This window comes from Phocoena sinus, chromosome 5 (genome assembly GCF_008692025.1).
Source record: "Phocoena sinus isolate mPhoSin1 chromosome 5, mPhoSin1.pri, whole genome shotgun sequence".
NCBI classification, from domain to species: Eukaryota; Metazoa; Chordata; class Mammalia; order Artiodactyla; family Phocoenidae; genus Phocoena; species Phocoena sinus.
In genome coordinates this window covers 99,549,762-99,693,940 of record NC_045767.1, presented here as the reverse complement: position 1 = coordinate 99,693,940, position 144,179 = coordinate 99,549,762, and the positions used below count along the sequence as shown (strand labels likewise).

Genomic DNA, 144,179 nt, shown 5'->3' with positions numbered 1-144,179 from the left:
TGTAGAATGTCTCAATCTGGGTTAACGTGATGTCTCTTCATGCTTAGATGCAGGTTGTACACTTTGGGCAGGAATACTATGTAAGTGATGCTGTATCCTTCTCAGTGCATCCCATGGGGAGGCACTGATGTCAGTTTGTCCCATGATTTGTGACGTTTAATTTTGACCACTTGGCTTAAGGTAGTCAGTGCTTACAGGGTTCCCCCACTGTGAAGTTACTATTTTTCTCTTTTTGATTAATAAGTGGATAATTATTACCTATAAGTATCTATAAAAGGGAGATGCTTTGAAACTACGGAAATATCCTGCTCCTCACACTTTCACCCCAAATAAATTGGTATTATGTGTCTTTTTTTTTTTTTTTTTTTTGCGGTACGCGGGCCTCTCACTGCTGTGGCCTCTCCCGTTGCAGAGCACAGGCTTCCGGACGCGCAGGCTCAGCGGCCATGGCTCACACGCCCAGCCGCTCTGCGGCATGTGGGATCTTCCCGGACTGGGGCACGAACCCACGTCCCATGCATCGGCAGGCGGACTCTCAACCACTGCGCCACCAGGGAAGCCCTATGTGTCTTTTTTTTTTTTTTTTTTTTCCTATGTGTCTTTTAAAATAGTATTTTCTCTCTCCTTCATTCCTTCCACATTTATTATTTGGTATTCCACTTTAAGGAAGAGCTTTTTCCTTATATTCTAGAGAGCTTCTTATAAAATTGTGCACAAACAGGCATATATAAGAACATCTTGCCACATTGTTTATAATAGCAAAATAGTGGAATCAATACGAAGGTTCATTCAATAGGTGGATATACAGCAATGTATACAAATATCGGGACTTCCCTGGAGGTCCAGTGGTTAAGACCCTGCGCTTCCACTGTAGGCGGCACGGGTTTGATCCCTGGTTGGGGAACTAAGATCCCACATGCCACCCACATGGCGTGGCCAAGAAAAATTTAATTTAATTTAATTTAAAATATATATATACAAATATCGAATCATTATGTTGTACACCTGAAACTAATATAATGTTATATGTCAATTATACGTAAATAAATGGAAGCTCATATTTTTTAAAATGTATGTATTAAGTATATACTACACAGCAGCTAAAAGAAATTAACTAAAATTTACCAAATTAGATAATTTGCAAATATCAGAAGGAACAAACATTTCAGAGTAATATGTGAAAGGTGATATTTTTAAAGAGTTTGAATAATGCAAAACAATAAATATTATGTATTGTTTAAGAATACATACATGTATGAAAATATGCATAAAAATAATAAACATCAAAATCAGAGTAGTAGTTTCAGGTTTGGCAGGGCAATGGAATCAGGGAGGGATAAACAGGAGAATTTGTTTTGTAAAGCTTTATTTATTAAAATAGGTGGTGGCTACACATGTGCTATAACCAAGAAAAAGAAAAAAAAAAGTTACATGGAACTGACAATTGTTCCCAAGATGAAGCTCTATATTGTAAGAGAGCAGGTGCTAGCTTAAGAGCTCTTTAATAAGGCACACAAAATCTGAAATTAGGTATTATAAAATTAGATGTCAAAAGAAGCACTACTGAATTTATAATGTTACTTCCTTCCTAAATATTGACTACCGGAGGGTCAGAAATACTGACTGAATTCACCCTAAGTATGAACTTCTAACAGGAAAAAATATTCAATTCACTCCACGTATAGGGGATACTCACTATGTATCAGGCATCAAAATACACCTTAGAAAAAGAGGAAATATTTCTTTTGACACCAAAAAATGATCATAAGTAGACCAAAAGTCTTCAAAATATAGATATAAGTACATATCAGATTTAACTAGCACAGACAGTTTCTATACTGGTTTTACTGTCATTAAGGAAACCTCGTTATTATTGATAAATTAATCCTGATCCTTCAGAGCAACCCATAGATCTTAAATTGGTAAAACCCTGATTCTAGAAAATATTTCCTTTTGTTTTGCAAGTTAACCTCAAAAAGGGAAAGCCATAAACATTTGAACTTTGTCCTTAACCAGTGCTTTGGCCAACTCGACAAGGTTCATGCTTGGATGAAAATAAAATTAGAACAATTATATCTAATGCAAGAGATGAATTGCACAAGCTGCCTGTGCCACCTGCCTTGAGCAAGTCACTGGTACATAAATAATACCAGCTATGAAAGGCCTGTTAAAAGAAATGGAGGCTGAAGTTAAAACCATCTCAAATATAATTAACTCTAAATTAGCTGAGTGAACTCTTGGAATAACTGCCCATTTATAAATCACACTAGTTTTTCCATCTTCCAGCTGTAAAGTATGCTTTCTAGGTCAGCAATTACGGAAAATCAGGGTCCACCACAGACCAAAGCTGGATACAGCAGGCTTATGTATAGAAGTTGATCCTTAACCTACCAATAGGCTATATTCCAAAAGTCAGAAGCTCAGAGTTTAAAACACACTCTCTCATGGAAACTTTGAATTAGTCTGTTTGAGCTAGAGTCCTATCCAATCATAAGCCTAATTAACCCAAAATCTACATGATCATATAGTAGCAGTACCATGAAATAGAAATCTCCTTTAGCACTATTTCCACAGGAAATTTAAAAATTAAATCTGGCTTGGAATCAACAAAAACAAAACAAAAAACTTCCTTGTCTTGTAGTGACTTAGAGGGGGCGTTAGGGGCACTTTCTGGGACACTGTTAATGTTCTACTTCTTGATCTAGATGAGAGGTCCATGAGTACATTTACTTTGGGAAATCCATCAAGTTGTACATTTATAATTTTATACTCTTGTCTATGTATATTATGCTTCAATTTTGTAAAAATTGTACTTGAGATCTGCTGTACAGTATGGCCTATAGTTAACAATACTGTATTGTACACTTAAAATTTTATTGAGGGGGTAGATCTTATGTGAAGTGTTTTTACCACAATTTTAGAAAAAAAAGAATTAAAGGAGACAATATCTGTTAATCCCCTATTTCCATGATTTACCTATTATAGGATTAAATAAATACTAAATAGTATTAAATAAATACGTCCCTTAAAAAAAAAAGTTTACTCTATATCCCCCTACCCAATTATTAAGCAATTGGGCAGGAAGGAGTTTACCTGTCCCAGCTCCAACTAGTGGTGGCAAGGTCCTTTTTCTGCTATAAGAATCTCCTCTGAGGGTCTCCGGTTCTTGGCAAGAAAGCCAGGCTACATTCTTCCCTCCTATGCCCCAATATCCTTCCTGATCCATAAATGTGATTGGCCTGATTAAAGAGACCAGGGTAAAGTAGCTGTAAAGATTAATTGTGTGTGGGCTTCCCTGGTGGCGCAGTGGTTGACGGTCCTCCTGCCAATGCAGGGGACATGGGTTCCAGCCCTGATGCAAGAAGATCCCACATGCTGTGGAGTAACTAAGCCCGTGCACCACAACTACCGACCCTGTGCTCTAGAGCCCGCAAGCCACAACTACTGAGCCCATGCGCCACAACTACTGAAGCCCGTGCACCTAGAGCCCATGCTCTGCAACAAGAGAAGCCACCGCAATGAGAAGTCCGCGCACCACAACGAAGAGTAGCCCCCGCTCGCCGCAACTAGAGAAAGCCAGCGCGCAGCAACGAAGACTCAACGCAGCCAAAAATAAGTAAATAAATTTATTTTTTAAAAAAAGATTAACTGTATGCGGTTGGGGCTGGGGAGTGGGGTGGATCAGAGCAGCTGGGATTAAAGAGCGGAAATATTCAGTGCCAGCCTCCGGAGAGATAAGACCCATGTTCAATCCCTTAGGCATAGTTCAAGGTCCTTATACAATTCTAACAAGCCAGAGCGAAGGACAGATCCCTGAACAGACCACTGAGCTCTGTCCTCATTCTTCTCCAGTTCATTAATCATCATAGATATTAACACACTAATGAGCGCATCAACTACGCAGTCCGCCAACTACACAGGTTTCCAGTCCACTTTTTGCCATCTTTTTTCAAAATAATTTACCATCGCAAGGCTAAGCTTGAGATATACCATATGCAAAAAATTCCCTGGGCCGTTAGTCAAGTTACAATTTCCAGCACATAAATTAGGCGATTTGACTATGCTTATTTCACAGTGAATCCTTCGTGTTCCTGACTACCACTGTTCTCCTTCCTAAGTACTTTTAAAAAATCCAGTTTACTGTTATTAACTTAGTTAAGTGTAATAATGGTATCCAGATTATGTTTTTAAAAAGTCAGATTTTTGAGATGCATACTAAGGTAAGTAGAGGCAAAATGACATAACATCTAGTTTTAAAACACTCCCACAAAAGGACATTCATCAAGGTGAGAGTACGGGGGATGGGGGTATGGGATGAATTGGGAGATTGGGGTTGACATATAACACTATTGATACTATGTATAAAATAGATAACTAATGAGAACCTACTGTACAGCACAAGGAGCTCTACTCAGTGCTCTCTGGGTACCTAAATGGGAAGGAAATCCAAAAAAGAGGGGATACATGTATATGTATAGCTGATTCACTTTGCTGTACAGTAGAAACTAACACAACATTGTAAAGCAACTATACTCCAATAAAAATTTTTAAAATGAGTCACTACAATTATACATTAAAATACATGACAGCACACACACACAAAAAAGTGAGAATACAATGTTTCTGATTGCTTATCTGTATTCTCTGATTTTCGACATTGCTCACATACTACCTCTGTAATTAAACTTTTAATTAAATAAAATACTTCCACAAAGAAAAAACTGAAAAAAAGGATAGATAAAGCAAATTCTTGTTGAATTAGGGTGATGGCTATAAGGGAATTAACTGTACTATTCTCTTTACTTTTTAAAACTGAATACTGTATTTTCTTTTTAATCTGTTTAAGAAACTCATTTGAAATGTCAGTTTAGCTGGGAATCAATTTCCTCATCTAAATCTCATTCATTCGTTTATTCAGTCATTACAGAGAGAGTTCCAGGCCAGGCACTAAAATATTCAATACACAGATGGGAGAGGGAAAAAAAGGAATTGAACTAACTCAGTAATTCTCAAGCATGGCTGCACATTAGAATATCTTTGGAATCTATAAAAGTAAAGACATCAGGGTCCAACCCCAAATCAACTAAATTAAAATAACTACACTTTTTAAAATATATAGGAATGGGAGAAAAACTATAAGGAAAGATATCAAAATATTAGGTCTTTTCTGGGTAATAGGATTTCATATGGGTAACTTTTCATTTTCTTATACATCTGCAACGTCTAATTTTTCAGTAAAGTATATGTATTATTTTACGTAGTGAGAGAAAAGTACTAAAAATGCTATTTTTAAAAAACAAAACGAGGGCTTCCCTGGTGGCACAGTGGTTGAGAGTCCGCCTGCCGATTCAGGGGACACGGGTTCGTGCCCCTGTCCGGGAGGATCCCACATGCCGCGGAGTGGCTGGGCCCGTGAGCCATGGCCGCTGAGCCTGCGCGTCCGGAGCCTGTGCTCCGCAACGGGAGAGGCCACAACAGTGAGAGGCCTGCGTACCGCAAAAAAAAACCAAAAAACAAAAAACCCCAAAATGAGATATGTACTACTACTTACCCACCACATGGCTATAATTAAAAGGGCTGGGCTTCCCTGGTGGCGCAGTGGTTGAGAGTCCGCCTGCCGATGCAGGGGACACAGGTTCGTGCCCCGGTCTGGGAAGATCCCACATGCTGCGGAGCGGTTGGGCCTGTGAGCCATGGCCACTGAGCCTGTGTGTCTGGAGCCTGTGCTCCGCAATGGGAGAGGCCACAACAGTGAGAGGCCCGCGTACCGCAAAAAAAAAAAAAACGGGCCAAAACTACCAAGCACTGAAGGGGCTATAGAATGCAGACACAGCTCTGAGAGTGTACAACCATTTTGGAATACCATTTAGCAGTTTCCAACAGTTAAACACACTTGTTTACCCTATGACCTGGCAATTCCACTTCAAGGTATGTACCCAAGAAAAACAAGTAAACAGGTTCACAACAATGGTCATAGCAGCTTTATTCCTAACAGCTAAAAACTGTAAAATAACCCAAATGTCAATCAACACAATAATGAGTAAACAAATTTTTATGTATTTGTAAAAAGAAATACTCCACAACAATTTAAAAAAAATCCACTGATTCATGTAACATGGAGAAATCTCATAAACATTATGCTGCTTGAAAAACACACAAAAGAGCCCATTCTATATGATTTCATTTATGTGAATTTCAAAAAAATAGGAAAAACTAATTGATAGTGACAGAAATCAAAAGAGAGGTTACAATGAGGACTGAGGGATGAGTCACGCCTACTAGGCAGGACCTGAGAGAACTGTGAGATCATGAATATGTTCAGCTGAATCTGGGTGGTAGTCACATTGGTTTACAAGTATGTAAAAATTCATCTTGTTGAACAGTTGATATTTGTGCAGTTTAATGTATGTTAATTATGCCTCAATTTTTGGGGGGAATCAGAAAACTGTTACAGGGACTTCGCTGGTGGTCCGGTGGGTAAGACTCCACGCTCCCAATGCAGGGGACCCAGGTTCAATCCCTGGTCAGGGAACTAGATCCCGCATGCTGCAACTAAGAGTCTGCCTGACGCAACAAAGATCCCGTGAGCCGCAACGAAGACCCAGTGCAGCCTAAATAAATAAATTTTTTTTTAAAGAAAACTGTTACATTTAAGAGTCTTCACCAGAGTGAAGTAAGTCAGAAAGAAAAAGACAAATACCGTATGCTAACACATATATATGGAATTTAAGGGAAAAAAATGTCATGAAGAACCTAGGGGTAAGATAGGAATAAAGACGCAGACCTACTGGAGAACGGACTTGAGGATATGGGGAGGGGGAAGGGTGAGTTTTGACAGGGCGAGAGAGAGTCATGGACATATACACACTAACAAACGTAGTAAGGTAGATAGCTGGGGGGAAGCAGCCGCAAGGCACAGGGATATTAGCTCGGTGCTTTGTGACAGCCTGGAAGTGTGGGATGGGGAGAGTGGGAGGGAGGGAGACGCAAGAGGGAAGACATATGGGAACATATGTATATGTATAGCTGATTCACTTTGTTATAAAGCAGAAACTAACACACCATTGTAAAGCAATTATACCCCAATAAAGATGTTTAAAAAAAAAAAAAATTAAAAAAAAAAAAAAAAAAAGTCTTCACAACTTTTAGCTATAATCCCAATTAGAGGCTCTAGCCAATCATACCTACCCTTCCCACGAATAATTTTTGTCTTCCTTCCTAAACTAAAAAGACAACTGACATTTATTGAATGCTTCCTGATGCCAGACTGTGTGCTAAACCCTTGACATGTACACTCATGTAATCCCCATAATCCTGTGAGGTATTGTCTATTATCCCCATTTTACAGACTAGGAAACTAAGGCTCAGGATGATTGGGTAACTTACCTGGAGCCATGGGGAGAGAAAGGAATAGAACCAGCATTTGAAACCAAGTCTGTGACTCCAAAACCAAATGTTCTCTCATATTCTAAACCTTCAAATTCCATGTCACTCTGTCCAACAGTTGCTCTTTGACAAACCTCAAAGATGTAAGATCTTTCCCATCAACTCCACATCAGCCCCAGTTCTTCCTTGCTAAAGAGAAGCCCTGAGTAGCACTTCTACTGAGTATCCGTCCTACCTTTGAAGGAAGAAATGGAACTTTGATATGGGAAAACCTATAAGTGGCCTCCATCTGTCATTAATCTGGACACGCACTTGACTGACTTAGGCTTAATCATCCCTCCCAGGAAGCAGGAACTCAAGTCACTGGTCTTTTTTTTTTCATCTGAGGCAGGAATCTTTTACAGCCTGGAGCACACCCCATTAGGTCTTCCTACAATAAGCCCAATAGAAAACAGCCCCTGGGCAGTGGTCCATTTAATACTTCCTCAGTTTGTAGTTCAGCCAGGTCCGAGTTGCCCAAGGAGGCTGTTCTGTCCAATCTGTGATTCAGCACACAGATGTCCTGCCGGTATCCTTCCTTTTCAAGTCCTCTCTGAGGCAGAAGCAGCTGCCCCAGGCATCGTGCAGGCTAGTCAAGGTTTAGAAAGGATAATCACCCTTGATGTTTTATTGTTGTCACTGTTAGGGTTTATTCTAAAGTCATTTACCTCTGTTATATCCTCATTAACCTGGACTGTCACCCAGCCAAGGTTTGTAGAAAACAGCCTCTATACAACCTGCTATATCCTCAGCCATGACTCTACATTGAGTTCAAGGTCTCTGAGCCAAAGACAGATTGACTGTAAAACTAAGAAGGTTAAGCTTCAGTCTCCTCACCTGCACGGCCCCTTCCAAGCTCCCACACCTAATTTTGTGTATTCTTTTTCTTAAAGAGAGTCTCCAAATTGTATAGGCTTCAGGCCCCCACAACCTGGATTGGTCCCCACCTCTGAATCAAAATATCATTTTGTTGCTACAAGCGACAGATCTATGTTAACCCCTCACCCTACAACCTAAAATGATTTAGAAGAAGAAATACTTAAGATGAGAGAAACATGTTATTACCAGGAAGTATTAGAACACTGAGAGTTCACAGACACACATTAACATCTTTCTGCTTAGTTTCACCTATTATTGATAATATTTTATCTATTTGATTGTCAAATTAGCAATATACTTGTAAGAGGGGTTGCTAGGTCATTTTTTGGTTGCTGTTTTAAGGTTTGGAAGTAGAAGTAGATCGGTAGAATGTAGTAGTAGAAGTAGAAGTAGTACTTCTTGGAAGTAGAGAGATCGGTCAGGATGAAAAACAAAAATATGAATACAATGCAAACTGAAGGAAAAAAACCCTCACTACATAAAAGTTTCACAAGTGTCCCTGCTTTAGAATGAGACTTGTATGTACCATTAAAAAAAAAGGGGGTCCATAAAAAGAAAAGGGGGCAAAATCAGAAGAACTATCATGACCCATGATATACATGAAATGTGCTCAAAATAAATGCTGACTTAGCATCTCCTTTGGTTCCCTAAGAGCTACTCAATCATGATTGCCTAGTTTTTAAAAAAGCTTTAGAGTTATGAAACTACTCGTGCTCCCCCCCAGTAATGCTTCCCCAGTTGGCACATTTAAGAGTCACATTCAACTTTTTTTTTTTCACATGAAAAGGGTAAAGTTTACTTTAAACACCTACACATCCCACTAGTTAATCCAAGTAAGAAAAACAAAATAAGGACAGGGGTGAGTCCACATATAATACAAAATAAGAATTTACAAAGAAGAAATAACATAAACAGAAAAGTATAAAAATCATAAGAAACAACGTTGTACAAAGTCCTATGCAAATGAATATAATAAAAAGCTAGTCAAAATGGATAGCTTTCTAACTAAGAAAACATTACTAATACTGACACCAAGAGATGAATGCTCTAAACGATGGGGGGGACGGTTCAGGCAGTAATGTGAGTGCTGGGGAGCAGCAGATGAAGCTTTGCGCAACCACCGCTCATTTCTTGCTGTGTGGCCCAATTCCTATCGGGCCTCATACCCGGGGATTGGGGACCCCTGCTCTAAAGAGAACCATTTTCACAAATGCAGTAATGTTGTGAGGAGTAAGGAAACTTTACCTGTCCCAGACCCGAACCGTTTTACAAGGAATTTTAGCAAACCTTCAAATCTGAGAAGAAAGGGCATAAAGGGAGAAGGAGGGAAGTAAGTAGGTAGGTAATACACTAATCTCAAATATAAAGACCAATTGCAAAAATCCTAACTCCAATTTTGGCACAGTTTCCAGCACCATATTATGACTAAGCAATGTTTAGTCCACAAAGATGACTCTAATATTAAGCTATTAATGTAATTTACCATAATATGCCTAAAGGGGTGGGGGGAATACTCATCACCAAATATGCTGAAAAGCATGACAAATTCAACATTCATTCTTGATTTACAAAACAAGCATCAAGAAGTATTTCCCATAAGATGGAAAACTAGATCAAAGCCAACCTGGCGCTTACAGGGAAGACGCTGCAGGCACTACAGCCTGTCCCCAGCAGGAACAGCAACTAACACCACTGCTAGTCAATGCTGTATTGGGGTAGCAGACAGCACAATTAGACAAGGGAAAGAAATGAAGTATAAACTGGTAAAGAAATAAAATGCAAACTAAAGTTGAATAAGAAGTGGTAAAACTATCACTACTAAGATAAAATAGCTGCATGCCTGAGAAAAAAAAAAAGGAAATCTGAAACCTACATAAGTAGAACTCTTACTTTTTTATATCCTTCTGCCTTACTAAAATCAAAGCTTTCCAATATACAAAAAACAATCAGTTAGAAGATATGATGGAAGAAGAGACTTCATTAATAATATCTACTGGAATTATAAACTTAAGAGGAAATGGACACTGTCTAAGGAAAACTTTCAAACACCTCTGGAGGGTACAAAGAAACACCTAAACAAATGGAAAGATATAATGTTCTTGGAGAAGAAGACTCAACACAGATACGGTCAAACCACCCTCAGTAAACTTATAAATTTACCACAATGCCAATAAAAATAGATAGTTGTATTTCCTCTGGAACATAGACAAGCTGAATGTCAAGACCATACGGATCACAAGCAAGAATTCACAAGACAGTTCTGTAAGGAAAAGCAATGAGAACAACGATCCCTGTCAGATATTAAAATGTCAATAATTAAAACAACGTACCAGTACATGAGAAGACAAGTAAACATTGCAGAATAGAAAGTTCAAGAATAGATCCAAAACTATACTAGAATTCAGGAAATTATTAAGGTTGCATCACAAATCATCTGGGTAGAGATGGGCTTTTTAATAGACAGTGTTGCAACATCTGGATAGCCATCTGGACAAATACACCAGAATAAAAGGATCAAATACTTAAATTGTTTTTTTTAAAGCCATAAAAGTAGTCAAAGAAAACACTGGAGAATTCCCTTAAGACTTGGCAGAGGGAAGATTTTTCTACTAAAAAAACTAAAAATCCAGAAGCTATAAAAAGAAAATATTGATAAATTTGACTACATAAAGATGAAAAATATCAGATTTCCCTGGAGGCTCAGTGGTTAAGAATCCGCCTGCCAATACAGGGGACACGGGTTTGAGCCCTGGTCCCAGGAGATCCCACATGCTGTGGAGCAAATAACCCTGTGCGCCACAACTACTGAGCCTGTGCTCTAGAGCCTGCGAGCCACAACTACTGAGTCCACGTGCCACAACTACTGAAGCTCGCATGCCCAGAGCCCGTGCTCCACAACAAGAGAAACCACTGCAATGAGAAGCCTGCGCACCGCAATGAAGAGTAGCCCACGCTTGCCGCAACTAGAGAAAGCCTGTGCACAGCAACGAAGACCCAACGCAGCTAAAAATAAATAAATAAATTTATTAAAAGAAGAAAATATCTGCATAGTAAGAAGCATGATAAGCAAAGGGGAAAATACAATTGCAAACTGAAAGCAGTATTTTTATCTCAGCACAGACAAAAGCTAATTAATCACTTTAATATATGAGAAGGTCCCAAAAATCAAAGTGAAACAGAAATCAAGAGAGAGAGAAAAATGGGCAAAAGAAAAGAAAAATTGCCAAAAGATAGTTTCCAGAAAAAGAAATACAAATGGCCCTTAAATATAAAATGTGTACCAAATCACACTCTCTATAAAAGAGATGCAAATTAAGAGTAACATGAGTTTCCACTTCTCACCCATCAGACTGGTACAAACCCAAAAGTTTGACATACATTTACAGAATTGGTGAAGCTGTGGGGAAAGAGGCACTTCCATACACCCCTAGTGGAAGTACAAATAGTACAACCATTAATGAAGGGTGATTTGGCCATCAATCAAAATTACAAATGCTCTCTGACAGAGCAATCCCATTCACGTCACAGATTTATGTTACACGTATTTCATGTTACAAATAGTGTGAATCGCCACATATTTTTTGATAGCAAGAGGTGGAGAACTACAGGTAAGAAACCATTTGCATTGATGTAATGAAATTTCTTGTAGCTGTTAAAAAAAAAGAAACTTTCTAAGTAATAATATGGAAAGGACTATAGGCTATAAGTGAAAAACTGGCTCAGAGTAGTGTTTACTGTACATCATCTTTGGTATTAGCAACTCAAGAAAATAACAAACATTTCCATTACAATAGCACATTTGAGGTCACATAAAGAACCACTGGAACATCCATAAGACACTAACATGGCATAGAGGTAGAAAGTAACGGCTGGAAGCTACACGTATCAAAGCACATGTTTTTAAATCGCTATGATTTTTGTACCATGTGAATGTAAATACTACCTATGCCAGAAAGTTTTTAAAAGATGTGTAAACCCAAATTTAAAATGTTTACACAAGAACTTGAACACACGTATCCTTTGTGTGTCATCTGCTGGCTCTCCCAGAATCCCATCAGTCTGATGGCTCAGCCTATGCAGAACTGCAAAGATGCAACAAAGTGAAACCGTACTACGATCACTTTCCACATAAACCAGTGTCATCCCTGCATTTCAAATCTTACCCTAAAATACGTAATTTCTACGTTAGCTTTAGAAGTCCCTAATAACCCCACCACCACCTCACATGTGTAGACACTCACAGAAAAGCAGTTTACAGATAAGGTATTCACTGTTTTTATTTCTGAAAAAGAGTTGATAGAAAACATCTATTGAAAAATATAGCACAAAAGAGTATCAGTGGACAGAGGAATGAGGAGAGAGAAAATATAGAGTTAGAACTCTCTCTCCTCTGAGTTTCCACTCTCTCTCTTTTCCCTGGTTGATCTTCATCTGGTTCATTTATCTCTTCCTGCCTGCCTTTTTTCTCTAGCCTCTATAAATGTCTTTCACTCAGTGAGTTCATTCAATCTACCATTTCAACTTCCACCCTCTGCAAATAATTCCCAAATGTACATCTATAGTCCTGACTTCTTCCCCAAGGCTCACATGGCTTTTTTTGTTGTTTTGGTTTTTTTTTTTTTTTTTGCGGTACGCGGGCCTCTCACTGTTGTGGCCTCTCCCGTTGCGGAGCACAGGCTCCGGACGCGCAGGCTCAGCGGCCATGACTCACGGGCCCAGCCACTCCGCGGCATGTGGGATCTTCCCGGACCGGGGCACGAACCCACGTCCCCTGCATCGGCAGGCGGACTCTCAACCACTGCGCCACCAGGGAAGCCCCAAGGCTCACATTTTTATATGGCTGCACAGACCCTCCACCTCTGCACCAGCCTCATGGCTCTGGTTCAAGGCCCCAATACCTTCCAGAATGGCTTTCCATCTACCACCCTCCTTTCTCCACTTTCCCCACCCTCTTCCTAACCCTGCTTCCAAAAAGCTACCAGATTTGTCCTGAATTTAATTAAGTAATTTCTTGGCTTCAAATTCAAGGCGTTTTAGGATTGAAATATCCAATCTCGACACTTTGCACCTCCAACTCATCTTCACTCATCCTAGCTCCAACCAGACTAAATCAGTTCTTGGGGCCCTAATATCTCTTAGGCTCTCCTACTCTCCTGCCTTTGCTTACAATTTCTTCCACCTGATACCCCTTTTTCTAAAATTACTCAAGATTCTTCACATCAGCAGACCTCCATTTTCCCCTTTTTCATTTTCCTTGAGCCCATGAACCACCAACCCCATTCACTATATGATGCAGGAGTTGTTTTAACTGATTATCAGCAAGACAGGGAAAAAAGTCCATGTTACATCAAACTTACAAAATATCACTTATAAGTTTCTAAAATTAAATCAGGCTTACACTAAAAGACAGAATGGATGACTTGTCCTATGAGGGTGAGGGTGAAATGGCAAGGCAATGCCCTCCCTTAAAAAAAAAAAAAAGATGTTAGTTCTTTTTTGTTGATTACAAAATGCCTGTTTTTCTCTTGTACACATACCCTGATACACATGCCTCTCTATTGATTAGCAATCTTGGGCACAGGCTCATTGAGATAAGCATCAGAGGCTGAGCACCGTCACACGCTGGGATTTCGCAATGCCTGCTGGCATCACACACAATGTCTGTTGTCAAGGGTCATGTGGGTTGACCACTGACTGGCAAGGAAATTCACTGTTTAGAACATGAGTCACTGAAAACGAGGACATTCATTTAGTCAAGTAAATTTGTGCTAATGCTGTTGCAGAAGCAGGAAGAGGAAAGGATTCATCTGCATGATACACTAACAGATACCAACTTAATTTAATAAACAAAAAGCTTACCACACTTTGAAAAAAAGAACATACACCTACCCTTTGCAAAGGCTTGGAGTACTTTACATAGACTACCAAGCAGGTGAATGCTTGAATTAATCACACATAGCCAACGTCTGTACTCTCTATCCAATCTTAATCTCATTTTCTCTCTCTCTTCTTTTTTTTAAGGGATGGTCTCTGGAATTCATTATCAACTTCCCCTCTGCTAGTTAGCTAGTTATTTATTTATGTATGTATGTATGTTTGTTTGTTTGTTTGTTTATTTGGCTGCACCGGATCTTAGTTGTGGCACACAGGATCTTCATTGCTGTGTGCGGGATCTTTAGTTGCGGCATGCGGGATCTTTTAGTTGCGATGTGCGTGCTCTTAGTTGTGGTGTGTGGGATCTAGTTCCCCAGGGATCGAACCCAGGCCCCCTGCATTGGGAGCACGGAGTCTTAACCACTGGACCACCAAGGAAGTCCCTCCCCCCTGCTTAAATCAAGAGAATGCCACTGGTTTCAAAGGGATACCTGAAATCACTGCCCTTAATGCTGTTTTCTCTTGCAACTTGAAGAAGGTTGTCATGTGCTATGTATATGCACTGTCTCCAGAATACCTTAAATTTTGTAAAGGCCTGAAGCCATGTTCCTCCAAGTTGCTGTCCTCTGCATACAACGCATTTTTCCAGGTATCCAAAGATAATAAGGCCAAATGATCCACCCACAAAGTTTGTCCATGGCATCCCCTGCACCCTCAGGCATCAGGGTCCACTTCTATTTCCCAGGTGAAATTAGCAGATGCAGGCTGCCCAGTGCTCAACACCAGAGAAGCACAGAGGCAAATCCTGTTTCCAGAAACACCTGGAAAGGAAGAAGGCTCTAAAGCCCTAACAGAAAAGCGTCCCGTTCTTTACTCTCGTTCACCAGGTATCCCAGAAGTTACAGGAGACATAAGGGGTCTACTGGTTCTGCTCCCTGAGAAACCTTCAGAAGATGGGCTAGGGCTCCAGGGTATAGAAGCTCTTCTCTAGCCAGCCCAAGCTTTGGGGGAAACAGAGCTTTTGAGGAAGAGAAGCAGAGATACCAGGCACCTGACCTAGAAAAGCGAGGGAAGGGGTCCAGAGTAGAGCTTTTCATCACACTGTTCTGAGGTTGGCACACCAAGGAGGAGGGCCCTGCCTAAGAGTTTTGCTCACCCCCAGGGCATCCAGACATCACTGGCTTCTTCCTACCCCAACCCATGAAAAAAACTGTCTAATCACAAGTCCAATGGGATCTCTCCTTCCTCTAGCCCAAGAGCCTATTCTCAACAAATGTAGAACCCACACTATCTGCTCCCTATCTCCCCCACCTTGCGTGTACGAGGCATGTTTTGGTGCCCTCGCCTCTCACTTTCTTGTTGGTTCGAAAACTTATGCTGCCCCAAGTGCTTCAGCAAAAAAAAACAGAAAATTGGGAAATGCTATTACAAAAACTCTTGAAGAAAGGAGAAAAGGTGAAGAGGGCTTCAGGAGCTGTTGCTACTTTCTGGCAGAATAAAAGAACTGATGAAGGGCTTTCTCTACCCATAGAGCCAGTGGCCCACAAGCAGACACCGATGTTACAGAGATAAACACCACAAAAAGACAGACTGAAAACTGAAATACTTAAAATATTTATAGGGAATTTGTTACAACCAAGACAAAAAGGCACTGCTAAAAAATGAAAAGAGTTTTGTTATATAATTTATACCTCTCCCAAAATTCTCAATTATCTATCCAATTTGCAAAAAATCTCTATGTAATCTACCTACTAGTCTGGTCCAGTTTTCATATCCTTTTTTGCTAATGAGAAGTTCTTTCTTACATCTATCAAATTTTTTACTTCAATTTAAGCCAATCTTTTTATTCCATCTTTTATGGATATGGAGGAAAAGTGGGATGGCTTCCTCCTTCTAATAATTAGCCAACTGAAAAATGTATAATCCCTCAGTTTTTTTCTTTTTCTAAATTCAATAATCAACCCTCACAGATCTCATTAAACCCTTTATACAGGCTTCAGAATTTCCTCTTTACCACCCTTAATACAAACAGTAAACCTCGACTTACCTGTGCCTTTGTATCACATCTAAACTGCTTTGCATTTGAGGCCCTTCATAATCTAATCTTATTTCTATCTTTTGTCTCTTCTATAAACTAAGCTCACTCCCACTGCTATTTAAATGATTCCCTCATTTTCCCAGTTTAGAAAGCCATCACCTTAGTTAACCTCAATCCACTTCCACATGGCCAGTTCAACACCAAACATCCACAAAAAACCCTCTCTGATGTCCCCCATCCAAAATGATCTCCTTTCATGCTACGCTCATTAAGTTTCTTCCTCAAATTAATTATATTTATATGTTTGTGGACTTCAATAACACCAGTGCTGCCTGATTCTCAACTGCCACATAGATATCCGGATCTTGGTGATATCTCCTTAACTAGGCTAAGGGTCGCTTGTGGGCATAGTTCCGAATATAACGTAGGCACACGGAAGACACGCAGGAATCACTGTTCATGGCCAAGGCCAGGGCTAGTGATTCAAAGCAGCGCATCACTGTGTAGTTAAACATGCTGGCTCTTTTATGCACTGCAGCATCAGTCTAGGTTCTGTGCCCTGCTTTCCACTGCCTGCTTATCTAAAACTCTGCCTGTGGCTTTCTGAAGGGGCCAGTTCCTATCATGTATGTAACCAAGCCTGGTTTCTTATCCCATTTTGGAGCATCCGCCTTGGGTAAAGGATCTTGAATGTTTTCCTTCTCTCTGGTGGCTCATTCATCAAAACCATCAAGGTTACCTTAAACTCTATTCCTGTTTCCTAGGCTGTTTAAAACCTGACTAATTTAAGAGCATTCAGTCCACCCTACTGCACTTCAGTGATGTCAAAGTCATCAACGTAACCTCAAACCATACAACCAAATCTAAGCCAAACCCAATTACTCAACAGGTTCCCTTCCTTTCAGTTAGTGTCCTCTGATGAGCAGTGTGAGAAGCCCCATCTAATCTCCAGATCAGGAGTGTGACAAGGTTTCATCAGGAAGGCCAACCCCAGGTCAGTTGATAGTGAGAAGCTGTCTGCAGGTTTGTGCTAAAGAGGACTTTTGAGGCCACATCTTGGTTCAGTGACAAAGACATCATCAATTAGTGATGTCTGTCAGGGCCATGGGAAGGGTAACAGGTAGAATGGATTTGTTGACTGTGTTATTTGGGATTAAGATAAAAGCAAAAGCTTTACTGAAATAAAGTTTCTATTTTCCTGATTTCTACATGGTTTATATATCTATAATAGAATAATTTGCCTTTTTTGTATTGTGAGTAATTTTCTATTAGTGTCTCTCAGTTATCAAGACTAAAAGTACTAAGCTAGAAGTACTGGAGATGTACTTTTAGTCTCTTGAGAAAGGTGGATGAGAAAATCTACCTTCTTTTTCATCATTATTTACCCCAGTTAGTTCTCCAGAAACTTATAAAATAATCAATGCTGATTATAAAATGGGAGGATTTTAGCCCCAGATATAAATACTAATCACAGAATTAAATATGTGTGTATATCCATTTTAAAGCATAAGTGGGGTGGAAGTATGGACATTGCAATCAGTTGCCAATCAACACTGCAGAGAAACCAACAGGCATTTAGAATAACAGGCAGAGTTTCATTTTAACAATTAACATTTTAACATCTCATTCAATACACTGTTGACCCATATCTTGACTGACATCCACATTAACTTCGTTTATTTGGACATAAGTAGTCTGATTAAACAAGAAATCCCACAACACAGAAGAGTCCATAAACTTCATCATCAAATGAACCATCAATTCAATTAAAATGTCAACCTTATGGTTTGGCATTTATGTACAGTATCTTTGATCATAATGCTGGATAGTCTTAATGGATTTGTTTTCTTTAAAATTTCTGTTGATGATTTAGGATTGAAATGTTATGAGTTTCCTAGGATGTGACAAAGCCAACACTCAGCAGAGGAGATTCCATTTGTGGAAAAGTCACCTCAACCTTCAAAGGGAGAATTAGAAGACACTGGCCAGAGGGGCTGGTAAGGAAGGCATGGTTTAGGGTAGGAAGTGGTGGCGAGGGATTCTGAGTAGGAAAGACAAATTGGGATTCCTTTTCAGGCTACCTTTGACTAGCGATGTGATCTGAAGCAAGTTATTTGACCTTCCTCACCTGTAGTTTTCTCATCAGTAAAATGAGGATTAACAAGATGTTATCCTCATGTAAATAATGTAAATTAATTTTGCACAGTGGAGTTGGTGTATAAGAAATAGTGTTGATTATTATTATTATTGATAGGTTCTTATCTATAAGGCAGAAACAAAATGGAGAAGCTCTGGAGTTTTGATCAGGGTTTTCTCTGTGGGGTAGGGTGGCCAGAAGCGGTATGGTGAATGGGAGGTTAGTTTTGGGAACACTTATTTATTTATTTATTTAACTATCTATCTATCTATTTATTTATTTTTGGCTGCGTTGGGTCTTGCTGCGCACAGGCTTTCTCTAGTTGCGGCGAGCAGGGGCTACTCTTCATTGTGGTGCGCGGGCCTCTCACTGCAGTGGCTTCTCTTGTTGCGGAGCACGGGCTCTAGGAGCACGGGCTTCAGTAGTTGTGGCATGCGGGCTCAGTAGCTGTGGCTCATGCGCTCTAGAGCACAGGCTCACTAGCTGTGGCGCACGGGCTTAGTTGCTCCACGGTATGTGGGATCTTCCCGGACCCATGTGCCCTGCGTTGGCGGGCAGATTCTTAACCACTGCGCCACCAGGGAAGTCCCTGGGAACACTTCTAAAATGACAAACTGGATTTTGAATTTGATGGGCACCTGAGGAGATGTCTGCTCCTCCCAACAGTAAAGACAACTCTAAATAAACAGGGGATGTGTTCTCAAGTTGACTGTCCTATCATCTGATCCTATTATCTTTTCACTCTCAAAGAATCCTTGTGTCTTAGTCTTCACCCAGCTTTTTCAAACCTCCACAGTTCTGAGATGAAGGTACCTTCTTCTAAACTACTGAGGTATTTGGGATTAAGAGAGCTAAATCACCAACAAGATCCCCAACTAGTTACTGCTGAGGATAGAAAGATTTAAAACCTGTTTATATTAGGTACATTTTTTAAAAAACTAATTTCACAGAAAATAGGGACAGGGCACAGGGCAAGTCATCCACTTTGTTACAGCTGTATGAAAAGAAAAATTATCTGAAAAACAGTAGAGAGTATGTTTTATGGGCTAAAATATACCGGAAAACCTGGTTTATTAGCATGGGAGCCTTTCTTTCTGCGACTTACCACTTAAATTGCTCTTTCTCCACCCATCCCTCACAATGCAGTTAAAAGTATTAGTCTGCTCTGACATTCTGCCTTCCTCTTTCCTGCCAGAACCACTCCATCGCTTACTCATTGTTGGCCAAAATTACATGCTAAGTCATCTACTTTCAGAGGTGAGAGCACATACTCATATGCAAGTCTCTAACCCACTCTAAAGTAAAGTTTCTCCTAAAGAAGCAGTCTATTTTCCTCGGATTACGAGGTGAAGTTTGAAGTCTGTCTCACCTCTACCTTTCCTTAAGGAACATGCCTCCTCTGCCACCATCCAGAGACCCTGTTAACACTGTGATTCCCATGCCTTACCTTGCATTCTATCTTCCCCCAAACCAGCCACCAAAAACTGTAGAAATCAAGTTCTGCTCCTTCAAGGGGCTATTAGTTAGAAAGCTAGAATAAATTATGCATAATTAGGCCAGTGAGAGTGGCATAACAGATTAATGCATTATTCACTAAGAGAGGTGGTTCCCAAAGGAATGGTCCCAAAGGAGGGGGGGGGGTGGGAAAGAGGAGGGTTTTTCCCACAGGGGACAGTTGGCAATATCTGGAGACACTGTTCGTTGTCACATTAGGGGTGTGCTACTGTCATCTAGTGAGTAGAGACCCAGGACACTGCTAAGCATCTTACAACACATAGGACCTCTCCCTGTGACAAAGAATTATTCTGCCCAAAATGTCAGTAGTACTGAGGTTGTGAAACCCAGCCCTAAGAGGTAATATATTTCAGTTAACAACGCCTTTGTTCCACAGGTTTAAGTTTCTATTCCAGGCACTAGGCATGCTGACTAGAGATGTATTTTGGAGCATGTAAGCATCAATCACACCCCTGAGACAGGTACCTATTTTCTATTCATATGAAACTAGTTCCATTTATCAGACTACAGACTCTAGCTGAAGGCTTAATGATATTTTATTTGGTTGGTTTTCTTAATGTTTATGTTTAAAATACAAGTTTAACCAAAAAATATGAGTTCAACAAAGAAAAACTTCCATTGTCATATCTGCTTCAGATATTTTTGAAGAAAAAAATTATAGGTACAGTTAAAGCCCACCTCCCCATCTATTCTCCTCCCTCCTAGCAGATATATCATTTCCACATGTATTTTATACTTATCTACATACATCTACATAAATATATAGTTATCTGTTTAAGGTACTAAATTTTAAATGAATGTTATTATACTATACATTTCTTCTCTCTCAATGTTTGTCCATTTTGTTTTCTTCATGTAAATCCAGTTCATTTTGATCACTGTACAGTACAAATAAAGCAGCTTACATAATTTTCCTCCTAAGGAGTGACTGGGTCGTCTCCACATTGCCACTATTTGTATGCACCTGTAACACGTCTCCTAACACACACATGCTGAGAGTTTGGGTAGGTCTGGTATCTTAGGAGAAGTGGAATTGTGGGGTTACAGTGCTACGAATCGCCAAATTGCTCTCCAAAGTGTCCCTGAACTAAGTTTTCATTATATTGCACTTAGAAATGCAGATGACTGATCTTACAGTTTTAAAACAAGCAAACAAAAAAGAATCAAACCTTTGCCTTCTGCAGAACTATATTAACATATGAGGATTAAAATACATGGTATGCTAGTGAATTTTTTCAGAAACACCTTCTATCAAGTAATTTTTGTTCCAAGAAGAGAAACTGTACTCCATATGTCCAATAAAGGCAGTGTCAATAAATAAATAAGCAAACGCATTTGTGGACCATGACTGAATGTCAAATCAAACAATCAGTTATCAAACCATTTTGAAACTGTTAGAGAAATTTATATATGGACTATGTATTAGATGATATTAAGAAAATATTAAGCTTGTAAAAGGGATAAAAGCATTGTGGTTCTTTTTTAAAGTCCTTTTTTAAAAAATGTATAAAAAGATGAAATCTTATATCTGCACTGAATACTTTAGCAAAAACTGAGGAGTGATAGATGAATCAAGTGTGGCAAAATCTTGACAAAAGTTGGCTATATGGGTTATCACACTAAGTGAAATAAGTCAGAAAAAGACAATTATATGACATCACTTATATGTGGAATCTAAAAAAATAGCACAAATGAACTTATTTACAAAACAGAAACAGACTCACAGACATAGAAAACAAACTTATGGTTTACCAAAGGGGAAGCCAGCGAGTGGTGGGAGGATAAATTAGGAGTATGGGATTAACAGATACACACTACTATATACAAAATAGATAAACAACAAGGACCTATTGTATAACACAGGGAACTATATTCAGTATTCTGTAATAACCTACAGTGGAAAAGAATCAAAGCAAAAACAGATAGAGATATATACATATATACATATATAACCAAATCACTTTGCTATACACCTGAAATTAACACAATACTGTAAATCAACTGTACTTCAATTAAACAAACAAAAAACAAAAACAAATTGGCTATATGGGTCTCATTATACTATTTTTCTACTTTTGCTTACGTTTGAAAATTGTCATCATCATCATCGTCACCATCAGGCAGATAGACTAATAAAAGCAGGTAGACATTTGGCTGTGATAAAGAAAATCTCAACCTATAACACTTCCATATGCCATAACTGGATTATTTTTCTCTCTGCAAGTAGTCAGACACGTTCTAAGATTTTATGAGCAAGATAACCCTATTAAATGCATTATAGTCCATATCCTTGAGGACAGCAGACACTGATTTATATTCAGAGAACTTACACCAAGACAATAGTACGAAATCAACTTAGCTGATTTAAACAGACTATCAAAAACGGCCCGCCCAAGACAAAATGAGTATAGAACATGACACTCCTCAAATTTCTGTTACAACGTTATTATCCCACATTTTCTGTGAAGTTCACAGATCTGCTTAATATTGATGCAACTAATATTGTATTGGCATCAACATGGCTAGTCAATTCTCACAAAAGAACCCCAAATGTAGGGCTTCCCTGGTGGCGCAGTGGTTGAGAGTCCGCCTGCCGATGCAGGGGACACGGGTTCATGCCCCGGTCCGGGAGGATCCCACATGCTGCAGAGCGGCTGGGCCCGTGAGCCATGGCCACTGAGCCTGCGCGTCTGGAGCCTGTGCTCCGCAACTGGAGAGGCCACAACAGTCAGAGGCCCACGTACCGCAAAAAAAAAAAAAAAAAAAAAAAAAAAGAATCCCAAATGTAGAAGTAGAGAGAAACGTTAGGCAGCCTGAATTCTCTCTGGACAGGTACAACATCAAAGGCTTCACCGTAGCATTTTGTCCTTTGTGTGTGTTTGAGGGGAGGAAGAGGTGGAGGGGGCTGAGGGCAAGAGATACTGGGCAGAAGAGAAACTTAGCCCAGGGGCTTAATTAACGGTGGGGCAGGTGACCCCAAATCCTTGCTGGGACAGGGCAACATGGAGGACCTGAGGAAGCAAGTGCATTTCCCACTGCCAACAATGCCGAGTCGGGCCAGCAACACACCCCAGGGAAAAATGCCGGAAGGACTGAGCCACGGCCTCTACTTATCTGTATTGTTTAGGACTCACTCCCCAGGCAAGGGCACCTTCAAGGCCTTAACTCCTGCCTGTCGACATATAGTCGCTAATCACTGTGATGTCCTAGCATCGTAATGCAATTACAGTGGCATTAATCCTGAGTCATGAAAATGACATAATTAATTACATTCATTTCAATCACAATTAAAATTACTGACTCATTCAAGTCTGACAGCATAAGTTTTGGAAATCAGGTACCCAAAGAGCGAGACTGGTGGCTTCTTAGAGTCAAACGGTCCCTTGAACTAGTTACAGCAGAGTAAAATGAAAGCTGCTAAAATCTCCATCAGACCACAAGCCAGGGTCTGAGAAGATGCATTTGTTCTATGGCTAGAGTGGTAAAAGTACAGCTGATGCAAAGCAAAAGACCCAATACCCTTCTCTCTTCTTGTTTTAACACACAGTTCTCAGGGAACAAAAACTAGGGTAGAGGGTAACTCTGTATTCTCCACTGAAGTTGAATGCTTACCTATAACACAGTTACTTGAAGGGAGGAGAAAATTTATATTCACCACTGTATTAACAATGAGAAAAAGTCATTAAACCCAGAAGAGGAAGGTACAATGATAGAGCTTCTTAAAGAGCTTTTATTCATGATCATATCTGAAGCTCAATGAGCTGGACAGAAGACATGGTAGAGTACAGCCAAGGACAGCAAAGAAGTATTTAAGCACAAAGATAATAATTCCCGAGGTTCAGCTTTCAGTTGGCTTATTCAATAAAAGCACAGAAGAAGTACAACACAAGAAGGGTTTAACTGGAGAGGGAGATTTGAAAACTGTTTCCAGAAATGTGCTTCACCAAGTAAAAGAGCAGCAAAATGAATTTTCTGGTGCAGAAAATAAACGTAACTCTTGTCCCTCTTTACCTCATCTCTCCCTCTCAATTCCCTAAACCTATCATCAGCACTGTATCATTCAGACATCTCAAAATTGCACCCACACCCCTGGGACCCGTGGCCTGCCAGTGACCCTTGCCTAAGGCTCAACATTGACTTGTGCTTTGGCCGGCTCAACATTGACTTGTGCTCAGTTGGCTGAGGTACAGAGACACGATGCTCTGAGGGCAGGCGACTGCACCAGCCAGGCACATAGGTGCTCAGTGTTTCATCACCCTCTGCCTCTGTCTAGGACTGTGATACTACCTCTCGGCTGACTCTAAACACCAGAATGTACAGGTGTTTAGAGTCAGCTGAGACTGACTCTCAACAGGGCACACACCCTGCCACAGGGCGACTCAAGCAGGATGTAAGTCAGGATGGGAGTAGAGGTGCATACCATGTACAGTTGAGGTATTAATACAGATGAAAGCAGCACATAGCAGAGCCTAAATGAGATCTCACCTCATCCTTTGCTTATGCCACTATTTTAACACTTATCACAGTGGCCTATCAGATGCCTGTCTCCCCACAGGAGCCATGTCTTAATCATCTTGGGATCCCCTGTCAACCTCACAGGTAGCAAATGCTCAGTAACTACAATAGTCAATTCCCAACTGCACAGGCTAAAAGGGAGAGCAGCCACTCTGAATGAAATATGATAAATTCTGTAGGCATTAGCCACACTCTAAACCATTATTATATATATTTTCTCCTCCTACTCACTTCCACTCTTTCCTGGAGGTACCAAGAAAAAGGCAAAGACCAAAAATAGAAAAGACAGATGCATGATTAAAAAAAAAAATCCAACAAGTGGAAATATTCACTCTCATTAGGCTGAAAAACCTAAAACAACGCTACAAACACCCTCAGCTAGTGGTTTTTTAATCCTCTTAACCTACCAAATTGAAACACTTTGTGCCCTTTTAAATTCATGGCCCAAGACATGCGCCACCACCACCCCAACCTGTAGGGTCCCATAGAATTTCACCCAAGAACAATGACAGCCCAAAATCTCACCAAGTACAACAAAAAGTCAGCAATAAAGTTTGTTCTCTCCTTAAATCACAAGGGCACACATTTAAAAAGAACCCAGAAAAAAATTTTAGTAGATCTGCTACACCTGAGAGAAGGTATCTCTCAGGTCAATAAGAAGAGGACCAAGTAGAGCCAGAAATATCCAATCTTGGTTAACATGTTATTGGTGCTAACCCTTTGGTGTTTAAGTGGACACCATGAAGCTCTACTAGCTGCTTTAATCATTTGAACATAACAATCTAATTACACAAAAATGCACAGATGTTTTCACTCAGATTCTTTATTTCCTAAATGCACTATAGCATATAATTTCTACAATTCCTCTTAGACAAGCCTTCAGAAGATAAATTCCTTCTAGTGAAGTGTTTGACATTTTGACCATCTTTAACCCTATATCAGAGGGGCACAAAATGGTTTCTATATTATTTTTGAAAAACACATAAAGCCTTAATCTTTTAATTAAATCAAGGGTTTATTTCTCCTTAATTTCACAGCCAGCACTTCCACAGAATTCTACTCCCCTTTGAACCCAGTGTCTTAAAAATTCTTAAAATTCTTAACCCAAGTGAAAGCGTTTATTGGGACAAAGGCAAAGCACACATATAGAAGCAGGGATTGCTTAGCTCGGTTGACTTGTTAACTCACTTCTAACAAAAATTAAGTGAGTTTCTTTACTACAGGACTTTTCTGAGCCTTTGTTACTATACATTATTAGCCTCCAAAAGGAATGTGTAGCATGTGGTGATTCCCAAGCTTATTTCACACAGGAGTTATTTTTTTTTTTTTGGCGGTACGCGGGCCTCTCACTGCTGTGGCCTCTCCCCTTGCGGAGCACAGGCTCCGGACGCGCAGGCCCAGCAGCCATGGCTCACGGGCCCAGCCACTCCGCGGCATGTGGGATCCTCCCGGACCGGGGCACGAACCCGCGTCCCCTGCATCAGCAGGCGGACTCTCAACCACTGCGCCACCAGGGAAGCCCAGGAGTTATTTTTTTATTTCATGCATTACTAATTAGTTTTTAGCAGGAAAGAATATTTTGAGGAACATAATTTGAGAACCACAAGTTATAAGGTGCTAATGAAACCTCAAACATAGGTTTAACTTAACACCAGATAGTCCGATTAGCCTTTTTTTTCTTAAGACCATTAACTACCATGGGCAACCACCTTTAAATACATACCTTTAGAAATACCCTATAAGAACACATAGATGAACCAGCACATATTACATCTTTACAGTAAAAACTCATCCAAAAGTCAGAAGGCGGCTATTTTGCATAAAGGTCAGAATTATGAACAATCCAAGGCCCATAAAATGTACTACTCTATGCATATTTGAAGTTCAAATTGGGTAGATACATCTACCCAATTTGGATACTTTAACCATTAAAATGAAAAGGAAGACTTACCAACAGAAGCTGAGCTTTTAAGAACTGATTCTTTTGAGACTCCTTTTTCAATTCGTAACGTGGCCCACTGTTCAAAAACAACAAGTATTAATGTAAACTGTGCCACAGACACAATGCAAGATATTTAAACCATGCTTATATAGACATGAAATTAATCATTAAGCCCTGGTGTTATGTGAATTGAAGAGATACCCCACTGAATCTCTGATATAATAGTATTCCAAATCCCAGGTATACTCTTATATTAGTTACTGGTAATGCCCAAATAAAAGGAGGAAAAGATCATGTTTACCCTATTAAAAAACCCTCACACACACGTGGTACCCCAATAAATTACTCCTTGGAAAGGTCAGAAAGCATGAAGGGCAAGAGCATAGACTATGGCATCAAGTCTATCTGGGTTTAAAATTACTTAATCCCTCTCAGCCTCAGTTTCCTCATCTGTAAAATGAGGATAATAGTTCCTATTCCATAGGGTTGCTATGAAGATTAAATGAGATTAACACATGTAAAGACATAAACACAGGGCACAAAGAATATTATTTTCATAAGAAATTAGGCATTCAAGGATGAGACACACTCAAAGATGCCTAATTGCCTGTATCAGACAAAGCTTTCAAAAGGAGCAGTGTGAGACTTGGAAAGCTGGAAAGGAATCCATGAAATCACTAACTAAAAAGACTTCTGCCAGGAGACTGGGATTGACATATACACACTACTATATATAAAATAGATAACTAATAAGGACCTACGTATAGGACAGGGAACTCTACTCAACACTCTGTAATGGCCTATGTGGGAAAAGAATCTAAACAAGAGTGGATATATATATATTACTGATTCACTTTACTGTACAGCAGAAACTAACACAATATTGTAAATCAACGATACTCCAATAAAAGTTTTAAAAACAAACAAAAGGTTAAAAAGAGATGTGGGGGCTTCCCTGGTGGCACAGTTGAGAATCCGCCTGCCAATGCAGGGGACACGGGTTCAAGCCCTGGTCCAGGAAGATCCCACATGCCATGGAGCAACTAAGCCCGAGCGCCACAACTACTGAGCCTGTGCTCTAGAGTCCATGAGCCACAACTACTGAGCCCACGTCCTGCAACTACTGAAGCCCGCACGCCTAGAGGCTGTATTCCGCAACAAGAGAAGCCACCGCAATGAGAAGCCTGCACACCACAACGAAGAGTAACCCCCACTCGCCTCAACTAGAAAAACCCGCACACAGCAATAAAGACCCAACGCAGCCAAAAATAAATAAATAAATAACTTAATTTTTAACATCTATATATATATTATCTAGATGACTACAATTCTAGAAGCTAACAATGTCTAAATTGACCTTATTTGGGGAGGTGGGAGAAGAGCAAAACAAGAGGTAAAAGGCACTATAATTATAATTACGACTTAGGCACTCTTGAAGGGGCAAAAAGACAGAATTTATTAAATATGTCAAGGCAAAAACCTCAGTTGTTGCTGGGCTTGAAGGGCTCAAGCAGAGAGGTAAATATTTTTTCTCAAATAAATAAGAAAATAAGTAGTAGAGAATAAATAACCTAAAACATGTACACGAAGGTCAAGGAGCAAAGCATGATCTGACTACGTCAGGACCCCTGCACAACATCCCAAAGAGCAAAGTAGGAACATGCCATGGGTGCTTAGAAAACAGCCTATGAATAGAGGCTTAATCTTCCCAGCTTCAAGTGGCAAGTCACAAATGATAATAGGCTCAGAGTCTTAATCTGGTTGCGTCCTTTTCTCTTCCTTGCTGATCTAGGCAGGAATTCTCAAACTCCGGACTTTACCTCCCATCTCTTCTCAATAGAGGTAAAGGTTTATTTCCACAGTTTTTCACGTTAAAGCCTTGTTACCTATTATCAGTTGTAAGGAGACCTAAGACATGATTAAAATAAAACATTGTCAACAATCAATCATCCTTATCCTGGAGCTCACTTTTTTCATTGTGGGCATGTGATTTTATATTTTATATAAATGGTAATTACCTTAGACTAGAACAATTAGTCCACGCTTATAAGATGGAAAACATTAGTATTCTTTGGCTATTATGGGCTGAATTGTGTCCCACACAAAGCACCCCAGAAATTCATGTGTTGAAGCCCTAATGCCCAGTGCCTCAAAATGTGACTATATTTGGAAACTGGGCCTTTAAAGAGGTGACTCAGTTAAAATGAGGCCCTTAGGGTGAGGCCCTAATCCGGTATGACTGGTGTCCTTATAACAAGAGGAAAAGAACCAGGGTCATGTACAGAGAAGACAGACCATGTGAGGTCACAGCAAGACAGCACCATCTAAATCTAAGGAGAGAGCCCTCAGAAGAAACCAAAGCTGCTGACACCTTAATTTTGGACTTCTATCCTCCAACACTGTGAGAAAATAAATTTCCATGGTTTAAGCCACCCAGTCTATGGGACTTTGTCATGGCAGCAAACTAATATGGGGGCATTCCTCCAATAACATCATGTGCTCCAAAGAGCTCCCTGTGCCATCATCAGAAGTTTCAGAAGACAGACCCTCTCCTGAAATGCTAACTCTGAGGTCTATCCTCCAAAATGTAGTCACAATGTTCAAGATTAGCAAGTTTTAAGGTTGGAGGAGAAGTCACTTAATGCCAAAAGGAATTTGTGCTGGAAAACGGTTTTCTTCTTTGGGCTAACTCTCCAGTGAAAATGACCAAGTGCCTATGCTCTGCAGCTGGACAGACAGAAGTACACGTGAACTGCAGTTCTGCCACTTCCTTGCTGTAATCATCTCAGACAAGACTTTAACCTCCTGGGGTCTAAGTTTCATCATCTCTGAACAATACCAAGGGTTGTTGTAAAGATTAAAGGAGATAATCTATCCAATGACCATCACACAATCGGCCACAAGGTAGAAAAACATTGGCTTTCTCCTCCCTCCCTACATCTATATAGGTGCCAAAATGATCAGTTTGTTTTCCAGACCATCAGTGCATCTCCCAATAAATAGCTATTTCTCTTTCACCACGCCAGCTTCTCTAGCTGATCAGGTAAGCCCAAATACAGAGGAAGAATATCTCTTTAGAGGTTCTAAATCTCTTGAGGTATCTCAGGACACATCTACCTCAAGGCACCAGGAAAGACGCAGCTCTGTCTGCAAAGGGCCCTGAAGATAGCAGCTTCGAACAATCCTGGCTACCACTCCCCATCTCACTACCCCTACCAAGAAGGGTGACAACTTTCAATCCAGTTTTCACCCCCACTTAATTTCAAAATCCTCTTGGAAGAAAATAAGTAGCTGTCCACAATTCACCAAAATAAAGGGTTAAGTATAATTTTTAAAGCTTAGGCCAAAAGCTTGCAAAAACGAGACACTGTCACCTAGACAATTCCACTTTCAGTTTTCACACTAAAAAGACATTTAAGAATTGACTAAATGGAAAGAAAAAAGGAAAAATGTATAAAATTATATAAAAATTCAAAATATTAGGCTTACTCAAATAATAGGTGGCCATGATCTGTAGCAAAACAAAAGTCTCTCAGCAGAGTCTGTCATTTAGGCAGAGTAGAACTCAGGCTCTAGATTCACATTAAAATCCTGATTCTACCACTGACAGCTGTATGCCACTGTCCAGACAAATCACCTCTCTGAACCTCCATTCTCCAGTCTATCAATGGGAATAATAACAGACCCTAACCCAGAGAGGTGCTGTAGAATTAAGTTATCTGAAAAGCATATTGCTTTGGTAGCTTTTCTTTATTATTACTTTCTGTCATAAAGAGTCATGGCCTTCTAGCAGATTTATTATATTTCCAACACCAGGGATAATACCTGAGTGTTATAATAAGAGGTGTTTATCATCTGAAAATTATTGACCTGCCTTTTTAAAATGACAGAAAACTAATTGGTGGATGGAGGAAATGGTAAGGGAAAGAATAATAACTAAAATAAAAGGCAGGAGTAGGTTGTTCTGAGTATGTATGTGTGCTGACCCATCAAAGATCTGAAGGTAGGTTAAATCTTAGCCACACAGGAGCAAAAAAAACCCAAAAAAAACACAACCAAAGAGTGTTCCAATTCAAACTCCACTAAGATTTGAGCACCTACTATGTATCAAGTGCTTTTATTCACCTCTCTTCATTTAATCTGCACAATAACTCTGTGAGGCATATTCCTGTATACACATGTAGAAACTAAGGTGGAGATGTTGAGTGATTTGCCCAAGGTTACAATGCCAGAAATTTGGAGTAAGTTGTTCATGCATCCATCTTATTCCTCAAAAGTTGAGGGAAAAATCAGTCCATTAACATTTATCTTCTCTGTCTACTATTTGTATTATCTGGTTAGATTAGATAATTTACATATCATTCCCCTGCCTTCTTCTTCTCCATCAATCCTATATTCTCTTCCCAATCTTTATTCCCCTCTATGAACCTTAAGCCAATGAATAGCAATCCTTAGGTCAATCAATAGGAAGCATCATTAACCTTGCAGGGTTGAGAACAGCATATTTCAACCTTTAATCCATGCTCCTGTTTGACAAACATAAAAAATTCACACACACTCTCCCAGAGATTCAGATATATACATCCCACCATGCAGATGGACTATCCTCTACAAATCCTCTCAGCCAAAAGTTTTACTTTTCATGGTTTGTATTCCTAAAACAATTTTCCCTAATATACTGCTACCACATTGGCATATATACTCCTAAGAAATTGTTATATACCCCTTGAAAATCACTGGTTTAGAGAATCACTACACTTATTCTAGGCTAAGAATTCAAGCCTTACCCTCAAGCAGCTTGCCATATCAGGGACCTATGAACACATCTAGAGATATTCAGCAATGCAGAAGGCAGCATTCAGTAGGTACTCAATAAATAATTATTACCTGAACTGATGAGCTAAGAAAGGGCCCAAGAAGAGCATATAGCTGGCTGAGTTACTTGACAATTAGCAGTTACCACAGTCAGCTATTCTGAAGGAAACCCACACACATTGCAACTTCCAGAATTTGAGTTTATGATCACAAAAAATCTAACCATTGTCAAGAAAACTTATCAAAGTAAACACATCATGTACCAAACTAAATGACCTTTTAAAATAGTGTGTAAATTGTGACCAAGGAAACCTGTGAAATAGCTAATTCCAATCAAAGAGCCCAAAGAATATTCTTGGGACTGGAATGCAAAAGAAAGAAAGAAGCAAATCAGTTGAGAACATACTAAAGAATAATGAGTAGCAGAAGGGCAGAGCCTTGAATGGACTCTACAAAAAGGCAGGGTATGTTTCCAGAGCTAAAGATGTTCTAATATTAAACAACCAGCACACTTTTTAAGAGAATTATCCCCATAGTTGGCAAAAAAAAGCAGTCCACTGTACCAACCTCTGCCTAACAGAAATGTCTCTGAAACATCTAACGCTGTTCTGGTTAGAGGATGGAAAACCCTGGGTTGCCATCTCCCTCTTCTGTGCCTAAAGCAGATATCGCTGTGGAATGATAGCTCTTTCCTGAGGGGCCCAGCTGCTTCCAAACACAGGCACTCCAGGCAGCTACCACCAAGTCAGAGTTGGCTCACAAAATGAATCCCCATTCTAATTCCATATATGCCAAGCATCTCTCTGACCTAAAAACTTTGGTCTGAGCTAAGAGGATGGTTCCTTATGCTGCCATCTACCTGGTTTCCAAGCTAGGTGGTGTATCTCCCACTATAATTAGAAAACTAGCATTCTTGAGAGTTTGATTAACAAGGAGTGCACCTCTAAGTCTCTTCAAGTCTAGATGGACAAAAATTAAAACTTGAGGCCCTGCCACACTGAAGCCAGACCCTGGACTGGAGACATCCCTTCAAAGTATAATAGTTATTTGCCAGGCTAACAGCAACTAGCAGGCCTCTCTCCTTGACATCTCTTTAGCTGTATCCTGACTTACTCAAGCAAGCATATAGGAATCAGCACCTGGAAGACAGGGTGTGCAACTTACTTTAGTCTATCCTCACTTGGGGTATCCATTCCAAAAGACATTGCTACATGGGAGAACAGTTCAATCATTTCAGTTCTGAGAAAGAGTGAACACCAGCTGAAGAGGATCAACTGCTACGGGGAGAGTATTCTGAAGATCTAACAGTAAGAGGTAGCTAAGAAATTCACAGTAGAGTGTGACCAAGTTCAGAGTGTCACATCAACAAGATAAGTTCAAGACTGTGAAATATCTCCCAAGTAGAAACAACAGAACTTTTAAAACATGAGGGCTGAGGATGAAGAATCAAATATAACTTCAAAGACTAGACAGAAAAATAGCCACAAAGAGAAGTACAACAAAAATGTGGGGTAAAACAGGAGATAAACAGCTAGAATAGATTTGCAGGAGATTAGCTGGTGGGAGATCTGCTGGTAATCTCCAGGTAAGAGATAAAAGATTAGAGATGTATATCTGGGAGCCACCCTCCTGCCTGAGGGAGAAGAGCAAATAAAGCCACGCCTGGGGGCAGACATAGAATAAGGGCAGAAAACTGCGAACCGTATTAGAAGGTACTTTAGTAGCTACAGAAACAAGGATGCTAGAATCTAAGTAATAATATTATTACTTTATTATTACTTTAATAATAAGAATAATATTATTCTTTTAATAGTAGCAAACACATACAGATACCATTCTAGGATGCTTGACATATTTTAACTCACTTAAACAACCCTATGGAAATAGTTGTTATTGTTACTCCTATTTTATAGATGAGGCAAATGAAGCACAAGAAGTAGGTGACTTCCCTATGGTCATATACTGAGAAGCAGAGCTGGGATTTTGGTACCAAATCAAAGCAAATCTGCATCCAAAGTCTGCACTATTAACCAATAGCTGCAGGCCCTCTCCTCAGTTAAGACTCCTGTCTCCACCACTTAATTCAAGCAAACCACTGAACTTCTCAGAGTCTCAGTTTCCTTACCTGTAAAGGGGAATAACACTTGCTCTCCCTACCTTCCAAGGCTTTGGGGAGCATCTGATGAGAGGATCAACAGGGAACCCTCTGTGATTTAATAAAGCCCTGTATTAAGGGTAAGCTGTCGTTGTTCCCCATCAGGCCCACTTAGAGTTGAGGTCAAGGAATACAGATTTTCAATGACATTTCAAGTGCCATTGGTTAGATTAAATTTCCATGACTCTGTTAAAATATAATTAGACTTCTTTCTACCATCCAGCAATTGGTTTCTTATATTGAGCATACACTAGAACATGATGCCTTTCTGGACAGGATGCCTTAGTCCACGAAAGGACCTCTGAAACCTGGGGCTGTAAAAACTAAGGACACTGAGGTGACAGCTGCCCGGCAGAAAGGATATAAAGAAATTCGGTGATAGAAAAGGTGGTTGCATTGATATTCTGATCAGTAAAAATCATAATAACAACAGCAGGGGGTGGAGGTAATTCTGCCTCCAACCACAGCAACAACAGGGTGGTCCAGTGGTTTTAGTCCGAATCCCTCCAGCTCTGCGGGAGAGGAGGGATGCAGCCGCGATAAACTAGAACGCACACCCCCTCCAGACCACTGACTTTCCTCACTGGTCCCCTCGCGTCTACTCGTCTTTCAGCTCTATCTTCGTTTCGCATCGCCCCAGGATCTCCCTAAAGCCCTCGGAGGAGGGGTCGCGGCATGCCCCCATGCACTCACCTCTAAAGTTTTCACCAGGATCTTCATGTAGAGCTCGGAGATGCCCAAAGACAACCCAAAGGCCGAAGGCAGGAGTATGAAGCCGAGCACCAGAGTCAGCCAGGTGTAAACGATCTTCCCGGCCAGCTCCCCGCTATCCATGGCTCGGCGCACCCAGAAGGGGTCTACGGAGGAGGTCCGAGCGCGACAGCTTTCCCTGTCCCCAGCTAGTCAGTTGGCAGCTCCGGGAGCAGAGGTGCGGGGCCCGGCTCCCCGGAGTCAGCGCCGCCGCCGCCTGCCACTCACCTCTGCAGGGAAAACAAGAGAGGACGGGAAAAACTTTCAGGAGGACAGCAATTTCCTTCCTCTTAGGGCTCCACCTCGCCGCGGCCGGCTGACTCTTTCTGGGCTGGAGGCCCAGGCCCCCTGCTGCCGCTTGCGCAGACCTGGTAGCGCCCGCCAGGCGACCAGGGCTGGGGGTGAGCGTGGAGACACGCGAGCGCAGCGGGGAACGTGTCCCACCCTGTGCCTGATTTCAGTTGGGTGGTGACTGGGTCAACTCAGCGTTGAGTCACGGAGGCCCTCCCGGAACGAGGATCCCTGCGGCGCCGTGCACCGCACCACCTCACACCAGCCGCTGGCGGAACTGACGCCTGGTCCAGGACTGCGCGGCTGGTGGGCTGGCTCGGACGCCCAGCGCCCAATTTCTGCACCCTGCCTTCGCCCCACCTCCTCCGCCACCCAACGGGGAGCTTCTAGTAGGGATCTGCACGGAAAGCGCCGCAGCCTCCTGGGCGGCCTCCAGTCTTCCCCGCGCCCCGCGTCGCCAGCACTCCCAGCGGAGGTTCTTCAGGGAACAGAGTTTTCATCTGCAACACGTTAGAATTTTCTCACCCCCGGAATGAACTACTGACGTGTCCGGAACGCTTGAGAAGGTCCTGCTTGTGTGTGTATAAAACGACCTCTCGGCAGGGCTGTCAAGGAGAGGGAAATGCCCGCGGCGCTGCTGAGTTGCGGCTTCCTCCGCTTCCAGGTCTCCAACCTCCCTCTTCTCCCTCCTCCTTCCCCTCCCTACTCTACGGAGCTGCCGGGCGAGATCTTGCTCTTCCTGAAAGTGGAAAGTTTTCTCCACGAGTCGCCTTCCCGGCTCAGCCGCCGTTTCCTTGGCACAGAAATCCTTCCGCCGAGGGTCGCTCTCTTCCTGGGGCAAGATTCCAACTACAGCTTCCCCTACCTTTCACCCAACACGATTCTCACAGAAGCCACAGAAAAACACCAGGCCCCCGCAAACTTCATCCAGCTGACGCGCGCTTCCAGGGAATTCAGTGTCCGCATCGCTGCCTCGTTAGCCCTTCTTAGAACAGTAAAGGGCAAAAAGCTTGTACGGGTATTTACTTCACTGCGGTTCATGCCTCTTAGAAACCTGATCTGTTTTTAAGAGTAAGCATAAGAAGGGATGTTGAGATGTAGTAGATAAGAAAATCAGGCTCCCAGCGTTTCCAGATCGTCACTGAATGGGACCAAAATCTCGTACAGGTCTCTTTCGGGTGTAATTTCAAGCTAGAAAAACTGGGACGGCAAGCAAACTGAATTCAAAGAGTGTTGACAACAAATACTGCGAAAGAGGCTGCCTCGGCCCAGGGTGTGGAGGAAATGGAGATCGGAAGAGCCGAGAACCCCCTGCAAAGAATGTAAATGTTTGGCTTCTGCACCTCCTGCAAGGCAGGTATCACAACTCCTTACCCCACTAGGAAGGGAAAAAACTGTAACTTGGTCCTAAAAACCAAGCTGAGAATGAAGAAGTTTCAGGCGCTTGGCTTCTCAAAATTAAACCTCTTCATAGTCTGCCATTTTACGAAAACAAACAACAACAACAAAAAACCACACATGCCAAAATTCGTCCAAAGTCTTTGCTGGAAACAAACAAATATTTAGCACAAAACTTCAAAGGTTATATTGACTCATTTAACACCATACATTCAGGCAAAGTTCTTACCCTCCTTTTATTTCCTCAAAGGAAGATGACTAAGGAATGCTGAATGATTGTACCAAAGTTTACCCAACAAGTCTCAGTGCAGGTAATTTCGTTTAAGGATGGCCTTTTTCTGCCCATCCAGACAGAGGAGCTGAGTGCCCACAGTCTCCAATGATTTCTTGTTGCTCATAACCAAATTTCATGAACGAGGTTTACTTCTTTGGTTTTGGTTTTGGTTTATTCTTTATGTAAGAATTATTGTCCTATAAGGGACTTCCCTGGTGGCACAGTGGTTAAGAATCCGCCTGCCAATACAGGGGACACGGGTTTGAGCCCTGGTCTGGGAAGATCCCACATGCTGCGGAGCAACTAAGCCCGTGCACCACAACTACTCAGCCTGCGCTCTAGAGCCCGCGAGCCACAGCTACTGAGCCCATGTGCCACAACTACTGAAGCCTGCATGCCTAGGGCCCGTGCTCCGCAACAAGAGAAGCCACTGCAATGAGAAGTCCACGCACGGCAACGAAGAGTAGCCCCTGCTCGCTGCAAGTAGAGGAAGGCCGCGCCAGCAATGAAGACCCTATGCAGCCAAAAAATAAATAAATGAATAAAAATTTTAAAAAGAAAAGAATTATTGTCCCATAACGGAATGGTGGAATGGTAATAACATGGAGTCTGAAGTCTTAGACTGACTCCAGACTGACACAGACACTTGTAAGTTTGAACAATTCGTTTAGTCTTCTGTGCTTCAGCTTTCTCATGAGTAAAATGGATTCTTTTTAGTGTCAAATGTGATTATGAGTTTGAAATTGCTCTGTTAAGGACAAAGCTCTGTGCAAACATCGAAGGCAGCTTGGTGCAAGCGTAAAAGCTCTCCACCTTTTTTTTTTTTTTTTTTGGCTGCGTTGGGTCTTCATTGTTGCACGTGGGCTTTCTCTATGGGGAGCAGGGGCCACTCCTCATTGCCGTGTGCGGGTCTCTCACTGCGGTGGCCTCCCCTGCCACAGATCACGGGCTCCAGCCACTCGGGCCTCAGTAGTTGCAGTGTATGGGCTTCAATAGTTGCGGCTTTCAGACTCTAGATCACAGGCTCAACAGCTGTGGCACACGGGCCTAGTTGCTCCTTGGCATGTGGGATCTTCCCGGACTAGGGCTCGAACCCGTGTCCCCCGCATTGGCGGGCAGACCCTGAACCACTGCGCCACCAGAGAAGCCCAAGCTCTCCATCTTTATCTCACCTAAAACACCGGAGAGCCAAGATAGGTTCATCTCTACAGTGATGAGGGAGGGAGAGGGAAGAAGTAATGGTGGTGGTCCCCAGGCTCCCTTTCACTCACCTCACCTGCCCTTTTTTGCACACCTTAAGGCTCTTTCATTCAAACCTAGGAAGGATCCTCCCTCCCTTCCTGCACTTACAACTCCCTTCACTATATTAGTTTCCTAGGGCTGCCATAACAAATTACCACAAACTTAGTGACTTTAAACAACACAAATTGATTCTCTCAGTTCTAGGAGCCAGAAGTCTGAAATGGAGGTGCCTACAGGGCCAAGCTCCCTCCAAAGTTTCTAGGGGTGAATCTGTCCTTGCTTCTTACAGCTTCTTGGGTAGCTACCAGTGTTGCTTGGCTTGTGGCAGCATACTCACTGCCTCAGTCTTCACGTGGCCTTTTCTTCTTTTATCTTATGAAGACACTTATCACCCTGGATTTAGGGCCCATTCTAATGCAGGATGATTTCATCTTGAGATTTTTCACTTAATTTTACTTAATCTGCAAAGAATTTTTTTTTCCAAATGAGGTCACATTCGCAGGTTAGGAGTTGGGCATATCTTTTAGGAGGCTACAGTTCAACCCCCCTACTCTTACCATATCTGTAAACTGGGGATAATAACACCTACCTGGAGAGGCTGTTATTGGGACTTGAGATTATACATTTAAACTTTAGCTGATAGTATATACTCAGTAATGAGGTTGTTTGAGACAATCCTGTTTTTCACCTGTTGTCCTGGCATATGTGTATATATATATATATATATATAGTTTTGTTTTTTGGCCACATTGGGTCTTTGTTGCTGTGTGCAGGCTTTCTCTAGTTGCAGCGAGCAGGGGCTACTCTTCGTTGTGGTGTGCAGGCTTCTCATTGCCGTGGCTTCTCTTGTTGCAGAGCACGGGCTCTAGGTGCACGGGCTTCAGTAATTGTGGCACACAGCCTCAGTAGTTGTGGCTCGCAGGCTCAGCAGTTGTGGCTCGTGGGCTCTAGAGCACAGGCTCAGTAGTTGTGGTGCCCGGGCTTAGGTGCTCCACGGCATGTGGGATCTTCCAGGACCAGGGATCGAACCCATGTCTCCTGCATTAGCAGGCAGATTCTTAATCACTGAGCCACCAGAGAAGTCCCTGGCATATATTTTTAATGACGCTTCCTTTCACTCTCAAAAATGTCCTGGTTTGAGTGAAAAATCACATGGTTCCCTTATTCTTACATAATTTCTAAGATCCCTTCCAGTCTTAAAATATTAGACTTTTGATAAAACTGTCAAGTCCATGCATGACCCCTTGTCAACATCTGAGGCCAAATGAAGTTGTATAGGAGAATGAAGAAGAGGGATTAGCAGGTAGTCCAGAGCTTCTCAAACTTTAAAGTGGGTAGAACTCCCTGGGGCTCCTGGGATTGAAGATTCTTCCTAGGGCTGGGATGGGGCCTGAGATTCTGCCTTTCTAAGAGCTCCCAGGTGATGCTGATGTCGTTGATGTACAGACACACCTTGAGTAGCAAGCCCTTAGAGTTCGGACAAGAGGGGAGTTTTATATTTAACTAATGACAAAAGGCCATGAGAAAAACAAACCTACGGTTACCAAAGGGGAAAGGTGGGAGGAGGGATATATTAGGAGTTTGGGATTAACAGATACACACTACTATATATAAAATAGATAAACAACAAGGACCTACTGTATACCACAGGGAACTATATTCAATGTCTTGTAATAACCTATAATGGAAAAGAATATGAAAATAGAATATGAAAATATATATATATATTACTGAAACACTTTGCTCTACACCTGAAACTAACACAACATTGTTAGTTACTTCATGAATAAAACTAAATAAATAAATAAACAGGAAAAGACCGTGGGAGTCCAGGTAATTCTCCAGGAGCCAACACAAGAAGAATTGATTCCAAAGAGCTCCTCCTTACCTGAGGACTTGTTGTATTATCTGCATCTTTTTCCATACCCCTGCTTTGACAGCAATTGTGAACAGAGGAGTTTAGGCTACAAAGCTTTGAGCAAATGTCAATACTCTCATGAATAGATGCCTATGGCAAATAAGATGTCATAGTTGGAGCCAAATAGCAGATATTGATTTAATTTAAGAAGGAGGAATCCACACTGGCAAAGGAGAAATCTGGGGGTGTAGCAGATTGCTGAAGCATTTTTTGAACAGACAAGTCTTGCATTTCTTGTCTGCAGTCTCTGTGTGAGACCTCTCTTTTCTCTCATTTCACACCTTTCTTGGGCCTTCATCATATCCCACCTTGATTTGTGTATTTGCTTCATCATCCCACTGTAAACTGCTTAATACCAGGAACTGTGTCATTTATCTGTAGCTCCTTCCCACTCTTCTGCCCCTTCCACCTGCACAGAGTTTTACTTCATGCCACATTCTTGTTCAAAGCCAGCAGTGACTCCCTAATGGTCACAAATTAAAGTCCCAATATATCAAATATCTTAGGCTGGATCTTAAAGCACTCCAACTTTAACTCCCTGACATTCCAGCAAAACCTTTCTCATCTTCCCCTGGTTTCTGCAGAGCTTCTTATCTGGTTGCTTGATCACATCACAGTGCCCCAGCCCCACTCTCATCCTCCCACACCCCGCCCTTTGCACACCACTCTCCTGACCTCTCATCCAAATCTCTCAGTCCACAAGTTTGGGATCCAACATGGGGATCCTGCCTGTTACTGAGTATGTTTATTCCAATTATGCATCCCAGAACTGGGGAAATAGCCACAGGATAGATTCAGGAATTCATTGGGCCCAGTGTTAGATGCACCTGAGCTAAAACACCATTGTTCACCTGACATCCACAAGCTCCTATTTTCACTGATAGACCAGAGTGACATTTTGGGTCTCTAGCAGTTAGTGTCACTTCAGAAATAGTGTCCAGTAATCCCTGAAAAGTCTGATTATTTCCCTTTCTTCAAAGAGCAGTCACCCTGACAAATGGCCTTAGGTCCCTTTGTAGAAGACTGGGAAACAGAATAACATTATAAAACTTTGGCAGTCTTCAAGGGGACCCGGCCTCCCCTTCTTTCAAGTGGTTCTGGGTCTGTAAACTGGCTAAAGTTTGTGAATTAATCAAGAGATTGTGACTCTTTGGGGATTTGAGTTAGACATCTGTTGACTAACCTAGAACTATTCCACTTATACAACTGAGAATTTAGTTGATTGCCATCTATTTCTTTTGATCAGTTATTCAACGCCACAGGTTTCTTTGAGTCAGACTATTCTGATTACTCTATACTTTGACTCTGCTGCCCATTACAATCGTACTCATTTTGTCTTTGGTAATCAAATACAGCCACTTGGTACCTGGCTCCTTGGAGTCCTGTTATCCTCATTGCATTTAGGGACACTAGTTGAATAGTAGCAGTTCCCACTGTAAATTCTGACCTACAGAGAAGGGCAACCACCGAGCTCTTCAAAGATTCTGGGGCTCCTCTCACAAATATGTTTCTCAAAGCTGAGGTAAAAGGTATGTCTTTGGACCTTCCCAGGGTGAACGATCAGGTCTTACATGATAAACCCACTCTAACATTCCATCTCCCTAAGCCTTTGGATGCTTCCTCTACAGTATACCAACACAATTCTGGCATTTGAACTTATTCAGTGTAGACCACTTATGGATCCATGTTTCAATAACAAATCAAACTGTTAGAGTTCTTTCTAACCCCTTGAGCTAAAACACGAAATCTAGAATTTCTGCTTAGTGGGTCCATCTCAATAAATTCCACCTGATCCAACTTTCTATTCCTCCCACCATGCTCTCACACCCTTAATATCCATTTCCATGCAGAGTCCCTAGATTTCTGCCTGTATAAACTGGAAAAATCATTCAGTTCTTTTGGAGCATAGCTCACCTTCTCATGGAGGTACCTCATACTTTGTACCTCACCTTTCAGGGCCTGCCGGGACTTGAGTTTAATTACAGTTCTAGAAGCAAAGAGTGACAGAGTTAGGTCCTGAGGACGATCAGCAGTGTCTTGCAGGGCAAGTACTTCAGGGGAGGCCATTACAGGTTCTTTGGACAGAGGTAGAAAGCTGCTTCTACTGGCAAAGATGACTCAGCAGAATTTAGAGGAGGAGTTCTGTGTTCCTAGCTTCATCAAGATCTGCCCATAGATGTCCCCATGCCAATTTTCAGGATCCTGTTTCTTCCCAATCAATGCCCTCACTTTTGTGTTGTAGTTCAGCCACTGAAGGATGAGACTCTAGGTTTGGTTTTCAGAAATCTTGGCCAATATCTATAGGAGATAAGGATTTCCTTCTGGGCAGATATAGAAGCTTTCAGACCATTTATGTGAAGTTCAACCTGAGAATTTAAAGGCTTTTTCTCTTCCCTGCTGGAGGGCAGTTAGGAGCAACTAGCCAATTTCATTATATTCCTCAGTTTGACTAAAATGTTCTAAAATAGCTAATACATGGTAACCCAGAACTTTGCCTTCTCCTGCTATTGATTAGAAGTATCCAATGGCCATATTTTGGGTATCTCTTACATATTATGAAATGGACTACCAGTGCCCTTTCTAGCACTGAAAATAGAGGCATTTGTGTCTTTAAGTCTAGTTAAATTAGAAAATGAACTCCAGAAAACTCATTCTTGAGATTCTGTTCTTCTTTAACCAGGCCCACCCAGGTTATCTAGGATAATCTCGCCTACTTAAAGTCAACTATGTACTTTAATCACTTATAAAAAATAATGTCACAGCAGCACCTTGATTAGTGTTTGATTAAGTAACTGAGGAGCCTGACCAGGTGTACACATCAAAAAGACCGTCAATCACACATGTGAGAAAATGAGTAAAAAAGTAAAATAACCTCTAAATATTACTATAAAAGCAGTTGTGACTTCATGCCCTGTAGGGGTTCAAGGACTTCTGGAGTCCCTGAGCTATCCTTTGAGAATTACTGACCTACATAAAAGTATTTCTCCAACAAAAACATGACAGTGCATGGAGGCACATTACTTAAAGTGAAGCTGCCTAATACCTCATGCCGTACTTTATGTCTCATTTAATTTATTTGAATTAAATTTTATGACTAAAATAATGAGAAGAGCCAAAATTGAATAGTAGGTAACATGTTCAGATGAGGAACATAAATCTGCTTTTCCTTCTGAAGTTCTCAGTTCCTGGGAGGTCTCTAAAAGTGTGAACATTTCCTCCACTGACTGTGATTCTGGTGTTTAATGCTAGAGTGCATGTTTTTAAGAGCTTAGCCCTGAAAGTCAAGCAACTAGTTCATCTGTGCTCAGTCCAGGAAACAATGAACCTATTCCAATACTGAAGGAAAAACTGACACGGTGATAGAGTCTATCAGTCTCCATGATGGAGCATTCCCAGGTAACTTTTCAAGGATAACTTTGACATACCCAACTTTTTCTTTATGGATGACCTTAGAACCTAATTCTTGGATCCAGGATGTGACCCTCTGAATTCTAATCTACAGTCTGATTGGGAACCACTGTGATAGGACGTGATATCTGAACCTACAAATGTTCAGATCAAGTCTCCAAAGTAAGAACCAATGACGAAAATGTTTCATCCCTGCACACTGTTATGATATAGTGATATACTCAATGCACACTTGCTAAATTGAACAGAATGCCCCAAAAGGGCAAGAGTGTGGCTTCAAGGATTATGTACACTGACAGAAAAAAGTCTCTGACAAGAAAGCCCAGGCTCTCCTCTTCCCAATCCATTTATTCACTGGTTATATGTAAATCAGCAGTCAGAAACCAGAGGGCCTTTACAATGATCCATACAATGTTTTTTAGAAAATTTGAATTGATTGCCCACATATTAAAATATTCACACTAAGATTAGAATTTCTGGATTCTCTTAGAATCAGGCAGCACTGAGCTCCCATTCCTATAGGACATAACCTCTCCTGTGTACTCTATGTCCATCCCCCTTGTGGTCTTTTGTCATCACCATGGCACTGATGTATTTCTTATAGTAGAGTGGACTTAAGGAGAAAATGACATGTACTTCTTACTTAAGTACTTATCAAAATTTTTCTTAATCCCAGCCTACTTCCTCATTTTCATTACCTGCCCAGCTTCTTTCAGTAGTTATTTAAATTTGAATATAGTTAAATTTCAGCTAGTCCTGATTAGACAGAATCTCTTCCACCAGGAATTCTATTACCCCATCACCACCAAAGCTTTAGATTCCATTATTTAGATTTCAGTATTCATCATTATTTAGATTTCATTATTTTTTTTTCTTTTCTCTTCTTTCTTCCTTTCTTTCTTATTTTATTTTTGTTAGAAAGATTAGAGAAGGAGTTTGATGGCCAAGTGCCCTGTGTCTCCAGAACAATATTAAGACAGAAGACCTCACCATAGATTTTGGCACCTCTGGGGAAGGGGAGAGAGATGAAAACAAAGGAAAATAAAAGTGGAGGATAATAAGAATGTTGGCAAAATTTTCCATTAAGAAATGGTTCACTTAGGGAGGGTCTTCTTCCTCAGACAGTTGTAATCACTTTTATCCCCAGTAGTATCCATAACTTATCAATCTTCCCAAAATATGGCTCCAATTTTGTAAGGATCATTACATTATTATAATAACCACTAAAACCTTTAACAGATTTTTAAAATTGACTTTATATTTGAATTTTCTGGATAATAACAACATTTTGCTCAGATGCTGATACATCATCTAGCTACTCTCTAGAGAGAGTGGGTAAAGTACTCACCTCTCTGGTGAAAGTATTGCACCGTATCTACATGCACACACATATATGCATGTACATAGGTCTTGCTTGTTTGGTGATTCCAGGCATGGTTTCATGATGTATAATTCTCTAATGGTCTAATCAATCCCACACTGAAATTCATTCATGACTGGAAAACTTGTCATAGAGATTGATTTTCTGTCTCTTTCCTTAAACTATTCACATGTCAGGGAAAATTTTTAAAACTTTTAAAAATAAAAAATTTAAAAGACCAAAGGCAGCTCTGAATTATATATTTGGGCAAGTGGTAATAAATGGAAGCTAGTATTTTAAATATTATTCAGGAACATACCTTCCCTTCACTAAGGCAGAATAAAAATAAGTAGGTTAGTAGTTAAACAGTCTATCTTATCCCAGAATTAGTCTTGGAGTCTTCCATTCTGCATGTTCATAAGTTAAAACCTTTTCAAATCAGGAACGTTTCCTTTAATTAATGGATGGCTGTCACCACCCTGTAATATATAGTGCTAAAGTTCACCTCTGCATTTCGAGCAGAGAGCAACTGGCTGACAAAGACAATAAAAAAGAAAACAACCTGCTGACTAATAGCTTCAATGCACTCTGGCCTCTGTTAAAAATAAAATCTTTTCAACTATCATGATGACTGTTATAACACAGTCCGATTATTTATAATGCTTCACCCACTACTCTTTATCTGTCCCCTCCCTGGAGTCCTGAAGAAAAACATGACCCTTATCAAATCAGTGTTTAGTTGAGCAACGCTTGATAGAGATAACGGTGCCAAGCACTTCCTGATTGATTTCTAGGCTTCAATAATCTCCACAATTCTTATTGTTATTTTAACAAACCAAAACGTTTTTGTTTTATTTACATTTTAGTCTGTCACATATTGCTCTCATTAAAAGACTAACAACACATTGGGCAGAACTTCAACCTAAATGCAAAGAAAACTGGTCACCCAACTTTGTCCATGAGTAAACAATCAGGTGAAAACCATCATCTCCCCAGTGCTTCTCAAAATGGAGTCCCTGGAACCCACAGGGGACACAGACATATTCTCAGGGGTCCATAAGTCCTCTGTGAGTAAGTAGTGGCCATCCACTTTTTTTTTTTAATTAATTTATTTTTGTATTTATTTTTGGCAGCGTTGGGTCTTCGTTGCTGCGGGCTTTCTCTAGCTGCGGCGAGCGAGGGCTACTCTTTGTTGTGGTGCGCGGGCTTCTCATTACGGTGGCTTGTCCTTGCGGAGCATGGGCCCTAGGCATGCAGGTTTCAGTAGCTGTGGCATGTGGGCTCCGCTCTGCTATTGGAGCAGTCATTTTGAAAGCAGTCATCAGCGTATTTGGGGTTATGCAGTCTTAGAGTCGTGTGTATGGTATCAGCATTCCAGCACAGATAAGGTTGTACTAAGTCCAGGCCTCTTCCCCATTACTGTCTCCTCTAGCATAAGGTGAAGGCTCTGGCTCTTTGGCCCTGGGACAAAAGCTCTGGATCTTCTGCAAGCAATTCTTGAATAAGCCCACACCCACCTCCTCAAGGGTAAGCCCCCTTTGCTGTAACCATCAACTCTAGGTATAAATAAAATCAAGAAACATTTCTCACCACAGAAGCAGATGAGTCTCAGTATGCAGTAATGATTCAACTATCTACAACTATTTAGAGTCCAAGCACTGACTAAGACTTCCGTCTAAAACATCTACATCCTTGTTTTTCTTTCAGTTCTCTCCTAAAAGCAAAGGGTAAGTACTTGCTTTACATTTGTGTAATCAAAGGGTTCATTCAGGTGATATCCCAGAATAAAGAAACATTTCACAGTTGAGTCAAAATAAGATTCCAAAATATATATTAGTTTTCTCTCTCAACTCAGGTAACCCTTTCGCCAAGTTTTGGTCAGGACTTCCACACCCCTGACGTTCCTTTGCCTGAGCACTGGTTCTTTCCCCGGCCCCTTTCCTTCCAAACTTTTAGGTCCTTGAGAAGACTTTTCCTGATCCCAACACTAGGGGGCGTAGGTACCTTAGCTATCCTTGCCTCTAGCTTTCTATATTTTTCCCACAAAGTGTTGATCAGAATTGTAATTATGTCATCATATAAGATTATGTCTATAATGTTTCCATCTCCAGCTAGATTATAAATTACATTGGAGCAGACACCATATCTATTTTATTATTCAATGTACCTTCAGTAGCTAGCAGGGTACCTGATTTAAAGCAGGTATTCATTAGGAGTGAATTCATGAATACAAGGAAAGTATAAGGCAAGATTCTTGCCCTCCAAGAACTTAGAATCTTTCTGAAGGAAGAAAAAAATCCAAGAAACACCTAACTAGCCCAACAGGCAATAATTAAGAACCAAATTGTACTCATTCCTCAAATATTTATTTAGTGTCAACTTTGATCTGGGCCTATTCTAGGGATTGAAAATAAAGTGGGAGTTTGGGGAGAGATAAATAATCTCTATTTGTATGACATTCACATTTTAGAAAAATGGTTGATATTGATAAAAAAAATCTATAGGAGCAAAAATAACTTTCCACAATGGAGAAACTAGAACACCAATAGGTGGAACATAGATTTATAGAAAAGCGAGAAGACATGAAAGGGATTGCTGTGGCCTGAATGTTTGTGTGTGTGTCCCCCCACCACTCATAGTTTTAGTCCTAACCCCCAGGTAATGGTACTAGAATTGGGGTCTTTAGGAGCTGATTGAGTCAGGAGAGCAGAGCCCTCAAGACTGAGATTAGTGTCCTTACAAAAGAGACCCCAGAAAGGCAACACATCTCTTCTGCCATGGGAGGGTACAGTGAGAAGAAGCCCTCATCAGACACCAAATCTGCTGGCACTATAATCTTGGACTTCCCAGCCTCTGGAACTGTAAGAAATAAATGTTGTTAATAAACTCCCTAGTTTATTGTATTTTTGTTATAGCAGCCTAAACAGACTAAAGCAGGGATATAAGAAAATAATGTTATAGAGAAAGGGCATGATCTTGGTGGAGAGTGGAGAAGAGGTTGTGGTTTAGGGTGGTAGAAGATTAGGTGTATTACACAGTGAGGCTTTTAAACAGCAGAATAATCTTCTGCTTTAGGAAATGAATTAATATGCTAGGACTGCCTTAACAAATTACCTCAAACCAGTTGGCTTAGATAACAGAAACTTACTGTCTCACAGTTCTGGAGGCTAAAAGTGCAAACTCAGCAGGGCAGGGCTGGTTCCTTCTGAGAGCCAGGAGGGAGACTGTGTCCTGTGCTCCTTTCCTGGCTTCTGGTGGTGTCAGGGGAAACGCTGACGGAAACTGCCCGCCCTGGCCAGGCCCAATAGTAACCACTTACGTGAGTTCTCTTAGAACAGGAGGTCCTGGTAAGGAATGCGGAGCTAACAAGCTACCACCAGCCAGAAGAATTCGGAAAAGGCCAAAAGGAGAGAGGAGACGCCAGTCCATATGTCCTACCAACCTCCCAGAATCCTCCCCGCTGGGATCCATGTTGGCTGAGCCATGCGTGCACCACAAGGAAGGACCCTGGCTCAGAATGATTGGCCAGAGACAACCCAGAAACTAATCCCATTCCCATAAAACCCGAGACTGTGAGCCACGTGGCAGTGCAGTTCTCCTGGGTTCCCTTACCCTGCTGCTCTCCGCCTGGGGTCCCCTTCCCAATAACGTCTCTTGCTTTGTCAGTACGCGTGTCTCCTCGGACAATTTATTTCTGAGTGTTAGACAAGAGCCCACTCTCGGGCCCTGGAAGGGGTCCCCATTCCTGTAACAGTGGTTTGCCTGCAACCTGACATTATTTGGCCTGTATTTGCATCACCCCATTCCTGCCTTCATGTTCACAGGGCATTCTCCCTGTGTGCATATCTGTCTCTTTACATGGCATTCTTTTGACAATAAATATAAATCTTAGGTGATTCTTAAGTGATTTGAGAGCCACTGATGTGGGAACCTATTAGCAGTACACCTCACTCATAAGTGCTTCAAAACATTTTCTGTGGTTATGAATCATATATTGTATTTAGTTAATTCATGTTGATAAAAGCAAAGATTTACATTTGTTTTCTCCCTACTTCATTTCTTCCTCAGTTCTGATATATTTGTAGTATGAAACGGGTTCCCAGGAATGAAATTCCAATTTACAACATTGCGTCTCTAGGAAATAAGGACTTGGTTGACTAAAACTTTTGAGAACTGAAAAAACTCTGGGCTTGAATACTCCATTCAATCCCCTGCAGTAGGAAACGCCACCAAACTTTTACACGGCTTCTAGCAGCCTAAGCCCACTCCCTGAGGCCATCCAGGCCCCTACTGAGTTACTATATAAAAAAGTTCAAGGCTGCCAAAAGGTTTACTGTTTGTTCCAGAGAAAGACAAATACTGTATGATCTTATATAGAGAATTTTATATGTAGAATCTAAAAAAGTTGAACTCAGAAACAGAGAGTAGAATGGTGGTTTTCAAGGGTTGAGGGGTGGAGAAAATGGGGAGATGTTTGTCAAAGGGTACAAATTTTGAGTTACAAGATGAATAAGTGTGGGGATCTAATGTACAACATGGTAACTATAGTTAATAATACTGTATTGTATACTTGAAATTGGTAGGAGAGAAAACCTTAAATGTTCTAACCCCACACACACAAAATGACAACTATGTGAGGTGATGGACGTATTAACTAACTTTATTGTGGTAATCATTTCACTATATATATATATATATATATATATATATATGAAATCATCACATTGTACACCTTAAATTTATATAATTTTGTTTTTAAATTATACTTCAATAAAGCTGGAAAAAAAAAACCCGAGAATGATTTTGTTTCGACCTATAAAATGATCAGCATGAATATTCATGTTGGATCAGTGATTGGAGATTATTTTTTAAACTGGCACAAATTTGAAACTGTGATCTTTATGGCTCAGAAAAACCTTCATAGGTGTATGAAAACACAGGTACTCTGTCCTTGTGGGTCCTTCTGCTGAGAAGCAGACACAAAGATAGGATTAAATGTGCAAGAGACACATTGGGGAAAATGCCCGTGAAAGATAAATGGGGAGAGAGAGTGAGAGTAAGCGGGCAGAGGCTTCAGAATGCCAGCTCTCTGACACCTGGGAAAGAGAAACGGAAGGAAGGAAGACAGTGGAGGAGGAGTCTCAGGCTGCAGGGCAAGCTAAGAAAATCTCTACCAGGCTGACGGGGAGTCCTTGAGCCACAATCCCCTGTTGAAGGACTCTGGTATCTCTTAAGAATGGGCCTACATTAGTTCCTCCAACATCTCATGGATTGATTCGAAGCAGTCAGGATGGGGGTGGGGGCAGGATGGCCACAGAATCCACAGGGGCTGCAGGTGGAGGCTTTCCACCAACTGTGCTCCCGCAGTGGGTTCTCTTGAAGAAGACCTGGCTGGAGCACATCTATGGCCATCACACACTCCATTCATTTTGAAGAAACTATATAAATAATGATATGCTGTTAAGATAACTTATTTTTTCCTTTATGATACTCATTTATTTTTATGCATATTTGTTCAAAATTTGATGTCACAAGTGCAATCATTGCTTTCCATACTCCTGCTATGATCCTTTTTATGAGAAAAATAGATGTCTAAAAATGCAAATAGAAAGGTAAAAAAATGCAGTCTTTCCCTGAAATGATTTGAATTTTCATTAACTCATCTATTTAAAATGCCACAGATATTTAACAGAGATGAATACTATTGGATCCCAATTTAAGCAAGCAAGCACATACCTCTGAAGCATCAAACCTATAACTAACATGATTCTAATAACACAGCTAAAGTGTCTCCCTATTTTTATTGTTATTCTTTGTGCTGGCTTTATTTGATTACTAGGTCAATAACTTACATTGTTCCTAAAATTGTTATATTGTAGTGAACATAAATCCCTGGGTTTCATAGGAATTCCAAACAGAATGAGACTATACCTCATTACTTATGTCCCTGGTGGAAAAACTGTAATATTACTATTGATTATTACATAGACCAATGTGTAGATATGAGTTTCTCCCATTGCAAAAAAATAATAATAATACATCAGTGGAATTAAAAAGTATTAATCTACTATTTTGTCTTTTTCTGTACTCTAATATTTATTTTATTATTAATTTGATGTTTATTTACTTATTTTTCCTAGAATAATTATACATACAGTTCAATTTTTAAAAAAGTTTCAATGTTTGCAATTCTTTTCTGGACTTTATCATTATTTACTTCATTTTGTGATTATTACTGAAAATAATTTTGTTGTATAGAGGAAGGAATGTTAAAAAAAAAAAACAACATACTTGCTCCAGATGTCAATTACACTAGACTCACCATTGGGAGTTTGCATGCTGGTCCAGATTATATCATCAGCCTGGCAATCCCAGTTTAGCTCTCTCAGACTCAAAATGGTACTTTAAGAAAAATTAAGAAATAATTGGCTTTTCTTGGGACTAATTCAGAGACCTTTCACTTAGGTAGCATATTAGGAGTTTACTCTTGGTTACAATTAAACAAAGGTAAAAAGAGAATATATAAAGGAGGAGACAAGATGGGAGGAAGAAAGATAGTCTAGGAATAGTGGGCTCTATTTTTTTTACTTAAGTCATCTGATTGACTGGAAAGCATCCTTGAGGGCCTGTCTAGGAGTCCACCCTGGGGCATGCTGACTGAGTCCTGAGGGAAAACAATTTCAGTTACTTGCAGATTGTCTTGAATAGCAGCTCTCAAATGTTAGGGCAGGCACTTGGGAGAGGTTGTTGAGACACTGAGTGCTGTGCTCCACCACCTGAATTTCTGATTTCTTAGGTTTGGGGTGGGGCTGGAGAATTTGCATATCTAACAGCTTCCCAGATGCTGCTGCTCCAGGAATAGCGTTAGGAGAATGATTGCTCTGAAAAGTCATGAGAGCTTTATCTGTAGTGTGTAATGTCTGCCTTTGTTCTTCTGTTGGCACCTCTATCTTTGTTAAACCAGGATTATACCCCTTTCCTCACCAGAGATTCTCAGTTTCACCCTTTTGGTCAATGTCGGCTCCTAAAGGAACCAAGTTGTCCATAAGGGCTGCTTTTTTTTTTTTTTTTTTTTAATATTTATTTACTTATTTTATTTTTGGCTGCGTCGGTCTTAGTTGAGGCCCGTGGGATCTTCTTCGCGGTGCATGGGCTCTTCGTTGTGGCGTAGGCTCAGTAGCTGTGGCAAGCGGACTCCAGAGTGTGTGGGCTCTGTAGTTGTGGCACGCAGGCTCTAGTTGTGGCTCACGTGCTCAGTAGTTCCAGTGCACTGGCTTAGTTGCCCCGTGGCATGTGGGATCTTAGTTCCCCGACCAGGGATATAACCTGCATCGCCTGCATTGGAAGGCAGATTCTTAACCACTGGACCTCCAGGGAAGTCCCAGGGCTGCTTTTTTTTTTTTTTTTTTTTTTTTTTTTGGTACGTGGGCCTCTCACTGTTATGGCTTCTCCTGTTGCGGACCACAGGCTCCGGACGCGCAGGCTCAGCGGCCATGGCTCACGGGCCCAGCCGCTCCGCGGCATGTGGGACCCTCCCGGACCGGGACACGAACCCGCGTCCCCTGCATCGGCAGGCGGACTCCCAACCACTGCGCCACCAGCGAAGCCCAGGGCTGCTTTTTTGACACAGTATTTTTAATTGGAATTGCCTTGGGATAACAACTTCATAGCAACATTAAGTGCCTGAATGTCAACCAATGGAGAAAGGCAAAAAATGCAGTGACAATCACCAATATCATAAGAAATATTCTGAACCTATTTTTATATCCAATTCTTTAGCCAGCCTAGGACTAGCCAATTTGGATCATAGTCAGGGTTAAATTATGTATCACAGATTTTTGTTCAAGAACTTGTAGTCAGTTCAAAAATCCTTGCACAAACCAGTGACATGCAGCGTCTTAGACCTCCCCTGGTAATTTATCATCTTAATAAAATATGAGCAACTGATGGGTTTATTTTGAATATTTGGAAAGTACAACTGACCACTGGTGCATGTTGTGTTCTTTGAAAGCCACCGCTGAGATGGAATTTTGCCTGTAGGGCATTTATTAAGGACCAATGAAACCGAGCAGGACCCTGCGGGGCCTTCTTGGGTACAAAAGCCCCTCCATGTGCCCCACTTCTTGTTTGTAGAAAACTTTTAGCCTCCTAGGACTTCCCCAAGTTCCAAAGAGCAGACTCAAGCAGTTAATAATTAGAGAAGCAAGGAAATACAGAAACAAAGGAAAAGCAGTCAAGAAACAACAATTCAGTCATAAAGCAGAGTCACAGGACTCCTAGTTCCTCCTGAAGGGACAGACATAATAATCTGAGGCATATCTTTGAGTTGTTCTGCAGAAAATAAGACCCCCCACCCTGTGGAGGATGGTGACTACAAGCTGACCACAAGCACATAGACCACAGACCGGTGGAAAGCAGAAGACTAATGGTTAAGATTCCCAAAACATCACCCTGTTACTTCACCACAAATTAATCAGAAGAATGCCCACAAGCTGATCAGATACCCTGTGACCCATTGTTGCCTTTAAAAATCCTTTCCTGGGACTTCCCTGGTGGTCCAGTGGTTAAGAATCTGCCTTCCAATGCAGGGGACGTGGGTTCGATCCCTGGTCAGGGAACTAAGGTCCCACGTGCCACGGGGCAACTAAGTCCGTGCACCGCAACTACTGAGCCCTCACGCCACAACTAGAGAGAAGCCTGAACTCCACAAGGAAATATCCCACGTGCTGCAACTAAGACCCGACACAGTCAAAAATAAACAAATAAATTTTTAAAAAAACAATCTTTCCTAAAAGCCATTGGGGAGCTTGGGTCTTTTGAACACGGGCTTTCCATTATCCCTGCTTGGTGCCCTGCAAAAAATGCTGCACCTTCCTTCACCATAAGCCAGTGTCAGTAGATTAAATTTACTGCATGTCAGGTAAGGGGACTCAAGTTTGGTTCAGTAACACCAACACCTGGGAGGCTGGGGAGTGGTGTGGGGGAATAGGATTAGGCAGAAGGTGAAATCCAAGAGTCATGCAAGCCTGGCAAAGACTCAGCCAAACCAAATCCATAGGAAGCTCTGGGACATATATGACTCACAAGAGTTGTCCCTCATTGGGCCAAAATGGCCAGGCCTTTATACCCCTGCATGATCAGTTAGATGTCAGCCACTCTAGAAAGGGCAGGTCCTTGGACAAGGTAGCTTCCTGGAGCTAAGAGAAACCTTGGCAGCTGAAACAGTAAATCTTGTTCACCAGAATCATGTCTAAATTACAAGTTGCATTTTGATGAGGTAATCACAGGAAGAACTGTCCCAGGGATTCTCTCATTCAGGAGACAAAAATGTACAGTTTAAAGTATCAGTTGCTGTCTGAATTTTGTTGGTTTGATTGTGGAGGACAAATGCCCTGAATTGTATTAAATAAGTCACATAATCGTTTCTATATGCCTTGGTGAGAAAATAATTAGATAACAGCTTCCATTATTACTCCCTTGTCTCTTTCTATTCTTGATGTCTCTTGGGTTTCTTTAAGGCTCTGGAAGATAATAGTAATAGCAGCTAATTATTGGAGGCCTAGAGCACACTTGACCATGTAGATATGTTGCAGTTGATAATATTCCAGAGGGTTCCAGGGTCAGTTAATCCAATAGTTGCAAAGTCCAATGGTTGGAAAGTCCAATCCTTAGAAAGATTTGCAGTCACTTTGATTGTTTGAAAATCATATTTAGGGATTTTAAAGTCCATCATCAGATCATAGATCTTGATCCAAAGGTTGTGGGAGAAAGATGTTTGTACTGAGAACTGCAAAAACTCTTGGCACAAAAGACTCCGTCCAAACCCATGCACTAAGAGACTTGATCAAACCGAATGGCTTCTAGCAGATTAAGGTCATGTCCCTGGGATGACCCTGCTGCCCGTTGAATTTCTGTCTTGAAAAGCTGAAGACTGCCAAAAGAATTTGCTGTTTGTTCCAGCCAATACCGGATGATAGGCCCCTGACTTCCCTTTCTTAGAACATTTACTAAAAAGGGCTTACAATTATAAATCCTTCCTTTGTCCCTTTTCCAAGAGTGTCTTTCTCAAGGACCTGAAAACTATTCCTTTGAAATGTAATCATTGGGAGGGATAGGGTCTCTGTCTCCCAGTCTCTTTGGAAGGGTAGAAGCCTAGAAGAGATGCCAATTAGCAGGCACAGACGGTCTAGGTTTAATCATATTTACATTGACCAACTCTCTTACTCTTTTCTGGTAATTTTTCACCTCCCTGCTTCTGCTCAAGCCTCCACTCACTCCCCCTTCCTACTCCCTCATTCTTCCTTGAAAATGCCCAGTCACCTCTGCACAAATTGGAGTGGAGCTCAGCTCTTTCTCCTATGGTAGTAGTTACTAAATAAAATCTTTTTTTTTAACCACTTTAACTAATATCCAACTTTGTTTATCTTTGACAATATCCGATGCCATCTTCTTGATACATAAAATGTTTGGCATGTAGACCTGAAACAGACTGCCAGCTATTTCTCCAGCAAAGATGGGTTTATTCGGGATCAGCAGAGAAATACAAGTTGGTGGTCTGCAGCCATGGCAAGCCACATGCAAGTTCCAAAACAACAAGGGAAGGAGCACACTTTTATAGAGAGGAAATGGAAATTGGGAGGACGATAGTAAACAAAGCATCCATGGCTTTTCATTTGCTGAGTCCTTGCCAGCAAAGAATGGTCTTTCTTCTTGCTGAGCTCTGCTGCCGGCTCAGGGTGTGAGAGCGCCCCCTTCTGGTCTCCCAATTTTATTTAATTGAGGTTTCTGTTTACTAATTTTTTACAGGAGAAAGCTTTCTACTTCTGGAAGTCATCTGTTTATGGAGACCATTTAATGAACGTCAGGATCAGATCTCCAGTGAACTAGATATCTGGAACTCTAACTGCATTAGGCTAGTGGTATGGATTGAATTGTGTCCCCCCAAATGCTTATGTTGAAGCCCTAACGAACAGTACCTCAAACTGTGACCTTATTTGGAGGTAGGGTCTTTAAAGAGATAATTAAGTTAAAATGAGTTCATTAGGGTGAGCCCTAATCTAAATGACTGATGTCCTTACAAGAAGAGAAAGTTTGGACTTCCCTGGTGGCGCAGTGATTAAGAATCCGCCTGCCAATGCAAGGGACACGCGTTCGAGCCCTAGTCCGGGAAGATCCCACATGCAGTGGAGCAACTAAGCCCGTGCGCCACAACTACTGAGCCTGTGCTCTAGAGCCCGCAAGCCACAACTACTGAGCCCACGCGCCACAACTACTGAAACCCACGGGCCTAGAGCCCATGCTCCGCAACAAGAGAAGCCACCACAATGAGAAGCCCACGTGCTGTAATGAAGAGTAGCCCCGCTCGCTGCAACTAGAGAAAGCCCGTGTGCAGCAATGAAGACCCAACACAGCCAAAAATAAATAAATAATTAATTAATAAATAAATTTAAAAACATGTTTTTAGAAAAGAAGAGAAAGTTTGGATACACGAGAGATGTTTGTGCACTGAAGAAGGACCATGAGAAGACACAGCAAGAAGGCCTCCATCTGGAAGCTAAGGAGAGAGACCTCAGAAAAAAAAAAAAATCCTGCTGGCACCTTGATCTTTGACTGTTAGCCTCCAGAACCGGAAATAATTTCTGTTGTTTAAGCCCCCCAGTCTGTGGCATTTTGTTATGGTAGCCCTAGCAAACTAATACAGTTGGGAAGCATATTCCCACAAGAGTATGCATTGGTGCTAGGAAACATAATTAGGATCTAAAATGTTCTTTTCTAGTATGTTCTAAGGCTGACTTCTCTTGGTGTGTTTTCTTAGATCTCCTGGTGGTACATCAAGGAAGGGTATGTCTGATAATGTTCTTTTTGGAAACATATCTTGTACCTATTGGACATCTACTGTGGAAATGATACTTTGAAAATACTTGGTAAGATTGGAATATTGCAGGAGGAATCAATCATAGTAGGAGTCACGCCAAGCTTTATGAGCCTTCCTATAAGAATTTTGTATGGTGGGACTTTATGGGGGTTTTGAGGTAAAGATTGTTATCATTATGTTGGGGTAAAACTTGGGCTGAAGGGAGATTATGCTTTCTAGAAATTTTAAACTATTTGGATTTTATAATAGATTATCTCACCTTATCTTCTGAGTTTGGGGACTCAGAATGACATGGATAATGACATCACTGATTCATGAAAGTATCTTGTATAGTTCTTTAAGTATTTCACCTGTAAAATGAGGTGTTTTTTTTAATTAATAGAATGTATTAAAGGAATCCCCAGATTGGAAAAATAAAATCCATGCTTTTTTTTTTTTTTTTTAGCAAAATTTCAAGTATGGCAGGGAAAGTTTCAGTCTGGCCAGAAAATTTACAAACTCTTATTCAAACGTATTCAAAGCTAAGCAATTTGGGTAACTGGAGGAAATCTATTCGTAACTTTTAAAAATAGTTCTTGAAGTGGAGATTTCAGAGGTGCTCTATTACTCAGGTTTTCCTGAGTTATCATATGTTATCATGTTAATTATAGAGAAGGCAAAATAAAATCTAGTAAAATTATTTTCACCAATTGATCCAATTTGTCCCTGTCATTTTGGGTTATTCCTTGCAGCGTTTGGTTACCTGTTTCTTTGGTTTTCTTTATTTTTTTATTTTTTATAAATTTATTTATTTATGGCTGTGTTGGGTCTTCATTGCTGCGTGTGGGCTTTCTCTAGTTGCTGTGAGCGGGGGCTACTCTTTGTTGCGGTGTGAGGGCTTGTCATTGCAGTGGCTTCTCTTGTTGTGAAGCATGGGCTTTAGGCGTGCGGGCTTCAGTAGTTGTGGTGTGTGGGCTCAGTAGTTGTGGCTCGTGGGCTCTAGAGCGCAGGCTATGTTGTAGCGCACAGACTTAGTTGCTCCGCGGCATGTGGGATCTTCCCAGACCAGGGATCAAACCTATGTCCCCTGCATTGGCAGGCTGATTCTTAACAACTGCCCACCACGGAAGTCCCCTGGTTTTCTTTAATCTAGAACATTTTCTCAGCCTTTGTGTTTCATGCCATTGACATTTATAAAAAGTACAGGTCAATTATTTTATAAAATGTTCTTCGGTTTGAGTTTGGTGTTTCCTCATGAGAAAATTCACTTTTAGCAAGAATATGGCTGAACTGATGTTGTCTTCTCAGAGCTTCATACCAGGAGCCATCTGATGTTGATTTGCCTCTTTACTGGTGATGTTAACTTTCATTATTTTATTAAGGTGGGGTTTGTAAAGTTACCTTTCCTCCTGTCATTCATAAATATCTTTGGTGGAAATACTTGGACACTACATAAATAGGCTGTTACTCAAACTTTACCCTTTAGTTTTAGTACCTTTTGCCCGTATCAATTATGATGATGATGATGAGAGTTGCCAAAAGGGAATTTCTAATTTTGTGATTCCTTCTACATTTATTAGTTGGTATTCAACTGTAAGGAAGAGCTTTCTTTTACCCCATTTATTTATTCATCTTCTCATTTGTATCTCTATGGACTCAAAGATTTTTACTCTATTCAATGGGACATCATTTATTACTATTGTTACTTATTTTGATACTTTGCCTCAGATTTCGTCAGTATCAGCCCTTTCCACCTGACTCTTATGTCAGGTTGACATGTTTACCTCATTTTTTGAGTCCATCTTTATTTTCCAACACCAAATAAATATTTCAGGCTCATCTTGTATTTTCTCTTGCTCCAGCTTTCAAAATCAGCCTTTTCTCTAAGGAGTACTAGTTCCTTTTAGTGAAGAAAGAAACAAATTACCATTAAAAAAACAATTTTAAAGCAATTCTATTGTTTGTATGGATCCGGTGTTTAGACTTTTGGTAAATGATCTCCGTTAAGGTTCCATTCCACAAATGGCATTAGTCTTAATTAGTAATTGCCTCTTTTTTTTAAAAAAATTATTTATTTATTTTTGGCTGCTTTGGGTCTCCGTGGCCGCGCGCAGGCTTTCTCTAGTTGTGGCGAGCGGGGGCTACTCTTAGTTGCGGTGCGCGGGCTTCTCATTGCAGTGGCTTCTCTTGCTGCGGAGCATGGGCTCTAGGCGCATGGGCTTCAGTAGTTGTGGCTTGCAGGCTCAGTAGTTGTGGCTCACGGGCTCTAGAGCACAGGCTCAGTAGTTGTGGCGCACGGGCTTAGTTGCTACGCAGCATGTGGGATCTTCCCGGACCAGGGCTCAAACACATGTCCCCTGCTAATTCAAAAATAATATTGTTACTAATCATAAGACAGGGAAGTCTTCCTAAACACGATACATTAGAAAGATTAAGGGCATGAATAGAAGCTTTAAATACAAAATTTTAAAGCTTCTGTATTAAAAGTAATTTACCTTAAATGCATGTAAAATTTAAAAGCCATCTGGGGAAAAGCAAACACTTTCAATATTTGACAGACATAAGGTCAATATCTTTAACATATAAGTACTTTTAAGTCAGTAAGATATAAACAAGAAGATATCAACTCTTCCATTTCTATACAATATTCTTTCAATCTAATTGCAGCCCATGTTAGGGCTTCACCAAGTGGTGTTGGTGCCACAGTGCATGAGGCTTCTGTGTCAAGGTATCTCAGAGACTTCCTCATCCCCAGACACGTTTTACCTCCTCTTGTGCATTAGATTTTGGGTCCTCAGTCAAGGGGCCCCGTTTAGTCAATCTTCATCTTGATTTGTATGCTTGACTCCTGCCCCAGGCCATGCCAGCTCAGGTTTCTCATTGTATTCTTTGCTTTCCAGCTTTTAAAAAATTCTTCCCAACTGGGGTAAATAGAGCAGACTTGTTTGGTGCATTTTATTTTATTATTTTTTTAAATTTATTTATTTATTTATATTTTTGGCTGCGTTGGGTCTTTGTTGCTGTGCGCGGGCTTCCTCTAGTTACGGCGAGCAGGGGCTACTCTTCGTTGCGGTGTGCAGGCTTCTCATTGCGGTGGCTTTGTTGTGGAGCCCGGGCTCTAGGCACGTGGGCTTCAGTAGTTGTGGTACTTGGGCTCAGTATTTGTGGTTTGCAGGCTCTAGAGCACAGGCTCAGTAGTTGTGGCACACACGCTTAGTTGCTCCGCGGCGTGTGGGATCTTCCCGGACTAGGGCTCGAACCTGTGTCCCCTGAACTGGCAGGCGGATTCTTAACCACTGTGCCACGAGGGAAGTCCCCATTTCTTGCGTTTTTTATAATAGACATTCTAACAGGTGTGAGGTGGTATCTCATTGTGGTTTTGATTTGCATTTCCCTAATAATTAGTGATGTTGAACATCTTTTCATGTGCCTGTTAGCTGTCTGTATGTCTTCTTTGGAAATTTTTCTATTTAGCTCCTTTGCCCATTTTTTAATTGGATGGTTCAGGTTTTTTTGTTGTTGAGTTGTGTGAGTTCTTTATATATTTTGGATATTAACCCCTTATTAGATATATCATTTGCAAATATTTTTTTCCCATTTGATAGGCTGTCTTTTCATTTTGTTGATGCTTTCCTTTGCTGTGCAGAACTTTTTAGTTTGACATAGTCCCATTTGTTTATTTTTGCTCTTGTTTCCCTTGCCAAAGGAGACCATCTAGAAAAATATTGCTAAGATTGAGTGTCAAAGAGTGCACTGCTTTTCTTCTATGAGTTTAATGATTTCAGGTCTTACATTCAAGTCTTTAATCTGGAACCCTATTCTTTAGTGGTTTTAATGGAGGTTTCATTACTTAGGCACGGTTGATTAAATCACTGGCCATCAGTGATTTGGTTGCAGCAAATATAGAAATGAAGTTTTCCCTCTCCTGAGAACAAGGAAAATAAAGGGAACAGTGAACAGGCTAGAGAAGAAACATAACCTGGCCTGAAAGAGTTAATCACTCCTAGGTTTGCTGTTTGTTTTTTTTTTTAACTGTCACTAATCTGTAGTGTCTGTAACTAGATTTGTACTTCACAAAACTAACCTATTACTCTTTAACACTATGTGAATTACATCCTGCACTCCCTTGTAGCAAATCACCCCTTGTAGCATTTGCATTTCAGAAAAAAGGTAGCAGGCCTTTATAACCCAGAGACAAACGGACCCAATTACCAATTACCGGGCCATCTGCAACTGTTCTGAAATAATGCAGGAAGAAGAAGAATGTAAGACCTTCACTACTTTGATCCTTATCATATACCCTGGACTGTGAGCCCCACATATACAAATCTTCTCCAGTTCCCTAAGGTGGGGGGCACAGTTCTTGAGGCTCTAGCCTGCTGTGTCTTCCCTTCTGCCTGGCAGAAAAATAAAGCCATCTCTCTCTTCCTCCAAAACCTCTGTCTCCATATTTCTGTTCCACATCGGTACACAGAGAAGCTGAGATTTTGGCAACAATTTAAACTCAGTCTCCAGCCCCTCTCACCTAAGAGGTCAGGAGTGGGGCTAAAAGTTTCAATCCTCTAATCAAGGCTTGGTCTTTCTGGAAACTAACTCCCATCCTTAAGCTCTCTAGTCCACCACCCTCCCTCCCGAAAAGTCACGTTAGCATACAGAAGACATAATTATCGCTCTGGAGACTCTAAGCATTTTAGGAACTCTGTTCCTGGATGCAGGAACAGAGACCAAATATATTTTTTATTATACCATTGCTATCCTAATGGGTGTGAAGTGGTATGCCATTATGGTTTGATTTGCATTTCCCTAATGATTAGTGATGTTAAGTATTGATATCTTTTCATGTACTTATTGGCCTTCTGTATAGCTTCTTTAGAGAAATGTCTATTCAAGAAGATGTTTTTTCATTTTTTAACTGTTTTTTTTTTCTGTTGTCATTGAGTTGTAGCTCTTTATATATATTTTGGATATTAATTCCTTATCAGATATATGGTTTGCAAATATTTCTCCCATTCTGTAGGTTGCCTTTTCACTCTCTTGATAGTGTCCTGTGATGGACAAAAGTTTTTAATTTGATGAAGTAGAATTTGTCTATTTTTTCCTTTGTCTTTGCTTTTGGTGTCACATGCAAGAAATCATTGCCAAATCCAGTGTCATGAAGTTTTCCCCAGTGTTTTCTTCTAAGAATGTTTTCGTTTTAGGTCTTACATTTAGCTCTTTTATCCATTTTGAGCTGATTGTTATATATGGCATAAGTTAAGGATCTAACTTCATTCTTTTGCATTTGTTGAAAAGCCTGTCCTTCCCCAGTGAATTGTCTTGGCAACCATGTCAAAAATCTTTTGACCTGGGCTTCCCTGGTGGCACAGTGGTTGAGGGTCCGCCTGCCGACGCAGGGGACACAGGTTCATGCCCCAGTCCGGGAAGATCCCACATGCTGCAGAGCGGCTGGTCTGATGAGCCATGGCCGCTGGGCCTGCGCGTCCGGAGCCTGTGCTCTGCAAAGGGAGAGGACACAACAGTGAGAGGCCCACGTACCGCAAAAAAAAAGAAAAAAACTTTTGACCTTACATGTGAGGGTTTACTTCCACTCTCTTGGACTAACGTTTTTTATTTTTGAATCCTTTAGATCATTACTATCCATAAAACACAAATTACGTGAAAATCTCTTCGTATTAACAGTGATTATGCTGAAACGACAGCACGAGACAATTTTAGGGAATAAACACATAATCTTTAATTCTACACGTCTTCAGTGTGTTAGTGAAATATGGCTGCTACACAACAAAACCCAGAAATATGTAATATCAATTCAATTCAGTCTGATATTTTGCTGGCTTTCATTTAAAAACCATAGCTTTATATACAGTGTGTGGAAAATTGGCAAGCCCTGGTCTTCCTACTCCCCTTACGTTTATATCAAATGATCCATCACAGTACGTTTATACCTATCATTAAATCGTCAGAACAATGTTAAAAAGTCTGTATATTCTTTGAACTGAGTCCTCAATTTTCTAAAAGCAAGCAAACTCTCAAAGAAACCCGTTCCCCTCCTCCCCACTGCATGGGACGGGACATCGCTGGAGAGATCTAGAAAAGACATTCTCTGAAACGGTCGTTAGTATCCCAGAAGTTTCAATGGGTAATGGGCAGCATCTGACACTCTGAAAACTCCAAACGTGGCATTTCCATTGTGATATTATGCCACTAGGCAATGCCTCTATTCTGTCAGAAGTGTTCATTTATTCCAGTTTTGCACATATGCCAGGGTCCCTCAGTAGCAGCTAGCCACCAAAAGCGCTGTCCGTGGCCTGGCGCTGGGCAGAGGTGCCCAACACCGAGAGGGACGAACCAGAGCCCTCGTCAGAGCCGCCAGCTCCGCACCAGAGAGCCCCAGCGACTGCCCACCAAACCCGCCCCTCGGGGGAGCGCGCCGCGGCCAGTGCGCCGGCGCAGATCCCGCCTCCTCGCTCGGCCCCGCCTCGCCGCCTCGCCGACGCGCCGCCGAGGACCCCGCCCGGTGCGGCCCGCGCCTAGCCCTGTCAGCTCCAGCAGCGCGGCGGCGGCGGCGGCAGCGGAAGCATGGAGGGTGAGAGCACGTCGGCGGTGCTCTCTGGCTTTGTGCTGGGCGCGCTTGTCTTCCAGCACCTCAACACCGACTCAGACACGGTGAGCCGAGGACCGGGGCGGGCTCTGGCGTCACCTCAGAAAAGGACCCGCGAGCGCGCGCGCGCGCGCGCGCGGGCGCCGTCCCGGCCGCCGCTGCCCGGGTCCCGCACGCGGGCTCCCGACGCCGCCGCCGCGCCGGCTCTGTGCAGTCGGGGCTGCCTTCTCCCGCTCCCGGGCGGCCCCGGAGGTTGCCTCCGGTGGTGAGCCTTTTCCAGAGTTAGCCCTCCCTCTCGCAACCAGTGTTTATTTCCGCGCCCCGCTCGGAGTGTCTCGCACACCCGCATTTCTCTCTTTCAGTAGTCCCCCTTTTCTGGTTCATTTTGGTTGTGAAGGAATAGAAGGTTCACATAGCGCTCTCCCGCTACCGCTCGCTGGGAAGGTTGCCGGTTAACTTTCTCCTAACTACCGACAGTGGTTTTCGCAGAGAACTCAATTTTCCCCTTCAGAGCAGCTACTGTGCACGTTTGTTGAAATGGAAGGCTTGTAAAGGAATGAGAAATGATGCATCCAGTGGCTATTTTGGGGGGAATCTTAGTAGATGAAGAAGATTAATTTCGTATACTGGATAGCTGACTTTTGTTTGCATTGGTATCAAATTTATTAGGTTGTAAGGCCTGAGTTAGTTCCTTGTCGGATGCTTTCGGTTGTAATTTAAACATTTAAGTTTATCCTGAAATATTAGATATTTAAATGCTTATTTCACACTTTCGCCTAGGTTCAAAACCTCTAGGTGAAGTAGTTTTTTTCAAAAAAAAATACAGTACCTATTTTTAAAAACTTTCATTTTTATGAAATTAAAAAACACTGTAAAACTTTGAGTCTGAGAAGTAGTGTCCTAGAGTAAGTGTGTAGTAACTTGCTAATACAGTTTAGAGAATATCATACTGAATAAAACCTAGTGATTTCTGCTAAATTTTGTGCCCTTCACTTTATAATAAAGGCTTATCTTATCCAAAATAGTTTTTTGGCATAGTCCTAATAAGGCTGGAATTGCTATCTTTCATGTATGCAATTTTAAATACGCTTGTAGATTAACACGTAGCAAAGAGCAAATATATGATGATTTAAAATGTGTGTCTGTAGAAATTACTGTGGAATACCTTAGTGTAAACATAACCAGAGTGGGACTGTAAGTCCTCTGTAGCTTAAAGGATTAGCACTTGCAAAGTACCATAGTGTTAGAGAGGACTCTGTTCCTTAGATCTTTTTCCTAAAGTCCTTAAAAGGTGGTTTGATGGAGAGCTGTACTTGCATTGTCTCTTTTCCAAGGGTTTGTATAGAACGCTAGAGAGTAGAGTTCCGTATTGTTCCCCTTTGATTCCAGCAAAGACTCACATTGTGGAAACATTACTTTTGTGTTTTTCTTTTAATGAAAAAAAAACAGTTTTTAAAGCATTTTTAACTAAAGAAGTTATAAAGACGGTAAAAAATTCATTGTCAAGCTCATTGGGTTTCTAACTGTGCCAAGAGAAATAAGTGAACTCTCTGAAACTCAGAGATCACTGCTATGGTGGCAAAATGCCTGCATTTTAAAAAGAACCAGGGCTCACAGCTCCTCTTTTATACAGCAGACTCTAATATTGAATTACAGGTCTTTGATATTGTGTACATACTTAATCTAAAAGCCCATCCTGTGTCATTTCATAGCTGAGAAGCCTCCACTGACTCCCAGAAGCATGTGCCGTTAATCCAGACTCCTTGGCCAGTCATTCAGGATGGTCCATTATTGGTGCTGTTCATAGCAACCTAAGATTTCGTTACAGATGGGAGGCTTCTATTCTCAGGCTAACTGCTCTACTCCTTGTTCCTTGAACATTGTGTTCTCATTTCTGCCTTTAAGCCTTTTATACTTCCAAGGGTGCTAAAGTCACAGTGGTATTTACAATCTCTTCTACTCGTGTTTTTTAACCTGGTTATGTTGCCCAGGTAAACTGGAATGCACCTAGTCTTTCTTTTGTGTGTGCTCCAGCTGGTAACACATGCTTGTACGTGTTGTAAAATTCTTGGGAAATACTGGTTAGTTAAGTGACTGAACTTGGAAATTCTATCAGTGTATTCCATATACTGCTTATTTTTATCCTTTTAGGAAGGTTTTCTCCTTGGGGAAGTGAAAGGTGAAGCGAAGAACAGCATAACTGATTCTCAAATGGATGATTTTGAAGTTATTTATACAATTGGTGAGTCACTTATTTCTGTGTCTTCTATTTTGATAGTTTATGCTGAAAGGGGTCAGTATAAGTTACTTTTTAAATTATTAAGAAATAGATATCAGGACTTCCCTGGGTCCAGTGTTAAGACTCTGCGCTTCCACTGCAGGGGGTGTGGGTTCCATCCCTGGTCAGGGAACTAAGGATCCCACGTGCCGCGTGGTGCGGCCAAAAACTAAAACAACCAAAGAAACAAAAACACCAGAAATAGGTATGAATTTTTAAAATCAAATTTTTAATTTTATTTATTTTTGGCTGCATTGGGTCTTCGTGACTGCGTGTGGGCTTTCTCTAGTTGCAGCCAGCAGGGGCTACTCTTCGTTGGTGTGCATGGCCCTCTCATTGCGGTGGCTTCTCTTGTTGTGGAGCACGGGCTCTAGGCGCGCCGGCTTCAGTAGCTGTGGCACGTGGGCTTAGTTGCTCTGCGGCATGTGGGATCTTCCCAGACCAGGGCTCGAACCCATGTCCCCTGCATTGGCAGACGGATTCTTAACCATTGCGCCACAAGGGAAGTCCCAGAAATCAAATTTTAAAAGGAATATATTGCACTCATTTCTCAGTTAAAGCTATGGCTATGCCCTAGTCTAAAGCAAGAAACAATATGAGACATAGGAAGCAGATTAAGATTACTGTGGGGAAAGAAGGATGAAATAGCTCCTGTGTATATGTGAGTGGCAGAAAGGTGATCCAGCAAAAGAAAGAACCAATAAGCAAGACCAAGAAAAAAGATAAAACAGGTTCAACAGAAATGTAAAATGCTGCAGAAAAGTTGGAAGATGAGAACTGAAAAAACTCAGTGATTAAATAATTGGAAACCTTACATAATTTCAGAAGTGTAATGGGGAAAAAGCCAGACTGCAGAGGGTTTGAGAAGTGGGTGGTGAAGCAACTGCAGCTGGTGGCAGCTGTTCTTTCAGAAAAAAAGGGAAACGGAGCTTTAAAATACATAGGGAGTTTTCTGATTCTCTAACATATGCATTTTTTTCTAAGCATATATATATATATTTTTTAAAACAAAATTGGTGGTATACTTTATAAAAAATTTGGTGTCATGATCATTTTCTCATAGTAAATAATCCTCTAAATATTATTTCTTATAACTGCATTCTATTCTCTATGGTCTTACTCTTATGACTGTATGTGATTTTAGTTGTCCTTTAAATAAATAAATTATAATCAGAGTTTCCAGTTTTTCATTATCATAAATTATACTACAGGGAACATTTTGGTACATAAATATTCTACACCTATTATAGGTAGATTTCTGGAAATGGTGTTACAGTGTCAAAGGGTGTGAACATTTTTAAGGTTCTTGATCTGTATTAGCAAATTGCTTTCCAGAAAGATTATATCAGTTTATACTCATACTGTACTTTTTGTTTGCTACTTTAAAAAGGTAAAAATTGAAGTATATATGTAAATTTAGTACATATGTATAAAGTAAACATATAAATTTAAACTCACTCATTAAAGTCACCTCTGTGGCAATGACTTGGTTTCATGAGTATTTTTTTCACTCATTAATACTACACATAATACACACATATAAATGTATGTGTATTTTTATATTCATAAGTGGGATCATACTATATACATGGATAAATATCTCCAGGATATCATTAGTGCAGAGTAGTATGAATGTGTATAGTTTGTCATTCTTTCTGATGTCTTCGTATTCCCGTTGTATGAATGTACCATGACGTACTTAACCAGCTATGGATGACTTTTTATTTTTTTATTAATACAAAACAATGTAACAATGCACATTTTATGGTGCATATATCTTTGTGCCTTTGAGTATATCTGAAAGCAAAATTCCTAGAGGTAGGCCATTACCTTTTGGAAGAGTCATGTCATCTTAGACTCCTCTGCAATATGTGAAAGTACCAGGGTCCCCATACCCTTATCACCATTGGGTATTATCAAATCTTTTAATCTTTGCCAACTTGATAAGTGAGGAAAAAAAATTTTAATTTGCATTTCTTTTTTTTTTGAAGTATAGTTGATTTACAGTATTATATTAGTTTCAAGTATACAGCATAGTGATTCAATATCTTTATGGATTATACTTCATTTAAAGTTATAAAATATTGACTATATTCCCTGTGCTGTACAATATATCCTTGTAGCTTATTTACTTTATGTATAGTAGTTTGTACCTTTTAATCCCCTGCCCCATCTTGCCCCTCCCCCCTTTCTAATTTGCATTTTTTAATTACAAATGAGGTTATGTGTTTGACTTTTGGGGAGAACTTTTTATTTGAAAAGAACAAGCCTGTTCCATGCTTTGACTATATTTCTGCTAGGCTATTTTGCTTTTTCTTATTGATTTGTAATGCTATATCATAACTTAAGGAAATCGGCCTTTTGTCATGTGTTACACATGTTTATATTGTTTATAATTTTATTTTCTTAATGTTTTTCTTTCTGTTCACACGAGCTTAAAAAGCAAGCCCTTAGGAAGTCTTTTTTCCCTAATTGTAATTGGTGTGCTGCCCAAAGTATCTGACATATTTTAGGAGTTTAAATAAGCAACCATTTATCGAGCAACTCCACTGTGCTAGGAGCAGTGCTAAGCTTCAAGGTATCTGGCAAGTGCTGTAGTTGCACTCAAGTATTTGCTTAAATTATTTTAAAATGTTGGATTACTTTAAAACAGGTGGCAAGATCTACAAATTACTACATTGCTTTGGTTAATGAGATTTTCATCATTTTATTATACTGTGCCTTATCTACACCAGATTATATTTGGCTGGTTATCAGTTACAGACTGTTTCTGTTCAAAGGGATTTATCTGAGGGTAACATATGTTTGCTGGAAGGAAAATATCTGAAGAGGATGATAACTTTTCCATTTTTTGTAATAGCCTGAATTACTTTTATAGTAGTATATATATATATAATAGTATAATGTCAGTAACTTTATATACATATCAAGTTATTGAAATGGTGACTTCATGTAGTTTGCTCCTTAAAGATAGCCTTTGCATGTACAAAGATGCAAAGATGTCTGCATTCTTCAGATGTTTACTTGAAAAGATTCTTCAACAGCAGTTTGATATTGGGTTTCCTCACCTAGATGAAGATTCACAGATTCTCCATAATCAAACTGATGTCTTTGATTTAGGTGACAAATGAAATTGCTAGTACTCTGGGTAGGATCTCCCCAAGGAATAGAACATCATAGTCACAGGAATTATCTGAAATAGATGATTACTGCTAGAGTGATCCTGTAAATGGTATCTGACAAAATTTGATTGTTGACACAGGGACACATAAAGATGGGCTGCCTAGAAGAATATGTATTGTCTTGATGACTTTCTGTGTGAATGTCTCACTCCTTTCACTGTTCCCTACTGAATCTTTTTTTTTTTTTTTTCTTTTGCGATACACGGGCCTCTCACTGTTGTGGCCTCTCCCGTTGCAGAGCACAGGCTCCGGACGTGCAGGCTCAGCGGCCATGGCTCACGGGCCCAGCCGCTCCACGGCATGTGGGATCTTCCCAGACTGGGGCATGAACCCGCGTCCCCTGCATCGGCAGGCGGACTCTCAACCACTGCGCCACCAGGGAAGCCGTCCCTACTGAATCTTGAGGGATCTGAAAGTCTGGGATGATAGAGGAAACATTATATTCATCTTGATACTTTCATGATTTGTAATGATGTCTTGTGATAGAATTTAATCTGTTTGCACAGCACCTGCAGCAACCAGAAGTTAGATGTATTTAGATGTATTATTTCTATTGACAGGAGAATAAAACTCACCTCTTCAGAGATGTTGGACTTCTTTTCTTTAGTCTACAATTAACATTGACATATCCTTTATGAAAGAACTAGTTGGAATAACAAAAGAATTCCTTTAGCAGCTGTTTTTTATCAGTTGGGTATAATTACAGCATCACAATTTCAGAACTCAATGACTATAGCAAGTGTGACTTAATCTTTTGTGTGGCCATTACTAAACCTATTTAGAAGGAGTATAGCATTCTATCAGTAGTTATGAGTGAGGTTCTGGGTTTGAATTTTGCCTCCACCAACTTAATCTCTCTGCCTGTTACCTCATCTTTAAAGTGGAAGGAGTGATAACATCTGTCTCATAGGTTTGTTGTGAGGAATAAACGAGATAATGGTAAAGTACATCCTGGCATGAAGTGCTCAATATATGTTATTCAAATGATACTTAATGTAATCATAACTAAAAATTCTTTTTTTCCAGACATTCAGAAGTACGTTTCATGCTATCAGCTTTTTAGGTGAGTAGTAAGAGCAAGTAAATGATCCATTGTGAAAATTATTCTCTGCAAGTGAATTTTTGAAACTAACAAAGTATCTTAGTTATACCTGGTGGTACAGATTAAAATGTAAAGACTCTTTTTAAGTACCTGAAATTCACCTGTTCATTTCAACCCTAATAGTTCTTTCTCTGTATTTATCTGCTTCCTTTAGCTGGTCTTCACTGCCTCTCCCAGGTACCAGTTTACCCTGAGGATTGCTTTTCCTTCTCCCACCCAGTCACTTCATTGCATATTATAAACTCAGCAACACGTTCTCATACATTAACAGCAGCCCTTTTTTCTTTTTATTCCAGTTTATTTTATCATCTGTTTCTTCACTTATATTTTTTAATGTTATCTTTTGTCTATTAATTGGTTAGGTTCTTTATCTAACCCGCTTCCTATTACTTTTCCAGGGTGGAAACTTGTACTCATAGTCCTACAGATAGTAGTAGTACTCTTAGCCCTGATAGGCTATGATATTGTTAAAAACTTTTGAGGTATTTACATAGAAAAGTATATAAATCAATGATGTTTCATAAAGCAAACAACTGTAACCATAAACAACATGGTGTAGTTTTGGTGAAATAGCTTTATGATTTATATAAACCATACATGAAAAATCAGCATTACTGTCTTACAGTCACACTGTGTGTACCATTTCTAAGGTTGTATAAGAGTTGCCATGAAACATAGTGTTAAGGTGAGAAACACCATTGGTAGGTGTGACAGAAGGCTTAGTGTGGTCTTAAACTGCTGTACCAGAAAGGGGCACAGCTCCTATATTGCCTAATAGACAATGCATATAAAAAATATCTTTTGAATGAGGGACTTGGTGGAGACTCATAAATAGTACTTTCTTGAGGGACTCTGGGCCAGCAATGGATTAAGGAGGGAAAGTAAAAAATACAAAGGTGATTCAATACCTTCTGGCAACTACCTTAAATAATTAGACCAACTTAATATGAGTCTTAGAGCCAAGGAAGCCATCTGATCCAGTGATGAGAAACCCATACCTAGGCCTTTTATTTATTTATTTATTTATTTATTTATTTATTTATTTATTGGCTGCATTGGGTCTTCGTTGCTGCACATGGGCTTTCTCTAGTTGCGGTGAGTGGGGGCTACTCTTCATTGTAGTGCATGAGCTTCTCACTGCGGCAGCTTCTCTTGTTGCAGAGCACGGGCTCTAGGCACATGGGCTTCAGTAGTTGTGGCAGATGGGCTCAGTAGTTGTGGTGAGCAGCCTCTAGGGCGCACAGGCTCAGTAGTTGTGGCACGCAGGCTTCAGCAGTTGTGGCTCGCAGGCTCTAGAGCACAGGCTCAGTAGTGTGGCGCACGGGCTTAGTTGCTCTGCGGCATGTGGGATCTTCCCGAACCAGGGATCGAACCTGTGTCCCCTGCACTGGCAGGTGGATTCTTAACTACTGCACTGCTGAGGGAAGTCCCTCACCCTTTTAGCTTTACAAAATTAGGGGATGGGGGGAAGAACTGGTTAGTGGTAGGGCAAAATTAGAAGAATCCGGATTTCTTGAGCTCTAATCCAACAGCATACTATGCTGTTTCTTTCTTGTTTTAAATCAGGGGTCCCCAACCCCTGGGCCCTGGACTGGTACCGGTGCACGGTGGGTGAGTGAACAGAGCTTGATCTGCCGCTCCCCATCGCTCGCATTACCACCTGAACCATCACCCCCCACCCCCATCCATGGAAAAACCATCTTCCACGAAACCCGTCCCTGGTGCCAAAAAGGTTGGGGGCAACTCTTTTAAATGATGTAGATGGAACATGTTAAAAACAAAGTCTTCTGATACCATACTTCATGGAATCCAAGCTGGATAAGCTTTAATAACCAGTTTTATGTTTCTGATACAGAGGGTGGCAGAGTACAGCCCCATGGCCTGTTTTTATATGGACCTCTATGAATAGTTAATATATTTTTTAAGAGTTAAAAAAAAAAAAGAACAATGGAGGAATGTGTAACAGAGACTGTCCAGCAAAGCCTAAGATATTTACTATCTGGCCCTTTATAGAAAAAGTTTGTCAATCCTGCTCTGATACATTGGTTGCAAAGTTTGCCACTGAAATACACCGTTTCCCTTATCTCAGAAATCTAGGGGGAATTTGGAAAACAGCCCATTGAAGCCTAAAACTTAAAGTCACTTTAAAAAAATTGCACAGTTTAACATGAATTCTACTGTACAGTATATCTATTTCTACAAAAAAAAAAAACTGCCCCCCTTCCCAGAAGCTTCACATAAAAATCAGTGCTTGCACAGAAGACGTACACTTTTATCCTGTTGTTTTATATACCCTGGTGTATTGCATTATGTCCCAGTTTGAGGAGCTCAGGAGTGGACCATCCTAGAGAAACACAGGAATAAACTCTTGTATTTAGATTTTTCATGTTGGAATAAATAGGTAAGATGGAAGGATCTGTTTGATGAGCTGAATTATCCCCCTTTGGTAGGTGGAACACTTTGTAAGTTAAAAAGAAAAAATATATTGCCTATCAGGATATGTTTTTTCCAGTTTTATGTAACTAAATTTTTTCAGTGTGTAGATTAGAATTACCAGTAAAAACCTATTATAATGAATAGTATTTGTCAAAGATTTTGCATAATAGATATTACATCATAGAAAAGAATATTGTTGATCTTGATGAATGTTGAAAAGAGGAGAATATTATTTGTAATCCCTGGAGGGGAAAGAAAGCTGAAAGTAAATGCTTTAGAATCTTTTAGAATTATTTTTCAATTCTCCCTAAATCTTTGACATTCCAACTACAGAACAGAAGTCACTAAACTAAACCAATACCTATCCTCCACCCCCCCAGCCCCCCAAAACAAAAAAACCCCAACTCCTAAAGCATTTCTCTTAATTTAAAAATAGCTTTTGGAGGGCTTTCCTGGTGGCGCAGTGGTTGAGAATCCGCCTGCCAATGCAGAGGACACGGGTTCAAGCCCTGGTCCGGGAAGATCCCAAATGCCGTGGAGCAGCTAAGCCCATGAGCCACAACTACTGAGCCTGTGCTCTAGAGCCCACGAACCACAACTACTGAGCCCACATGCCACAACTACTGAAGCCCACATGCCTAGAGCCCATGCTCCACAACAAGAGAAGCCACCGCAATGAGAAGCCTGCGCACTGCAACGAAGAGTAGCCCCCACTTGCCGCAACTAGAGAAAGACCGCGTGCAGCAATGAAGACTCAACGCAGCCAGAAACAATAAATAAAATCATAGAATAAATTTATAAAAGAAAAGGATAGCTTTTGGAATTAGCAATGAGTAAACTGTCTTTATGGTATTGTGCTGCTTCATTACTCACATTACATTCTTTTGTATGTATCATTATTGTAAAAAAAGTTTTAATGAATAAATTGTGAACTAGCTATGTGAACTTAACAAATACCTGTATTTAATGGAGAGTTTGTTTTGTTTTAGGTTAAAAAAAAATGTTACGCAAACTTATCCTTTAAAGTTCCTCCACTCCTTTTCCTTTTTCATTGCTTATGGACCGCATATTTCTAGCACTTTAAGTCTGTTAATTTGAGAACTTTCTCTCCTATTTAATTTAGAACTTCATCTAACAGGCAATAAGTATATGGATTTTGGTTGGGTAGTTAGGCTAGGAGTAACTACAATTAAAAGTGCTAATAAAATCATTCATATTTTTAGCTTATTTGAAATGCCTTTAATTTTGGCTTTTACAGCTTTTATAATTCTTCTGGTGAAGTAAATGAGCGAGCACTGAAGAAAATATTATCAAGTGTCAAAAAGGTATTCCCTGATTTACCTTTCTTTTTTTCGTATTATATGTATTATTTTCAGCTCGTAAAAACATGTAATACTTTGACAGAACTTTAAAGCAGCATTTGTCTTCACAATGTCCTATGTAAAGCAGGTGAGGAAAGGCTTGTTCTTTCCAGAAACTCAAAGGGGTTTCCCTGAAAGCAAAGCTAGTCATTAAAAATCTTCATCTTGTTCTCATCCTCTTGACTACTCTGATTTACATTGATCTCACGTACTCTAGGACTTAATCCATTGCTGTTCTTTTACTTAGCTACAAGTGACTATTTTTCCTAGTGCAGGGATGATTTCCTATACAGCACCCAATTTGGATCCTCTGTAGCCCACTTGGTGTTCAGTTAAAACTTGCTGAATGATCAAAATAGTTTTTTTTTTCCAAATACATTTTTTCTTGGTACTTTTTTCCTCTTAAAACGTTTTGAGGGACTTCCCTGGTGGCGCAGTGGTTAAGAATCTGCCTGCCAATGCAGGGGACACAGGTTTGAGCCCTGGCCCGGGAAGATCCCACATGCCGCAGGGCAACTAAGCCCATGCGCCACAACTACTGAGCCTGCGCTGTAGAGCCCGTGAGCCACAACTACTGAGCCCGTGTGCTGCAACTACTGAAGCCCGCGTGCCTAGAGCCCGTGCTCCGCAGCAAGAGAAGCCACTGCAATGAGAAGCCCGCGCACCCTAACGAAGAGTAGCCCCCGCTTGCCGCAACTAGAGAAAGCCCATGTGCAGCAGCAAAAACCCAATGCAGCCAAAGATAAATAAAAAATACTAACAACACATTTGTTTAGTGTGTTATAGTTTACAAAACCCTTTAATATGATCTTAATCTTGGAACCAGCTCTGTAGGGTAGGTGATAACATTCCCATATAAATTTCAATTAAAAGCTATTGGGTTCAATTTACTTACTTAGCAAACCAAGTATCCATACAGGAAGTTAACTAGTTTTCATTGGTGTTTTCTTCATTTAAATTTTGACTAAGGGTTAAAAATGTTAAGACAGTAAATGCCATTAAGAGAAACTAGAGGAAGTTAAGAATTTATTTTCTTTAATCTGTATTGAATAAAATTGTAGCCTGGTAAGTAAATGGAAAGTAATTTAACTGCAAGTCAGTTTGCATGCTTTATAAAAGGTAAAGTGTATTCTTAAGTGTACGTTTTGTTTAATATAGGCCCCAAATCTTGGTAAATATTAAGAAAGCCAATTTTTTTTAATTTTTAAAAAAATTTTATTTATTTATTTTTGGCTGCTTGGGTCTTCATCGCTGCGTGGGGGCTTTCTCTAGTTGAGGCGAGCGGAGGCTACTCTTCATTGCAGTGCGCAGGCTTCTCATTGCGGTGGCTTCTCTTGTTGAGGAGCGTGGGCTGTAGGTGCGTAGGCTTAGTGTTTGTGGCACGTGGGCTCACTAGTTTTGGCTTGCGGGCTCTAGAGCACAGGCTCAGTAGTTGTGGCACACGGGCTTAGCTGCTCTGCGGCATGTGGGATCTTCCCGGACCAGGGCTCGAACCCGTCCCCTGCATTGGCAGGCAGATTCCCAACTACTGCACCACCAGGGAAGTCCCAAGAAAGCCATTTTTTTTTTAAAGTTTATTTATTTATTTTATTATTTTTTTTTTTTTGCGGTACGCGGGCCTCTCACTGTTGTGGCCTCTCCCATTGCGGAGCACAGGCTCTGGACGTGCAGGCTCAGTGGCCATGGCTCATGGGCCCAGCTGCTCTGCGGCATGTGGGATCTTCCCGGACCGGGGCACGAACCCGTGTCCCCTGCTTTGCAGGCGGACTCTCAACCACTGTGCCACCAGGGAAGCCCAAGAAAGTCATTTTTAAGGTTGCCAGTTTTACTGCTTGATTATGACAGTAAGATACATAATAACTGTAACCATTAAAGTATTCACCTGATGTCTTTCTATATTTTCTTTCAGGATGTGGTTGGTTGGTATAAATTCCGACGTCATTCAGACCAGATCATGACATTCAGAGAGAGACTGCTTCACAGAAACTTACAGCAGCATCTTTCAAGCCAGGAACTTGTTTTTCTGTTATTAACACCGAGTATAATAACAGAAAGCTGCTCTACTCATCGGCTGGAGCATGCCTTATATAAACCTCAGAAAGGGTAAATGTTGGCCAGTCACTGGCTGTTTTCAGCTAACAGAAAAATGTACTCAATATTTTTATTGTACTTTTTATGGCTTACCAACTATTTTCGTATATTGTTGCATTAGATTGTCACAATAACCCTTTTTAGCCTTTCTTACCATCGGTTCTTTATATGGGAGAATGAATGTCAGATAAGGAAATTAGAAGCCCAGTATGGAATGATGACTTGTGTTTCTGGCACTGAGGATTTGCTCTTATTTACCATAAGGTGGAAAAAATATGCATGCTTTAGGTATTGGTTGCTAAGGAATATAATGTAGAACTGAAGCCTGCATACCTGAGCAGCTTTTCTCTAACCTCTGCCAGGAAGCAGGGTGGTTCTTGAGGATCCACCAAAATGAGTTAATAGGACTCCCCGCAGGTTATATAGACAACATTTTCATGGAGTATGAGAATGAAGTTAAATGAGTACCAAGGAAGAGTAGTTTTATCATTCACGAAAGATAGGATGAATCGCAACAATACTGCCTTTATTTTTACATGTGGTGATCAGTTAAAATAACCATTAAAGTATTTTTTCAGTTATCTTACACTATGCACATTTCACAGTTTTTAAAAGCTATTTGCCTCAAGTCAGTAAATTCTGTCATGGATAAGTAGTAAGGAATGGGGTTTTGTTTTTTAATCTTGTAGAAGAAAGGTAGTCTATATACTAATAAGTAGATGCTAATCTTTCACTTTATTTTAAATTTATTTTTAAAAATTTTATTTCTTCAGGCTTTTTCATAGGATACCTTTAGTGGTGGCCAATTTGGGCATGTCTGAACAACTGGGTTATAAAACTGTATCTGATTCCTGTATGTCCACTGGTTTTAGTCGAGCAGTAAAAACACACAGGTGAGATTCCTCAACTGCTTCCCCACTAAACTTAACTCCTGTTCATTTTTTGAAGTTAATTTTTTTTATTACACAAGAATAAAAATGAAAGGAAAACTGACTAATGACATTACTCAAGTAAACCAGACTTTTAATTTCTCAGTATTTCCTTCTAGCACCTGTCCATTTATAAAATACAAAAGAGAGGGGGCATTGTTGTGTAGCCTACATATTTTAACATATTTATTCTAAGAATAAGGAGCTAGCCTCAAAATAATAATTTTCTAAGGCAGCAGTTCAGATTAAAGGCAAGAAATTCGATTGGATATGAAATAAAGACAAAAAAATGAGGCTTTAGCCAAGACTTACTCACACTGTAGACTGCTGAGCTATAACTTTTTTGTGGGCAATAAGGGAATAATTAATGTCAGAAATAACAACACTGGTACTACAGGATACTTACTAAGTGTAAACTTTATGAGAATAATGGACTAGATTTCATTTATTTTTGTGTTCCCACAATGCTTAACAGTGTCTTATAGAAATTGAATACCACATTTCATTGATACTAAGACACAGTTTTACATTTATCTCAAATTGGGATTTTTACAAAACATGCCTTAGAATTGTTTTTCTTTTTTCTTCGTGGTATATAAAATAATGTTGCCTCTTTCAATCAATGATGACTTAAACTCAGTAAAATAATTGACTGATCCTATTGCCAAGAAAGAACCACCCCGCCTTCAGTCTTTATCTGTTTTCACTGAACCTCGTTTCTGAGTCCTGGAAATAGTACTTAGGAGGCTAAAAAGTTTGCTGAGGTGAAGATAGATAACTAGGTTTTCTGTGGTTTTACTTATTCTGTAAATAAGTAGGTTGACAAAATTATGGTCCCTACAAAGCCAGTAAAAAAAATCATCTATTGTTCCTCAACTACGAATAAATTTTTCATTGCATTATTAAATGAGTTCTGTACATTTGCCTGAGGAAATGGTAATATTTTACAGCTCTAAATTTTTTAAAGAAGATGGATCTTTAAAGGAGGTACATAAGATAAATGAACTGTATGCTTCTTTACAAGAGGAATTAAAGGTAAGTTAAAAAAACATTTAAAGATCACCTATAGAGTTCATATCACATTGCTCACTGAATATATGTTTATGGATAACCTGACAGTTGATTAGACATAAATTTTTGTATTAGTTTAGCTTCAGTAACAAAGGCCTCCATCTTGGTGGGCTACGAAAACAAGTTTTGGCTCACTCACATTATATCTTGGCTGCAGCTCTGCTCCTGTTCTAAATATCATGTTCATTCTAGGATCCAGCCCATCTGTGGGACATGCTCTTCTCATGACAAAGGGAAAAGAGCAGGAAAGCTGGTGGAAATTCACAACAGCTCTTAGAATTTATGCTCAGAGCTGGCCTGTCACTTCCACTCACATTTAATTGGCCAGAGGATGTCATGGCAATAGGCAGGGAGATATAACCCTTTTACAGGATAAAAAAGGGAGCAAATATTTGGGAACAAAAAAGTCTACAACAGTACTAAGTTCTACCTCATTGTGTCCATTCAGGTCCCTTGAGGGGAGGGAGCAGGAGTGGCAGGGAGACTTGCAATGTACGTTTGACACCTGAGGAAGGAGACAAGGAAAGGAGAATGATTGGGTAGGAAGAGCTTTAGACTGCAAGCCCTGAAAAATTTCAGCCAGGCTGATGGAGAGTCTTTGAGCAAAGGCATCCTACAGGAATAGAATTATACCAATATACTCACTGTGCTCAGTCGGTGGCTAAGAGCAACCTAGGGGAAGCATGACCTAAGCACAAGCACAGTAGTGGACCCAAAAAGATGGCACCTGGAACTGTCAGTCAACTCTGCTTCCTGCAAATGGAGATCTGAGTAGTATATTCCATGGCCACCATACTCACCAATAGAGCACACTAAGAGAAATGGGGTTAATGCATTTTACACACTGATAATATTGCACATTGTTTTTTAATATAATACAGGAATTTTAGAAAATAGGAAAACATCCAGAATCCTACCATTGTAACTTAACTCTTTGCACTTTCCAATTTTCTCCAGTTTCCCCCTAATGTATACATGCTTTTACATTGTTGACAGTGACATAGAAATTTGTGTCATGATTTTTATTTGATGTACAATTAAACACTTTCCACATTTTAGTTCTTTTTAATAGCAGTATATTTCTTAGAGCAGTATATTAGAACTCTAATGTGAAAAGTACCAACTTGGGGACTTTCCTGGTGGCACAGTGGTTAAGAATCTGACTGCCAGTGCAGGGGACATGGGTTCGAGTCCTGGTCCAGGAAGATCCCACATGCCGCAGAGCAGATAAGCCTGTGTACCACAACTACTGAGCCTGCACTCTAGAGCCCGTGAGCCGAAACTAGTTCGCTTGCGTCACAGCTACTGAAGCCTGCGCACCTAGAGCCCGTGCTCTGCAACAAAGAGTAGCCCCTGCTCACCACAACTAGAGAAAGCCTGCACGCAGTAATGAAGACCCAACGCAGCCAAAAATAAATAAATTAACTTTAAAAAAAAGTACCAACTTGGGCTAAATTAGGGAATGTAGAGGTATGTGAGAGGAACTGTGGGCAGAAGGCCACTGAGCTCTAGGAAGGAACTGGAACCAGGAGCTTGAATGCCATCAGAACTTTAACTCCTGGGAGATCCCTGGTGGTGGTTAGGCTTTGGCGCTTTCACTGCCATGGCCCTGGTCAGGGAACTAAGATCCCACAAGCCACACCAAGTGGCCAAAAAACAAACAAACAAAAAAACTAACTCCCTTTGTGTCTGCCTGTTGGTTTCCTTCATAGTATTTACAGATCTTGCTGTTTATTCACCCACTGGCTGACCAAAGAGCTAACCTATAGCTTCTGCATTTAATCTCTTCTATTCAAGAGATTAGGATTTGCCAATTGGCTATTGTAATTAACTCTGTTTGGGTCAGCTAGGGTGAAAGTTGGTGAAAGGGTTACTGGTGAACTCTTAATGGCAGGATGAACAAGTTCATGAGAAGTAGGCTGGGCAGATGTTCCATGAAGTATCCACTAAAACTGGCTCTAACAACCCATTACACTATAATTGGAAATTAGTTACTTTTGATTTGACACTATTCTAAGAAACATCATCTTATATAAATTTTTGTTACTGATTCAAGATATATTCCCACAATGAAATCACTGAGTCAAAGGGTATTAGTACTTAAAAACTGGTGACCCATAAGGCCATTCTGCTTTTCAAAAGTAGTTTTATGGGAATTAAAATCTTCAGTAGTTTTCTTTTGTAATAGTGAAAGTCACTTTGTTATTGGCAGTTTCTTAAATGTTTGCAATAAGTATGCATCTCAAAATAGTACAGTATTTTTTGTTTTGAAGCAGTTAAATATTTTTGTTTTTTATTTCTGTGTATTATCTAGGAAATAACTTGAATGATAAAACTTTGTATAAATAGGAAGTTAATATATCTGGAAAGCATTTTGTAATCTATGAAGCACCATACAAATGCTTGTTGGTGAGTTCCTCCAGAAAATAGCAAAATAAAATAAAATTTTTATAAAGGAAAATATTTGATGTTATACACCATGAAGGATTTTATATTATTTGTGAACGTAGATTGTAGTATTACAATTTGGAACTTTATCTATGCTCTTAAATTACTTTATTTTCCAGAGTATATGCAGTAAAGTAGAACACAGTGAGAGAGCAGTAGAGAAACTACTAAAAGATATAAACAGATTAAAACGAGAAATTAAAAAAAGAAAGCAAGCACAGATTCAAGCAACACGTAAGTAAAAAGTTCACATATCACTACTTTCTGTGCTTTGAAGAAAAATTCTCACTGGAATTATGGATGAGCTGCTTGCACTAACTGATCAATTTGTTCACTTTAGGATTAAAAATAACTTTCATTAATACTCTTAAATCCCACTGAACAGAGAACATGGTACTACTATAGATATACTACCTTGATGTTAAAAAATACAACAACTTTAATTTTCTCTGAGGATATTGTGGCATATATATTTGGGATTATCATTTCTCTTAATTTAGATAATTTGATATGATTCTTTAAAGTCTCTGACTTTACTAACAAATAGATAACTATAAAACCTTTGTAGTATAAATACTGTGTGTTGAAATATTTGTTTGTTTCTTTAGGAGAGAAGAATGTCCAGAAACACCCTCAGGAGAACATTTTTCTTTGTCAAGCTTTACAGACCTTTTTTCCCGATTGTGAATTTCTTCATTCATGTGTTATCTCCTTGAAAAATAGACATATTTCTAAAAGTAGTTGTAATACCAACCACCATCTCAATGTGGTAGACAACCTGACCCTAATGGTGGAATATACTGACATTCCTGAAGCTAGTCCAGCTGGTAGTGCGCTGCAAATGATTAAGCGTAAAGCTTCAGGTACAGATGGTGGATGGCAATTCAAGAAGTCACGGCTGTTAGAGATACAGAACCAACCATCTAAAACAGATACTGATAGTAGTAACCAAGAAAAGGCATCCACAGTGAGCAGCCCAGAAACAGATGAAGAGATTGAGAAAATGAACGGTTCTGGTGAATATCCACAGTCTCCTACCTTTTGATTCTTTTAGGCCGAAAGGAGATTTTTCATCAGATGAAGGGTAAAGCCAAACATGCCTATTGTTTTTACTATGTTCAGCTCTTTGCAATAACACATAGGTAAGTTCTAGTTCATTTATTTTATAAAGTACTTTAAATTGAGTCAGTTAAGAATTTGAGTACAGAACAAAGCCTGGTAATGCAATATGTTTGGGATCAGCAGTTGGTTAGTTAGGTGAAAAGGCCAGTTAAGTGGGACTCAAATGATACATAAATAAGGTGTCTATCAGAGATTTCACTTTAACATAAAGCAGAAGTGTACATTCATCAAACTTTTGTTGCAGGGCCAGAAACTTTTTTACGAATGTGTTGGAGTTCCTATGTAAATCAAACCCATTACTTACCCTATATAATCCCCAATTTTAGTTTCTTTAAAGAAATTTGCAAAGCAACCTAAGTACAAAATGCTACTAGGTTTTTTCATTTTCCATTCCCAATCTTATTTGTCCTAACCACACCTAATTTGACAACTATTTTTTTTTAAAAAGCTAGTTATCTTTATCAAGTCTTCTCAGAGCATTTACTTGGTTTTCACTGCAACTGAAACTTTATTTTTAATGCTCATATTCATCACTACAAAAATACAACTGATAAGGTCTGGGAACAAAATAGATGACTCTTGGTAATGTAGAACTCAACAGGTTAAGAGTCATGGGCTTCCGTGTGATTTTTAAGGAGGATGTAAAGCCCCTGTTTAATCCAGTGAGTTGGTTAAGTGGAGGTTGGTTAAGAGAGCTTTTACTGTTCGTTTTTTCTATTTATCCTTTCCATAACAGAATTTCCCATGAAGCACACACATCACATGACGCCTTCATGCTTTACTCACTGGGTGAAATGCTGAACCCACATGTTGACCACTGCTCTTCCATCACTTATTTCCTAAATGATAGAGCAAATTCATAGCTAGTATCAAAAACTATCATCTTTTATCCATGTGTTAACATGCATTAGTTACCATGGGGTGTTTATGAAGCCCACATAATACCAGGGATGATTTGTGCAAATAATGAGTTGCTGTTGGGATTGCTTTACTAGTTACATAAGAAGCACAGGGCAGGATAGGAAATGGGGTTCATTCTGAACCCTAATGTTAAAATAATTAAGTTTGATGTCCCAACGTTCAGGGTACTAAATGAAAAGGAGGAAAAGAATCCTTGTAGGACATTTTTTCTCAGTTATTCTCCATCTTTTGGCGATCAGTTTGTATCACTGGAGTAAGAGAAAATGATACAACAGATTGCCTATGGATCGGTTTATTTACAGGACACTACCAGTTCATGATAGACTAGTCCAGGAGTAAATGTTAGGTCCTGTGACAGACAGCACCACTGTTCATCCCCACATAACATCTCTACAGAGGGAAGACCCATAGTCCTAGCCAGGCATAATTATTTACGTGTTAGAAAATCTTTCTTAGCAATTTCAAATCCACACCCTATCATGTGGGATTTGTACATTATATAAGCATTCCACTTTCCCGCACCCATATCCCTACAATACTACTTACAACACAGAATCTGGGCCTAGAGTAAAATCCCAATACAAGTCATCCCTTCCATGTTTAACATCTCATTATCAGTGGTATGCTGTATGAGCTATTTGGGGGCCAGATATAAGTGAAAATCCCATAGTACCTTTTTTTAATTCATATGTATGTAAAATATAACAAGTATTAACTTTTTTTTTTTTTTAATCCCAGTGTTTTTTTTTAAACATCTTTATTGGGGTATAATTGCTTTACAATGGTGTGTTAGTTTCTGCTTTGTAACAAAGTGAATCAGCTATACATATGTTCCCATAAGTCTTCCCTCTTGCGTCTCCCTCCCTCCCACTCTCCCCATCCCACCCCTCCAGGCTGTCCCAAAGCCCCGAGCAATATCCCTGTGCCTTGCGTCTGCTTCCCCCTAGCTATCTACCTTACTACGTTTGTTAGTGTGTATATGTCCATGACACTCTCTCGCCCTGTCAAAACTCACCCTTCCCCCTCCCCATATCCTCAAGTCCGTTCTCCAGTAGGTCTGCATCTTTATTCCTGTCTTACCCCTAGGTTCTTCATGACATTTTTTTCCCTTAAATTCCATATATATGTGTTAGCATACGGTATTTGTCTTTTTCTTTCTGACTTACTTCACTCTGTATGACAGACTCTAGGTCTATCCATCTCATTACAAATAGCTCAATTTCATTTCTTTTTAAGGCTGAGTAATATTCCATTGTGTATAAGTATTAACATTTTAAATAATCTGATTTACTTAATGAACATTCTGATATGGAGAGGAAACTTCACACTTGAAATACTTTTTCCTCATATAATTTCAAATTATTAAGAATTAAAAACATAATACTTTATAGTTTGATAAGATTTAGCCTATCAGTTCTCTACTCAAAGGTTATTAAATCTTACAGTTTGAGCCAGTATTAATACCACACAACTGTAAAATAAATTTATTGATGATAACTTTATAGAATTTATTCCCTGTATTTGATGTTACAAACTTTAGGGTCTTTGAGATATGCAGGATCCTTGTATGTAACTGGCATAAACCCTGTAAAGAGATAATATAAGTTCTTCACAAAAGATAATGAGCAAAATTTTGGTTAGCATAATTCAGGTTTTCAGATGCTCTTACCCATTATTTGAGCTCTCTTAATTGCTTTTGTGATTTCTTTTTGTTTCTTCCCACAAAGACCTATAAAAGAAATTGCTTTCTTATTCGTAAAAAAATGCCAGTAATCAAAATGCATAACAAATGTCTATGTCATGGAAGGATTGGAAAACCTGTAAAGAGCCAGACAGTAACTATCTTAGGCTTTGTGGGCCATACAGTCTCTATCATCATTACTCAATTCTGCTATTGTAGCTCAGACACTATGGAAACTAAGCTATTTACAAAAACAAGTGGCAGGTCCGATTTGGCCTATAGGCAACAGGCCCCTGGTTTAAATAATAGCCTGGGGATGATTATAGTATACTCCCAAACAGCAAAGCAATTTTTTTTAAGCCCAAGTTTTCTACATATTGTCAGCCTATAGGTAACTGAGTATAAGAAGACATGCAAAATAATTATCCTTTGGCCTAAGAAGAGGCTTTCTCAAACTAGCCATAGTATCTGGTGTCATAGTAATTTGTAGCACTATTTGAAAATCTGCCAGTTTCCTTAAATAACAGAAGTAGCTTTATATGTCTTACCTACATTTAAGTTGCTATAATATATAGAAAACAAAATACCTGTTATGTGTCTTCCATAAATGCATCCAGTAAATGGAGAAATAAACTGGGATAAAAGCTGTTTTGAGTTATATTTGAAAAGGAAAAAAATTTACATTAATACACTTGTTATTCAATCTTGAATGGTAAATTTAAAAAAAAACCTTATGCCACACCTTCAAGTTATGTAAAGGTTTATTAATACATTTCAGACAAACTTCAAAAATATGAATAAAAACACTGAATTATGTTCATTCTATTAATAGGTTATCTTTTTAAATAACTAAAGTAATCACTAAAGTTAACATCTCTTATCCAGTGTGTCAAAAAATCTATACAACAGATTAATGAGCGTACTCTTTCAGTGCTAAAACTGTTCTCTTGACTTTTCCACAGATAACTTTTCTCAAATACTGTTGCTTTTATAACAAGGTACAAAACACTTCATCTATCATGATAGGCTATCACATAATATCAGACTACAATGAGGTCTTCAAGATGCACAGGTACATCAGGCCGTTTGCTGTTATTTAGGTTTTATTAATTTAAATTCTTTAGCACTTTCTATGTACCAGGCATCATTCTAGGCACTATGCATAATCCTAATACGTTGCATTTTAAAATTCCTTGGCTTTTCTCCCACCAAGGCAGCTATCACTTTATACTACTGTCAGTATACTTAGCTCCAGCACCATTCTCTCCCCTAAATTTGCCACTTTTAATTTGCTGAGTGCTCGACAACAGATAAAATTACATTTGAAATAGCGATATTGGTGGTGAGGTACAGAGATCAACTTCACCAGAGGAGCTTTTCCCAAACTACTGAACTCCACCAACTGAGAATCACTGCCACAGTGAGCTACTGTAAAGACATTTTGGGCAAAGAAAAAAGAGGAATGCTAAGCTGAATTAACAGTAAATGAGGGACAGCCAAGGGGCTCTTATTTGAATAAAAGAGATGCCTTGTATCAATACGTAGAAGTATAACGAGATCTGAAATTATGAAGTCGCTAAAACAGTCACCCTACACAACGCCTGTTATAAAAACTGACTTGCTTCTCTATTGTATTAATAAAGGAGCCAAAATCCCAAAATCAAGTATCATAGTGAAGTAAAACCAGATCTCACCTGTACATTCTTATAATCTACACGTTTTCCACACAAGATACATTTTTTCAGAGGCTCCTTATAAGGATTTTCCATTGGAACAGGCTAAAGGAAAAAAATATATGATAATATAGTTTGTATTAACTTTGAATCGAAAAAGCTTAAAATCTTAGGTTACCACATTTAAATCTCTCCAAGGGATTAGTTGTACCTTTCTTACTGTGAAAGAGAATACAACAGCTAGGCTTGTAAAGGAAAAATCGAGTATTTCAGAAAAAGATTCACTATTTTAAAGGTTTCAGTGTACTCAAACATATTTTGTGCAAGTGTCTTGTTTAAGTTTGGCTAAGGAGGAATTAAGTCATGGAGGAGGATTCTGGGATAAAATACAATCTTTGGAGAAAAAAGGGCTTATGGGAGGGGGGAAGAAAATTCAAATCTTCGATAAATGATTCTCTCCTCAAATGCTTTGTCCAGACTGTAGGTGACTAAAAACTCTCAGATTTAAATCAAGAAAAACTTAAGCACAACAGATACCATATGAAATTCTTAAATTATAATCCCTAAATCCATCCCCATATTTCTCTAGATGTTTTATCGCTATTTTTCTTGTAAAAAGACAATGCAGGACTTCCCTGGTGGCACAGTGGTTAAGAATCCGCCTGCCAATGCAGGGGACACGGATTCGAGCCCTGGGCCAGGAAAGATCCCACATGCTGTGGAGCAACTACCCCGTGCGCCACAACTACTGAGCCTGCGCTCTAGAGCCTGCGAGCCACAACTACTGAGCCCGTGCTCCGCAACAAGAGAAGCCACCACAATGAGAAGCCCGCACACTGCAACAAAGAGTAGACTGCGCTTGCAGCAACTACAGAAAGCCTGCGCGCAACAACAACAAAAAAAGCCAACGCAGCCAAAAATAATAAATAAATTAAGATAAAAAAAGACAAGGCTTAGCGTAATACTATCAGGTTCTTTGACTACAATTTTATGGCCCCAGACTGTTTTGTAAGTTTCTGTCAGCATTTTTCGTTTTTCTTTGTTCACTACTGCCTCTAATGCTTCTATCACAAGGCCTCCCTCCTAAAATCAGTTAAGGTGTCTCCAGTATAGATTCTTAATGTAGAAATGGCTATGGAAGTCCCTGAACCGCTGTAGTTGTATGCAAATTTTCAAATAAATGGGACTGTGTGCCTTTTTCTGGGAGAGCCCATAGCTTTCATTAGTCTTAGTGGGTTTAATGACCTAAAGAGGAGCTCTAGTAATTTCCTTTACTCTCTTGACTATGGTGTGAATTAGATGACCGAGATGGACGCTCAGAGGGACTAGAGGGGTTCTTCTGTTTTTTTCCAACCCCTCAAATGTTCTTAATCCAATTTACATTCAGCTTACCTGTAATGACTGTGTTCCTTCTCTACACTGTGCAAAGTGCTTTATATGGTCTGATTAGTGTCAAATTATCTTTGCATGTAGCAAGAAAACCTATACTGCCCAAGCCCAATGATAGTACTTGAAACCCATAAAAATACATCTACAGTTTAGAAGAGACTGTACTTAATGTCCTGGTATAAAACTTTAATTTTGATCCCGCATTTATTAAAGCAGCCGCCACCCAGCCAAAGTGATGAATAGGAGGAAGACAGAATTGAATTTGAAATGAGGAAGAGAGCCAAGGTATATGTAAACTTTGTACAATCCCTTTGTTAGGTCTTCTGCAATTACTGCATGCACCAAAACTACCTTTTTAAATTCCCAAAGCACATATCTAGGAAGCAAAATATGGTGTTACAGAAGCCATGCTTCTTGCTAGGAATCTAGGGATTCTCTTACTTCAAAATTCACTTAAGTAACTACTCAATAAATTATAATTTTCCAACACAGACTAATGATTATCATCTTAATTGTTTTTGTCCTTCAGCTGAACTCTTCAAATAGCAAAGACATAAGAACTTGGTCGTATTTGCAAATGCTTTATTACAAGTAAGAAAAAAATTCTTACCAGGTCCTCATTGCTGGTTACCTGTTTATATTGTGAACAACTTCTCCACAGCACTGCAATTAAACAGAAACAGCAACGAACTAATTATTTTTGTTAGCTGAGCAGCAAAGGAAAGATTTTGCTTCTCTGGAGGCGAGATGAATTAAGGGACCTAACAGAAAGGAAAGGTTTTATATTCATTATACTAACAAGGTTAAATGAAGGTTAAAAGTCTTCAGATTTGAGGCAGAGTTAGACTTAGGATAAATGTGCTTTCTGGGGCTTTGGGAAAAGGGCATATATATCTCCACCCATACAACCTCCCTGTTCCGGAAATTTATATTCCATTCTCTCCATGGGAAGAGACAGATTTTAATGCAAACTGAAAGGCATTGTCATACCAAAGGAAAATGAAAAGATTTTTATAGACAAGCACAAAGTAGATAAAATGCAGAAATGATAGATTCCAGGGCCCATGTCACAATTTCGCCCAGATCTGGGCCCTCAGACATCTGGAATTTGCTGCTAGGTGACTGAAAATGCTCCTTCCTTACCAAGTCTACCCGAAGATCTTGGGCAAGTCCCTGCCTCTTTTTAAGAATCACCCCATCACTCTCCTCGTACGTTTAAAAAAAAAAAAAGTACTGGGCTATATTTCACGCCCTCTTCAGCTTTAAAATACTAGTCATGGGCCACTACAGATTCCCATTTACCTTGGAGAAAACTGCCTAGACACCGGAGTCCTTTAGCTAACAGTGACGACTCCACCGACCTAATTAGGGCTAAGCCAAACGGCTGCAATGCTATAAAGAAACCTAGGATATGGAGACTTTACCTGCATGAGCCCCAGAATCTGTGAGGCAGACAGCAGCCGTTACGAAGCGCGTTAACGCTCTCCTCTCTAGCCCACTGCAAAGAGATACCATAGCTGCCATGATTCGTTGCTCCTCCTCTTCCTTTCCTTTTTCCAAATCGCCTGGACAAGCCACTTCCGGTATGCTTCCCCTGTTAGCCCAAGCACTCGGTTCAAAGGTTCCGAAGGCGAGCGCTGGGAATCCAAGGAAAGAGCAGGTGGGGATTTCTATGCACCTGCGCAGTACCTTCCCGTTTTCCTCGTCTCCCTCTTGCCGCGCCGCAAGATTGGACGAAGAGAGGGCGGGCTCCTACGTCTGTGCTTCCGTTTCCGGTCCCAAAGCCCTGACAATTGGTTTGTGATCCTTCCCAAAGGTGGATGGACAGGCGAGCGCAGTTTCCGCCTGTTGCTACCCTCCCCCTGTTGCTGCGCGCACCCTTTCACTGGGGTTTGGCAGCTGGGTCACGCGGAACGACATCCGGGCAGGGCCCCCAGCCCCTGCCATGGATGAAGGTTGTTCCCGCATCCGCCGGCGGGTGTCGGTCCGCAAAAGGAACCGTCGTAGCTTGGAGAGCGTTTTTGCCGCCCTCACCGCGGCCGAGCTTAAGCCCGGCGATGAGGAGAAGGAGGACGAGGACGAGGAGACGGTGGCTGGGAGCCGGCGGCGAAAAACCATGGACGTGCAGCCGGTCGAGGTACAGCCCCGTCACCTCTCAAATTCCCCTGAGTTCCACGTTCCATTTCCTACCTGTGGGTTGATGCTACAAATCCAGGTCTCCCACTGCGCATGCTCACTGAAAGAGGCGCGGGAGACTCCCCTGAAGAAGGCGTGGTTGGAACGCCAAGAAGTTTGGCAGTTCCCTTCACGGGTGCAAACAATTGACCAATTATCTACTAGCCTTCGTGGGCTTACCTCGTCTTTGTTATCGCTGTTAATTCTCACCTGTGAGGTGTTACACTGTTAGCCCCATTATTATATAGATATGAAACCCCGAGACAGAAGTTGTACATGCAGCAAGTAAGTGGCATGACCAGACGCAAACCTAGACTTCCAAGTTTCTGCTGCTCCTTGTACTAAAAATCTACCATTTATTGCAGACCTATTATGTGCTGGGTACTTTGTTAAACTATTTACGTTATCTAGATTTTATAACAGAAATCTGGCCCTGAGAAGTTAAGAAACTACATTTCCTACTCCAAATCTTGGGTTCTTAATCACTCCCCTATATTGCTACCTCCAAATTCCATCTCTTCTGTTTATAGACCATACCAAGTCAGACACTCCCTTTCAATTCCAGATTTCTAAGAACAATCTCCTTGGAGTGTCCAGTGGTACAAGCATGATTTTATTACAGGCCAGTCTCTGCAGAATGGAGTATTGGAGGTGAAACGGCACTGCGGTTATCAGAAACTTCTCCCCTTCCAGTAGATGGTTATCGGTCTTGCTGCCATTTTAAAGGATTTAGCACTAGCTTAAGAATTAGGATCCCAGCATCACTAGGAGGACAGTTTATGCCAGTCACTTAACCTCTCTGGGCCTCCATTTCTTTATCTGTAAAATGGGATGATAGTATCTATTTTATAGGCTGATTTACATTTAGGTCTGTGATCCATAAGTGACCATATAATTATATGCTTGATAGAGCCCTCACCTGGAACTTTTATTCTTAATGAAGCTAGAATTGACCATAAATCTTTTTGTCTTCTTTCCAGAATATTGACAGTGAAGAGGACATGTTTGGCGACTATGATAGCTTTGCTGAAAACTCTCTTTTAGCTCAAGTTGATGACCTGGAACAAAAATATTTGCAACTTCCTGAACATAGGAAACATGCTACAGACCATGCCACTGAAGATCTTTGTTCAGAAAGCATTAAACACAACACACTCAGCATTACTACTGTAGGCGACTGTACTGAATTAAAAATAGATGCGCACACGAAGAACCAGAGTGGGCATGAAGATGTCTCTATTGATCCTGAAGCTGATGTTTTGTATGATATACCTTCTTCACAGGTTTTATTCTTTGAAAATTTATATAACTCTTCAAATGATTTGGGTGATCCATCTACTGAAGAGAGGGATTGGAACTCATCCTCTCACAAGACTGTGAACGAGGAATTGCCCATTAATAACGTAGAGCAACCACAGCAAACTGATGAATCCTCTTCTAAAGTCAGAACTAGTTCAGATGCAAATAGGAGAAAAAGTCTTAAAGATCATCTAAAAAATACCATGACTGGAAATGCCAAGGCTCAAACACCAGTATTTTCTAGGACTAAACAGCTCAAAGAGACTCTTCTATCTGAAGAAATTAATGTTGCTAAGAAAACAATCGAGTCATCATTAGATGACCTTGGTCCTTTTTATTCATTACCCAGCAAAGTGAGAGACCTTTATGTTCAGTTCAAGGGAATTGAAAAATTATATGGTAATGTTTTTTGCTGGAATGAAAAAAATTTACCATCATCACTGTAATATTGATGCAAATCAAAAGAAAACCGATGCTTCCATCGTCATATTTCTCCCCTTAAAACAAATCAAAACATCAGTCCTCTCTGAGTCTTCCATTCCTATCCTGCTACTATTGAACTTCTTTCCTTCCCTTCGTGGTCACACTTCTCCAACGTGTTATCCTTGCTGCCTCCCTTTCCTCACTTCAGATAATTCCCAGTCCACTCCAACTCTGGGTTCTGTGCTGTCACTTAAGATATAATGACTAGGGTGTCACAACTCAGTGATACTTTTAGTTCTTACCTTCTTTGACAGTTGCTTACCTGACAAAATTGACCAAACTCTTCTTGAAACACCCATTTCTTGACTTCTTGACATTCCACTCTTGGTTTTTTTCCTCTGGTTGTCTAGCTGCTGCTCAGTTTTCTTAGCTAATGCTTCCTTAGCTGGCTCTTACTTTACTACCAAAACTTAGTTGCTGAAATTCCATTGACTACTAATATGTCTTGAGTGAAAGAAGTCAGTATTTGTAAAACTGACTGAACTGTTTAGTTTGATTAAAACTAAACATTTTTAAGGACAGCTAACATTAGGATTTAAGTGCAAAGAAATAGTATTAATAATAATTCATTTGTCTTGTAACGTTTTTCAAAAATCCTGGGTCCTTGCATATATTTCAAATATGTGTCATTTTAGACAGAAGGGACACTTGCTTCCATCCCTGAAGAGCAGCCTATCATCCAATTACTTCAAAATTATTTCTGAAACTCCTAAGTTAGTATCTTATGAACCACATGAAAACATGAGTTCGCATCTCGGGAGAAGACAATCAGGTTGAAGAAATAGGACTACAGGAAACAAAGTCTAATATAAGGCTCTACAAGAGTCTAACAAATTCTAAATTGCAAGGTTTGCAGTTTAAGAGCTACAGGTGTATATTGCCCTTGAAGTAGATGTTAACTTTTTTCCCTCTGCTTTTCTCCTAGCACCTTGTTTTTTGTCTAATCTGCATCTCCTGCCAGAATGAGTACCCTGAGGACAGGGCTCTATCTAACTCATCTATTTCTTATGTGACTAGCACTGTGCCTGGTACACTCTGGTAGATTCTCAACTGCTGGGGTTTGTCAGCCTAGTTACGAATTCTGGCCATGTCACTTAAACACAGGTTTTGCACTCTGAGCCTTAGTTCCTGCTCTGTTATAAAGGGATAATAATAATAGTTGTTTTTCCAGTTCTGTGTCAAGGACATGCCAAATTAGACGTTGGTAATGACTGTCAGTAGTTACATTGATTGCTTCTAAGTAAGAACTTCAGTAAATAACTATTTTTTTTTTTTGGCTGTGTTGGGTCTTAATCTGCGGCACTCAGGATCTTCGTTGCAGCATGTGGGATCTTTCGTTGTGGCATGTGGGCTTCTCTCTAGTTGCAGCACGCGGGCCTAGTTTGCCCTGTGGCATGTGGAATCTTAGTTCCGGACCAGGGATCGAACCCGCGTCCCCTGCATTGGAAGACGGATTCTTAACCACTGGACCACCAGGGAAGTCCCAGTAAATAACTTTTTAAAATCTCTTTTTATTTGTAAATCTGGCTTAAGGATGACCAAGTTAAAGCATAAATATGTGTGCTACTTTTCATTGAGCTAAAACAATGCTTCTCAAAGTGCAGTTCCTACTGCAGCATCACCTGGAAATTTGTTGAAATGCACATTCCCAGGCTCCACCCTAGCCCTCCTGAATCAGAACCTTGAGGTGGGACCTAGCAATCTGCTTTAGTAAGTCCTCCAGGTTATTCTGATGTGTGGAACGTTTGAGAGCTACTGAGCTAGAGAACTTCAACCTTAAACTGTTATTTTTGCCTCTTAAGTGTAGAATTATGCTTAATTTGTTTTATAGAAATGTTGGGAACTAAGTTAATGTAATTTTTTTTTTTTAGTGTGTGAAGATAGATGTTATTCCTAAATATTCATTATTTTGGTCGTTTTATACTTTAAAAGTCTGAGTTGGATAAAATGTGGATATGGTCAAGTTGTATTTTCACATAAACATCTGCAGTTTGATAACTAGTGGGTGATACTAGTCTGAAGTATTTTTTAATACTTAAGTATTAAACATTCAATTTATTTAAATATTTTTGAAAATTTTTTATTTAAGCATAGTTGATTTACAATATTAGTTTCAGGTGTACAACATCGTGATTCAGTATTTTTATAGATTATACTCCATTTAAAGTTATTACAGGGGACTTCCCTGGCAGTCCAGTAGTTAAGACTCCATGCTTCCACTGTAGGGGGCACAGGTTCGATCCCTGGTCAGGGAACTAAGATCCCACATGCAGCACAGCACAACCAAAAGATAAAAAAATAAGTAAATAAAGTTATTACAATATAATGGCTGTATTTTCTTGTGCTGTAAAATATTGAGATACTTTTAAAGTAAAAATACATAGTCATTTGCAAATATTTCAAGCCGCAAAGAATTACATCATATGATTGTGCAATAATTCAGTCTTTACCCCTTGATGGCTCTTTGTTATATATAAACAATGCTACGGTGAACATCTTGCACATATACCCTTGCTTTTATTTCTGTAGGTGTAGAGTTCTACAAGCAGTACTGCTAGGTCAAAGGCAGTGTGCAGTTTTATTTTTGATCCTGCTAGATTGCTTTCCAAAAAGATTGTAGCAGTTTATGCTTTTGTCAACCACACACAGAAATGCCTGTTCATGTCCAGTCTAGTAAACTCTGGATTTTATGTGTGGGGGCTTTTTTTTTTGGTAGCTGTTTAACATTTTTTATTTTGCCAACCTAATAGGTAACAATAGAGCATCTTTTCGTGTATTTATTAGCCATTTGCATTTCTACCTGGTGTGAATGTCTTGTCATATCTTTTGCCCATTTTTCTAGGGATAAAAGTGATGTATAGTTTGAAGACTTTTGATGATCTACATTGTCAAATTTTTCTACAGAGTAGTTATACTAGTTTTCACATTGTTTCGGATCTGATGTGATCCTTTTCATACATTCCACCTTGCTAAGTTGTAGAAATCCTGGATGTCCTAGTTAATAATCCTAGTCTTTTATGGTTTAAACAGTCTCATCAATCAGTTTAAGGTGGTATTCAGGCCATTCAAACTTCAGCTCCCTGTGAGAGCTGGTTGAATAGTCTTTCTTACTTTGTGTAAAACCTTATAAATTTTATTCCTCCTCGCCCTGTTTCTCTCTAAGATGGTATTTGGGTGAATGAGGAAGGGAAGCTCACACAGTATCCTTGCAGAACATAAGAGGAAGTCCTTAGAATTCACACAGATCCTTGAAGTGCCCGTTAGCCCCTCCATGTCCCAGGTGACATCTCTTGTCCAGCAGGTGCTGTCTGCCCTGTGGAATCTTAGACCTCAGCCTGCAGCTGGCAAATAGGTGGGCTAGTTGCCCACCTCACTGACCAGGCCTGAACTAGAATGCACACCATGCATTGGGGATTTTGACAATTAACATTGATACATAGTTACATTTATCACTATGAGAAGATGCTACACAGGGTAAGATTTGATTCTATCTTCTTAGAAAACTTTTGAGATTGTAGAAGGGGAAAACAAGGCTTTTTTTTTTTCAATTCCACAGAATGGCAACATGCTTGCTTAACATTGAATTCTGTGCAAGAAAGAAAAAATTTAATATATTCCTTGCCAACAAGTGGTGGAAAAACCCTCGTGGCTGAGATTTTAATGCTGCAAGAACTGCTTTGCCGGCGAAAAGATGTTTTAATGATCCTACCATATGTGGCAATTGTTCAAGAAAAGGTGTGATTTTTTTTTTAACAAGTGGTATTTGCTAATGTAATTTCGACATTCAGATATAAAAACTAGCATAAATGTAACAACTTTTTATTGACTGAGAAAAGGTATCTCTATTAATGATGGAGAATTATTATTTTTAGGATGTGCACATACAGTGTGGAGTACTTAATCGAAAATCTCTTCTAATTACCTGTTTCAGAAGGGGTTTTATTTTTTTCTAAACCTGTGGATTAAACTCCATTTTACATGTTGTATTGATATTTAGCCTGCTTTTTCAAGCAGAAACTAACCAATTATTTTATCAAAATGAATGAGTTATTCTGATTTTTTTAACATCAGAAGAGACACTTAAAATTTATATTATCTAGTTTAAAAGTGGCATTTATTTGCAAAGATTAATACATTAATTATGACATTTCTTATATATATGTAGGTATGTATTATCTGTGACCTTGTTCCCATTGTCAGTATTAAACACTATTTTAGATTTTTAAAATCCCTGTGAACACTTAACCATTAGGGTTCTTATCTGATTTTTTTTGTTTATTTTAACTAATATTCTAGATTTCAGGTTTGTCAAGTTTTGGTGTAGAACTGGGTTTCTTTGTTGAAGAATATGCTGGAAGCAAAGGAAAATTTCCTCCAATTAAAAGAAGGGAAAAGAAATCACTATATATTGCCACTATTGAAAAAGGACATAGTCTGGTGAACTCCTTGATTGAAACCGAAAGGATTAACAGTCTGGGTCTGGTTGTTGTAGATGAGGTTGGTTACTCCATTTATTAATTTATCAACATTTTTATTATACTAACATTTATTATTATGTGGATCTGCTTAATACCTTTATGAAAATAAGTAATTTATTTTAATATATAGATAACACAGATAAAGACATTTCATGCATGGTAATCTTTTTTAAACATTTTTTATTTCTTTAATGTTGTATCTGTTTTATTTATTTTTGGCTGCCTTGGGTCTTCGTTGCTGCGTGTGGCCTTTCTCTATTTGCGGCGAGTAGGGGCTACTCTTCATTGTGGTGCACGGGCTTCTCATTGCTGTGGTTTCGCTTGTTGTGGAGCACGGGCTCTAGGTGCACGGGTTTCAGTAGTTGTGGCATGTGGGCTCAGTAGTTGTGGCTCGTGGGCTCAGTAGTTGTGGCTCACGGGCTCAGTAGTTGTGGCTCGTGGGCTCTAGAGCGCAGGCTCAGTAGTTGTGGTGCACAGGCATAGTTGCTCCGCGGCATGTGGGATCTTCCTGGACCAGGGCTCGAACCTGTGTCCCCTGCATTGGCAGGTGGATTCTTAACCACTGCACCACCGGGGAAGCCGCCATGCATGGTGGTCTTAAATTCAGTTTTGTGTCAAGTGTTTCTTGAAGAGTGAATATATGTATATATGTTCAGTTTTATAATAGTATTTATGAATTCCAGATGCCAGAATGTTGTACTTGGGACAACCTCATTAACTTAAAATACCAGTGAAATAATATATATGTACTCTAGTTGCCATAACGAAAATGCTTGAGTTATAAAGCAAAGATTGCTTCTTCATTTCATCCAATGTATGCTTGTTTTATTTAGGTATTTTATGCAGATTTACTTTTCTCCCTTTTTTTTTTTAAATCTCGAAGTTGCACATGATTGGTGAAGGAAGCCGTGGGGCTATACTGGAAATGACTCTAGCAAAAATCCTCTACACTAGCAGTAAGTATTCTTTCAAATGTGGTCACTAATTGATTTATAATCAAGAGACCTATAAAAGACTTAATTCTGTCACTAGCTAGATTATGTAACCTAGAGTAAGGTACTTAAGTTTTCTGCCTTAGTTTTTTATGTCTAAAGTAAGCTTATAAATTTTTGTTTGAAGAATGGATGAGTGAGTAGAATTGTGAAGATAAATGAAGTTAACATTTGAGGATGTCCCCTATCAGTATCCTCCACTTACTAGCTATGTGTGCTTAGGCATGTGACTCAACCTCTCTTTCTTCATCTGTAAAATGGGGATAATAATGGTACCAACCAGATGGGATTATTGTGAGGATTATATGAGTTAACACATGTAACGGACGCATTCAGCCATGCCTAGCACGTAGCACAATAAGGGTTTGCTGTTGTTGCCACCATCAGTATGATCATCATACCAAGAAAACATTGTATATAAATAGTCACTCTAAGGAGCTATTTTACAACATCAGATAGTCTTTAAATATATATGAAATATTCTAAATATCTTCTCTATTATTTTTTGATATACTATTGCAATAGCTTATTAGTTGTTGTATATTGTTAATAGTTTATATATGGAAAATTATTAATCATAAAGGTCAGATCTTAAGAATTATTTTTAAAATTTTGATAACAGTGGTATTTAGGCAGGTTGTAGCACTTTATAATTATTTATTAAAAAAATATTTATTTAGTACCCCCTGTGCATCAGGCCCTGCCTTTGTCAAACCTATATTTTAGTGAAAGTGAACAAATAATAAGCAGATAAACAAGAAAACATACGGTGTGTCAGATGGTGACAAATTCTATGGAAAAATATAAAGCAGAGGAAGAGGGGAAAATGATCATCTACTTGTCAAATCCAGTGTACACTGACTGTCCTTGTCTTAATTTCTCTTCAGCATTTGATTATTTATCATTCATTTTTCCTTTGGATGCTGAAACATCATTCTGTCTTGGTTTCCCTACTATCTGTCTGTAAGACTGATCATGTGTTAGCATTGAGAGATAGCATAGCATAATGGCTAAGGGCAGACTCGAGCTGGATTCAAATCCTGGCTCACTTTTAACTTTGTCTGTGACCTTGGGCAAGTTATAGTAACTGTGCCTCTTTTTCCTTATGCATCAAAAATGGATGATAGTAATAGAACCTTCCTCACTGAATTGCTGTGAAGATAGCACGAGTCAGTCTTTGTACAGCATCTAGCATAGTACCTGCACATAATGGACATGTGTTTGCTACTGCTGTATACTTATTTGTCCTTCTGTCACCAGTGCCTTACACTTAATAGATATTTGAATGAAAGGAATCTCTTTAGTTTCTCCTTTTGTTCACCTTTGTGACACTGCTTTTTAAGTGTATTCATCATGTACATTGGTGTTACCATAGATTCATCTTAGACTCTTCTCTTGTTTCTTACTTCATACAATTTCTGCTAATTCTCATCCATACTCATTACTTCAAGGGCTCCTTGTGTTTGATGGCTCCCAATCTGTGTTACCAGCTTATACCTCTCTTCTGAGTAATATCATCTGCCAGATTAATACTCTGGTATTATACAGTTGACCATTGAACAACACAGGTTTGAACTGCATGGGTCCACTTATATGTGGGTTTTTTTCAATAGTAAGTACTACAGTACCACATGATCTGTGGTTGGTTGAATCCAGGGATGCAGAACTGAGGATATGGAGGACCGACTATAAGTTTTACACGGATTTTCGACTGCGAAGCAGGTTGGTACCCCTAACCCTCGTGTTGTTCAAGGGTCAACTGTGTTGGTATTTTTCTTACCTGCCCCCTCTTTCTCAAATCACTCAGGAAGAATAAGAACACTAAAAGGTTGCTAAAATTATTGTTATGATATACTAAGTAACACATTTTCCTCAATACTTTGGGTTTTTTTTTTTTAGAAACAACTCAAATTATCGGTATGAGTGCAACATTAAACAATGTTGAAGACCTACAAGAGTTCCTGCAAGCAGAATATTACACGAGTCAGTTTAGACCAGTATGTACCTAAGGTTTGGTTTGTTATGTATCATCTTCTATTTAGAAAGAAAAGTAGCAAATGTACTGTATAAAAATTCTAAGAGTAGTGAAGGAACATAATGCCACTCACCATGGCTAAATGGTAGCAAGTTTGTGTGTAGAGGTCAGGGATCTTGGCTTGGGTCAGTACTGTATGGGGAACACCTGGAACAGTGCGTGACCCATGGGCCTGCAATGAATATTTATTGAATGGAGTTTTTCAGACCCATTCTGCTTTTCTACTTTATATTCAGTAAGGTAAATTTTTTCATTCAGTGAGAATTTAGTGACTCATGTTTCAAGTTATTGGCACATAAAAAAATTTATCTTAAAAGTTAAAATATTTTCAAATATTTATGCTTTGGTAGTTTTAATGCTTTTTTAAAATAAGGTAAGACTTCACATGGATTTAAATTTAAACTCCCCAATAATAGTATTCCTAAAAGAAAGAAAGTAAATAAATGTAGTTCATAGTTATTCGAAAGTAACTTATAATGTACATATACTCTGTTTGAAGTTTCTGTGTCTAAATAGGTTTTCAGAAAATAATTTTTTTAGAATCACCAAATTTTACTTTGAAATTTAGTGTTTTTACATTTGCACCAAATATGAGAATTTTCAAGAGACATTTTCTGACCTTAATTGTCAAATTAGATGCTGTTCTTTTAAAAATTCAATGAGCTGTATTTACAAGCTTTTTTTGTCTACAAATAGTTAAATTAATAATTTGGTCATTTTTAGATTAAAACTGATGACTAATGAACCTTTAAATCTTGAGGAATACCATAAATAACTCCTTAATAAAAGATAGAGTGTGAACACTTGACTCATTTATACTTCCTCTTGTGACACATACAAGTATCTGATTTTCTTTTAGGTATGTGGCTATTCAATTCATAAGTATTTCTTCAAGGATATTAATCCCTGTTTTGATTTAAAGGGAAAAATAAACTTAGATGGGAAAGAAGTAACTTTTAAGTTGAAGCATTCTACATACCTTAGAAAAGCTAAAATTTTTGTATATCTTTCCTTTTTACAGCATATTTTACAAAATTTGATACTCTGGAAAAAGGAATTTACATGTGATATTAATTGCAAATGTCCTTTTAATTCGAGGTTGAATTAAAAGAATATCTGAAAATAAAGGACACAATATATGAGGTTGACAGCAAAGCTGAGAATGGCATGACTTTTTCACGTCTCCTTAACTATAAGGTAACCTTGATAATCCCTAAAGGTGAGGTTCCCAGACTTTGTGCCCAGCTTCCCTGGGGCACCACAAAAGAGTTGCCTGGGTACCATGGGGTAGTTTAGTTGTTTCAGAGAAACAGCTGATGGTTGACAACTCTTGGACACCACACAAACTACTGGTTCAAGATAGGCAGTTTCCTATGTCAACATTAGATCACACTACATTACTTTCTACGATATTGTATCTTTGTGAAGTTGGGGGTTGTTTTTGCACTTACTGTAAGCAAATACCATGTGAAAATCAATGTGGGACAGGAAATGAGGATTTCTAAGATTTGAAAGACTGCAGGGCCCAGTTGTGTGCACATCCTGTTAGTGGGCTCTGATGGTTATTGAAGAATGAAATAAAAAAAAATTTTATTCAGTTGATGTGTATTATATATTTAGATGGCTACTAATTTGTGAGGAAATACATACTTATTAAGTTGTTTGGACCTAACTACCTAAGAATCAGAACTGTTAGTTATTTCTTTTGACCTTGGGGCTCCAGGAACCAAGAACGTTTGGAGACCTCTCCCATAAATGTTTATTCATTCAGCAACAACGGCAAAACAAGAAGAAATATTTGTGGGCTGTATAGCTCAGATACTGGTGTATGAAAATGTTAATGTATACTATGTTAATGTTCTGTGATTTATGTGAAGGACATTAAAAGAGGAAGAAAGAGATTTTACAACAGTTTTAGAATTCTATAAAGGTATATTATTCTAAATTTGTATCTTAATTAGTTTTCAGTAAAGTCGAAGGAAGTGAGGAGATTTTAAATAACTTTACATTTTTCTTCATGTTCTTTGAGTTCTTTGCATCTGCTTGATAAATATATTTTTTATTTCTGAAAATATGTCCTGTAGTATGATTGAATCTATGTTTTTGAAAACTGTTAGTAAAGCAGGAGGTTTAGCTTATTTATGCAGTTCTTTGACTATTATTAGGATCAATCTGTGTTTCTCTCTGTGGACTTTTTCTGCTTCAGTGAAGATGGGTGTGCAGTGGGGCTATTAATAACATTAACTATTTTCACTTCCTTTATTTAAAACTAAATACACCTAACAAAACCCTAATAACCCAAGAGAAAAGTGGGACTTAACATTTTGCTGTTTAATATAGGTTGTATCTTTTATTTTAAATGAGAAGTTCAAAATTATGGTTGGTTTACTTACCTTTCAAAGCTTACCTTTTCACTTACCTTTTACACTGGTAAAATGAAAGGCTTTCATGGTTGCTAACTACTTTGTTCCTAAATCTTGTTGTGCAGTATTCTGATACTCTGAAAAAGATGGATCCTGATCACTTGATAGCATTGGTGACAGAAGTTATTCCCAATTATTCCTGCTTAGTTTTTTGTCCCACTAAGAAGAACTGTGAAAATGTAGCAGAAATGATATGCAAAATTTTAAGCAAGTATGTTACTCTTTTAAAAATATTGTTTCATTTTTATTATGATTTACATGCTGTATGTTCTGTTTATTCCGCAAGCACTAATTACTTCTTGCAGAACATTATACTAAGTTGTTATAATAGATTCTAAAGGCCCTGACCTTGAAGAAAGTTGGACTGTGAAATTCACATATGTGAAATGGCCAGAGAAAAATTCTACCTGTAAGAGAACGCTGACTAATATAATGGCTTGGCTGCACAGTGAATCGTCTTGGAGCCTTTTAAAAATTTCAGTGCCCAAGCTACATCCAAGACAAATCAGAATATATGGCAGTGGGACCCAGGCACCATTATTTTGTAAAGCTCCTAGGCAGAGTCCAACATGCAGCCAAGGTCAGCTGCTGGCCTACATGATCAGAGGACTGATCACTAATCACTGTGTGGATGAATCATATCTTCAGCTTAACTTTCTTTTTAATTAAGTAGTGTTGCCTTTGTTTTCTTAGTAAACTTCACACTTAGGTTGTGTGGACATTTGAATTGAATTTCCTAAATAATTAAGAAATGTATTAGTTTGTAATTTTATACTATAAAATTTTAATGTTGGTTCTGTTATGTCATAGAGATAAGTATAAAATGAACTTAAGTATGAACAGTTTAGTTTTTTCTGTACCTTTTTGTCCCATGTGTACTTTTATCATATTTTTCAGACTTCTTTTTGGCCCCTGAGCCAGGGCTATCTCACTGTTCACAGACCAGTACTATGGATTCTAATCTAGCCATCCTCCGCCTCCCCTCCCAATCCTGCTGTCATCATGGATTGATCTAATGTAGAGTTAAATTCATTGACTAGTACAGAGATGCAGATGTTCGGGATAAAGCTCAGGAGTTTCCCATTTCAGTAACAGTCTGCCTTTATAGTGGTGATGTAGACTATAAAAACCTAAGGAAATTAAATTATCATTGAGATATTCTCAGTAAATCAGTTGTTTTCTTAGAATAAGGTAGTGTAGCACTAAGTAATGGGGAAATTTAGAGACAAACTTTTGACTAGGAGATGTGAGGTTTATTATTAGTCAAGTTATATCCTTTACTTATTTTGCTTTTTGGTGATAACAGTTTATTTGGGTCATAAATGTTGATGTTTAATATTGAATTACTTAAAAATTTGGTTCTCCAGAACCCTTAGTTAATGAATTATTATGGACACTTGATACTTTCTTAAACTCTTTCTGAAGGAAAACTTCCTCTAAAATACATTTTCCATATTACTTGCTGCTTTCATAAGGTGAATGTTCTGAGTATAGCTTAGCCCCCTTTTTTGGTGGCTGTTGGCTAAAATGTCATGTTTAGAGCATACTTTTTTATATTATTCTATAGTTTACATGTAGATGAAGTAAAATCTGGGGCTAAATGGTTTCTGATCTCAGTATTGTCCTTAAAACGTAATTTCATGAGAGTCCTGGAATATCAGTCTATGTCTTAATGATTTGCCTCCTAATCAGACATTTCATGTGAAGCAGGTATAGTAAAATCACCTAGAATATGCTTGTATGTCTAAGTGCAAAGACTGAAGCAGATTTTTTCCCAAGTGATTGTCTCAATCTCAAGGAAAATTATCTTTTTTATAGCTATTACCACCTTTGACTTCTAAGTTAAGGATGTCTTTTAAACACTATTTGCTGACAACTGCCAGAGCTCTGGTCATATCACTTTCCCTAAAAATGTCCCTGAAAATGATACCACAGTGCTTCTTTTCATGCTAGAAAAGCCTAGAATTCATGCTAAGATAATGACTCAACTTACTTTTCCATCCTTATTTCTTCCTTTCTTTATCCACCCTGCACTTCATCCAGACTGAACTACTTGTCTTCTTTGTTTATTCTTGAACTTCCCATTTCCATGCCTACAATCCTGCTTTACCCTCTGCCAACACTGCACTTTCCTGCCCCCTCATTGCTGCCTCTCTAACACCTGTTGTTCAAGGCCCAGCTCACATCTCAACTTCTCCCACAAAACCCTTCTCCATATAATTATGTCTTATCTGGTCAGTTACAAATAATGTCTCCCTTCTCTAAAATTATAAGGTGATTATCCATAAGTCTTAATTCCTTGAGAAGGATTTGTCCCTTTCAGGACCTCAAACACTGGCTGGAAAGTAGTAACATAAAGTCTGCTGCTCCCTACTCAGCGGCCACTTCTAGTTCTTGCACTGATGAATCTTGACCACTTTCTTCCCAATTCTTCACTGTCTCCTGGCCTCCCATTTCTCAACTTCGTGTGAAATGACTGTCCTTGTGCAGTTAGCACCAGCCAGAGCTCTCTATGCTTTCCATGAAAACAACATAGGGCTGTGTGTATTATATTTATATCTTGGACTATATTTGTTTGCTACTGGTATTCAGAAGTTGTTGCTTTGTAGTCAGTTAGTAGTTAGTTGTACTTAGTCTTTCTTTCCTTTTTTTCTTTTCTAGAAGGGAATTTAAAATAACAGGTGCTTCTAGGTAAGAAGACATTGTAGGATATTACTGAGGCTTCTAAAATGCTAGAGTTTAGACAGTTTTACATATAATTCATATGATTTAATAATATATGTTTTCATCTTCAGAGAAGAAAATTTATGACTTAAAACAAATCATCTTCACTAAAGATATATGTTCTTGTGAAAAAATAATTGTAACATCTAGAGCAGGGGTCTACACCTGGAGTTCATGTATTCATAGGAGGTACAGGATTGAACTTCAGGAAGTCCATGAATCCTTGAAATTATATGCAAAGTGTTGTGTTTATGTGAATATTTTTTTTCCTTAGTTTTAAGCAGATTTTCACAGGGCTCTGTGATCCATAAAAAGGTTCAGAGAAACTGCCTAATAGCTAATGAAGTCAAATCAAAATTCTAAGAACATTCTATGTATTTATATCAATAAAAGTAATAAGTTCTTTTAAAAAAAGAATGTTTGCATGCACCTACTGAAATTAAAATTTTAGGTACTTTGTCACTGTAAGATCAAGGGTTCACGTCTAACATCTTTTTCCCAGGGAATATCTGAAACACAAAGAGAAAGAAAAGCATGAGGTGATTAAGAACTTGAAGAATATCAGCAATGGCAACCTGTGTCCTGTTTTAAAGCACACCATCCCATTTGGAGTTGCTTATCACCATGGTGGTTTAACGAGTGATGAAAGGAAGCTCTTGGAGGAGGCCTACTCCGCAGGAGTTCTCTGCCTTTTTACCTGCACATCCACCCTAGCAGCAGGTGTTAACCTACCAGCTCGAAGGTAAGATATAAGTCATTGTTGGCCGGTCTCAAAACTTTCCAGTTCGTAGCTTGCCAACAGTTTTTTTTGTTGTTTTATTCTTTCTCAGTAGTGGGTGAGAATTTATCAAATGTTTTTTTCAGCATTTGCTTAGTTGATTGTTTGGTTTATTTACTTTAATATTTTAATGAAAAATAACACTAGTAGATTTCTTGCTGTTAGAATTCCTTCTTTCTTTGTTACTCTCCCTATCTGGTTTTGATGTTATGGTTTATTATCCTGGTTGTGTAGAAACAGTTGGCAAGCTTTTGACCATGTTTTATGATCTGAAAGAGTTTATTTAACAGATTTCCTTGAAACTTTAGAGAACTCATCCATAAAGACTTTTGAGTCTAGTATCTTTTTTAAAAGAGTAGATCCTTGATTATCTTTTTGGTTATTACCAGTATAATTGATTTCTACTCTTTGTCATTTGTGACATTTTTTCAAATAAATGGTCAGTTTTTATAAATCATCCATGAGATTTAAAAAAATATGTATTTTCTGTTGAGTATGTAGTTTCATATAGCTCAATGTATAACAGTTATTAGTCATCAGCTCCTCCTTTTTCTTTGTGATTCTTTGATTTGTCAGTTTCAGAGTTTCCCACTGTAATTATTTTTTTTTCAAATTTTTTTTAAATTTTTTTTTTTTTTTTTTTTTTTTTTTTTTTTTTTTTTTTTATGCGTTACGCGGGCCTCTCACTGTTGTGGCCTCTCCCGCTGCGGAGGACAGGCTCCGGACGCGCAGGCTCAGCGGCCATGGCTCACGGGCCCAGCCGCTCCGCGGCATGTGGGATCCTCCCAGACCGGGGCACGAACCCGTGTCCCCTGCATCGGCAGGCGGACTCTCAACCACTGCGCCACCAGGGAAGCCCCCTTTTTACATTTATAAAAGTTCTTGCTTTGTATTTCAAAACTAGGTATATAAAGGTTTACTGCAAATATCTTATTGCTGAATTATACCTTTTATGAATAGAATACATCCTTGTTTTCCTCATTTAGTGATTTTATTTTGAATACTGGGACTACATTTTTTGCCAAGTATAGTTTTTTTCTATTCTTTTATTTTCAAACTCTGTCACTGGTTAAGTTTTCTGTTTTTTCAGACAATTGTTGAAATAAAAAACGAAGTTATGTATCCTATTTCTCTTATTTCAATGGTTACTCTTAAATTTTTTAACAGTTGTAAAACTCTTAAAAAACGCAACTGTGTTTTTCTGTCATTTTAGAATTAATCAATAACTATATCCTCTGCTGAACATAACAAGAGTCTTAGCATTTGTGTATTTTTCTACACTGCCTCATGTATTGTTGCATTTACCTGGAATTTTAGTTCTAGATTTTAAACTTTCTTTCATCTTATAATCAATAGTTCTTTAAACTTACCTGTAAATTATACTTTTTTTTTTTTGTGCCTACCACTGCCTCTTGTGTCTCACATCTTCCTTCTATGATCCATTTTTTATTTTGCCATCCTTGGGTAATTTTTTTTTAAATGCTGCATTGGGAGTAAAAATTTTTGAATCTTTGCGTAGCTGAAGATGTCTTTATTTTAGCCTCACACTTGAACACCTTGCTAGGAACAGAATTCTAGGTTCAGTTTTTTTTCTTTGGGGCCCTTGTAGTATTCTTCCATGTCTTTTAGGAGCTAGTGTTGGTCATTTTTGTTTTTGCATAGGCTTACTGTTTTTCCCTTTCCAGAAGCTTTTAGACTTTTCTCTTTAACCTTAACATTTTGTCATAGTGTATAATAATAATTACAGTTATTACACGCCCTCACTATGTCATAACAGCTTTACATGCGTTGACTTAATAGATCCTCACAACAGCTCTGTGAGGAAGGTCGTATTTTGTTATCCACATTTTATAGAAGGGAATACTGAGGCACTGAATAATGAAGTAACTTACCCAACTTCACGGCCAACAAATGAGTTTCAAAGCCAAGGTTTGAAACTGAAGAAACTGAGAAATCTAATTCTGCAATCCTAACTCTCCCAGTTTACCTACTTCTTATTCATAGGGCTTAGCCCTTTGGTACATGCTTTCAATCTAAAGTTTTATGCCTTTATTCATCTTAGAGTAATTTTTTTCAGTTATTATTTCTTTTCTTCTGTTTTCTCTGTTCTCTGCTTTTGTAACTTCAGTTAGACAGTCGAAACCTCTTAAATTGAGCTTGCATCTCTTAATTGTTCTTACACATTTTTCTTTTTTTTTTTTTTGCGGTACGCGGGTCCCTCACCGCTGTGGTCCCTCCCGCTGCAGAGCACAGGCTCTGGACGCACAGGCCCAGCGGCCATGGCCTACGGGCCCAGCCGCTCCGCGGCACGTGGGATCCTCCGAGACCGGACACGAACCCGCGTCCCCTGCATCGGCAGGCAGACTCCCAACCACTGCGTCACCAGGGAAGCCCATCTTTACTTTCTATATAACAAAATCAGTTTTTAACTTTATTCCGTTAACTGTGTTTCATTCATTATTCAGTTGTTCTATTAAATTGTTTAAATTAATTAATTTTTTTTAATTTCTAAGAACTCTCTTTTATTGTCCTTTCTTTATAACAGTCTGCTCTCATTGTGTGAATACAGTACCCTTTAGAATTTTCTGTAGATACTAATTAGAATTTTTTAAAGTTCTTTTCTGTTCTGCATATTATCTACTTCTGTCAGACATTTTTTCTGGATATTCTCATTGTTTTTCTTTTATGTCATTAGTTTTCTTCGTGTATTTGGTAATCTTGGCTGTCCATTGAGATTTATAAATAAAGAGGTAGGCTGATTGTTTTAGGTAAATGACAGGTTTTCTCTCACCTTTGAATAGGAAAGCTGGCTACAAACTTCTGTATATGTGAACAGGATTGAAATCACCATGTTTGTAGGTCAGAATCAGATGAAATCTACAATTTTATGTTGACAGTATTGTAAGCTCATAAATGAATATGCATATGTTGGTGGTCCATGGTCAGATTTTTCATTTATGGAGTATCAAATCAAAACTATTTTGAGATTATTGCTCTAGTGGATTGACCGTATGTTTTACAGCTAAGCAGACTTAAGTTCAAGTTATGGTTCTGGTAATTACTAATTTTGTGAGTTTCGCTAAATGACTTAACATGTATATATATGCTTTAGTTAGCTCCTTTGTAAATAAGTAAGAAAGAATGTTATCACCAAGAGTTTTGTAAGATTATAAATAATGTACATAAAGAGCCTAGGACATCATAGATTCTTGGTAAACAGTAGTTGCCTATTATTTTGAGTTAATATGTTACTAAATTTAATATCACATAAATATAATGAAAACTTTAAAAAATAGAAGCTATTGCTATAGATGGAGTACCACTTTTAATTAATTTTATCGATTCCATAGAGTTATTTTAAGAGCCCCCTATGTTGGTAAAGAATTTTTAAAGAAGAATCAATATAAACAGATGATTGGCAGGGCTGGCCGTGCTGGAATAGATTCTACTGGGGAGAGTATTCTTATATTGCAAGAAAAAGACAAGCAACAGGTAATAATCTGGTGGATGGTTGGTCATTTTGTTGTCTTTTCTTGGACTTTGGTCTAGCCTTTTTATGAGACTGTCTTTTAAAAATTAATTATTAATATTCCTTTAAATAATGTTTCCTTCTCTCCCATGATTAAGAATTAGAAAGAGTAGTTCAAATACTTTTGTATTTCAGGCAAACAATGAAAAGTATTTTCCTTATTTATCTTCTTCCATTTTCATGAGAACACTGCTAAATTCTTATTTTTTTGTCTTTATGTTTTTTATCTCCCCCAGCCTTCACACAATCTATGCAAAATATAAAATTTATATAGAACACCATTTATTTTTTATAGTAATGCAAAACATAAATTTATTTTTTATAATAACGCTTTAACTCTTGTAGGTATTGGAGTTAATAAGCAGACCATTGGAAAACTGTTATAGCCAACTTGTTCAAGAATTCACCAAGGGAATCCAAACTTTGTTTCTCTCTTTGATTGGTTTGAAGGTATTTTTTAATATTTTTATATCTTATTGCTGTTACCTGAGATAATGGAAATTAAAAAGTTTTGAAAACTACAAAGTATGAAAAAAATGTTAACGTCTAATCTAATGTGGAAAAGAACAGTCTGTGACAGTCTGGATTTATATGTGCATTTTTAATCCTTTGAATTATAAAGAATGTGAAAAATCAGCAAATCATAACTGGGCATCCATTACAAGTAAGAAACTTTGGTGTATACTATGGGGGATAGAAGGAGCTCTAAAGACATGGGTCCTGATGTGGGATAATCCTGCATCTCTGCCATTGTTAAGAATAAGGTTCATTGTAGTCCTGTGACCATAAACATTTGTCAGATCAGTATAGCCTTTATCAGGCAGAAAATTAAAAAAAAAAAAAAGTTGGGTGGGGCATAATGGGAAAACACTCTTTTTTTCCTAAGATTAGAAATTGGTGCTCTTTTTTAGGATATCTCTTGAGCTAAACCTTTTTTTAGGGTTATCCTTAAGTAAATTTTAACTTTGTGCCCAAATCACTCAGCCTGAAAGTGGCAAAGCCAGGGTTTGAATTCAGCTTTCTTTAATGATAAAACCAATGTTCTTAACCTATCATGTAGTTTCTCTTCATCAACCTGAATGGTTTAAGGGAAAATCCAAAATTTAATTGATAAATAAAAGATATGAGACAGGTTTTGATTACCTTGCAGATGAATGGTGTAACGTTGCAGTATCCCCTGGCCATTTACAAAAGTGAAAGTCTACAAGAAAGAAAAGGAATTAATGCTGGGTATTGAAGGAGATAGAGGTTTTAGATAAGCAGAGGGAAGGAATGAGCCATTCCAGGTACTTAAAATAGAATGAAAGATGAGAAACTTTAAGATGATGTGGGGTAACAGTCAATAGATATTATAGCTGTAGAGTAGGGCTGAAGATACCAAAGAGTAGAAGGTTGGGTGGAAAAAGTTGGGGCAGAGTGTGTGCTGTAGATTGGGGAAGACAGGAGAGAGTGCTTAAATAGTAGACTCAAGAGTTGTGACACAGTCACTTATCAGTGGAGTAATAGTCAAAGTGTTCTGTGGTCGTTTCGAGCACGGGCTCTGATATCACACATATCTGTGTCTGGGTGACAGCTGTGTCTCTTGTTATCCTGTGTAAATTACTAACGCTCTCTTAAACCTCACTCAGTTGCCTTATCTGTAAAATGGGAATAATAGTATGCAGAAGTATTGCAAGGCTAGTTTGGAAGCAACTGTAGTAATCCATGTATAATGTAATAAAGACCTGCAGTTGGAGGGTTGCCAAGGAATTAATAAAGAAGGGAAAGAGATCATGAAGATCATTGAGTATTATTACATTTATATATTGAATAAGGTAACAGAGAATTCGTGATTGGTTTAAGGTCATTCAGTGTGTTCTGTTTAGATGAGATTATAATTCAGGTTCCTGCCTTGCTGGCCTGTACTCTTTCCAGTATGCCATTGTAAATGTGGAACATTCACTAAGTGCACTTGAAAACTCACCAAAATAGGCCATATTCTGGGCCATAAAATAAGTATCAGTAAAGTTAAAGGATTGAAATCATATAAAGAATGGTATCTAATGACAACAAAATTATAGTATACATCAATAATAGAAAGGTAGGGATTTCTCTGGTGGTCCAGTGGTTAAGAATCCACCTTCCAGTGCAAGGGACACAGGTTCGATCCCTGGTCGGGAAACTAAGATCCCACATGCCTCAGGGCAGCTAAGCCCTCGTGCTGCAACTGAGACCCGATGCAGCCAAATAAATAAATAAATATTTAAAAATGAATAAATAATAGAAAGGTATCAGGAAAATACCCAAATATTTGGAAATTAAACAGCATACTTTTATGGTCAAAGTAGAAATCACAAGGGAAATTAGAAAATATCTTGAATGGAAGGAAGATGAAAACAGATATATCAAAATTAGTGGCAGGCAGCTAAAGAAGTGCTTAAGGGGACATTTATAGCTTTAAATGCTTATTAAAATTCAAGGAAGATCCAAAGTCAGTGATCTAAGTTTCACCTTAGGAAGCTAAAACAAAACAAAACAAAAAGCCCCAAAGTAAGTAGAAGGAAGGAAATGATAACAGATAAAAGCAGAAATCAATGACAAAAAATAGACAAGAGAAAATATTAATGAAACCATAAGCTAGTTCTTTGAAAAGATCAGTAAGATTATTGATTGAATTGATCAGAAGGAAAAGAGAGTCGCATAAATTACCAATATCAGGAATGAAAGGAAGGTCATCACTGGATATCCCAGAGATAGTAAAGGTAGTAAGGAATTACCCTTGAATAGCTGTATCCTTGAATACTGAAAAATGAATTCAACAACTTGGATGAAATGGGGAAAATTCTTTTTTTTTTTTTTTACTTATTTTATTTATTTAATTTTGGCTGTGTTGGGTCTTCGTTGCTGTGCGCGGGCTTTCTCTAGTTGCGGCGAGCAGAGGCTACTCTTCATTGAGGTGCTCAGGCTTCTCATTGCTGTGGCTTCTCTTGTGGAGCACGGGCTCTAGGCATGCATGCTTCAGTATTTGTGGCATGCGGGTTCAGTAGTTGTGGCTCACGGGCTCTAGAGCACAGGCTCAGTAGTTGTGGCGCACGGGCTTAGTTGCTCTACAGCATGTGGGATCTTCCCAGAACCAGGGCTTGAACCCATGTCCCCTGCATTGGCAGGCAGATTCTTAACCACTGCAACACCAGGGAAGTCCAGTGGGGAAAATTCTTGAAAGACACAATTCCCAAAATTGACTGAAGAAATAAAAAATCTGAATAGTCCTATATTTATTAAAGAAATTGAATTTATAATTTAGAACTTTCCCACAAAGAAAACTCTAGGCCCAACTGACTTCACTGGTGAGTTCTAACAAACATTTAAAGGAGAAATAATATCAGTCATACACACATTCTTTCAGAAAGTAGAGGAAGATGGAACACTGCTCATCTTATCTTATGAGACCAGCATTATGCTGATACCAAAACCAGATGAAGATATTACAAGAAGAGAAAACTACAAGCCAATGTCTCTGGTAAACATACATATAAAAACCCATATCAGGGGTTACCTAGTGGCGCAGTGGTTGAGAGTCCGCCTGCCGATGCAGGGGACGCGGGTTCATGCCCCGGTCCGGGAGGATCCCACATGCCGCGGAGTGGCTGGGCCTGTGGGCCGTGGCCGCTGGGCCTGCGCGTCCGGAGCCTGTGCTCCGCGGCGGGAGAGGCCACAGCAGTGAGAGGCCCACGTACTGCCAAAAAAAAAAAAAAAAACCCATATCAAAGTACTAGTAATACAACAATACATTATTAGAACAATATACCATGATCAATCAGAATTTATTCCAATAATGCAAAGTTGGTTTAACGTTCAAAGTTCATCAGTGTATTGATAATTATCCATTTGACAGAACTCAACATTCATGATAAAAACTCAACATACTAGGAGTAGAAAAGAACTTCTTCAATCTGATAAAGGTTGTTTATTTAAAAAAAAAAAAAGAAACTACAGGTAACATCACACTTAATGGTGAAAAACTAAATGTTTTTTCCCCTAAGATCAGGAAAAGAAATCTGCTCTCACCCTACTAATCAACATATATCAGAACTTGTAGCCAATACAATAAGACAGGAAGAAAAAATAAAGCAAACAGTTTAGAAAGGAAGACTAAAACTATCTTATTTGCTGATGGCATTGAATTCAAGAAAAATCCAAAGGAATGTCCAAAAAACCAGAGTGTAATTAGTGGTGTCACAGGATACAAGGTCAATGTACAAAACTCAATTATATTTTTATATACTCACTGCAAATAATTGGAAAAACAATTCCATTTACAGTAAATTAAAAAAAAACATGAAATACTTAGGGATAAATTTAACTAATATGTGTCAGACCTGTACACTGAAAACTATAAAACACTGCTGAGAGAAATTAAAGAAGGCCTAAATAAATGGAGAGAGATAGCATGTTCATGAATTGGAACACTCACTTTTGTTCAGATGTTACTTCTTCCCAAATTGGCCTATAAATTCAGTGCAATTCCAATCAAAATCTCAACAGGTTTTTTTGTAGAAATTTCACACTGATACTAGAATTTATTTGGAAATGCAAAGGAATAGAATAGCCAAAAATAGTTTTGTAAAAGAACTTGACTTCAAGACTTACTGTAAAGCTTCAATAATAAAAACAGTGTGATATTGGTGCAAAGGTTGACATATAGACCAATAGATCAGTAAGTCCAGAATTAGACCCATATATGATCAATTCATTTTCAACAAAGGTGCCAAGGTATTTAAATGGAGAAAGGATTTTTTTTTCAATAAATGGTGCTGAAACAAGTAGATACCAATATGGAACAACCACACACAAATTAACCCCAACTCTTACCTCCCACTGTCCAAAAATATTAACTCAAAATGGATCGTAGACCTAGACCTAAAAGCTAAAATAAAACTTCTAGAAGAAAATCTAGGAAAAAAATTTTGTTACCTTGGGGTAGGCAAAGATTTCTTACGTGGGAAACAAAAACCGTAAACCTTGAAAGAAAAAAATCAATTTAATAGGCTTCATCATTATTTTAAAATTCTCTTCAAAAGAGCCTGCTTAACAAATGAAAAGGCGGAGGAAAATGTTTATACATCTGACAAATATGAGTATGTCATGAGTGAGGACTCCACAAAAGGCAATGGAATTAGGAGGGAATTGGGACTTCAGTGCACTCCCTGTGCACTGAGACCAGTGCACTCAGGTACAGGAATCCTGGGGGAACTGACTTGGCCCCAAAAGTCTGGTTTTATGGGCCTGGCAATGCAACCGTTGTATTCTGTTTTAACAATTGAAGTACAGCAGCAAGAAGTCCAGGCAGAGTCAGCTCAGGAGATTAGCCTATAGGCAACTGTTGTTTCAAGCCCGCCCATAGGAGACTACGGGACCCCGTCCTGAGGAGGACAGGCCATCAGGGTTCCTCCTACTCCTTGGGGTAGGGCTTCATAACAGGGCTCTAGTTGTGGAAGGAGGCCAGAATTACAGACCGGGTGGAGAAGTGGGAAAATCTTTAGAGTTAGAACTGAAGCAGAAGTCAAGTCCTCTGAACAGGAACAACCAGGTGGGATAGGGGTGAGAGGCAAGAAGGGCAGTGTGAGGTCAGGAGGCAGGAGGTAGAGGTGGGCACTAGGTCCAGGGTTTGATGGAAGAGATGGAAACTCCAGGAATTAATAAGAGGTCATAACAGTTGTTGGGCCATGGGATACAGGGAGCCTCCAATTATTGTTTCTCACAGCTATGTTTCAGATGCTCTGCTAGACACTTTATATGTTTTATCTCTGATCTTGGCATACCTTTGAATAAAGTAATATAACTGTGCTTTCACAAAAAAAGAATCCAAGGCAAAAAGGTAGGTTATGTAGGCTGCTTGCACACTCTGGTGCATACTACTGCGGTCTTGCCTGGATCACTGTAATGGTCTCCCAGTTGGTCTCTTTGCATTCACTCTGTCTGCCCTGCCTTCCCACATCCCCTCCAAGTAATTCTTCAATAGACTGATCTTCGCAAAATATAAAATCCGAATGTGTCACCCCCTTCTGCTTAAAATTTGTCACTGGTTGTTTCCCGTTGCTGTTAGGATTGAGCCCAAATTCCTTATCATGGTCTACTGTGGTAGATTTGGCCTCTGCCTGTCTCTTCATCCTCATCTCTCACCAGCCTTCGTATACTCTGTACTCCAGACATACTGGCCTTCTATTACATTTCTCAAACATTCTATACTTGCTCCTACTGCAGTGTTCCGTAAGCCTGGGACTCGCCCTTCTTACCACCCCGTCTCCAGTTTCACCCTCACCCACTCCCACTTAACAGTCAGACTTTCACTTCACCACCACTTCCTCAGGGAAGCCTTCCTTTGCCACTGAGTCCAGTCAGTCTATTGTATGCTTTGTAGAAACACATTCTTTCCTTTAATAGCACCTATCAGTTTGTAGTCGTATTCTTGTTAGTGCCATTATTTGGCTAATAACTTTACCCCAGTGGAATGTAAGCCCTGTGACAGCAGGATCCACATGTATTCTCATTTATCACTGAATCCCAGTGACTAGCACAGTGCCTGGCATGTGGTTGGCACTTGGTAAACACTTGAATTAATGAATGGGTTGACTTTGGAGTTGGTCATGGCTGAACTTGCAGGTTGGGGCAACAGTGAAGAACCCAGCTTTGAGAAGCCAGAAGCAGAGGCTCTACCAGTGGGTTTAAACCACTATGTCTAAAAGTTTTCACAGAGGGCTAGAAAGGTAACCTGTTGGTCGCCAGAAGGATCAAGTAAAGCATTTTGTTTGTTTGTTTACTCCCACGGTTAACTGTAATCGGCCAACCAAAAAACAATATAGAAACTAAGTATGTTGATAATCTACAAACTGAGTATCTTAAAAGTACAATTTGGCCTGAATGAATACTATATTAAGAATGATTTTTATTAAAAGGAGAAACAATAGGAAATGTCTGTGCTCCGTTTTATTTTCTGTTGTCACTTATAATGGTTTAATATGAAATTACTAGTTAAGTTTTCCAGTTGAAATATCGTCAGAGTTGTGAGAGAGAAAAATATGCTTATTGATTGACTATATTTTAGTATAATTTTCTGATTTCATTGAAATTGGCTAATATAAATTATTCTAATTCAGAGACAGCTCTACATCTGAATACCAAGTGATGAGTTAAGTATTACTTATGATTGCCATTATAAGTTTTAAATAGTGAGTAAGTGGGGAGGAAAAAAAAGGCAGCTAAAGAACAGGAAAAGGAGATGGGAATGAGAGACAAAAAGCAGTAAAAAACTGCTGTCTATTTTTAGGTAATATGTCAGGGAAAGTATTGCCTGATCCTGTTTTAGTGGAGGCTTTCAGTTGTGTTTTCCGTGTTTGTTTTTTTAATACAATTTTTAAAGCTAAAGAATGTTTTCACATGTGGCTGGAAAGGGGTGGAGGAAGGATTTCTGAAGGAGGCTAAGTGGGAATTAGTGATAATTGAGGAGTAAACAGAGAGCACAGCTTTGGAGGTATTGTGAAAAATTATTCAAAAACCTAAGGGGTTTTTGAATGAGAAATGTGTAGATGTTTTCATTAAAAGTATGAATATGGGGCTTCCCTGGTGGTGCAGTGGTTGAGAGTCCGCCTGCCAATGCAGGGGACACGGGTTTGTGCCCCGGTCCGGGAAGATCCCACATGCCGTGGAGCGGCTGGGCCCGTGAGCCATGGCCGCTGCGCCTGCGCGTCCGGAGCCTGTGCTCCGCAACGGGAGAGGCCACAGCAGTGAGAGGCCCGCGTACCACAAATTACAAAAAAAAAAAAAAAAATAGGAATATGATAACTATCTTCTTCCTTAAATTGTTTTCTTCTTTTGATTTTAAAATGCTGTTATAAAATTACCTTTATGCAACTATGTAGATTTTATAATAGTTTTTTATTTAAATAGCTTTGCGGTATGGAAATGAGTCATCATCTTGATTAATTATTCATTCAAAATGTTGCCTTGAATTAGGGAAGATGCTCTAATGATGTCCTGAATTGTTTCAGATTGCAACAAATCTCGGTGACATATATCACTTTATGAGTGGTACATTTTTTGGTGTTCAGCAGAAGATTTTGTTGAAAGAAAGAAGTCTCTGGGAAATAACTGTCGAATCACTTAGATACTTGACAGAAAAAGGACTCCTACAAAACGATACTATTTTGACAGAAAAAGGACTTCTACAAAAAGACACTATTCATGGGTCGGAAGAAGAGTTCCAATATAGTTTTCACATTACAAAGTTGGGACGAGCTTCTTTTAAGGGTAAGAGTTTACCTAAATCTCATTACTAATCTGAGGAAATGCATTGGAAAAAATGGAAATTATTATGTAATGTTAAGTTGGATTTGTAATTTCATATTAATAATATTAATCTTATCGTACAAACTGTTGGACTACTTCAACTTTAAAAAGTTGAAAAGTGTTTTGAAACAAGTAATTTAGAGTACTGTAGAGGTATATGGAGAAAAGGGTGGTCATCCCTCCTTCATGCTCCCCTCCCTCAGCAGTCATAAAATCATAATATCTTACCAAGAATAACAATTTGGTATATATTTTGCAGACATTATCTGTAAATTTCATAACAATTTGATACATATATCCTTCCAAACATTTTTGTGTGTACGTGTATATGTGTGTATATATACATATACATATATATGTATATATATACACACACACACAGAAGATGCTCAAATATCATGAGCATCTTCACATGTTAATCCCTTTAAATCTACCTCATTTTTCTTTTACTACAATAGTCATCCATAGTATGGATACCATAATTTATTTCACCACTCCCCTATTGATGGACATTTACTGTGTTCCTGATTTTTCTCCATTATAAACAAGGCTGCTTGGGCATCTCTGCTCATGTATTTTTGGATATGTGTGGAAATGTTTCTCTGGGTTAGATTCCCAAGAATAGAGGGGTTGGGTCAGAAGGTATATACTTATTAAATGCTGATGGATACTATCAAAATGACCTCCAAAATAGTTGTATTAAGTTACATATTAAGAGATTTTAAAGACTTTTGTAGTTAACTCCTAAACTAGACTTACTTTAAAGTCACCTCTTTCCCCCTTTGGTGATTATGAAAGATGAACTATTTGTGTCTTTCTTTTAGGAGCTATAGATTTGGCTTATTGTGACAATCTCTACAGAGACTTGAAGAAAGGTCTTGAAGGACTTGTGCTTGAAAGCCTTCTTCATTTAATTTACCTAACAACTCCCTATGATATGGCTTCTCAGTGTCACCCTGATTGGATGATATACTTCAGGCAGGTGAGACAATAAGATTCTGCAATACAGGCTACAATAACGAATCAGGATTTGATTTTTGTCAAGTGATTATTCACATTTTTTCTTTATTAAAATATATTTGAAATTGGGCCATTTGTCTTTGAATTTTTAAAGTAGTAATATGGCAATAACATTTTTTGTTTGTTTCACTTAAATATTTTCTGTTAAATATACACATGTTCATTATCAAAAAAATAAAGAAAGGTGCAGAAAAGAAAAAAAGATCATCCCTGGTCCCATTTCCCCAAAGGTAGTTTACTCGTATGATTTGGTGACCACTACATTTTATAATGCCTGGAATATAAAGAAAACCATGAAAGCCATCCCTGATGATTGATAGTTTAATTACATGAAAGCTCTATTACAGTCACACGTGATGTCACATCATGTCACACCAAACCAGGTGATGTTAATACCTGAGAAGGAATATCATCTTTATCAACAGTAGCAAGGTGGAACTGGCCATACTTGTTACAAAACCAAGTGGTAGAGTACAGTCTATTATGATTTTACTGTGAACAGGCTAGATGCATGAACACATATTAGGCAGAAGCAATATGTAGCTTTTAATTGCAGGAAATTAACTTTCTTTTTAATGTCGTTTTTTAAAATTGTTACTCTAAGTTTTTCTAAGTGGTATTATACAATGCAGTTACTTTCAAAAGCTTTCCCTCTTCTCTCTTCCCACAGACATCTCCCATATTAAACATGAGCCCATAGTCCATGGAAATCATAGTCCATGGTCACAGTATTTGTGGCCGTGTCTTTAAGTCATTCTACTAAAGTTTGTTATATTGGGTTGGCCCAAAAGTTCGTTCGGGTTTTTCTGTAACAGCTTACGGGAAAACCCGAACGAACTTTTTGGCCAGCCCAAATATTTTAATACTATATCTTTTAAGCTTGCAATATTTGTAAACAAAATATGTGGGGTTTTTCATATCTTTTATAATAATGAAAGTGTGATATGACTAAATACTGGATTTGATTAATGGCAGACTTTTTAAAGTTACAATTTAATTTTTCTATATATTTATGCTCTTTTTCTCTGTAGTTCAGCCAGCTCAGCCCAGCAGAACAAAATGTGGCTGTTCTGGTTGGAGTCTCTGAGAACTTTATTGGGAAGAAAGCATCAGGTCAAGCTATCAGGAAGGTACCATAGTCTTTTTCTCCTTCCTAAATAACTTAAGTTCATAAAACAAAATTAATGCTGTTGTATCATCTCCTTTGTTGACTTGATACTTTTTGTTCACTTTTTTTCTCTTTAATATAATTCCCATTTTACTATTTAAAACATCTGAGGACCAGAAATTTAGGTATTTTTTTTAAACGGTATTTATTTCTGGGTGGTGTGATGGCCCTATTTTTGTGTACCTTTGTATTTCTAAAATAGTCATGCATATGTAAGTCTTTATCATAGGAAAAGGTAAACCTTATTTTATCTATTTTTCTTAGGCTACTTATTATGGCTTAAATTATATAAATTGTAAAATATTTGTAAAATGTTTTCACAGTATTATGGAATCCTGAAATAAGTGCAGTTAAAGGGAGAAAAAAATCTTCTAGAAACTTTTTATTAAGCATTCTACTTGGTATCAGGGATTCTAAGGACGAGTTTGGGATTTTTGTTTTTGTTGTTGCTGTTGTCCCAAAGAACTCCCAATGTACTTGAAGTACATAAAGCATTTTAGAAGGTTGAAGTGGAAGAGCCAATACTCTTGTGTGATATCTTATATTTTTGTGTTTTAAAGTTTAGTCAACAAACATGAAGCAAGTGTTGAATGTACACACTAACCTTAAGAGAAGTGGAAATAATTCTGTGGCAAACATGCATTCAAAATCCTTAAGTTCATATAATCTTCCACCTCATAATACACTTTTTTTCATTTTCTTTGGTAAGCTAATCTTCCTTGAAACCTAATTACCTTACCTACCATTTCCCCTATATCTTCAAAATTTATATAGATTTTACTGATTTCATTTTGAAAAATGGAAGGTGGTGTTTACTTATATTTGAATTGAATTGTGCAGCTGTCCCCTGTATTGATGTATCATAAAATTATAAATATATATCACTTCAGTATTCATGTTGTCAATATTTAAATTGGGTCTTTTACCTCAGAAATGGCTATGTTGTTTAGGCCTTCAAAATGTTGACTAAAGATATTTCTTAAAACAAGCCTTTTGTATCAAACTCTAAAATATAAAATAAAAACAAAATCATATTAGTTTGCAACTCATTACCAAATAATAAACATTTATAAAACCTTATTAGAATAATGTATCTTTTAAAACTTGAATCAAAATTTATTTTTGTTACACTTAATGAAATATAGTCAATAAATGTTTGTTCAATTGATAATTAAATATTTTAAATAGTATGGGCATGGATTTGTCTTAATTACAAATGGGTTAGTTACTAGTTCAGTGCTTTAGAAGTATCTTTTTAAAAAACTTCTGCAGAACATGATGTTTACTTAGAATCTAATTGATGTCTTCACATTGAAAAAGACCTTTAAACATTTTTTGTAAAAATCTTGAAATTGGCATGATGTGGCTTATCTTGCCGTGTAATATAATCACATCGTTTTTCTTGGCTTAGAAAATACATTCTAAGCAAAATCTACATTGACTCAATTTATAGTTAATAATGAAGATGCACTAAAATTGGGAAATTAAAAGATAATCTTTTCCTACTTGTTTTTCAGCTATCATGCTTTTTCAGCTTAATGCTTTTTAAAAGGGTGATCCAGTACAACATGCAGAATCTGTAATTCTTATATCCTTCAATGTGCCACCCTAAGTTCTCATCTTAAACATTCTTTTACTGTAGTAAAGGATATAATTTTATATTTTAAACCTACTTTTTCTCTTTAAAATTCATCTTTTTTTCCTCTTGATTTTAAGCATGAGTTACTCAGTTTCTGAGTTAGCTTAATATTAGCTATGAAATGCTTTAGCCAAAAAATAATCACTGGGCACCACAGGCAAAAGCACATAACAGAATAGAAATAGTCAACTACAGGAAGCATTTTTCTTTCAGTGTGTTAACTTTGGAAACATTAATTATTTACCATGACCATGTGGAAATCATAGAATCTAGTGTTTACTTTGTAGACTTACTAACATATTTATCTAAACAAATGCGTTTGTCTAATTTATAATCACAGTCACACATATATATACCACCTATAAATACTACAGTAAATGTAAAGGTTTCCCCAATTCCTTTCCTTCCTGTATTCTTTCCTAAGGCTACCATAACAAATTAGCACAAACCAGGTGTCTTAAAACAACAGAAATGTATTCTGGCACAGTTCAGGAGGCCAGAGATCTGAAATCAAGACGCTGGCAGGGCTGTTCCTTCTGGAGGCTCTGAGGAAGAAACCATCTTGCCTCTCTCCTAGCTTTTGGTGGTTGCAGGCAATCCTTGTAGATGCATCCCTCCAAAGTCTGCCTCCATTTTCACATTGCCTACTCTGTGTCATTCTGTGTCGTCTCTTGTAAGGGATGACAGTCATTGAATAATGGGCCCTTAAGGGCCCCCTGTATATCCAGGATGATTTCATCTCAAGATCCTTAACTAATTACATCTGCAGAGATCCTATTTCCAAACAAGGTCACATTCAAAGGTACCAGGGGTTAAGACTTGAGCATATCTTTTTTGGGGAACAATTCAACTCACTACACTCCCTATAGAAGGAACTTTAAATTGGGAACAATTTGGCATATCTCTTTTTTTACACTCAGAAAAACGGTAATTTGAACTAATCTAAAGTACGTTTGTTAGAACTTAGATTTATTTCTGTGGAACCATTTTATCCTTGCTCTCCTGTGGTACAACTTCATGCTCTTTACCTTTTGTCCATTTTGAACGTAATGTACATTTTTTAGCAGGTCCAATACATAAACTTACTTGTGTCTTTCTAGAAGGTGGACAAGAATATTGTCAACAGACTATACCTGTCTTTCGTTCTTTATACCTTGCTCAAAGAGACCAACATTTGGAGTGTGTCTGAAAAATTCAATATGCCTCGAGGATATATACAAAACCTTCTCTCTGGAGCTGCCGCATTCTCCTCTTGTGTGTTACACTTCTGTGAGGTAATTCCATTAAATAGATGATATATGCTGTGTGCATCTTCTGTTTTAACTGTTACTGAACTCAAAAACCAGTTAGTCAATATGTTCTCTTGTTTCTTCTGTTATTACAAAGCACTCAAAATTTGTTTAAAATATCTTTGTTTTTATCCACTTACAAAAATACTATATACATGCATGTAATAAAGGTATTACAGAATGACAGAATCAACTAAAACATAATGAACAAGTAGGAAGTCCTTAGTTATCCCTACTTTTAGAACTATCATTAATAGTTTCAAGTATTTGGAATCAACTCTTTTTTTTTCTACTCTTTCTTTTTGTTGTTGTTGTTTTTTCTTTTCTTTCTTTATTTATTTTTGGTTGCATTGGGTCTTAGTTGCACCATGAGGGATCTTTCATTTCAGTACGTGGGCTCTTTGTTGTGGCACACAGGCTTCTCTCTAGTTGTGGCATGAGGGCTCAGTAGTTGTGGCATGAGGGCTCAGTAGTTGCGGCATGAGGGCTTAGTTGCCCTGTGGCATGTGGGATCTTAGTTCTTCAATCAGGGATCAAACCCACGTTGCCTGCATTGAAAGGTGGATTCCCAACCACTGGACCACCAGGGAAGTCCCTGGAATCAACTCTTAAAATAACATTTCTCCATTGATGTAGATTCTGCGTGAGTGTCTTTCTCATGAGTGGTAACTGTGTAAAGTGTTTGATTGGTATGTTACCAATATCCAGCAGATACCTGACTACTCAGTACCATGTTCTTTTGATTACCATAGTAATTTCCCATTTTTGCTTCCAGTGTCAAGCAGCTATGTCAGTTTCTACATCAAATGTGTGTTTTATAAAATAAAGAAGAAAACTTAATTTTGGCCATATGCATTTGAGATCGATATATTTAAGACTTTACTAAAAGAAGCTTTCAGAATTTCCTTAAATAACACAACAAAGCTTACCAGAGTTTTCTACCCAGACAGTTTTTTGATGAGTTTATAAGATAAGCCATTTTTGCTGCATTGAAATTTATTATTTTGGGGTGGCATAGTAATATTTGTTTCTGTACTTTTTTTTTCTGTACTTATTTTTTTTTTTTCCACAATGAATTCTACTTTTAAACTTAAAATCTACTTCATTTGCACTATCTTAAGCCTCCATATTCTGTGTGTGTATAGGGCAATTAGTTCTATCATATATGCTAATGGAGTAAATAATCCAAAACTACTTGGCTTTGGATTAAATGATAATTATTTTAGCAAATTTACCTTTTAAATACCTTTAATTTATGCTGATTTTTAAATTTTAGCTTATATTCCCTAATTACATGGTAGCTAATCAGTACACAAACATTATGGATAATAAGGAGAAGCTGGCCTTTAAAATGTATTTTCTTAAGTTTACTGTGTTTGTTCTTCATATTTAAAAAGGTGTTCCCTGATAATTCTATCCCTTTGTTTTACTTAGAACTATAAGGATGTGAGCCTTACAGAATTGTTCAAGTGAAAGAATCTATAGGTTGAACTTCAAAAGCAACTATAATTTGATGGTTGATCCTAGGGTCAGTCTACCCGACAACTCTCATGAATGTATTTTCAATATTTTAAAGCATTTTTTTCTTTATAAAAAGTTATGTAGGACTTCCCTGGTGGCTCAGTGGTTGAGAATCTGCCTGCCAATGCAGGGGACATGGGTTCAATCCCTGGTCTGGCAAGATCCCACATGCCGTGGAGCAACTAAGCCTGTGTACCACAACTACTGAGCCTGTGCTCTAGAGCCCACAAGCCACAACTCCTGAGCCTGCGTGCTGCAAATACTGAAGCCCGTGCGCCTAGAGCCCGTGCTCTGCAACAGTAGAAGCCACCACACTGAGAAGCCCATGCACTGTAGTGAAGAGTAGCCCCCGCTCGCTGCAACTAGAGAAAACCCACGTGTAGCAACAAAGACCCAACACAGCCAAAAATAAATAAATAAATAAATAAATAAATAAAAACAACAACAAAAAAAGTTATGTAAGTGGAATAAAATAGTATACCGATCATATTAGTTAAGATACTTTTAACTGCAAGTAACAGAAAAATTCCATAGAAATTTAAACAATAAGGAAAAATGAATATCTTATGTAGCAGGAAAGCCAGAGCTAAGGCAGTTTAGGATTGATTGATTCAGTAGTTCTATTCAAGGTTTTCTTTTCTTCTTTTTTTGCTGCCATGCTAGTGCATTGACTACTTTCCTAATAGTAGGAAAGTAGTAGGTCACAAAGTAGCTAGCTAATGTTGTTCCATGCATCACAAATGCTCACAGTGATACCCAAAGGTTAGAAAGGAAACTTAAAAAAAAACCAAACTACTATTACAGAAAATTTCAACCCTATATTTAAAAAGACAAGGTAATGTAATGAATACCCATTTACCCACCCAGCTTTAAGAATTACCAACTCATGGTTTCTAATACTATTTTAAATATTGCTACACTGAGCATCATCTTGTATTTGAATCCTTCCATATTTAGTATTTTGTCTTCAGGATAAATTTCCAGAGGTAGGAATTGTTTTCAATCATTTGGGAAAGAAAAACTATGCAATCACTTGCTGATGTTTTGATAAAGATGAATAGAACTCTTCTTATTGACTTCTTTTTCTTTTTTAATTGGGGTATAATTGTTTGTTTTTCAATTTTCAATCTTTTTCCTCATCCTAAAACCATTCCATCAAATTCCTTAGTCTCTGCCATGTTTCCTTGTAATAATTTTGCTTGGAGTCATTGTTCATCTCCGGCTTAACCCAACTTCCAGAATTTACAGAAGGGAGAGTCCTCTCTGAGCCCTCTACCATGCAAACTAGATTTTGAAATAACTTACTAGATTTAAATTCTGCATATTTCTTTGTGTTCTGCAGGAACTTGAGGAGTTCTGGGTTTATAGAGCCCTTTTGGTAGAACTTACCAAGAAGTTGACTTACTGTGTAAAGGCAGAGCTAATCCCTCTCATGGAAGTGACTGGAGTTTTAGAGGTTAGTAGCCTCCCAGTTTCCCACCTGAGATGATTTCAACTAACAGAAAAATCAGGTTTTACTGTCATGTCACAGGGTAAGTGACAATAGCCTTATTGTCCATTTATCATGGGGATCTTTTTTTTTAATTAATTGCTGCCATGGTCTCCCAGAAATCCCTGTTAATCTGGAGAAAGTTCTGATGAAAAATCACATTCATGGGAAAAAATAACAGTAGGGATGGGATGACTCTTCCCAAGTATATGCGTCATTCTTAACATCCCTTCCTTCCTCTACTCCAGTGAAGAATCACCTTCTGTCAGTTTAAACAGTGCTTGTTGAAGGTGGTGGTGACTTGGTGGCAGTGAGGGTCATTTACATTTTCTAAGGGAGTGAGGAGAAAGTATCCTCAGCTGGTTTCTTAGCTTTCTATTTTTGACCAACCCTTGATTTCAGTTTATCCTCTGTTATTCAGTTCTTAAATCAGAGGAGTTCTGTTTGGGAATGCAGACACACACCCCTACCTCAGAGGTCCCCTGAGTAGATGGTAAGAACATTTTAGGGATACTGGACTAAAATATTTGGTTGGGGATGCCCCTAGCCTAAGTGCCCTAATGGGTTTCTTATTTCTGATTGCAGCACACATCAGCTCACTTAAGCTGCACAGAAAACTAGCTATCTTGCAGTCAGATTGGAACCACCCAAATGCATCTTTTAAAATTCCTTGGGATTCTGATGTGTTATCTCTTCATATTTATTATCTTAGTTTATTCCTGTCTCTGCAAGTGAATTTTTTCCCTTCAGTAAGACACTTAATTACTTTTTCCTAATCCCAAATTCTGATCCTAATGATTTTTGTAATACTTTTCAGGGTCGAGCAAGACAGTTATACAATGCAGGTTATAAAAGTCTAATGCACTTAGCTAATGCAAATCCTGAAGTGCTGATAAAAACAATTGATCATTTATCAAGACGCCAGGCCAAGCAAATTGTTTCATCAGCCAAGGTAAGCAAACTATTTTTTAATCTTTATGATATATATATATTTTTTAAATTAATTAATTTTTGGCTGCGTTGGGTCTTTGTTGCTGTGCACAGGCTTTCTCTAGTTGCGGCGAGTGGGGCTACTCTTCTTTGCGGTGCGCGGGCTTCTCACTGCGGTGGCTTCTCTTGTTGTGGAGCACGGGCTCTAGGCACGTGGGCTTCAGTAGTTGTGGCTCGCGGGCTCTAGAGCGCAGGCTCAGTAGTTGTGGCGCACAGGCTTAGTTGCTCCACAGCATGTGGGATCTTCATGGACCAGGGCTCAAACCCGCGTCACCTGCATTAGCAGGCGGATTCTTAACGACTGCGCCACCAGGGAAGCCCAATCTTTATGATATTTTGTAGTGTAATCTCCTTATACTTTAGATATAAAAGCAAAAACGTTTAATTATATATGCAAAAGTTTATACTCACAATATGTGGATAAAAATAATACACGTGTTGTGATACAAGGTTTGCTAAAAGGAGGAAAAGGATCTCCTAAAAAATAAAGACACTTTCAAGAGTTCATTGAAGTACGAGGAACTCTGGAACTCGCTGAACTCTGCCTCCCGCTACTCTTGACACAGAAGTCCTTTCCTCAGCATCCCCAACACCTTCACTGACAAGGAACCTACAACCTCAAAAATTAAGTAGTTCTATTTTTGGACCCCTAGTGTTACAAAGAGCATCCCAATATAATGAGGCTGTGTTAAAATGTCTACCATGGCATCATAGAGTACTACCCTGTGGAACTAGACTGTTGCTTTGTTCATTTGGTAGCTTTTCACATACTTGAAAACGGCTCTTCTTGCCTCCAAGGGCTTATCTTTTCTGTTTCTTTCACCTGTAGTAAATAACCTAGTTTTAGACTATTCACTATACTGGTCACCCTTTGCTAGATGCAATCCAGTTTGTCATTACCCTCCTGCTCCATGTGGGTAAATCCATTACACAACAGTTTGGGATTATTTCCTTCTTGATCTCAACTATAGTTCTATCCTTGTGGTCTGAAATCTCATAGTTTTTTGTTTTTGTTTTTTAACTTCATCATTATGCTATTGTCATATATAGATCAGAAATGGCTGAAAAGTAAATATACATCTTGCTTTGTGAATAGTGCTCACATTGTTTGTATTGCTTTGATTGATCTTTACAACAGTCCTCTGAGGTGGGCAGAGTTGGTGTTACATTCAATTTACAAATGAAGACACTAAAACTTGTTCCATTAGATTAGGAGTTCTTTGGGTTGATAGGAATGAAGTTATAGTTATTTCCATTTCTGTAGCACCTAGCACAGTATTCAGCCTATAGTAGATATTTAGCAAATATTTGAATAAATAAATAAAATTGGGGCTTCCCTGGTGGCGCAGTCATTAAGAATCTGCCTGCCAATGCAGGGGACACAGGTTTGAGCCCTGGTCCGGGAAGATCCCGCATGCCACAGAGCATCTAAGCCTGTGCGCCACAACTACTGAGCCTACACTCTAGAGCCCACGAGCCACAGCTACTGAGCCCGCGAGCCACAACTACTGAAGCCCGTGCACCTAGTGCCCATGCTTGGCAACAAGAGAAACCACCGCAATGAGAAGGCTTCGCACCACATCAAAGAGTAGCGCCTGCTCTCAGCAACTAGAGAAAGCCCGTGCATAGCAACGAAGACCCAGCGTAACCAAAAATAAATAAATTAATTAATTAAATCTATTAATAAATAAATAAGATTTAAAGAAATTGATTTACCTAAGGAAACACAGCTAGTTAGTAAGTAGTAGGGCAGGACTATAGAGTTACACTATATGTTATTAAGGATACAAATGGAGCTGCGGTAACGATGGCCAAAATAAGTGACTTTAAATGTTAACGGTTTATTAGTGTTCACAGCTGATATGAGGAATCAGTTGTGTGTCCAAGGACCCATACTGCCCCTGTCTAATTGCTCAGCCAGTCTTAATATATAGCTTCCATCTTACGGACTGAGGTACACGCTCTCCTTCCCACCATCCCTTCTGCTTTTCCAGTAAGCTTGAAAGAGTAAAATGGATATTCCTTGCAGGATTTTGAGTAGAAGAGTGGGTTAGAGGTTGCAAATAGGGGATGGAAGTAAGGAAACAGTTAGGATTATACTGAGGTTAAACAGGTTTTTGCAGGAATGCCACAAAAATGTTGTATGTCCTTAGTACATCAGATCAGGAGCCACAGGTTGTCACTTTATCACATTACTGATAATGACTTTGATCATTTGGTTAAGGAAGTGTCATCTGGCAAGCTTTTCCACTGTAAAATTATTATTTTTCCCTTTTTATTAGTATTTTTGGAGTGGATACTTTGAGACTATGTAGATATCCTATTCTTCATTAAACTTTCACACACTTGTTTTAGCATTCATTGATGATTTTTGCCTCAGTTATTTCTATGATGTTTGTCAAGTGGTGATTTTCTAGCTCCATTGTTCCCTCTATATTTTTTATTGGCATTTTACTATGAGGAAAAGCTATTCCTTCCTCATTTATCTTTTAATTCATTTATTTATATCAGAGTGAATGATGGGTTCATACTTATTTTGATACTCAAATGGTCTCAGAGTTGGCCAGGAAGAGCCCCTGCAGACTGTCTCCTGTGTCTTTTTGGCGTGTCCCCATCATTATTGGTGTACTTTCTTACTTTCTGGTTGTATCTGTCAGGGTCTAATCATTAGCAACAGAAACCACACAGTAATTTGAACAGGAAAGCTTAATATAAAGAATTAGTCAGCAATGAAGACTCAACACAGCCAAAAATAAAAATAAAATAAATTTTAAAAAAAAGAATTAGTAACAGAGGTTACTAGTTGGCCTTTAAGGGGTAAACAGAACACTTCAAGTCATTTGATGTTGGTGGTATTCTCTGTATTCTAGTAATGTTGACATGTGAGTTTTGTATGGTTTACTTATTGTCCTTTGTGATCTGTAGAGTGCTTACAGGATGTGTTGGTAGATTCATTTTGCAGGGTCACCATTCCTCAGTTACTGGAAAGCTTACCTAATTACATTTTTTTTTCCTTGACTTCATTGCTTTATTTTTTTTTATATTTGAAATTTCTTTTCTTTAATTAATTTTTATTGGAGTATAGTTGATTTACAATGTTGTGTTCATTTCTGCTATACAGCAAAGTGTCAGTTATACATCCTAATTACATTTTAGACTCCTTTATATAGTGCTAAATAATGCTATGCTTTATATCAAATTGGTAGAGAGTGGTTTTTTTCCTCTGTGTGATTTTGCTGACCTTTTTATCATAAAAATATTATAAGAGAAATAGTGCAAATATTTCACACCAATATACTCAAAACCCAGATGCAACAAATATGAATATTTTATTTCTGGCTTTTTTAAAGAAAGGGGAGAAATCGTTATTCAGCAGATATTCATTGACATCCACTATGCGCTGGGTTTAGAAATACTTTCTTTGCTCATTATGCTTCTTTTGAAATTAGCCATATTAATTTTAGGAGTTTGAATAAAACTTTTCTTTGAAACACTGATAAGCTTTTAAAAGATAGCATACTAAACTTTGAGGAATAGTAAAATCCATATATAAAGGATAACATTTTTAAGAACTAATTAAATTTTTGCAAAATTGTCTTAAATTTTATAGATTAAAAGTTAATTTTTAAGTGGCTGAGTCTTCAGTAAAACAAATCTTTGAGAGTATTAAAGCTCCCTTATTTTTGGTATACCAAATGCAGTGATCAGCTAAAATGGCTTTAACTAAATGTCTCAGCTTCATTAATTGTAATCACTTGTTCTTAAGTGGCCATTTTTCAATCTCATTATTAGTTTTAATGTCTAGTTTGGTGGTATGTAAGGATTCAGGTGTCAAACAGATGGTGGTAAAATGTTAGCAGTTCTCTAGAAATTGGTGTTTTTGCCTCATGTCTTGATTTTTTATTGTAGTTGCTGTTGCATGAGAAAGCAGAGGCTTTGCAAGAAGAAGTAGAAGAGTTACTGAGACTGCCTTCTGATTTTCCTGGTATTGTGGCCTCTTCTATTGAAAAGGCATGAAACTGTCACATGAACATTTTTAAGTGTGAATTATTTATTGTACATATGTTTTATTAAAGATTCCCTGTAATTTATGAGTGAAAAAAATATATTTTAATTATATATTAAGAACTGTGGATGATGTTTGAATATTCCTGTCACCCATAATTGCATACATAATTATGCATTATTTCTCTGCTCAAAAATCTGGGGTTTACCACAAAATGAAATCCAACTTTCTCAACATATCCCCAGCCTACCCTTGTAGCCAGATCTTTCATTATCCTCTTACCCATTTCTTTCATCAAACTGGACTATTTAAAATCCCAGAATTTTCCCTGGGATTTCCAGACTCTCTCTTTCCTAACTGCTTTATGCTATTCCCCATGCATGGGAAATTATCTTTAAAATGTACTAAATACTTCAAGTTTCAACTAAGAATGCTAGAATACTATCTCCTCTAAGAAATTGTCCAAGTTCAACCTCCTCCCCACCCCATACATGGGTTCTTACCCTCCTATAAGTATTGTGAGTCCCTCATTTATGCCCATGTCTTTTTTATTTTTATTTTCTTTTAATCCCCATTTTTTTTATTCAAACAGAAAGTCACAAAAATTATAATCATCCTCATCAGTTCACTCAGTCCCATGTAATTAATTTTTTTTATCTTGATATTTTGTTAGCACTTTTATGAATTCATCAGCTTTCCATTAGAGTTCTGAAAATGCTTATTCATTCAGCTCAGCAGTATAGTCAGTTACCAGAAACCTGTACTTGTTAGAGTCTTTTCCATGAATTCCTTGAACATGAAACCCTTTTATAGGAATATATTTGCAAAAGCATCAGAGTACACCCAGAACTGTCTGCAAATGACAAAAGACTTAAAAATGACCACGATTAAAGATTTCATGAAAGTTCATAATAATGCAATTGACAAGGAAATTTAGTTATTTCTGAGATGTACATTTTAAAGTAATAACTAGAATTATGACTTACTATACCAGAACATAAAAGATTTTTAGAAATTTCATGTACTGTCTGAAACATTTATATTAACATATTTCCATACAAATAACCCAAAGAAAGTTTAGTATTAGTTGTTTTTTTGTTTGTTTGTTTATAGTGCAGGTTCTTATTAGTCATCAGTTTTATACACATCAGTGTATACATGTCAATCCCAATCGCCCAATTCAGCACACCACCATCCCCACCCCACCACAGTTTTCCCCCCTTGGCATCTATACGTTTGTTCTCTACATCTGTGTATCAACTTCTGCCCTGCAAATCAGTTCATCTGTACCATTTTTTAGGTTCCACATACATGCGTTAATATACGATATTTGTTTTTCTCTTTCTGACTTACTTCACTATGTATGACAGTCTCTAGATCCATCCACATCTCAACAAATGACTCAATTTCATTCCTTTTTATGGCTGAGTAATACTCCATTGTATATATGTACCACAACTTCTTTATCCATTTGTCTGTCGATGGGCATTTAGGTTGCTTCCATGACCTGGCTATTGTAAATAGTGCTGCAGTGAATATTGGGGTGCATGTGTCTTTTTGAATTATGGTTTTCCCTGCGTATATGCCCAGTAGTGGGATTGCTGGATGATATGGTAATTCTATTTTTAGATTTTTAAGGAACTCCATACTGTTCTCCATAGTGGCTGTATCCATTTACATTCCCACCAACAGTGCAAGAGGGTTCCCTTTTCTCTGCACCCTCTCCAGCATTTGTTGTTTGTAGATTTTCTGATGATGCCCATTCTAACTGGTGTGAGGTGATACCTCATTGTAGTTTTGAGTTGCATTTCTCTAATAATTAGTGATGTTGAGCAGCTTTTCATGTGCTTCTTGGCCATCTGTATATCTTCTTTGGAGAAATGTCTATTTAGGTCTTCTGCCCATTTTTGGATTGGGTTGTTTGTATCTTTAATATTGAGCTGCATGAGCTGTTTATATATTTTGGAGCTTAATCCTTTGTCCGTTGATTCGTTTGCAAATATTTTCTCCCATTCTGAGGGTTGTCTTTTTGTCTTGTTTATGGTTTCCTTTGCTGTGCAAAAGCTTTGAAGTTTCATTAGGTCCCATTTGTTTATTTTTGTTTTTATTTCCATTACTCTAGGAGGTGGATCAAAAAAGATCTTGCTGTGATTTATGTCAAAGAGTGTTCTTCCTATGTTTTCCTCTAAGAGTTTTATAGTGTCTGGTCTTACATTTAGATCTCGAATCCATTCTGAGTTTATTTTTGTGTATGGTGACAGGGAGTGTTCTAATTTCATTCTTTTACATGTAGCTGTCCAGTTTTCCCAGCACCGCTTATTGAAGAGACTGTCTTTTCTCCATTGTATATCTTTGCCTCCTTTGTCATAGATTAGTTGACCATAGGTGCATGGGTTTATCTCTGGGCTTTCTATCTTGTTCCATTGATCTATGTTTCTGTTTTTGTGCCAGTACCATACTGTCTTGATTATTGTACCTTTGTACTATAGTCTGAAGTCAGACAGTCTGATTCCTCCAGCTCCATTTTTTTTCCCTCAAGACTGCTTTGGCTAATCGGGGTCTTTTGTGTCTCCATACAGATTTTAAGATTTTTTGTCCTAGTTCCGTAAAAAATGCCATTGATAATTTGATACGGATTGCATTGAATCTGTAGATTGCTTTGGGTAGTATAGTCATTTTCACAGTATTGATTCTTCCAATCCAAGAATATGGTATATCTCTCCATCTGTTGGTATCATCTTTAATTTCTTTCATCAGTATCTTATAGTTTTCTGCATATAGGTCTTTTGTCTCCCTAGGTAGATTTATTCCTAGGTATTTTATTCCTTGTGTTGTAATAGTAAATGGGAGTGTTTCCATAATTTCTCTTTCATATTTTTCATCATTAATGTATAGGAATGTAAGAGATTTCTGTGCATTAATTTTGTATCCTGCAACTTTACCAGATTCATTGATTAGCTCTAGTAGTTTTCTGGTGGCATTTTTAGGATTCTCTATGTACAGTATCATGTCATCTGCAAACAGTGACAGTTTCACTTCTTCTTTTCCAATTTGTATTTCTTTTTCTTCTCTGATTGCCATGGCTAGGACTTCCAAAACTATGTTGAATAACAGTGGTGAGAGTGGACAGCCTTGTCTCATTCCTGATCTTAGAGGAAACGCTTTCAGTTTTTCACTATTGAGAATGATGTTTGCTGTGGGTTTGTCGTATATGGCCTTTGTTATGTTGAGGTAGGTTCCCTCTCTGCCAACTTTCTAGAGAGTTTTTATCAAAAATGGGTGTTGAATTTTGTCAAAAGCTTTTGCTGCATCTATTGAGATCATCATATAGTTTTTATTCTTCAATTTGTTAATATGGTGTATCACATTGATTGATTTGCATATATTGAAGAATTCTTGCATCCCTGGGATAAATCCCGCTTGATTGTGGTGTATGATCCTTTTAATGTGTTGTTGAATTCTGTTTGCTAGTATTTTGTAGAGGATTTTTGCATTTATATTCATCAGTGATATTGGTCTGTAATTTTCTTTTTTTGTAGTATCTTTGTCTGCTTTTGGTATCAGGGTGATGGTGGCCTCATAGAATGAGTTTGGGAATGTTCCTTCCTCTGCAATTTTTTGGAAGAGTTTGAGAAGGATGGGTGTTAGCTCTTTTCTAAAGGTTTGATGGAATTCACCTGTGAAGCCATCTGGTCCTGGACTTTTTTTTGTTGGAAGATTTTTAATCACAGTTTCAATTTCATGACTTGTGACTGGTCTGTTCATATTTTCTATTTCTTCCTGGTTCAGTCTTGGAAGGTTATACCTTTCTAAGAATGTGTCCATTTCTTCCAGGTTGTCCATTTTATTGGCATAGAGCTGCTTGTAGTAGTCTCTTAGGACGCTTTGTATTTTTGTGGTATATGTTGTAACTTCTCCTTTTTCATTTCTAATTTTATTGATTTGAGTCCTCTCTTTTTCTTGATGAGTCTGGCTAATGGTTTATCAATTTTGTTTATCTTCTCAAAGAACCAGCTTTTAGTTTTATTGATCTTTGCTATTGTTTTCTTTGTTTCTATTTCATTTATTTCTGCTCTGATCTTGATGATTTCTTTCCTTCTGCTAACTTTGGGTTCTGTCTGTTCTTCTTTCTCTAGTTCCTTTAGGTGTAACGTTAGATGGTTTATTTGACATTCTTCCTGTTTCTTGAGGTAGGCTTGTATAGCTGTAAACTTCCTTCTTAGAACTGCTTTTGCTGCATCCCATAGGTTTTGGGTTGTCATGTTTTCATTTTCATTTGTCTCTAGGTATCTTCTGATTTCCTCTTTGATTTCTTCAGTGATGTCTTGGTTATTTAGTAACGTATGGTTTAGCCGCCATATGTTTGTGTTTTTTACGTTTTTTTCCCTGTAATTCATTTCTAATCTCATAGTGTTGTGGTCACAAAAGATGCGTGATATGATTTCAATTTTCTTAAATTTACTGAGGCTTGATTTGTGACCCAAGATGTAATCTATCCTGGAGAATGTTCCGTGCACACTTGAGAAGGGAGTGTAATCTTCTGCTTTTGGATGGAATGTCCTATAAATATCAATTAAATCCATCTGGTCTGTTATGTCATTTAAAGCTTCTGTTTCCTTATTTATTTTCATTTTGGATGATCTGTCCATTGGTGTAAGTGAGGTGTTAAAGTCCCCCACTATTACTGTGTTACTGTCGATTTCCTCTTTTATAGCTGTTAGCAGTTGCCTTATGTATTGAGGTGCTCCTATGTTGGGTGCATATATATTTATAATTGTTATATCTTCTTGGATTGATCCCTTGATCATTATGTAGTGTCCTTCCTTTTTTCTTGTAACATGCTTTTTTTTTAAAGTCTATTTTATCTGATATGAGTATAGCTACTCCAGCTTTCTTTTGATTTCCATTTGCATGGAATATCGTTTTGCATCCCCTCACTTTCAGTCTGTATGTGTCCCTAAGGCTGAAATGGGTCTCTTGTAGACAGCATATATATGGGTCTTGTTTTTGTGTCCATTCAGCAAGCCTGTATCTTTTGGTTGGAGCATTTAATCCATTCACATTTAAGGTAATTATTGATATGTATGTTCCTATGACCATTTTCTTAATTTTTTTGGGTTTTCCTCTCTTATGTTTCCCACTTAGAGAAGTTCCTTTAGCATTTGTTGTAGAGCTGGTTTGGTGGTGCTGAATTCTCTTAGCTTTTGCTTGTCTGTAAAGCTTTTGATTTCTCCATCGAATCTGAATGAGATCTTTGCTGGGTAGAGTAATCTTGATGGTAGTTTCTTCCATTTCATCACTTTAAGTATATCATGCCACTCCCTTCTGTCTTGTAGAGTTTCTGCTGAGAAATCAGCTGTTAACCTTATGGGAGTTCCCTTGTATGTTATTTGTCATTTTTCCCTTGCTGCTTTCAATAATTTTTCTTTGTCTTTAATTTTTGCCAATTTGATTACTGTGTGTCTCGGAGTGTTTCTCCTTGGGTTTATCCTGTATGGGACTTGCTGTTCTTCCTGGACTTGGGTGGCTATTTCTTTTCCCATGTTTTCATTAAGTTAAGTTTTCAACTATAATCTCTTCAAATATTTTCTCTGGTCCTTTCTCTCTCTCTTCAACTCTGGGACCCCTATAATGCGAATGTTGTTGCATTTAATGTTTTCCCAGAGGTCTCTTAGGCTGTCTTCATTTCTTTTCATTCTTTTTCCTTTAGTCTGTTCTGCAGCAGTGAATTCCACCATTCTGTCTTCCCAGTCGCTTATCCATTCTTCTGCCTCAGTTATTCTGCTATTGATTCCTTCTAGTGTAGTTTTTATTTCAGTTATTGTATTGCTCATCTCTGTTTGTTTATTCTTTAATTCTTCTAGGTCTTTGTTAAACATTTCTTGCATCTTCTCGATCTTTGCCTCCATTCTTTTTCCGAGGTCCTGGATCATCTTCACTCTCATTATTCTGAATTCTTTTTCTGGAAGGTTGCCTATCTCCACTTCCTTTAGTTGTTTCTCAGGGGTTTTATCTTGTTCCTTCATCTGGTACATAGCCTTCTGCCTTTTCATCTTGTCTATCTTTCTGTGAATGTGGTTTTTGTTCCACAGGCTGCAGGATTGTAGTTCTTCTTGCTTCTGCTGTGTGCCCTCTGGTGGATGAGGCTATCTATGAGGCTTGTGCAAGTTTCCTGATGAGAGGGACTGGTGGTGGGTGGAGCTGACTGTTGCTCTGGTGGGCAGAGCTCATTAAACTTTAATCCACTTTACTGTTGATGGGTGGGGCTGGGTTCTCACCCTGTTGGTTGTTTGGCCTGAGGCAACCTAACACTGGAGCCTACCTGGGCTCTTTGCTGGGGCTAATGACAGACTCTGGGAGGGCTCACGCCAAAGAGTACTTCCCAGAACTTCTGCTGCCAGTGTCCTTGTCCCCACGGTGAAACAGAGCCACCCCCTGCCTCTGCAAGAGACCCTCTAACACTAGCAGGTAGGTCTGGTTCAGTCTCCTATGGGGTCACTGCTCCTCCCCCCTGGGTCCTGATGTGCACACTACTTTGTGTGTGCCCTCCAAGAGTGGAGTCTCTGTTTCCCCCAGTCCTGTCGAAGTCCTGCAATCAATTCCCACTAGGCTTCGAAGTCTGATTCTCTAGGAATTCCTCCTCCTATTGCCAGACCCCCAGGTTGGGAAGCCTGACGTGGGGCTCAGAACCTTCACTCCAGCGTGTGGACTTCTGTGGTATAAGTGTTCTCCAGTCTGTGGTCACCCACCCACCAGTTATGGGATTTGATTTTACTGTGATTGCGCCTCTCCTACCGTCTCATTGTGGCTTCTCCTTTGTCTTTGGATGTAGGGTATCTTTTTAGGTGAGTTCCAGTGTCTTCCTGTCGATGATTGTTCAGCAGCTAGTTGTGATTCTGGTGTTCTCGCAAGAGGGAGTGAGAGCACGTCCTTCTTCTCCACCGTCTTGGTTCCTCCTTCCCCATGTCTTTTTTAACGTGACTAGTTTGAAATCTCCTGGAGGGCCAAGACCTTTGTTACCATCTTTGTATCCACACAGCACCTACCCCAGTTTATTGCACAAAGTAAGAACCTCTGTGAAAACGGAATTCTACTCAAATTAATAATTTAAAGATTCTCTTTAAACACAACTTAAATATTGGCTCTCCCACCTCCCTTTTCAGATTAATAGTTCAGATGTAGATGACTGGTTAAACTAGAAAAAAAGTAATAACTAGCAATATTTATAAGTACTGAACTGGTTTAGTTAAAGTTTTCCTCACCTATCTGAGAGACATCCATTGGAAACTTTGCAAATAGATCCAGAGTCTAAGTTCTTTGTGCCTTACCATTAGAGACCATTATGATATGGGCGCACCTCAGAAATATTGTGGGTTCGGTTCCAGACCACCACAAAAAAGCAATTATTGCAGTTAAGCAAGTCACATGAATTTTTTGGTTTTCCCATGCATATAAAGTTATGTTTACACTCTACTGTAGTCTGTTAGGTCTGCAGTAGCATTATGTCTCAAATAAAACAATGTATATATCTTAATGAAAAATACTTTATTGCTAAAAAAGTGCTAACCGTCATCTGAGCCTTTAGTGGGTTGTAATATTTTTGCAGTAGTAACATCAAAGATCACTGATCACAGATCATCATAACAAATATAATAATAATGAAAAAGTTTGAAATATTGTTAGAATTACCAAAATGTGACACAAAGTGAGCAAATGCTGTTGGAAAAGTGGTGCCGATAAAATTAGAGTAACTTGCCCAAGGTCACGTACTGTTAGTGGCAGAGCAGGGATTCAGACCCAGCCAATCCCAATCTAAAGTCTCTTTACTTAACCAAAAATTTTACTTAACCAAAAATTCGTAGAATTTTTCCCATTTTTGTCCTTTCTGAATGTCCCTTTCACCTTGCTTGATTTTGTCCCTAGCATTACATCACATTGTCACACCTCACCCCTCCATATGAGGCACAGTATGGCATCCTAATGTCCTGGTAGAATCCTGGGCTGTACTGCACATATTCCATTTATTGCAACTAAAAAGATTGTAAAAGAGCAGCTGTCCCACCTACTGGCTGCTTGGGTACAGCCACTGAGGTGTGCCCCAGAGGTCCATAGTTAAGCCTTCGGTGTTTTAAAATCTAGAAACTCCAGTATGGTTAGTTTACTCAAGTGAGCAAGTCTCTAAGTGAACCCTGGTTCTTGATAACCAATTTATAAGAGACTGATCAATAATCCCAACTTATTAATTTAAGATTTGAGATGGCAAGTTGGAGGGGTACCTTTACGGAAACTAGAAAACCTGTACCTGCAGTCTGGGACCATCTCCCCCTCCCCCAATCAGGGTCTCTCTAGGTCAGTCCAACTGAAAGGCTGTAACCGAGGGTAATGATGGGCGATTAGCCCTGAAAGATATTAAAATGTAAAGAAATTGAAACAGTTCAGCTGTAGAGAAGAGAAAAGTAGATTAGTGGGAACAGAGTGGAGAGTAAAAATAGATTCAAAAACATTTAAGAACTTATATACAATATATAATAAACATGGTTTTTCAGTTTTGATCGATAGAAACTCAGGTATATCTAGCTTAAACAAAAAAGAAAATTTAGTAGCCACATTCTCAAACCATAGCAGCCATAGAACTGGCCTTGGAGCAACTGGAGCCGGAGACTCAGCGCCTCAGAACTTGCCACCTCTTCTTTGTCAGGCAACTCTAGACTGACTCGAGAGCTTCAAGATCAAAGCAAAATGAGCTCTCTGCTGCCATTCCAGGTAGAGAAGCTTCTGGGAGGGATTCTCATTGGTCTAATTGGTCCTTTGCCCACCTCTGTGGCCAGGGCGTAGAGTTTTTGTTTTGTGTTAGTTTTTTCAGAAGCTGGAGGGGAGGGGTGGTAGGCATGGAAATCAGTAGCTACTACAGGTGACACTTGAGTCACAGTGGAGAAGATGGATAACTCAGTGAATGGAATTCAAACAGTGGCTATCTCATGTTTTAGGAAAATGTTAAGCTGAATCTCTTCCTATGTTCCTAAACCAAGTTAAATTCTAGGTAAATGAAAAGATTTGAATGTGGACTTTTTGATGGTATCATCTGACTGCATGAAGCATCAAGGAGTGTACCCACAGTTCCTTTGTATCAAGCTTCAAGACATTAAAATTTCAGCAAGTCCAGGAAAAAGGAAAAAAATTTTCCTTTTTGTATTTTTTTCAAACTTGCCCATTTCTAGAATGTTTAATTTCACCAAGATCTTTATAATGTCCTGGCTTCTTTGGATTTGCATTATAAGCTTAAATAACCACCACCAAAAAAGAAAAAAGGATTTTTTTTTTCTATTGTATTGGGTACATCAAATTTTGGGTCAAGTTTAAGCGTTTCAAACCCAGCTATCCTCTCAACAAATATCAAAACTGATATTTCTTCAGTCCTTTCAGGAAGGACTAATGTAAGACTCTCCTGGGCTTTCTGCTTCCATTCGTAAGAACCTTCCCACACAAGAATCACTACAGCTTTTTAATTCCACACTGTTTTCCTTACAGCCATCTGAGGTACATGTTGTTTTTTACCCTATGTTACAAATGAAGAAAGTGTGGCTTGCCCAGGATCACTCCATTAATAAGAGACAGAGCCTAGGTCACACCTAGGTCATGCTGATAATTCTTTCTTTGATTGTGTATTTGCATTATAAGCTACCCTATGTGTGTTTAGAAAGGAGTTGATCAAGATGGCAGACAGCATATATCAATATAATAGCCCCTCATCCTGCCTAAAATCCTATGAAGTGATTAAAAATACAAATTTGATGTGATGAATTAGCATGCTTCATTTTTCATTTTTAAAATAGTCTTTTGATCCTTTTCTTCAGTAAGTGGTTACCCAAGTGATATGTGGTCACTTGGAGTAAAACTTAAAGATGTGATCATTCTCTTTCAGGAGAATTACATACATCTCTTTCAGGATGTTTGTAATGTATAAAAAATTTGCTATTAGAACTAAAACTACCACTGTAGAGGAAATGAGTGATTTTGCTCCAGCTGAACCAAACGTATTAGATGATTAAACCTCCCCCAAATGATCCATATGCACAGAGAGGGCAGTAGAAGCTTTAGTCTAAGGGCTGCACTAAAGCATGTGAACCTGGCGGCACAAGTTAATACACTGATGGAAGGGGCCTCAAGCCAAGGCATGCAGACAGCCTCTAGAACCTGAGAAAGGCAAGGGAACAGATTCTCTCCTAGAGCCTCCAGAAAGGAACTCAGCTCTGCTGACACCAGCTGTTAGCCCGTTGAGACCCTTTGAGACTTCTGATCTCCAGAACTGTAACATAAATTTGTGTTGCTTTTAACCACTAAATGTGTGGTACTTTGTCACAGCAGCAATAGGAAATGAACACATCTGAAAATAGCCTGGAACACAATTGGGGAACTACCATTCTGCAGGACCCGTTCTGGATCTTAGCATATGAGCAATCTCAGTTAAATGTGTTAGGCCCATTGACAGGATTATTTTGTGTTCCTGAAAACTATAGAAATTAACTGTGGTGAATGCCTGCGTTTTTTTTAAATATATTTGTTGTTTATTTTTGGCTGCATTGGGTCTTTGGTGCTGTGTGTGGGCTTTCTCTAGTTGCGGCGAGCAGGGGCTACTCTTTGTTGCGGTGCATGGGCTTCTCATTGTGGTGGCTTCTCTTGTTGCAGAGCACGGGCTCTAGGTGTGCAGGCTTCAGTAGTTGTGGCACGAAGGCTCTAGAGCTCAGGCTCAGTAGTTGTGGCTCGTGGGCTCTAGAGTGCAGGCTCAGTAGTTGTGGCGCACGGGCTTAGCTGCTCCGCAGCATGTGGGATCTTCCCGGACCAGGGCTCGAACCTGTGTCCCCTGCATTGGCAGGTGGATTCTTAACTACTACACCACCAGGGAAGTACCCCTACCATTTTTATTAATTGCATTTTCTCCAGTAAAAAGATTTCTTTTTTTTTTTCCCTTCAACAACTTAAGTAAAAAAGTCCTATCCCTAGCTGACTAAAACAAAATGACAACAAAAAAGATCCAATTACCACAGAGATTGGAAGTTTGAATCCCTAACTTCTGAGGAGTTTTATGAGCCATCTAGTCTATGATATTTCCCCAGACCTTCTTTTCTGTCTTCAAAGGGGCATAAAAGTATGTTATCATGATAAAGAGATATGTATAAAACTAGGAAAATGTAGGCTAACTGCAATGTAAGTATAAAGAACTAGCTATTGTAATGCTGCATGCTAAACGATCGTTCTTTGTAGTTAAATATAGTATTACTGTATGATCACACATAAAATTGGAAAAAATCTACAGACAAGACTACTCACTCTACATGAAGTACAATAACACTAGTTTACTTTATAAATGTGTAAGCACTTTGAAAGTCTACTGCCCATCCTAGAAATGATGAAGGAATTCAATATCATTTTGCTGAAATTTGTCAAAGTCATCTGAAAGCTCAATGAAAATATTTACATGCATTTTAGTGAATAGTTTTGATGTGCTTAGCCTGATGCTAGACGCTGGTGGAAAACAAGAGGGAATATTTGGTTCTTGTTGCTTTCAGGCGCAGTAAAGCATAAATACATGAACCATGAGCCACTGATGGTTACATCATGAAGCACAGTGTACAAAAGATAAATGCTTATAGGCACTAGAGACAGAAGTGGGAGGTGATGGGAATGTCTGAGACAGAGGGAGAAGGGTGGGTGGGAGAGGGGAGAACATGATCGACAACAGGAAGGTTCTCTTCTAGCTGAGCTATACAGAGTAAAGGCTGCAAGCACCATCTGTATATTTGCACTCTTAAAGCAGTAATGAGGAACCAAAAAAGCAGCAGCAAATGATTTGTGCTGAGCCATCTCTACGTGCTCATCTGGTTCACCTTGTGATCAATGCAAGGCCCTGGTGAAACACCTGACGGGTGAACACGTGTGACCACAATATGGACAGAGCCATATGGAGATCAAGTTCATAAGCTTGGCCTTGTTAGCACTGTGATGTCTGTCTAGTCCTTGCTGCTGAGGACAGATAGAAAATGTAGATCTGAGCTTTGTCAAATATAAGCTGGACACTAGGTAAAACGTTAAGGATAGAATTTATTCAGTACTAAGTGCAGAGGTGATGGGCGTTTTCAAGGAAGAATGGGGGACAGGAGGGGAAAGAGCGGGCCCTCCAGCAGAGACTGGGTTTACTGATTGGTGCTTATCCAGAGGAGAATCAAGCTTCTAGTATCTGTATGACAGGAGGTAGTGGTGTAAGTCAGAGCAAGCCCCCCAGAGCCTACTAAACAGGAATGGGGGCCGTGCAGGGGCCTATTACCAGGTTTGGGCTGGAACAAACAGTAATCCTCCTGGCAGTTTTCTCAGGCAGACAGTTTAAGGGGGGAGTAGAGTCATCCTAGGGGTGCAGCCTTGAGCGGTTAGGAGCTATGTTAGTGTTTGTTCAAATCTTTTAGTGGGGGCTTGGGACTGGGCGGGGAGTGGGGGGACAGAATCATTTGTGCTGAGAGGCTGCAGTTTTTCTAGGCCAGAGTTAAGGCCTGGTCGAAAAGAGGGCTCAGATGAGCCCACTTAAAGTTTGGTCAAGAAGAGAATCTTTGTCACTTTCCAAGGTTTGTTCCACATGCACCACTTAGCTCACTTTAAAACATGCCATCACTAAGATTGATATTTGCTTTCCTTCAATCTACGTTATGAAACCTAGACCTTGGCCTTTAATATTAGTTCTTGGTTCTTTTTCTCAGCGTGATCACAGGGGAGTAGGAAGGGGGTTTTGCATGAGTTATTCCAGCTCTTCACATAGCTCTTAAGTTCACCTTTCAGAACTCCTGCAGCAGAAGGAAGCCTTCAGAAACTGGAGCGACCTTGAAAAGCTTTGTCTGCCAACCACTTGGGTTTGAGCAGGTGCGGTCCAGAGTGACCTCAAGGGGGCTTGAACTTTTATAGGCAACAGGCTGCACTTTAGTTGTTCCAGCCTGTGCAGACGTACTAAATCAAAATTAAATGTTAATGATGGTGGTGTCTGTGCCACTCTGCTGGGGAAACTAAAATGCAGAGAAACGAGGCTCTAACAGCTGTCAGTAATTGGGTCACAGCCTTCCCCTGTGCCCTGGCTTCCTAGATTTACGCGGGCACCTACTATCGTTAATGGCCCCGCTGCCAAAAAGACTCACCTTTGCCAAGATGTTCACTGGAGGAGCACGTGTTCTTGCAGGAGAAGCTGAAAGTTCTTGAGAGAAGCACATAAGGAGGACATGAATCCACACATAGAAAAAGGTGAGCATGATGTGCTGCCTCACCAAATGGTCCCACATGCAGAAGAACAAGCTCGGCTGTGGCTGCGTCTGCCCTTCTGTTACCAAGGGCGGTGCGTACTTCCGGTGGAGGCTGACTTGTGAGGTGACCTTTTTGTTATCTTTTCCTGCGAAATGAGCAGATTCTAGCAGATGCTGCTGAAACCTTTCTTGTCAATTCAGCAGAGAGAAAGCATCTTTCCCATTATTTATTCCAAATGCATACCTGGCATGTTCCTGATTCATAATGGCTAGTGGTTTCATTCATACACAGTGGTCAATTGGGTTCCTGTGTCTGAGGCAGGCCACCAAGCAGGCTAAGATCAAGGCATCCCATCCCAGATTTCTGCTCCTCCACAGTGAACTTCAGTGATCTCTGTTGAATGAGAAGCTTGAATTCTACTCCTGGAAACAGGTGCCCTGACTGGCCTCTGCTGGAACCGTAGGGAAATTGTTCTGAGACAGCCTGGGACCTGGGACCCTTTGCTGCAGTGCTGCAGTGCTTGGACCTGGACACACCTCTCCTTGAGCAACAAAATACAAAGAAACTCTATAGGACCAAATTCTGGACCCAAAAAACGCAAAGAGACCAAAAAACCCAACTGCCGCTTTTGAAGAGCCTGGAGCAAAAACAGGGTGTTGGGAGCAAAAGCAAGGTACTTCTCATGCCCCCTGCACACACCACCACCTAAGGTGTGGGCAAAACACCTAAGCCACCCCTCTGGCCTGACCCCTGGACACACCCCTACCCACACCCCATGTAAGAAATAAGCTTGCCTCACCCCTCCCCCAGGGAGCTAGCAAGCAAGGGAAACTGTTGTTTGTTCTCGCTCCCCACTGCTGCAGCAGGGGCCCCACTAAAGCCTCGCCTGAATGTCTTGTCCAGCCTCTTATCAATTTCTATTGATTGGGGAAGGCCAAGAACCCTGGTTGGTAACAGTTTCATAGGTAACTCAAATTGTTTGGAAAAGAATGAGCTCTATTCCTTTTTTCGGGGGGGGGGGCCACTTGTCACATCCATACTGTGAGTTAAGAGGCTTCCAAGTGTTATTTGGGTAGTTTATTTAAGCACGTCAATTTGGTGTTACTTATAAACCAACATAAAATTATATTGATAGTTTTCATGCATGGTGGAGGTCTCTCAAATGCAAAGAAACATGGACTGGCTGGCAAAGAAAGTGACAACTGAGCTGTTTGGCCATTGTGTCTGTCCATAACTATGAGTAAGAAAGACAGAAAGGAAAGATGGAGTCCAGAGGGCTAAGGGGGAATAAACAGGCCCAGCTTCCAGAATCTGAACACTGCTGAAAATTTCCCTCTAATCTTACTGTGGAAACCAGAAGGGCATCAATTTAAGATACATGTCGATCACAGAGTTTGGTACCTGCTGAAGTTGCTTTACACAATCTGTACTTTCTACTGAGGGGCAGCTGTGTGCTGCAGGGGATGTAAAGGTGAATCTGATAGGAACTGGTCCTTAAGAAACATGTAGCTCAGTAGCAGAGAGAAGCCATCCGTGTAAATAACTATAACAAAAGTGATTAGGAGAGGAACTTCAGAGCAGAGATAGAAGCACACTTCTGAGCTAGATTAGAAGAGGATGTTAAGAACCCAAGCTCTTCCACCTCCACCTCCCTGATTCATTTGGGAAAAGAGGAAAGCATGGAGAGTCTGTGAGTGCTGTGTGCCACTTGCTTACTGAATCCATGTCTTTGATGGCTCACATAAACAAACAATTCAGAAGATGCCTTCAGGCATGGCTAGATCCAGGACTCAAATTTTCTCCCCAGGATACTGTCTCCTTTTATCTTAATTCTGCTTTCCCGTGAATTGCTTCCATTCTCAGTCAGGCTCATCCTCACAGCTAAGAAAAAGAATTCCTCTTTCACACTTTTTCATGGTGGCTAGAAGGATAAGCAATTGACTAGGCCTTGGATACGAGACAACCCCTAAAGCTACAATGGTTTGGGTCATAACCCCCCTCCCTGGACTAACTGAGAAAGACAATTAAGGTGTTGTTTTACTTTAATAAAAAAAAAAAAAGAGGTTGACTCTGGGCTGGTCAGAGATGTCTTCCACTAAGAGGACTGACTCTAAGTTCCTCTAAGAATTGCAGTGCTCAGCCCACAGCAAACATTACTGCAACATGAATCAGACAGGTGTGGCTCATGGAGTGAGAGCAGAAGGCTTCAATTGGCATCCCAGCCCAGTCTGGGCTCAACTATCTGGGCTGTGTGTCTTGATAATTTGTCTAGGCCAGGACTTTTCAATGGAGGATGGTTTTCATCCCCATGCCACCTGGGACATTTGCCACTGTCTGGAGACATTTTTAGTTGTCATAGGTTGGGGGGAGGGGATGTCCTACTGGCATCTAGTGGGTAGAGGCCACGGATGCTGCTAAACATTCTAGAGTGCACAGGACAGTTCCTACCACAAAAAATTATCT

The 144,179-nt window shown here is 39.1% G+C and overlaps 4 protein-coding genes across 13 annotated transcripts in view; 2 read left to right on the top strand and 2 right to left on the bottom strand.

The window, feature by feature from the left end:
* GPAT3 (glycerol-3-phosphate acyltransferase 3) overlaps positions 1 to 35,022 on the bottom strand; it is a 58,507-nt gene extending 23,485 nt beyond the window's left edge. The window contains exons 1-3 of one of the 2 annotated variants that reach the window (XM_032633767.1): positions 34,862 to 35,022; positions 33,989 to 34,275; positions 26,335 to 26,401 (exon numbers count right to left, since the gene is read on the bottom strand). In XM_032633767.1, coding sequence (XP_032489658.1) covers positions 26,335 to 26,401; positions 33,989 to 34,129 — 208 coding nt within the window. In that variant the 5' untranslated portion in view covers positions 34,130 to 34,275; positions 34,862 to 35,022. Of the gene's footprint in view, positions 1 to 26,334; positions 26,402 to 33,988; positions 34,276 to 34,489; positions 34,583 to 34,861 lie in introns of those variants that run through there. The other variant, XM_032633768.1, reaches the window with a different exon arrangement.
* Positions 35,023 to 62,256: 27,234 nt separating this feature from the next.
* ABRAXAS1 (abraxas 1, BRCA1 A complex subunit) lies at positions 62,257 to 91,357 on the top strand. Of its 4 annotated transcripts, none has more exons than XR_004349950.1 (10): positions 62,285 to 62,456; positions 64,543 to 64,633; positions 68,878 to 68,914; positions 72,648 to 72,714; positions 74,660 to 74,853; positions 75,615 to 75,734; positions 76,721 to 76,805; positions 79,409 to 79,523; positions 79,898 to 80,431; positions 91,340 to 91,357. XR_004349950.1 is itself a non-coding variant. In XM_032632256.1 (9 exons), exons 1-9 carry the CDS (start codon positions 62,370 to 62,372, stop codon positions 80,332 to 80,334), a joined length of 1,233 nt encoding a protein of 410 aa, XP_032488147.1. In that variant the 5' UTR covers positions 62,257 to 62,369; the 3' UTR covers positions 80,335 to 83,842. The 4 variants fall into 4 exon arrangements, 2 of the variants coding, with proteins under 2 accessions (XP_032488147.1, XP_032488148.1); XR_004349949.1 differs by lacking the exon at positions 91,340 to 91,357 and adding an exon at positions 85,306 to 85,325; XM_032632256.1 differs by lacking the exon at positions 91,340 to 91,357 and having other exon boundaries at positions 62,257 to 62,456; positions 79,898 to 83,842.
* Positions 82,797 to 87,632, bottom strand: MRPS18C (mitochondrial ribosomal protein S18C). The gene is made up of 6 exons (XM_032632258.1): positions 87,500 to 87,632; positions 86,686 to 86,738; positions 84,708 to 84,791; positions 83,601 to 83,658; positions 83,002 to 83,061; positions 82,797 to 82,917 (listed from the first exon to the last, which is right to left on the bottom strand). Exons 1-6 carry the CDS (start codon positions 87,597 to 87,599, stop codon positions 82,841 to 82,843), a joined length of 432 nt encoding a protein of 143 aa, XP_032488149.1. The 5' UTR covers positions 87,600 to 87,632; the 3' UTR covers positions 82,797 to 82,840.
* HELQ (helicase, POLQ like) lies at positions 87,883 to 128,565 on the top strand. 6 transcript variants are annotated; one of them, XM_032632250.1, is made up of 18 exons: positions 87,883 to 88,212; positions 89,231 to 89,948; positions 93,589 to 93,767; positions 94,329 to 94,529; positions 95,394 to 95,466; positions 97,402 to 97,499; positions 98,636 to 98,734; positions 100,026 to 100,171; positions 103,187 to 103,426; positions 106,813 to 106,954; positions 107,337 to 107,441; positions 115,019 to 115,277; positions 116,141 to 116,298; positions 117,368 to 117,466; positions 120,244 to 120,417; positions 123,296 to 123,409; positions 124,260 to 124,394; positions 128,342 to 128,565. In XM_032632250.1, the coding sequence occupies exons 1-18, from the start codon at positions 88,021 to 88,023 to the stop codon at positions 128,447 to 128,449; spliced, it is 3,240 nt and encodes a 1,079-aa protein (XP_032488141.1). In that variant the 5' UTR covers positions 87,883 to 88,020; the 3' UTR covers positions 128,450 to 128,565. The 6 variants fall into 6 exon arrangements, with proteins under 6 accessions (XP_032488141.1, XP_032488143.1, XP_032488142.1 ...); XM_032632252.1 differs by having other exon boundaries at positions 87,992 to 88,212; positions 115,079 to 115,277; XM_032632251.1 differs by having other exon boundaries at positions 87,992 to 88,212; positions 120,247 to 120,417.
* Positions 128,566 to 144,179: the final 15,614 nt, after the last annotated feature.

Bases quoted from the DNA above. Each gene is read 5' to 3' on its own strand.
- ABRAXAS1 (XM_032632256.1), top strand. From the start codon at position 62,370: ATGGAGGGTGAGAGCACGTCGGCGGTGCTCTCTGGCTTTGTGCTGGGC. The intron at 62,457-64,542 runs GTGAGCCGAGGA...TTATCCTTTTAG, and splicing joins TCAACACCGACTCAGACACG to GAAGGTTTTCTCCTTGGGGA. The intron at 76,806-79,408 runs GTAAGTTAAAAA...TTTATTTTCCAG, and splicing joins CTTTACAAGAGGAATTAAAG to AGTATATGCAGTAAAGTAGA.
- MRPS18C (XM_032632258.1), bottom strand. From the start codon at position 87,599: ATGGCAGCTATGGTATCTCTTTGCAGTGGGCTAGAGAGGAGAGCGTTA. The intron at 86,739-87,499 runs GTAAAGTCTCCA...GTTTAATTGCAG, and splicing joins AGATTCTGGGGCTCATGCAG to TGCTGTGGAGAAGTTGTTCA. The intron at 82,918-83,001 runs GTAAGAGCATCT...ATCTCTTTACAG, and splicing joins TAAGAGAGCTCAAATAATGG to GGTTTATGCCAGTTACATAC.
- HELQ (XM_032632250.1), top strand. From the start codon at position 88,021: ATGGATGAAGGTTGTTCCCGCATCCGCCGGCGGGTGTCGGTCCGCAAA. The intron at 93,768-94,328 runs GTGTGATTTTTT...CTAATATTCTAG, and splicing joins TGGCAATTGTTCAAGAAAAG to ATTTCAGGTTTGTCAAGTTT. The intron at 97,500-98,635 runs GTATGTACCTAA...TTTTAATTCGAG, and splicing joins ACACGAGTCAGTTTAGACCA to GTTGAATTAAAAGAATATCT.